This window comes from Perissodus microlepis, chromosome 10, assembly GCF_051167445.1.
Source record: "Perissodus microlepis isolate ML-2025 ecotype Zambia chromosome 10, ASM5116744v1, whole genome shotgun sequence".
In the NCBI taxonomy this organism is placed as follows: domain Eukaryota; kingdom Metazoa; phylum Chordata; class Actinopteri; order Cichliformes; family Cichlidae; genus Perissodus; species Perissodus microlepis.
The window spans coordinates 20,901,790-21,045,968 of record NC_140470.1 but is presented as its reverse complement, the minus strand read 5'-3'; the positions used below and the strand labels follow the sequence as shown (position 1 = coordinate 21,045,968).

General features: G+C 38.6%; 2 protein-coding genes across 2 annotated transcripts; one reads left to right on the top strand and one right to left on the bottom strand.

Moving 5' to 3' along the window:
* Window positions 1-26,201: 26,201 nt before the first annotated feature.
* Window positions 26,202-32,456, bottom strand: yipf5 (Yip1 domain family, member 5). The gene is made up of 6 exons (XM_084940638.1): window positions 32,361-32,456; window positions 31,482-31,599; window positions 31,006-31,178; window positions 29,396-29,541; window positions 27,567-27,748; window positions 26,202-27,348 (listed from the first exon to the last, which is right to left on the bottom strand). Exons 2-6 carry the CDS (start codon window positions 31,589-31,591, stop codon window positions 27,186-27,188), a joined length of 774 nt encoding a protein of 257 aa, XP_084796764.1. The 5' UTR covers window positions 31,592-31,599; window positions 32,361-32,456; the 3' UTR covers window positions 26,202-27,185.
* A 13,335-nt stretch (window positions 32,457-45,791) lies between these two features.
* On the top strand, window positions 45,792-140,901 carry kctd16b (potassium channel tetramerization domain containing 16b). Its single transcript, XM_084940637.1, has 2 exons — window positions 45,792-47,638; window positions 134,033-140,901. The coding sequence occupies exons 1-2, from the start codon at window positions 46,801-46,803 to the stop codon at window positions 134,494-134,496; spliced, it is 1,302 nt and encodes a 433-aa protein (XP_084796763.1). The 5' UTR covers window positions 45,792-46,800; the 3' UTR covers window positions 134,497-140,901.
* The last annotated feature ends 3,278 nt before the right edge of the window (window positions 140,902-144,179 follow it).

The window sequence follows — 144,179 nt, the reverse complement described above, 5'->3', positions numbered from 1 at the left end:
CTGATAACCTATTTGGATGTTTCACTGTGCTTAGTTTTCCATTTGTATTGCTGCCTCCATAGCGCATTTATATTTTTGTTCATGTTGTCAACACAAATTTAGCTAACCAATATCCCTTGAGTTATCTAAGGAAATCAGCAGCAACTATGTGGCTGTTTCACAAATCTCAAGGCACGGACCAATGTTCCTCCAAAGAAAAATCAAATTTTTTTAGGTCTACTCTACACCCACATGCAGTTATTGTAAAGTAGGTCAATTTTTTTGCCTAAACAAAGTCAATGTCTGATTCCAGTGTCAGGCATTAAGATGAACATGAAACTAAATGTGGGTTTTAGCATTTTGGCAACACAGCAGCCAGTACACACCAAATCAAACCACGTTTGAGAAATCTAAAGTCAGTTACGAGAACTGTACAATGATGTGTGTCTTTTCAGAGAACTCCGAAGCCAAATCCAGATCTATTAAGTTTTCTCACCGCTATTCTGTTGTATGGTTAATAATGTGCCATATAGGAGAGTACTCTTCTTTTTGTGGATAACTTGTTTCTTTTTTTTACTTTTGCCACATTATAATCGTCCTAACTTTGCTGTCAAAAGTATGAAGTAATTATTTAGATAACAGTGTTTTTGAGTTATACAGGATACTTATATCATGAACATCAGGGAAAACGTGTAGATAAGAGATTAGGGAACAAGTCGGAAGCAACTTTGTGTCTGAGTCAGAATGATTTTTTTCTAAAGTACCTATTACATTAAAGGGTGCGGATAAATTATACTGAGTACCAAAGCATGAATTATCTGTGAAGAGAACAGGGCACCACTCAGGTGTTATCTAATGAAAACGAGTCAGGGTGCACAGCGCTGGCCTCTTAAAGAATATGAAAATGTGAAGGAGAGCATAAATTTTGGACTTTTAGTGGTTTTTTCACAACATTAACAGATTTTCTTACTGACAAAGTCCTCCCCAGTGGCCATTCATACTGAGCCAAAGTAATAAAGTAATAGATTAATTAATAAATGACAGAAAAGCTCCTGTTTTTTTTTTCAATATCTACTATAGATTTTTTTAATCAATCCACAGCAGAAACAAATAGGACATTTTCTGTGTATTAACAGGAATAACTTTTTAAATATTTAGTTTATAATTGTAGGTCAGTCTGGGCAATGAGCCAACAAAACTTCTGTAATTTTACACATTAATTTCTTATATTTTGTGCCCAAAGAGTTGTGCTGACAGACTTATTTCATTTATTAGAGCAACATTCCTTTATCTGTTGAAACTGCACTTCTTTTCTTATATTAAGATGTCTCAGGGCTTAAATGTGCAGTTAAACTTATTTACACTGACATAAAGGCCCACTTAAGATCAAATTGGGCTTATGTGGCCCATGATGTAATATGAGTTTGACATCTCTGCTCTAAAGGGAAAATGTATTAAAAATGTGTATAAGGTAAATGTCCTCAGCAGTTTAGCTGAGTCCTCACTTATGACAAGCATGAACATTTTCCTTTAATTTGTCACTATCGGCATAATGTGTATGAATATATGGACAGGTTGACCTAGTTTTTAAAATGTGACTATTCTATCTCATGTGTGCAATTCTCATTGGGTCCTTTGCTTTTTTGTTTTTAGGATTTAGCCAGCTGTTGTTTTCACAGCTGACACGTGGCAAACAGATGTTCTATTTAACAGGGTGACTTACTCACCTTGCAATCAGAATGCCGGAGAGACATACAGAGACAGATCCCATTCTCTTATTCTTTTATGGAAGAGAGAAAGAGAGTGAAACATGATCAGGTAACAAATCCCCAGTTTTGTAAATGGATTTTGGGAGGTTTAACAGCCACTATGTCTAAAAAAAGAACCTGTCAAAAACACCCACCTCATAAAACAAAAAGAGATTAAAATAAATAAACAAAGCAGAAACATTATTTGTATATTACTTAAATAATAAACTGTTGACTAAATACATCTTGTGCGACTTCTGTTCACTGTTTAACCCAATGCATAACAACTGTAGCTTTGCTTCTATCGTAGGAGGATTTTGCTGGTGTGAGGTGACAACAAAGTAAGCACTTCCTGTGTGAGAGTGTGAACCAATGCAGCTTTATTTGCCAGCGTTTATAGAGGATATGCCTTCCAGCAAATACAAAGAAGTTAATAAATATGAGTTCAGATTAAGTGAGAAGAGCAGGGTCTTGTGTTGATGACTAGTAGGCCAAAGTGACACTGGTGTGAAATATTTGTAAAGCACATCCATAGGAGGTGACAATATATTCACTTAATGAGAAGATATAGCTGTAGCTTACTGGAACTGTATTAGTTTTAAACCATCTTTGGATGAAAGGTGAATATCTAAAGTCACAGATTAACTATATAGATAATAACTTGATGTTTGGTCATTGCAAAGTAACCTTGAAAAGTCTGATTCATCTGATTTCTCTTTTTGTCTCAGCAATAACTGATTCAGGCTGGCGCCCAAGCTCAACCAGCTGTGGAAATCACTTGACAAATAGCAAAATCTTTTATGAATAGAAGCTTTTTTGGGGGAAGAACTGGAATGCTTTTTTTAATCATCAAGATCTATTTAAAAAATAAAAAGACAAAATAAAATGTACACTCGTGAAATGAACACATCTGTGTCCCCGGCATTCTCTGGTGCCGTGTGAGGATAAAAGTGAAGAACGAATAGCACATCTCAGCTAGCTTTTTAGTTTAAACAATAATTCGTCATGCTCCTTTTCCTTCATTTGCAACATATTTTTTTCCTGAACATGATTTCCTTGAGTGTGCGTGTGCATGAATTTTGTGTGTTTATTTAATACGACACACAGATTTCTGAGCAGATTTGGTTTCATTTTGTAGCCCAGTGCCTAGTTTATTCCATTTCTTAAACTGGCAAAGCTGTCACCATGGCTACATGTTCTGTTGTGACCTTCTGGAGTCAACTTATGATGGGTAAAGTGGCTAGCATACTCTAAGCACTGAGGACATGGCTGTGCAGGGTTGTAGTAGCACACCCACAAGCACACACTTACTCACACAACCAAAAGTGCTGCACAGACACATCAGGCCTCAACCTTTATGTTGTTTTAACAGTCATTACACATTTAAATACTAAAGCTCATATACAATATATACCTGCAGCAGTCTTAAAAAGATTGCCTAGTGTCTGCTGGTTTAGACATAATTATCAATGCAGTATATCTGTATGTATGGCTACAATATTGTAAGCCAGATAGACGTTTAACAACATTAAAGAGAGGCAGAAATGATTAGTCAGTGAGCTTTTTAAAGGAGTTCTAATGTTGACATAATAATGTAGCCATAGTAACATATTACTATAGTAACATGTTACTGCAATATCACTTTAGCAATTAATGTTATTAATGTTTCACAGTGAATGATATAAAATGACCTCTTGAATGGGAAGTTTCATCTTCAGAAGTTGAAAGCTAGCCGTCGCTGAATGCATGCAGGGTGCGCGCAAGCCCAGCACGCAGCTAACGGTGATATTGTTAGCCCTGGTCATACGTGCAGACCATGCACGCTAGTGTTTGGTGGTAAACAATGGACAAATCAGCCTCCAGGAAATTAACAGTGTCATTTGCCAGATGGATAGCAACAGCATGCAGACTAATTTACATAGTCGAGACGGAAGGCCAGCGTGACACAATTTAGATTGCCTACAATGACTCAACAGCAAGTTGCCCTTCAGAGTCACAGGTGTGAGGTGTATACAAGAGCTGTATAAAACAGAGAGGGCAAAACTAAAGAGTTGGCCCTTACTAGTCCACTACCGGTACACAACTACTCATTAGTTACAGCCTACTGGAAACTACTTAATATGCTTTGACTGCCATGAAAACAGAAAAGTCACATCTGGCTCAGGTGCGTGCCAAACATTTTATGGATGATGCAAAGCAGTGGAACATTTGCCCTGGGTTCCTTTGCTAGCTTATGACTATGTCAGTAGCTTGGGTGTACTGCTGGATAGCTCGCTGGATAGCTAGCTTCCACCAACTGCGCCTTATCTCTAAGGCTAGGCATTATGTTCCGCATGAGGACCTGGAGAAGCTTATTCACGCTTTTGTGACCTCCAGGTTGGATTATTGTAACTCCTTGTACTACGGTCTTCCCTCTTCTCTTCTTCTTAGACTGCAAACAGTCCAAAATGCAGCAACCCGCCTCTTGACTGGTACCAGGACATTTTGCCCTATTACTCCTGTTCTAGCTAGCTTGCATTGGCTGCCCATAAAGTACCGTATTCAATTTAAAATATTACTCCTTACATTCAAAACTATTAATAAATTAGCGCCAAGTTATCTTAGTGAACTTCTCAAATCACATACTCCTGCTAGAACACTTAGATCTGCCACTCAACTACTTCTGACCTAAACCAGATCTCGGCTGAAGTCTTATGATTTTATATTATGCACTTTTATGCTCATTTAATTTCTTGTTTGCTCTGTACCTGTTGCTTTCCTATGTATCAGTGACAGCTACCTGCTTGCATACTTAGTACTTGCTTTGGTCCTATTTCTATTATCTTCCTTCTATTCTCTATGTTACTTGTTAAGCACCTTGGCATACCCTTGGTTTTTAAGTGTACTTTATAAATAAAGTTTATTATTATTATTATTAACATTTATAGCAGTCAGCACATTCAGGGCACACATCACGCTTCTTACTATAATGTCAATACCTGTAAAAAATGTCACTTGAGTAAAATTTCAACAGATAAAAAAAAGAAAGCTATTAGTAACACATCCATGACCCATTTGGCTCTTTCAGCAGATTTGTGAAGATCTAAATTGAACTCAAAGAAAGCGAATAGAACTTAAATTTAAGAGTGGTCACGACCACCACTACAAATAAATATTGATTTGGAACTTTTAACTAACCTCCTCTGCCACACCAACCCCCTCCATGTCCTCCTTCACTACATCACGAGTCTTGTCTAAGGGCTTCCTCTTTTCCTTCTGCTTGGCAGCTTTATCGTCAGCATCCTTGTTCTAATATATCCACTATCCCTCTTCTGTCCAAACTATCTCAACTTCACTTCTCGAACTTTGTCTCCCAACTGCTCAGCGTCAGCTGTTCCTCTGATACTTATTTCTAATCTTGTGCATTCACATCACTCCCAATGAAAATCTGAGAAACTTCAACTCTGCCACCTTCAGCAGTGCCTCAGGTCTCACTACCACATTGTAAACCTTCCTTTTCACTCTTGGTATTATCCTTGCATCATAAATCACACCTAACTCTTGTCTCCACCCACTACATTCTGCCTGCACTCTCTTATTCACCTGTCTTGTGCACTGCCCGTTGCCTTGGGTGCCTGACTCCAGACATTTAATCTCATCCACCTTCACTACCTCTGCTCTTTACATCATTACATTTTAATCTGCTTCCCTCTCACTCACACACATGTTTTCTGTCTTAATTCTACTGACTTATTTCTACTCTTCTCTCCATAATATACCTCCACCTCTCCAGGCTATCTGTCTGCTCCCTCTTCTCACCACATATGTCCTCTGCAAACATCACAGTTCACAGAAACACCTGCCTGATCTCATCTCTCAGCCTGTCCATCACCACTGCAAACAAGAAGGAACGCAGGGCCACTCCCACCCTGACCTTGAACCCCATCTGTCACTGCTACCACACACCTCACATAATAACTGTCTAGCTGTCCTCATACATGTTCTGCACCACCCTCACATATTTCTCTGCCATTCCTGACTTCCTCATGCAGAACTACAGTTCATCTCTTGGCACCCCATTATATGCTTCCTGGATCCATTAAGACACAGTGCACTTTTGACCAGGTTTGACGTCTCCATCAACACTCAAAGAAAACATCGCATCTGTAGTGCAAGAGCAATGAAGCCCTACTGATGCTAACTGATTATCACCTCTCTTCTTAATCTAGTTTCAACAACTCTTAACATCAGCTCTTTAACTTCTATATACATGTTTTATAACAAAATAAGAATTGATTAAATATTTAGTTATAGCTGTCTAATATTATTTTGTAATTCCTTGATTGGGTTATTCTGGACATTCAGTTAGGCTCATTCTTTTACCTCCTATTGTATTCTTAACCAAATAGCTGCTTATATGTGATAGTAAGAGGATTACAGGCAACTGAAAGAGTTCAGTGAATCTGAAGAATCTAACTTCAAAAAGGTAGAACTGAACTGTGATTCATGTACTGATGATTCAGTCTTCATCACAGAGGTATAAAGGTTTGTGAGAAATGGAGGAAGCTTTTTTGTTCTTTAGAAATGCACACCTTTCATTCTAGTTCTTTTGAGCCATTGAAAGCCAAAGTCACCAAAACATCTCTGATGAGGGGATGGATACAGTATGTGACCTCTAAAGGTGTCCTGTGGTGTCAGGCATCCGGATGTTGGCACTGAATCTTTTAGGTCCTGTGGGATGCAGGGTAGAGCTGGTTCTCGCACATGGATATTTGATCAAAATGGCTATTTGTTGTGTTTTTCGTTCCTTAACTCTGCAAAGAGCAGAGTGGGAGGCTGCTGATGCAGCATAATGCAGCTGCCATTATGGGGTCTCTTTGGTCTGGATTCACAAAAATATTTAAAGTGTAGCAATTTTATTCACTTCACTTTTCAGTGGTTTTTATATTGTGGCTCATCATGTGCCGTTTTTAGGAGTCCTTTTCAACTTCGACTTATGACTCTGCAGAAGATGATGCTATCTGTTCCTAAATGATTGTGCATATCTCATATATTAATCATCAAAGACTGAGTAAGATTCATGCTGGAGGAAGGTGTTGGTCGTGGTTGGCAGATCCACACATGAACACACCCAAGTCGGGAAACTTTTGTGTGGTCGGAGGGTGATCTGATGCAATGAGTCACACAGTAGTAAATTCACCCCAACTGAAACATTAAACAGTTTCCATCATGGATCAGAATGCTTTTCATATGCTTCTAAAATCATGGACACATTTTTTTCATCTGACGCTGTAGGATAATGAAGCAAACACATTTATATCTTTCAGACTTAGTTTGGCACTCTCTTTTAAATCTGTCTTTCTTCCTTACTTTTGTTGTGTGTGGGCACTTTGTTGTTTTCTTTCTTCACTCCAAAGAGCTTTAAAAATGTGCACGTGTTAGCTGTATGCTAGCTTGCAATATGCAGATCATAAGCTAGAAGTCTGAGTGTTTTCACAGTTTAGCTTTCCTCAGGACCTTCAGTTTTTCTACAGGCCTCCTCATTCTTCATATTTAAATTAACTTAATTAATAAAATCTAGAGCTACACAAAATGTAATTAGTGTTGTTTTGGCTTAGGTTGGTGTGTCCTTGGGTGAGTCTGTCCATCAGATTCACCCATCTGAATCCCTCTATTTTCTCCTATTTGTCCAATTCAAGGCCATGGTTACGCTGAAGTGTATTCAAACTTTCATATGGTGAGAGGTGGGATTCATACTGGACAAGTTGCTAATCTATTGCAGGTCTGACACAGGGAGCCAAACAACCATTCACACCTGCAGCCAATTTAGAATCACCAGTAAAAGTATTTTGACTTTTGACCAGGACAGGAAGCCAGCATATCCCTAACCTAACCGATATGCATGAGGACAACATTCTAACTCTGCACAGAATTGTCCCAGGCAACTGGTGGATTTGACCTTCTTGCTGTGAGGCAACAATGCTAACCACAGTACCGGAGTTCCATCACATCCCAAGGGTAAATACAATATTTCTATATTACATTAAAAAAAAAAAACCCAAAAACCTCACTTACAAAGTGATGTCAGTTTAAACTGCCTATGTAAAAACAGCTAATTTGTGTCTTTAAATTACAAGAGTAAAACAATTAGGACTTTATTTGAGGTAATTTGAAAATAGCGTTTGCCATAGTGTAAAAAATATAATAAAAGCCATCACAGTAATCCAAACAGAAATCAATGAAGCTAACAACATAGAGACAAAGACAAATTCTCACAACTGCCATAATGTTAACGGTTGAACCTAGGGTTAAAAAAAAGAACATAGGGTTTGTCTTTCATCCTTCTAATGACTTCACTTACTGTTTTAGAGAGGAGCAAAAGTGTAATTTTTAGGTTTTCTAAACTTATAATAGTACAATAAGGATTTCAGAATGTGAATGTGAATCAGGCATTCTGGAACTGTTATAAATTCATAAATAACCATGTAAACCATTACAACCATTAGACACTGTCCTCAGTGCTTTATCATAAAACATCCTCATAACTAATTATCGCTATTAGTGCAACATTAATTAATTAACCCTTAGAACTTAAAACATAAGAGCTACAAGGTTAGGGTTAGGTTGTAGCTCAAGCTACATTTTAGATGTTTGCGCTTGCATGTGCAGAATCTGTGTCTATGCCAATGCACCCTCTTTGACCTCTGTAAATAGTCTTAACTTGCCAGATTTGGCTGAAATAATATGTTGGGGTTAAAGCTTTTGTGATACTACCTTACATATTAATTTGCTGCCAAATGTCTTGGCAGCAGTAACGTTAATAATGAGCATTTAGAAGAATAATATTTATTTGAGGTGGCAGGTATGCACACACATAACTAAAATAGCTCTTTGTATAATTACTTTAACAAGGAGAGGTAAGTTATAACACACTAGCTCTAGCTAAACACAAACATATAACAACAATCAGGTAAGAAAAAAAAGCTTCAGTTTAGAGAAGCTTAAGTAGAAAGACTTTGCAGACAGATTACTTCATATTAAATGAGACACAGAAAACAAGTCATCCTTTCAAGACAATAGCCTCAAGAAGGTTTCTCATGCATCCGTTGTACAAAAATGTCCCTGTTTCCTAAGCATTTTTCACTTCCTGTTTTATCATTTATAACATTGAGAAGTCATCCAAAACAAGGGTTTCATTACCTTGGTAATTGTTGCACTAATGAGAAGCTTGTTTATCTAGGAGGAGTAATTAGATGTGTCATTAAGCATCAATTAGGCCCATGGCGTTTTAATCTGGCATTAGGATGCAGCCAGAAAGAATGTTCCCATGCCTACTCCAGATTGGGCACAGCTTTTATGAAAGATACTTTGCACAATTTGCCCCAAGACAGAGGGGGATGAGTTCTTGTAACCTGGCCACTCACAGAACAGAAAATATATTTTAGTGCTTAGTCCAAATAAGAGTGTCTTGGTAGCAGTATATGAATACAGAATATAGAGTCCAGACAGCCAGAGCTTTGTCAAGGAATCAGCCATTCATAGAAAACTGTTATACAGTCACGTGAAGAAGAACGTTGTCATGACTGTGCGGTCCTGTGGGAGAAAAAATAAAAAACAAACAAAAAAAATTATTTCTGGCCCACTCTTCTCCACAGTGTTGCGTCAGTTCTCTTGCAGGCTTTATTTATGCACAGCTCTCTTTGGGTCCTGCTACAGAGTTTCAGTCAGGTTGAAGTTTAGATTTTAAAGGGGCCCTTGATTTTTTAAATTTCTTTTTAGGCCATTGTTTTGCAGATTTGCTGCTGTTCTTGAGATTGTTGTCTTGTTGCATGACCCACTTTTGGCCAAGCTTCAGCTGTCAGGCAGATGGCCTCACAAAGAATACTTTGGCATAATGTTCAGGGTTGACTCGATGACTGCAAGGTGCACAGGTCCTGGGTAAATCAAGCTCAAATCAGTAGCCTACTACCATGCTTGACATTTGATATTTGTGTTTATGCTGATATGCTGTGTTGTTTTCATTGTGTTATGGCTTAAAATTTCCACTTTGGTCTTATCTGTTCAAAGGACAAACCACAAGACTTCAAAGGATGTCTTCAAAGGAAGTCTTGTGTTGTGCTTAGGTACAGCTTTGCAAACCCAAGCTCTGCTGCCATGTTCCTTTTAGAGAGATGAAACTTTCTCCTGGCAGGCCTTCCAAACAAGCCTTTCTTGCTTAGTCTTTTTCTAACTGTACTGTCATGAACTTTAACATTTAACATACAAACTAAGGCCTGTAGAATTTGAGATGGAGGCCTGGGTTTTACACAGTCTGACCTTGGAGTGAATTTACTGGGACATCCTGTCCTGGAAGATTGTGACATTGTGACACACACCTACTCCAGAACAGCAAGCTGCAGGGGTGGACCTAGAGAAATCTTCTTAGGGTGGCATGAGGGTAGCATGGAAATCAAATGGGGTGGCAAAATCAGAGCCTTTTTTTAAAAACACATATACAGGTGTTAAATATGGCAAAAATTATTCAAATCCAGTAAGTATGCATGTTTGCCATATAAATATTGTCTATAACTTGATTATTGTCTGTATTTTTTTGTCATAATTAAAAATTTCAGTTACATAAAACGTGAATTTTTGGTTTTATGTTCTGTATAGCCTGTATAATAAATAAATATGCAGCCCAATAAGTATAAAATCCAGAAGGCTACACAACATGGGGCGGTTCATTTACAAACACAAGTCTAACTTAAGTTTCACAATTTTTTTTGTTAAAAAAATCAAATTGTTTCTTAAATTTACACAAAATGTCAGAAATCTGCACTGTTGTGAAAAAAATGTAAACCAAATTTTTCATGATTTGTTGGATTAACCCTCCAAAATATAACTGCCCGTTTTTGACTACTTTTGATTTACTTCTGTATTTCACCCTCAAATTGTTTCATTTTATTTTTTTCCTTGCCTTGCTTCTAGGTATCATTCTTTTCAGCTCAATCTCACATGTCTGAATTTACAGTTATTTTTTCATTGACATACTGCATTAACGCAACCGATCTGAAATCACACAAAAAACATAAAATCCTAGTAGTGTGTCTATCTATCTATCTATCTATCTATCTATCTATCTATCTATCTATCTATCTATCTATCTATCTATCTATCTATCTATCTATCTATCTATCTATCTATCTGATAGATAGATAGATAGATAGATAGATAGATACACTGCAGGCCTGACAGCAGGAGGTGTATCACTCCTCTGGTTTTCCACCTGGAGACAATGTTTACGTTGAAATCTGCCTTTGGGACATTCAATAGTGCCCTCACTGACACACAAAATAACGACTACACAACACACTAACAATACATTTTCCATGCTAAACGTCACAAATCTCTCACATCTCAAAACTCGCTACCGATCTCTCTCTCTCTCTTTCCCTCTCACTCGCTCTGTCTCACTGCCACTCCCGAAACATTCCCCTCTTCCTAAACAACCAAATCCCATATGTTGCCATTTTTTTATTGGTCGACATTTTTCCACCAATAGGAACGAGGCGGCTTTTTTTTTTTGTTTCTTTACTGTTTTCGTGCTGTCCTTAGATAATGCTTTTTTTTTTTTTAAACCATGATGGTAGTATTTAGAAAAAAGAATGGCTTATATATATATATTTTATATCACAACTCTGGATTTAGTAACACTATGCAATATATTCAGTTTTGTAATTTATATTCAGTGTTACCTGTAGCTAGGCTCAAAGTGTTAATGCTATCTTATTTTAATAAACTACGCTGTCATATGCAAAACTAGGGTGGCACCAGGGGTGGCAAGAGATCATTTTAGGGTGCCACCCTTCTAGATCCACCCCTGGCAAGCTGCCAAAAATATCTGCTTTTAGAGTGCTGCTTACACTTGCTGATGATTAAGTTAATCAAGTGCATTTGGTTTACAGCACCTGGCTGCTACTTACCCTCTTAATTCTTATCGAACCAGTAAAGGTGTCCTTTGTTTCCTCACAGAACTCCTGTGAAAACCTTTTTTCCACCTTCTTTTGTTCTGTACACATGATATGGCTTTGCTATTTATGTGAACTCGTAGTAATTACAACCACTCAAATAAACTACTGCTTATGCGTGAATATCCCAACTAAGAACATACATTAAAACTGAACCTTAATCTATTGTTAAATGGACTGTACAAAATACCACTTAACAAACAAACTGTGTTAGAACGAGAATGACTTTAATCCTGCCCTGGGAACCAGGATTTATTGGATAGGATGTTACTAGCCCCACAGTGATAAATGATTTAGGTATTTTAAAGCATACTGCAAACAGATGGTATGAAAAAGTCAAAAAAGTGCAACTTCAGTGAACTAACACAATGCTTCTTTTATTATTTAACATCTGGGTCCTGGTCTCTTTCCAAACATATGTACAAGATTAGAAACCATACCTTACCACGCTAAATCTCACAGTGACTACTACATTTAGCTGTTGCATTAAATCTGGGTGCCTTTGTGGGATAAACTATATGCAAACTTACTGTTACATACATGGTGAACAGAAAACATTTATTATGCTTATTATTATTGTGATGTTTGCATGTTGGGAACATTACAATAGTTGGGAATTTGGGAGCAATACGATGCCTATCTGATTGCATAATGAAAGAGGAAACATCGCTGGAGTGCTGCACGGCAGAGCGTTAAAAAACGGGGTACCGTCAGCACATTAAACAGAATTTGTCCAATATGAATGCAGCTCATACAGTCACCTCCCTTAAATTATTTAAAGTCTATTTTGTACTGATAAAATTTGGTGATGCAGTGATGTCTACTCAGCCTACTTTTCATTTCCTGATATTAGTATACATGGAAAAATCTACTTGTTTGAGGAAGAAGCTCATTAGTTCTCTAACAAACTGAACACAATGATCCAGTTTGTTCTTTTGTTGTGCATCATGCGTGAACAGTTAAAGACAAAGACCTACTTCCTGTACAGTACAGTAAAAGAGACTAAAGAGATAATGATGATGAGGAAATGATACAGTAAAATCATGTAACCGCTCAACTTTGTAAATTTAATTTCATTCATTTTAATCTCATACTCATACTCTGTTATAGTATCTTTTGTTCTGTGTGAAGTGTGCGTGTTCTCCATGTGTCGGTGTGGGCTTCCTCTGAGTTCTCTGGTGCCCTCCCACAGCACAAAGACATGCTTGTTTTGTGAAGTGATGATTGTAAATTGTCCCTAGGTGTGGATGTGAGAGTTTGTGGCTGCCTGTCTCTCTGTGTTAGCCCTGCGACAGACTGGCAAACTGCCCAGGGCATATCCCTATGATAGGCTCCAGCCCCCTGCTGAGCTGGATGGCCAGTTCAAAATAAAATAAATGGATAAAGGTTCCTTATCTGTATTAAATGTTGCTTTCTTTATTGCTTTACCTAAAGAGATAGTTACCAAAATCCTGTAATTGCATAATGTAGTTTTTAGCTTTTAGGAGAAAATAATGCTTCTTAAAACTAGTTTTTGGGAAATGACACAACTTTTGCTGTTTTGCCTTTGTGATTAAAGTACCGACTTCTCAAGTCTCAAGGGGGCTGACAAAAACATTGCATTAACTGTTTAACCAGAAAAGCATGCTTTGGGTTGAGTGACCACTGAAGAACATCCCATTTCTTTGCATTGATAAACTCTTGGGTTGCCTTTACATCATGCTGTGGGTCCTTTGCACTGTGAAGCAGATTCCAATCAGTTTTGCAGCATTTGGCTGTATTAGCCATGTCATGTCATAACATTGCCTCTGCCATGTTTGACAGATGATGTGGTACAATTCAGATCACTGTTCCTTTCCTTCTTCATACTGTTCTCTTCCTATCATTCTGCTATAAGTTTCATCTGTCTAACGAGTTGTTTGTTAAAGCGTTGCAGGCTTGTTTAGATGTGATTTGCAACAAATTCTTTTTTTTGAGCCCAATGATAGCCACCATGATAGTGCATCTTCTATCTGTATGGATCTCAACTATCAAATGCAAGTGCAACACTTATGTATTTTGTCTTTTTTGTCACTGAATAGCAACTAAACAGGCTCCAACTGGATATCAAATTACTTGTCTGTCAATTGTCCAATTACTTTTGAGCCTCTAAAACTGGAGTAGTATATATACAAAAACATCTGTAAGTCCTAAACAGTTCATGGACTACTTTTGATAAACCCACTGAATTAAAGCTGAAATTCTGCTCTTCAATTGCATCTTAATTGGTTGATTTTAAATCCACTGTAGTGGTGTACAGAGACCAAATTACAAACAAAGTGTAATTTTCCAAAACCTCTTGGTCAGTAAATCAGACAAAGCACCCAAACAGGACAACTTATGCAAGACCAAAGTTGGAGAAAAAGTGGGAATTACAGAATGGGAAGATCATGGAAGCCAGGAGAAATGTAGGGAAAAGGCAAAGACAGAAAGTAAAACAACCAAAGTTGTGGGAAGAAGTGTCCCTGCCACGATCCCCAAAGCCAGACCCAATAGCCAATATACAGTTAAAGGTGCCAATAACACCAAAACTGAAAGCATTAACTCCAGGGTGAACAAACAGCTCTGAGCATGATACACACAAACAGCCCTATTTGAAACTTTCCAAATTTTGTTTAGTGCAAAGAAGGAAAAGAAATGTTTGAGAAAAAAAAATCTACTATCACACAGCATCATGCCATATCACAAAAACACAACAGGAATAATAAGTTAAATATATCTTATTAAAAGTGAAAATGCAAGAACATTCAGGAATTGACTTCTGATTTATTTGTGTAATTATGTGCAACCATTACAACTGTTAAACACTAATGAACAAATCCTCATAACTATCATCTATCTAAAATTATCAATATTCAGCATTAATTAACACTTATCACACAAAACATGAAAACTGCTTAACACAAACTAGTCTGTGCATTTACAGCACTGATATGAAACCTTGTGGGTTTGGGACTTGCACCTGTGTTTTCCCACAGTCATTGAAATGACAGCTGTCAGTTGTCTTTACAAACTTTTTGATTTTAATTTGTTCATTTTTGAATTATTTAGCTTCTCTGCGGGTGCTTGTGCTTGGAACTCCAGATCTCGTCTATGCCTAGGCACCCTTTGACCTCTGCATGACCTGTGTCCCTTTTGTGCACCGTTTATGATCACTCCTATAGCTCCATCAGATAACCCAAAATTTGTATTGCGCTGGCTGCCACTCTGTATGTGCACTATGCCATTTATTGTGTCTGTTCATTGTCTTTATGGGGACTATATTTGCCCAGTCTTTCTTAATTTCTAAAAGTTATCATGTTAATGCGCGAGGATTGCCCAGACTGCATGCTTGCGCTTTGCTTTGCTTGATCCAGGGGTAAACTGTTCTGCAAGCTGTTGGAAATCATGAGTTTCAGAGTGTGTTCTTGCATTGTGTATGAAGAGCTGTATTATTTAACTATTTCTCTGCCTGGAGTTTTGTACGTGACCCTTCAAGCTGACCAGCAGGTACCTTTCTGGGCAAATGTGGTGGGAACACAGAGAGATCTCATGACAGTGTCCAGGTGCCTGTTCAACTCTGTCACCACTGTCCCATAAATAATACACACAGACATAGCATGATTTACAGTCTCCAGATTCCCTAAAACCCCCTTTCCGCTTGATATCACTCACACTGGTGAATCTAAAATCTTTTAAGATTAGTGGAAAAAAATGGATGGATAAATATAATTATTAATAACCTTGCTGATTTTTTGTAATCTATGAAAAGACATTGGATTGGAACCTTTTGCAGGCTTCATGCTTGATAGCACTGCTTTAAAATCATCATATCTCACTAAGGCATTAATCTTGATGTGTAGTAAGCTCCAGTAGAAACAAAGGGTAAATATTCAGTCTTATGAAATAAAATCAAGAACCAAAGCTACAGTGGCACCCAAAACCACAGCAAAGACAAGGTGGGAGGAACATGTCCTGGATTAAAGCACTGCATATTTCAGTGCTTTAAAGTAAAAGAGTATTTGGGCATATCTGCTTCCCTATTTTATAACCTAAAAATAAGTACACTCTCTGTTGTGCTCTCTGTACTGAGTGGCTGCTGTTAACATTTCACCGTCTAATGAAACTGTCATGGACTTAAGCAATACAGAAAACAAACAAACAGATCCTGACAAGCATGCAACCCACTTTGCAGAGAGTATGATTAGTTTGTACTTCAGTATATTATATTACTCACTGAAATTCACTTATTCAGCTGTGCAATTCAAATTACTCAGTGACCTGCACTGTTCCAATCAGGTTGAGTAGCAGAGGAAAAATGGTGAAAACAGTTTGATTTGGTTCATAATGAAGCTTTTTTTTCCCCCTTTCAGTCATCCAACTAATCAGTGAGTGTTCATGTATCTTTATTCAGACTTAAGATTGTGTTAAGACATTTAATTGGGCAATTGAGTGTCTGTAATGAAAATGACAAATTGGCTGCTGCCAGTGCTTGTTCGGCCGGTGCGCAGCAGCCCTTCAAGCTGGCCCATTGGCCCAAAAGTGCGTCGGCCCACCAGGAAAATGCCCGTTATGCCAGATTGCCAGTACAACCCTGGGCATGACTGGGAGGAATTGCCTGCTGGATCTGAACCTGATGTGTGCTCTGTTTTAGAACTTTTATGCAATCCACATTTTGTCCATAATGCCATACTCATGTTGATGAACAATTTTGTAATCAAGTCTTCAAACCTACAGTTGCAACTCTTGATCCTTTCATGGATATTCTATGGTGCGTCAAACTTTCCCCAGACATCTACATGTCCTTTTGGGCTTGGAAAAGGCATTAAGCCACATTCTTTGGGGCATCCTGTAAGATGTGCTTCAGGACAATTTTGTATCTGATCCATTGCTGTAGAAATACAGAGACAGCTCAGTCTGCATTTCTGGCAATAAGTCAGACTTATTGTGGGTGTTGGACTTCACCAGGGCTACTCTTTGTCAATTCCAATGTGGAGGCAAGCACTCCACATTGGAAGGGACCAGTGGAGGGAATTCAAGCATTTGGCTAGGATGCCTCCTGGACTCCTCCTAAGCAAGGTGTCCCAGGCACGTCCTCCTGGGTGGAAGCCCCAGGGCAAACCCAGGATATACTGGAGGGTGACTTGAGAGAAGGAGACTTCCAATCAGGCTATAATACCAGTGACCTGGCCCCAGATAAGTGGGATAAAATTGATGGATGTCTGGATGGATAAATCAAAATCATATACTGACATTGTGGTGGCCTGTATATGTTGTAGCTTTTTGTTTATTTATTTATATATTAATTTTTAGAGCGGCATTTTTCCAGCTGGAAAAGGGTGGAGTGCCCACTCCGGGTCGGGAATGAGTTCCTGCCCCAAGTGTAGGAGTTCAAGTATCTCGGGGTCTTGTTCGTGAGTGATGGGAAAAGGGAGCCGGAGATCGACAGACGGATTGGTGCTGTGGCCACGAGCTGTGGGTAGTGACCGAAAGAATGAGATCGCGGATCCAAGCGGCGGAAATGAGCTTCCTCTGAAGGGTGGCTGGCCTCTCCCTTAGAGATAGGGTGAGAAGTTGATTCATCCAGGAGGGGCTCAGAGTAGAGCCGCTTCTCCTCCACAACAAAAGGAGCCAGCTGAGGTGGTTCGGGCATCTGACAAGGATGTCTCCTGGGCGCCTCCTGGGTGAGGTGTTCCAGGCATGTCCCACCGGGAGGAGGCCCCGGGGCAGACCCAGGACACGTTGGAGAGATTATATCTCTCGGCTGGCCTGGGAACACCTTGGTGTTCCCCCGGATAGGCTAGAGGAGGTGGCTGGGGAGAGGGAGGTCTGGGCTTCTCTGCTTTGGCTGCTGCCCCCGTGACCCGGCCCCGGATAAAGCGGAAGAAGATGGATGGATGCATTTTTCTTTTCTTTTTTAGCTTCTCTTTTTCCTTACTCCACCCTTTGGTCAAGTGCGTGAAACCCAACATTCTGGTCACTGGATCATTTATAAATAATTAAAACCACAAGGTTATTCAACCATGTGAAGAATTTTTCTTCTGCCTGAGCTCTTCCCTTTGGACTTGCAATAAAGTCCATAGCTGTTTGCAGCTCTCCAGTATGCTGCCAATTACTTCCATGTTCCTGGATAAAAAAGAGTGGTTCAAGACACAGTTGCTGACATAGCATGGACTACTCAGTTTAAAAGTCCTAAAATGATGGTGATTTTATCTCTACTTCACTAAACAATAAATAATAAATCCAACTGATAGCCCGGCTGTGGCCCAAACTAAATAGAACGATAATATAATAAACAGTTTTTTTGTTAGAGAAAAAAAAGTAAAATGCTTGTTCTCTATTCTAATCCAGAGCATTAAAAATGCATGGCACAAGCATCATAATTCAAAACATTATCCTAACACAGCAAGCAGCAACTCAGCTGACATCATATTTGGACTGTCATTAGAGTTGAATTTATACTCCATTACTGTATTTTCCTGTGAAACTTTGTGCACATTTTGATGTTATTTGGTCAGCATGACACACAAATTGATAATTAAATAAATAAATATTATATCTAAATATACTGGAAATGTGCACAACTGCACCTGGCATTGTGTCTAAGTTTTGAAGCTACAAATGCTGTTTAAGCCTTTTGTTTTTTGTCTGGATGTTATGTAAGAATCCAGGCCTGCTGCAGAAATCTAAATCACAAACAGAAAGAAAAGGCTAAATAAATTCTAGCAGCAGTGGATTTACTAGCAACTTTTTAGAAGCAGCCCTGACACTCTGTAGTGCAGTTTCAACATACTCTCCATCATATCCTTATAGTGTGCATATTATTTAATGGTGGAGCCTTTTATTTAATTATACATGAAACATTAGTGAATATGTATAAGAGCAGACATATTCACTGTAAATATCGTGTACATTTTATTTAGTATGTACTTTGTAAGAACAGCTGCAGCAAGTAAAGTTGGATTTCAGTTCTTCTAAAGCCTAAAGTCATTTTACAAGGCCTTCAGGCAGAAAGGCCTAAACAGAAACTGCATGAGGACAGAACTGTCACTCAGTATTTCTTAGTAATCTTTATGTCAAAGCTAAATATGACACCATATTACAACAACAAACACACAAAAATGCTACACATAGTTTCTTTTTAATTGTTAAATGTTTTTTGTTCCTTCTTTCTCGACGTCGACATAAAAACTACTGTAATGATGGGCCATTTAAAGCCTGGTAATTGTCTCTGTCATCCTGAAAACTCCATTTTGGCTCAGAGGAGAGCACTTTCACAAATACAGTCCCAAAGATGCATTACTACTGCAAACACACATTTTGTGAATAATTAAGAGAAGGCAGGAGAAAATTAGCTCTTCTTCTAGACTGTGGATGGTTCCCAGCTGTACAGATGGTTTCAAAAAGAAAGCATGGTTTGAAGAGTACAATGGTGTCTCAGGAGTGTTTCATTATTTCTTGCTCAGAGAATGTGGAGTGCCTGAAAATCTGTCTTTGGTGAAGGGATCATGGCTTCACATATGTGCAGTTGTTTTTTTATTCTGATTTTTGTCTAAATCGTTTTTCTAAGTTACACATGTTTTTTGTTTGTTTGTAAGTTCAAGTATAATTGTATTATTTATTGTTTCGTCTTATTTCTTTTCACATAGAGGAGTTTCGTTCTCAAACATACATATGAGACACAGCTGATTATTGGAAGAAGGCAACACAAATCAGTGTTACTTAATCATAAATTCAGATGTTATTTCATGGGCCGTGTACAGCTGCTTGAGATCAACTCTGGCACACTTGAGATCGATTTCATCTCAAGTGGCTCAGTCTTGAGGTTTTTGCACTTAATGAAGGATTCATTGTGAAAACAAACGATGAGCACCATGAGATGTCTTAAGAAAAACAAATTCAATGCCTGCTTTCAATCAGTTACAAAACTTTAAAACTTTAGAGTTTACATTAACAGTACAGTTTATACCAAGGCATTGCTTATGTATGGAATTTGGGAAGTAAACCACTTTTATAATTTACTTATTTATTTTTCAGATAATGGTAAGGTCTAGAAATAACCTGAATTTTTTGTATGTTTACTAGAATGGCAATTTACTGAAAACTTCATTAATGAATTAAGAAATTATTAGTGATTTTCCTGCAACTGTCACATATTGCAGAGCCATTAAGTGGACCTGACGGGAACACTCAGCAAACCAATTCTGGCCATACATATGATGTCACTGCTATAAGTGTGTGTTTCTGCACATGCTTATGTACATTTGGAAATGTACATGAGTTCAGTGGAGAATGGCCAGATCCAGTTGATAGGAGGACAACAACAATTCAAATAACCCCTTGTTGCAAACAATGTATGCAAAAGAGCATCTTTGAATGCGTAACAGATTGACCTTGGAGCAGATGGACTACAGCAGCAGGAGACAACACTCCTCTCAGTTAGGAAAGGGAATCTGAGGCTACAATTCAAACAGGCTCCAAAATTCAGAAGTTAGAGTCAGAATGTGTAATAAACAACATGAAATCATGGATTCAGCCTCCCTTGTAGCAACAATTCAGGCTGGTGGTAATAGTGTTTTTTGACACACTTTGAGCCCTTTAGTACCAACTGAGCATAGTTTAAACATCGCAGCCTACCTGAGTATTGTTGCTGACCATGTCCATCCCTTTATGACCGCAGTGTAATGATGACTGCTTCCAACATCTCTAACTGGCTTTTTGAACATGACAATGACAATCCAACAGAGGACCTTTGGAGTGGTGGAATGAGAAATTCACATCATTGATGTGCAGCTAACAAATCTGCAGCAACTGTGCGATTCTGTCAGGTCAATATGGAAGGCAAGGCAAGTTTATCTATATAGCACAATTCAACAACAAGGTGATTCAAAGTGCTTTACATAGACATTAAAGAACAAAAACAAATAAAAAGCATGATTTAAAATTGATTAAAAAAAAACAGTAGATAAAATCAGAACAGTAGATAAAATCAGTAGTTAAAATGTAAGTTTTGAAATGTAAGCTTAACAGTGTGGATTTGGTGCTTTATTCAAATGCAGCTGAGAATAGGTGAGTCTTCAACCTGGATTTAAATAAACTGAGTGTTTCAGCTGATCTGAGGCTTTCTGGGAGTTTGTTCCACATATATGGAGCATAAAAGCTGAATGCAGCTTCTCCGTGTCTGGTTCTGACTCTGGGAACTGATAAAAAACCAGATCCAGATGACCTGAGGGATCTGGAAGGTTCATACTGGATCAGGAGGTCACTGATGTATTTTGGTCCTAAACCATTCAGAGCTTTATAGACCAGCATCAGAACTTTAAAGTCTATCCTCTGACGGACAGGCAGCCAGTGTAAAGACCTCAGAGCTGGACTGATGTGGTCCACTTTTTTGGTCTTAGTGAGGACTCGAGCAGTAGAGTTCTGAATGAGCTGTAGTTGTCTGACTGATTTTTTTAGGTAGACCTGTAAAGATGCTGTTACAGTAGTCAAGCCTACTAAAGATGAATGCATGGACTAGTTTTTCCAGGTCCTGTTGAGACATCAAATCTTTTATCCTTGAAATATTCTTGAGGTGATAGTAAGCTGATTTTGTTATTGTCTTAATGTGTTTTTCTAAGTTTAGGTCTGCATCCATCACTACACCCAAATTTCTCGCCTGGTTTGTGGTTTTTGGGTGTATAGATTGAAGTTCTCTGGTGACCTGTAATCGTTTTTCTTTGGCACCAAAGACTATTACTTCAGTTTTGTTTTTGTTTAGCTGGAGAAAATTGTGGCACAACCAGTCATTAATTTCCTCAATGCATTTACCAAGAGCCTGTACAGGGCCTCGGTCTCCTGGTGACATTGTGATATATATTTGTGTGTCATCTGCATAGCTGTGATAGTTTATTTTGTTGTTCTTTATAATCTGTGCCAGTGGGAGCATGAAAATGTTAAACAGAAGGGGTCCCAAGATGGAACCTTGGAGAACTCCACATGTGATACTTGTCTGCTCAGATGTGAAGTTACAGATGTGAATCTGCCGTTGATGTACCAATTGCTTGTCTAATCTTTTGGATTTTTTCTGTGAAGAATTTGGCAAAGTCATTGCAGGCCATGATCGAATGAAGTTTAGCTGCCACTGACACAGGAGGGTTTGTTAGCCTGTCAACTGTAGAAAATAAGACCCGAGTATTATGACTGTTTTTGGTGATGATGTCAGAGAAGTAGGACCTTCTTGCACTCCTCAGTTGTAAATTATAATTGTGAAGTTTCTCTTTATAGATGTCATAATGAACCTGGAGGTTTGTTTTTCTCCATCTGCGCTCAGCTTTCCTACACTCTCGTTTTCATTTTTCACCAGTGTGGAGTTTCTCCATGGAGACTTTTTCCTTCCAGAGATAACCTTCACCTTAATGGGAGCAATAGTGTCCATGAGATTTAACATTTTAGCATTGAAGCTATTGACGAGCTCATTGACTGAACCTCTGGATAGGTCAGGTGTTAAGGGGAATACCTGGTTAAAGATCTCACTACTGTTTTCATTTATACACCGTTTTGTGATCACTGCTGTTGATATATTTGTGTGGGCTGAAATTTTACTTTCAAAGAAAACACAGTAATGATCAGACAGGCCCACATCAGACACAGTAACCTTTGAAATGCTCAGGCCCTTGGAGATCAGTAGGTCAAGAGTGTGTCCTCTATTATGTGTGGCCTCTGTTACATGCTGAGTCAGCCCAAAGTTGCCCAGAGTGTTACTCAGGTCTTTAGTCCCTTTGTCCTGAGGGATGTCCACATGGATGTTAAAATCCCCAACAATAATTACACAGTCGAAATCAACACAGATCACAGACAGCAGTTCACTGAGATCATTAAAAAAGTCTGTGCAGTATTTGGGAGGCCTGTAAACATTAAGAAACACAACTTTGGGTGGGGCCTTCAGCTGTAAAGCCACATATTCAAAAGACTGAAAACTTCCAGGAGATAGCTGTTTACATTGAAATGATTCATTAAATAAGACAAAATTTGTGAGGAATGTTTTCAGCACCTTGTCGAATCTGCAACATGAACTGAATTAATGCAGTTCTGAAGACCAAAGGGAGTCCTAATAAGGTTTGTGGTGAGTGTATGTTGATGTGTAAATGCATTTGTCTCTTAAAATATGTTTAGCTTATGCATGCATTTGTCCTTGCTCTCAAAAAAAGATCACGATCTTTTTACATAAAGAATTAGGAGTTCCTGTGAGCATGTCGCTTAGAACACACAAATATGCAATATGCACACAGAAGTACATGCTTGTGCAGGAGTGCTTGTACACAAATTACACTTAGACTCATGAATACACAGGAGCATGCACTGAAGTACATGCACGCGCTCACATACACATCCATATTTCATCTTAGCCAGACTCGGCTGATCGGGCCTTGCAGTGTTTGCATTAGTTCATTGAGTTCTGAATCAACTGTTAGAAGAGTCCACAGTACAATGAGGGGTACAATTAGCCTAATGAAGTGCAGGAGCATATCACACTCAGTGCTGTGCTAACAGTTGCTCAGTGAATATTCATGTGCTGTTGGCTTTGCAGATGCATTAAAAGGCAGCACTGCGTTGCTGAATACAAATTGTTACTTTTCCACCCGTCGCTTCTCTGGCACCTCACTGAAGATGACATCCTCATCAGCCTCATTGCTCCAAGGCCTTTTGGAGTGTATTGCTTACACAAGCTACACCTCTTATCCAGTAAAATCTGCTGCTGTCAGTCACTTAAAATAGAAATAACTTCTCATAAAATATGATATTTAAACATATATTTAAAAACAATTGTTATAGAAGTAGATGCATGTACTCAATTGTGTATTGCTGATGTTTTTTTAATTAGTTGAAAATGAACATTTTCATTTAGACAAGAAAAAAATGACATTCTCAGTAAATAGAGTTAGGAGTTACACAGTGACTTTAACTTTGCATCCCCCCCCCCAAATCCAACAATGACAATTTTGTGGCTTCTTTGATTTTTTTTTTGTTTTTAATTCTGAGTAATGAAAATCTTCCCATGAAGGCACTGCACATGCTAACCATGTTAACTGCAGGAAGGAAATGGAAAACAAATTCCAGGTTCCAATGTGGCTTTTTTTTAAAGAAAAAGTTGAAATGCTGACTTTTGTTTTCCAAGGCTGCACGAATGCCACATGCATCCTGATTTACAGCAATTCAGCCTGCAAGCGACCTGCAATATTATCACAATCTTTCTTAAACAATGTGCTTTAAGTGGTTTCCCCATAATAGTTTCTTCCCCTTCTTTCGTAATCTCAGAAGCTTTTATCGCTCTATGTATTTCTCTCAAGCTCTGTGTAAAAATGGGGTGTTTTCTTGGGGACAGTTTCAATATTATCTGCAGCTCACTGGTCAGCCAGGCATGCTTGCTGGGTAGGACAGACTGTGTCCCTGGCCAGCCAGATGGAGGTGAGATTATCCAACATTAGATGACATAATGGTGGGCCTTATTCCTCAGAGACAAACAGAATGATAAGCTACTCCTAAAACAGCATGAAGGTGAAGATGAATTTAAGGATTAGTAATATTTTACTAGCTGTACAAGTACTGGCACAACAGAAGCAGCAAAAGTGGCACTATATATCTATTCCAGTGAATACAAAGATTAATATTACTTTGCGCCCATGTCGTAAAATAAAATGGTTTTGATTTCAAACAATTATTTATTTGTTCATAAGAACTTTACATGGGTGAAAAAGATTTGGATTTGGATATATTCTCCTACTTGAGGCACTTAAGTAATTACAAAAGAAACAAACCGAAAGTTTAAAAGCCAATCACAAAAACGAAAAATGAACAAAAAAAAGTCAGACTACAGAGTAAAATGGGATGGGTGTGTTTGGCTACCGGATGATCTTGGGCTAGAGTGAGACATAAATTTTATGACTAAATGTGAAAAGAAGTGAGGATGCAGTCATTGCTCCAGGGGATATATACGTCATATTGTAACCAGTGAATACATGAAAAACACAAAATCCAGTGAGTCACAAGGACAGTAACTCAACACTGTCACCTGGAGGCGCCTGAGTGTAAATATTCAGGAGGCGATGAAAAAGGGAAAAGCTGGATTCTCTTTTAAACAGTACTTGATCTTTTTGACAATTCTTAACTATTAGACTTTAGGAATCTCAACTTTGTGGTGTTTAAATATTTTTTGCCTCTGTTGGATACACACTTAAATCTTTTTTTTTTTTTTTTACATTTTGGGGGTTTTCCAGAGGAATTTCGATGTTCCAGAGTGTTGCAATTCTGCAATGGGGAAACTGTAGAGAAATATATTTAGAAGAGTGACTATTGCCTCTCAGTGAATGCTGTATCCAGCTGTGAACTGATGTTCAAAAACAGAGACAAAACAGTTAAATTGTGGCTAAAATGATTTTGAGGAACTACTTTACAAATAGGAAATGAGACGTATCAACTTCCTTTCCTTAACATTACCACAGGACTGCCACGGGCGCAGAGTATTCCCACAGCAACTACTGACAGAAAGAAGGAAAAAAAAAACCTAAGCCCAAGAGGAAACTGTAACAGTGAACCTCTGAGTGAATGGAGATGCAAGGCACTGAAATCTATGAGCTCTGGAAACCGCCTGAAAGCAAATACTGTACGTTAGAATGTTTGAATGTCAACATCCTGTTCACTTCTATCGTACAGAGAAGGCTTCATTGATCCCCAGAGCTGAGGCGATGCATAACTGCATAATAATTTGGAGCACTCAATGTGGTGAACATGAGTTAAAAATTCCTGAAATGACTCATCTTTTATTAATCGAGAAACTGAGAACATCTGCATCAAAGTGCAACATTACAGTCTTCCATCCATTAATAGCTTTGACATGTTATGAAAGTACAGGTTGAAATTGACACTCAAATTAAGACCACACATACACAGAATGTCTATATGAAGGGACCTTTGATCAGACTTCTCCCACTAGGTCTTCTTGAAATGCCAAGTCTGTTTTGGTGTTAAGTTTGTTGAAATAGAAAAAAAAGGGTCCTTTTTAAATTGTTGAATTATTCATCTATCTAAAGTGGGTTATAATCCATTTAAGGTTGCTCTTTGTATGCGTGTGTATAAAACAAAGAAAAGCTAAAAAAGGGAAGAAAAGAACAGGTTTGAATCCATTATTTCAATAGGAAGCTGCAATTTCTTGTATTTGCAGACATGTGGCATTGTTCCAGAACAAATTGGATTTCAGTGTAATCTTTCTAATGTCCTCCACACACCACATAGCAGATGGGCTACACCTGAAGCTGAGGGTCTGTAGTTGTAGGCTGACAGTGCCCTCACTTGGCCTAGCTTTAGCACTGTAGGAGAATGTTGAATGTTTCTTTCTCTGCCAGCCAAAAAACAACAGTGGGTCCGTGGCCCAAATAAAATGTTTTTTTCAGTCTTCATAGAGGTCATAGAATTTCTTAGGGTGACCACCGAAACATTTACCCACACAGCAGGCAACCTTCAAAAACAACTTTAATGTGCATAAGAAGACATGAACAACAGATGACACATCAAAGCATTAAGTGAGTCGTCTCTAAAAATAAAGATTTAAGAGATGAAAAGGGATACATACAAGAACGAAAACCTATAGAGACACTTGTACCTAGACATACAGCATCTCTACCAATATTAATTCTGAGCATTTGATCAAACTGGTTTGGTTTGGGAGCAGTGTTTTTGTGCAAACTGTTGTTGTCTTCCTGAACTCAAAGGAATCTCCAAAGAATATAATAAAATACATTAGATATAGCAGAGCAGCTGTCTTTCTGTTCAAAAACTGACACACTCGATAAAGTTTGTGGCTCTTCGGTTGCGAAGAAAATGCGATGTTGCGGAGGAGACGACCCCTTCGCTGTTAATGTAGTCCTGTGCAGAATGAAAGTGGGTGTTTCCCTTAGTCTTGTTGTTGCTAAATATATGGGAGGCAGAAAACGCTCATAAAAGCTTTTACAAAAATCAGGACAAATGGGATTTTAGCTGAATTCAGATTAGGTTGCAGGGTTCATTTTTATTCTTGAAAACTGCAGTTTTTTTCCCACCTGTGTCCAAAACACTTTGTTCCCTTAATGTCCTTAAAAATCACAGGACTGTACAAGACCATTTAAGGCTCAACTCGGTCCACAGAAAATCCCCCCCTCCCAGCAAGCTTGTTGACAGTCTTCTCCTGTAAGACGCATATCAGGGGAGGAAGGTGACGAGAAGTCATGTGTGACACCATATAGTCCAGCTTGCGAATGGTCAAGTTGTAATGTGGGGAAAGGTGGAGGCCAATAAAAGAAGACAGAAAAAAAATCCTGGTACCAATTTAGGCAGGAGCGCCCACTTTTCTGTAGTAACAGCATTATTAGCCAATAATTTCACTAATTACACTTATGCCAATTAGGCCGACATTACAGAAACTGGGGAACAGTTATTTGAAACTGTTGATGAATTGCGGTTTTTAGAAGACTGAGATGAGCGCGAAAACCCCATAAAGCAGAGCGCATGGGTAAGCAACCAACAGCTGCTGCCCATCCATGGCCAACGCTGAGATGAAGATCTTCGAGGCTGAGAAACTGCACCAGCTAATGATTGTTGCTGTTAGTATAATTCCCATCATGCCCCTAGAGAGGACAAAAAATAAGCAGAAAGTTAGACTTACTACTAATAACTGATGTTATTTACGGGCTGTACTACAATAATACGACAAAACTCTTTATTTTAAACTACTAGATTGTATATTAATCTAGTAAATAAATACTATATCTTTTTAAAAGTCTTTTTGCCAGATTTGCAGGCTACATTAACAATCATAAACCTTTTTGTTTTCCTGTATACTCACTGTAAAGAGAAGAGAACTCCAAAACTTGAGAGAATGATCATGGGGAGGAGGCAGTATCCCAGCACGCTGGCCACGCAGCCAAACGACACGCCTGTCATACTCATGAGGTTGAGTAGGCAGTACATGCCAAGGCAGCCAATTGCACTGATGCCATACACATAACCAAACTGGATTTTACCTGACTGTAAACAGAGAGGAGGGAAAAAAAAGATCCACACAATTAGATATGGACTACACCCACCAACAGTTCACACATTGAGTTTGTACAGTTATATGCTCTGTGCTTTTGTTTTTTTTAACAGTAATTTAATTGCCAGAACACACACAAAAATAATTTGACTACACAGCAGTTGTGTGCTGTTTCAACTATAGCTGATAAATAAAAAGCCATTTGCATGACTCAGATTTGATTGGAAGCAGCCATTTACACTGAGATCTAACTCAATGATCACACTAGGAGATTGTGATCACAAGATTATAATGAAACTCAAGCTAAAAAAAAAGTAAAACAAAAACAAAATTACTGTGGATATCAAAGCTATGAATTTGGTACAGTCTAATGAAGAGAAGCTCACGATGAAGGCCTTGTGCATAAGTCTCATAAAAAAAGACTGCATGGTAAACAAAGATTCATAGTTTTCTCATAACGTTCAACTGAACAAAACCAGAACACTTACTTTACAGATAATTTCATTACTGATAGCGCTAACAGTTTGTAATGTAAAAGACTACACAGCCTCTGACACATCGATACCAATCTACCCAAATTATAATTAAGACTAGGGCTGGGCTATATCATACCGTTCACGGTAATACCGGTGTAATTTTGGGCAACGATAGGAAAATGAAATATCGCGATAGAATATGGGTAAAACGCACATGCGCAGTGCCTATGTTTACATACGCACATGGCGGCGACACAGAATGAGAAGAGCGAAAGTGGATCGTTAAATGAAACGGATGAACCAGAATTGGTTTGTAAAAATGCTGCAACTTCAGTGGTGTGGAACTGGTTTAGCTTACGTCCGTCAGATACACAACAAAGCACTATTTTTGGTAGAGCATGCTAGCGGGCCGTCGTTATTACCGTGTTGTTTGGAAAATACGGCACACTTAAAATCAATCCTTTCATTTTTCTGAAAATCGACAGTGCCCCTTATAATCCCGTGTGCCTTATGTATGAATTCTGGTTGTGTTTACTGACCTCGAAACGATTTTATGTCGTACACGGTGCTCGAAAATCTGTCGAATGTTTCAGTACGACTTTGCTAAGCTACAACCCCGCACCACTTGATGGATTGTCGGAGCATTAAGGTTATATTAGGCAGGCGCCTCGCGGAGTGATACGTACTGTGCTTCAACATAATATTACCGTATTGTGTGTGTATAACCTCTTTTAAGTTTTGTGGATATTATACATGGTTATGCTGAGGATATGTCGGCCAATTTCCACTGGAAATGCCTTTTGGTTAAACTGTCAGCAATGAATTTGCATTTGCACTGTTAAGTTTTTATATAACTTTAATGCACATAAAAAACAGCTGCTTGTTTAAGTGAAAATACATTGATGGGGTTTTTTGCACTAATAAAGTTGTGGAGTTGTAAAGTATTTTGTCTAGTGTCAATTATATCGTCAGTTATATCGTTATCGCAAATTTTCAAATGTATATCGTGATAAATATTTTTGGTCATATCGCCCTGCTCTAATTAAGACTTGGCACTTTTATTAATGTAGTAGCCAATATTTTATTATTTTTAAGTATTATTAGTCGTCTTTACCAGTTTATCTTCTTTTTATTTTTCACCTAAAAATCAACCAAATTATTTACCAGAAGAAGTGTTGCTCCAAAGGCCAAACAGAACACCATAGGCCCGGCCAAGTCTGTCTCGTTCATGATGCTGCCATCTGCTACTTTCATTGGATGGAGAACCGTCAGAGTCTTCTGCCAGATGTGGTCAAAATTGATTCCTAATTCTAAGAGAAGAAGAGATGAGACATTTCAGATATTTATACTATACTATTTTCTATATAAACACCAGGCCCTATTGGTTCCAAACACATCTGTCCTCCACAAATACTCAACCGGGGATTTCTTCGATGAAATGCTTTCAGGTGTGTCTTCACACCTGAAATCTGAATTGTAATTGTAGATTTTCCAACTAAATAATGGCTCAGTCCTAAAACGAAACTCACAATGAAACATTACCAGTTCAGTATTATTTTTTTTCTACCCTGAATTCTGATCATATTACAGAAGAGTACAGAGAAGATATGATGAATCCAGTTTTAACTGCAGGACAAAGTCAAGTAAAGTAGGGTTGTGCCAATAGTCGACTTTCAGGATTGATGGTGGTCAGAGTAATCATCAGTCATCAGAGTAAGTTGTATTAGACTGAATCTGATGACTGATAGTTTTGTGTAAGCATCTCCACATATAAGCAACACTGCAATATAAATGCATCCGAGTGTGGGCAAGTGCACATATTGTGCGTTTGTGGAGCAGCCACACATACACAAATTATCATCATCGTCAAATGACAGATAATGGAAGTATATTTCTAAATGCAGAGATGCAAGTTTAGGTCTTTAACCCGGATTTTGATAAACTAACACCAAAAATTTCAACTGACACCGGTCAAACACAATGTGCTGATTTCCCAGAGTACAGATTTATATACTTATACCTGTTTTGGGGATAAGGTACTGTAAGACTACAGAAAGTACTGGAACCAAATATCTACAAACACTACAGTCAGAAATGCTTCAAAAAAAACAAAAAACAAAACTAAATGTCTGCAGTCTTTCTCAAGCATGTAAGTAGAGGCAAAATAAAACAATAGGTCTGCCAAGAACAGTCAGAAAAATCAAGCCTGCCAGTTACGCAGACACTTGGCCGAACTCCATCAATGCTTTTATTCTATCAAATCGTTTTGTAGTCATGAAATTTTCTGAGTCTGGAAGCAACTGCAACAGGCGAGTGAAACTCTAATTTCGTGCTTTGAGAGACAGTTTCTCTGCTGAATATCAGAGATGATACTGAAGGCTGATTTCAACAATGCTAAACTTTTGCATGTTGGGACTTCAACTGGAGCTCCTCCTACACTACCTTGAAATCATATCAAAGGCTGACAAACAGTACTTGCAGTAGCTGATTCAGTTCAACAAAGCCATTCAATTTATAGTATTATGAAACAAGAAGTAAAATGATTTTTCTCAGCAAATGATAACAACCATACTAGTCAGTTTTCTTGCTTAAAAAGAAAGAATAACTGGAAGAACTATTGAGATACATTTCACAGAATGCAATCGAGATAATTTAATGGATTACTCTTTTGCTCTGGTTTTCTATAGTATTGAGACTGGAATTAAATATTTTTGCTCAATCTTGCTGATAGACAGACATAACACATCAGCATGTAGTCTTGGTGCTTGACATACCTTCTAGCAGCGGTGGCTCATCATCAAAACTGTTACTGTACATGGACTGTGATGCTGATGGTGTGTAGGTCTGTGCGGGCTGGAAGATTTGTCCAGTGTATGGTTGCTGGGGCTGCATTACTCCTGGGGATGAGTAGCCCATGGGCTGGGAGTAATCATATTGACCATATGGCCTGGGAAATACACAATAATAAGTAACTGGAAACTTAATTTAAGAAAAAAAAGCCTTAGAAACGTCTCTTTTGTATTTACTCAGGTAATCTTTGTCTAATATTAAAATCTGTTTGATGATTTGTGTGACAAATATGCAAAATATAGGAAATCAGGAAGGCGAAAAATACTTTTACATGGCACTACATGTCAAATACACAAGTTTCCAAAAGATCAGGAGATTAGTTTTGAGCACCTGAAATGGCCCAGTAATAGTGTACCAGCAGCTGAGAAATGATCAATTAAAAATGGCTTCATACACTTACTTATTGTAGGGGTTGTCAGTGTTGCTGTAGCCATAGCCGGCTTGGCTTTGGTCATCTACACTGTAGCTGGACTGGTAAAAGTCTGTGTTAAAGTTGTCAAAACCCGACATCTCTTACTCTGAAAGTAAAAGAAAATGGAACACAGTCGATCAGCGTGAAAAGTTATTTTAATGCGTCTGCTCTATATACAGATAAAACACTTTTACACTGCACAGCATAGACTCGCTTAACAATGCCAGCTTCCTTCGTAAGCTATCAATATCAATTAGAAATACTCATTGCTGCTATCCGAAATGTCAACCTTTGCATTTAGTTGCGTTTAATCTTTTTGTGTTAATTACCTGACACCTTTAAACACGTCATCGTACACAAATGCGCAGCGACCAGCTTAAATGCACAAACAACGCCACGTGACAGTAGTAGTCATATTAAAAAAAAAAAAAAAAACATTTTTACCTTCCATTTGTTTGTTAACAATAAGATATAACAATAAGCCTCACAACAATTAACGCTAGTTGGGTCCCTAAATGCAGCAGTGCTAAAGCGGCTAACAAAACAAACCAATACCGTAAGCTGTATGCTTCAAGCATTTTCTTGGCTTATTGTTAGTAACTGTTCCATCTATAAAATGGTTCAACAGCTACGACCACGGACACGTAGATGAATAACTGATGCTTTCGGTACACACTGAGCTACTAATCTTTGGGAGGCTAACGTACCGTTAACTCTGCAGCTAATTGGTTAGCTAATGCTAGCCATAATAGCCGGCACAGACCTAACTTACACAAAATATCAGCGACGGCTTACTACTCAATCCAACTTTTCAAACTTAATCACTATTCTCACGCTATGAAACACCACGGTCGTGCAAACTCTTACCTGTGCTGTGTGATAACTCTGCCCAGAGCCCTGCCAACTTCGCTGCGGCTGCTACGTGTCAGGAGAAAGGTAAATCTTCCGGGACCAGCCGTCGCTAACAGGAAATTGTTGGGACCACTGACAAATTCCTGCTCGCAGAATATCTGGCGCATCCTGCCGGCGATTGATGGTACTACACGTCCATAAAAATCACTTGCTACCAAAAGGAAGAAAAACAAAACAAAACAAAACAAAACAGAAGACCAAGGAATACATATTTTAACTTTGTATATACTTCAGTCACTTCTCGGTTTACGCACCTCGCAAATAAAGGCAATTACTGTTAGTTTCTGTGTTTTCTGGGCTGCGGTGACTGTTTTCTCAGGGATTAAAGATGTGGGACATGGAAACACACAAATGTAGAAATGTAAGAAGAAAAACATATTATTGGTGCCTATACAGTCTTGATCCAGTGCTCTCTATCTTTAGAGTGGTCAAGACCAGTATAGTGAATTAATGCAACAGAAAAAGCCAACAGGAACAACAAAACTGATATGAATTCAGATGACTGTTATTAAACAGTCTCCTTCCATTACTACTATCTCGATCTCTTACCCAGGGCTTATTAAAACTGGATTATTTCTGCTTCACTGAAACAAAAAACACTCCTGGCAATCATAATAGGAAATATGTGAATTTCTTAACATAAATTAACTGGTGCAGTGTGAAAGGCAGCTGAATTACACCTGGCTCCCTACCTAGCCTAGAGTTACATTCTTCTTTACAGAATGATGAATGATAAAAATGCTACAGAAGTGCATGAACCAGAGATTTATCATTATTCACGGCAGACATACCAAGTCCCCTCTGTCTTTAGGTAATAATATACAGAAAAGCCTTTTTGGTCAATATTGTAACAAAACTGTTGTCTAGCCAAGGTTGTGTGGAAGAAATCTACTGATCTGGTACCATCTGTCACATTTTATCTCCCTGGTAAAAACAATGCTCAGATCCCAGCATTTGCTATACCTCCACGATACAATGAAACACATCCCAAAGGTGCTCTATTGGATTGAGATCTGCTGACAGTGGAAGTTATTTGAGTACAGTAAACTCACTGTCATGCTAAAATCATTTGCTTTTTTCTGTTTTTTAGCTTTGTGAAGTGGCATGGTTATTCTGCTTGAAGCAGCCATCAGGAGATGGGTACACTGCTGCATGTTGTCAGCAACAATGCTCATTTAGGCTTTGGTGTTTAAACAATAATTAGTTGGTGTGAAGGGGTCTAAAATGAGCAAAAAAGTATCCTCCACACCACTATACCACCACCAGCAGGAACTGCCAACACAAGCCAGTATGGAGTCATGCTTTCATACTGTTTACACTAAATTCTGATCCTAAAATTAGCTCAAATCAAGACTCATCAGACCCGGCAACAAATTTTCAGTCTTCAGTCGTTCAATACTCGTGTGCGTTGCTGACAGGAGTGGCACCCAGTGTGGTCTTCTGCTGTGGTAGTCCATCTGCTTCAGGGTTTAATGTCTTACATATTCAGAAATGCTTTTTTGCACACCTTGTTCGCAACGAGCGGTTATTTGAGTTACTGTCATCATCCTCTCAGCTTGAAGGAATTTTCGTTCAGAGAGCTGCTGTTCACTCAATATTTTCTCTTTTTCAGACCATTCTCTGTAAACCCTAGAGATGGTGGCGTGGGAAAAAAATCCCAGCAGTTTCCGAAATACTAAGCCCCTCCCCCTCTGGTACTAACAACCCTGCCACATTTAAAGTTTTAACATCACCTAAATAACCTTTTCTTCCCTATTCTGATGTTCGATTTGAACTCAGAGGGCGATCTTGATCATATATACATGGATAAATACATTGAATTGCTACCACCAATCAACCATTGCTTGCTGATTAAACATTTGTGTTGAACAGACGTACCTAACAGAGTCGCTGGTCAGTGTATGTTTTTATCCCTTGCTTCAAGATTGCTCCAGGATGAATCTATTACAGGCTATTTTTGTGCAAGAAACAGGTCAACTCCTTTCCCAAAAAACAATCAACCAAAGTGCATAAAAAACAACAACAAAAGAATGTCATTAAAAACCCTTCTCATGCTGTGCAGCCCTGGCATGGATCATTTCTCTGTCTTATGAAGAACAAAATCAATTTGATGCAGGGAACATGAATTCTTACAGCAAACACCCATGACTAATCATAAGCAGAAATGAGTTGCTTCCCCTTCATTGCCTCTCATCTTTCTTTAGACTTTTAATCATCTTTAAACTTGAGGAACATGCCTTTCTTTTTAATCCACTTAATTAAAGAAAATTGAAAAGTGCCAGAGAGGGTAATTGAATTTAGGGTACTGTATTGCCATATGCTGTCATAATTGCCCTCTTATAAAAAGTCTCTGTTATAATCCTGCTGTCACTGCCTGCCTGGATGAGTGGATTAAAACCATTGAATTTCCTCTATTGAAGCAAACCTTCGTCTTCAACCACCTACTACACCCCCGATTAAGATTTCACCTGCATCAAGCAAGGAAAAACTTATAAATTTTATAATATGTTCCCCTGAAAGAAAACTATGCAGATGGTAGGTATTTTTCCTATTCAGTAATGCATACTGAACATTTTAACGAGCACAGAACTAATCCTGTCTCCTAAAATTCATTTCCATTACAGCTAAACTGCATTCTCAGTTACATTTTAACGCAAATGACGGGGCTTCACAAAGCACACAGAGCTCTAAAGAAATGAATCTTGAGAACATTTACAAGGTTAACTTCAGTTAATTCATCGAATTCATTTCCTCCCACCCTATATGACTGCTGCAGAGATCATAAATTAGTAGGCATCTGGTTCGCTGGAGCAGCTTTCTCCATTCTATGAGTTAGCTACACGAGCACTAAAATGACAATAGAAGACCTGAAGAGTTTGAGAAGTTTATTCCAAAATGAGATTTTTACCCTCTTGAGGTTTTTAAAAAAGAGAGTTAGTCAGCACACATTATCTTCAATATAATATGCAATAATATGATGTCTTCTGTGATATACCAATGAAGTATGAGGTTAGCTCTCAATGCTTTCTTGATCTGTATTACACAAAATTATGCAAGGTAGCTATGGTTCAATGTAAACCTTTGTTTGCAAAATGAGAGATAAGAATTGAAGCATTTTAATGTGTAGTGTGGACTTTTGCCAGCTTTTTTCCTTCCTGCCTCTGGTTGGCATAAAGGGACAGCACCATTCGACCCACGAGTGTTCTACCTGTCAAAACAGATTTAGGAGCTTCTAAAATAAACCTCATATTATGAATAGCTGCATGGCTTTGGTTCTCCTTCTTATTTCTATGCTTCCCTCACAGACATCCTTCCAAGTTTTACTTTGCAGTTTACTTCTCTCACAAGGTTGGCCATGATGATTCCATTCACTTTGAGATATGATGAACATATATTATTTTTAGCCCAGTGAGCTGATGCTGTGATGTGTGTGTTTCTTTTTTTATGAATGCAGCTTAAAGGAGAGACGTCGGTATTTGAATGTTGTTCACTGTCTTGCCCTTTATTGCCATGAATTCCCAGTTACCACAGTTACTCACATGGGATTTGGTAATGAAGTTTATGGTGAAAAGTTTATGACCAGTGGCTTTGGATCTGGAGATAGTAGGTCATCTTTTAATTGGAAGGTCAGTGGTCAATTCCTCAGCTCCTCTGGCCTACATTTCAAAGTCTCCTTTGTCGAGATACTGAATCCCAAGTCAATAATCAGTATATCTGGGATATATTTGCAAATGTGTGAATGTTATTTGTTGCTTAAAAGTGCTTAAAAGCACTTCAAGTGCTCAGTATGAATAGTAGTAAAGTGCTGTACAAGTACCACTTCATATACCATGATAGCTAACCTTTCAGACCTTTCTTTCCTTCAAACGCATCAGTGTCATTTAGGAGAAATAACAGCTACATGTCTCTTTCATTACATGCATCACAGTATTATAATTACTGCCAATGGAATAATAAATATGTGTCCCATAATGAGAGATTTCTCTCTGTATGACTGTTGACTGTCAGCAGGAGGAGAGATAAAAACGCTGGCTCATTCTGAGGGACGGACACAAAAACCTGAGCCTTACTATTTTTGTCTTTAATGCTAATAAGCACCAACTGGACTGGTAATATCTTAATGAGATTTCACATCATTAATGAAAAAAAAAAAAAAAACAAGTATGAAAGCCAGAATTATAAGCCAGAAACAATCAGCGTGGTCTGTGCTTTAACAGCAGAACGAGATAAGAACATGAAATTAATAGAGTTGTACTGCAACTCCTGACTTCCACAGAGAGTGAACTGCATTGTAAACTGCGACTAAAGCTGCAATCGTTCCCAAGATTTGTAATTCTTGTTGACTTGTTCTGTGTGTGGGGTGACTCCCCACTGGATGTTCTGTCTTTCTGAGGAAATTAATGATGGCAGAAGCGAACTGAGACCCAAATCTTCTACTAACTGTCACCTTCATTTTCTCACACACATAAATGATTCATTTTCACTGTGTCTGCTGAGGGCTTCATACACTACTTGAATGCTTCTTCGCCCATTCTACTGTAATATTGAACTGCATCCAAGTTACATAGTGCTGGATTGGATATAAAGACAAATGAAACACATTTAAAGCATTAAAACATGAACAGCTGAAGAGCAAAATTGGATGCTATACCTTTAAAGGGGTTTTACAGTTCAAAGGACTTGTGGAGATTTGGCCCTATCAAGAGATTTGTCACACACTGAGGACCTGTGGAAACCACCAAGAGTCTGTAAGCAGGAGCAAGAGAGAGATTGTGATGCAACACACAGACACACACTCTCTTACACACAGGGAGAGGCAAATATACACACCACACCAGTACACCAGCATGGCTAGCTACCCCCTCCACAGTGTTCCCATGGCCTTTGTGCTGACAGAGAGAGAGAGCGGATGCTTAGCAACATCTCATCTGCATGGTTTGCCAAATCAACAGGGTCAACATCCCTTTAGGCTTGGAGAACTCTGCTGTGCTGTGCAAGGAGCTGCCTCAGACATGCAGAGCCTGGTGCAGATGTGGGAAGATTCTCCTCATTGCAGATATCTCTCGGAAGCTGCTTGGTATCAGTATTCACCTTCAGGATATATTCTTCTTAAAACAGAGAAAATGTTACCATTGTGATCACTGACCATTTGCTCCTATTTTCCACTGTTTCTGTTGTTTCAGGAGATTTTTTTGTCAACGCTTTGTTATGCACACTGCTGCCTGTATTAAGAAATATGGACTTTACTGTATGTAACTTGCTCCTGAATATCCTTTGTAATTTCCTTGGATGTACAGTACATGGCATCAACCTGACTGCATGGCTGCTCTGTACATTTTACTAAAGCTTATCTGTGTGTGATGTAATCCACATAGGAAGATGAGTCAGTATGCACTTACACACAGTCTGACTCGATGGATTTTTTTTCTTTTTTAACAAATGAACAGAGATTTCTTCCTTCACTGTGGAGCTGTCAGATCCTCCACCCCCTCCCATCCTTTCACTACACCCACAACTTGATCCTGGCCAACTGCTTTCTGAGTCCCACATGGTGCAAATTGAATCAAGCGCCAGCTACTGTAAGATACACTGAAAACCTCCTGGTTTTAACACTGCATACAAGTTTGATTATCTCTTCATGTGCAAAGTTTCTACATTTGTTCCAAGAAGTGAAAAAGAACTTTAGGAGAAAGGTCTGGCTACTATTTTCATTTTTAACAGCAATACTCCTTTCTGGTCAGAAATATTTCTGACCGGAAAGGAGTACTGCTGTTAAAAATGAAAAATGAAAAATGAAAAAATAATAAATTATTTCTGACTGAACTTATTCTAAACTGAACTTATTAATAAATTAATAAGTTCAGTTATATTTCTACAGTCAGTTATTATCAGACTGCCTTAAGCACATCTTGTGAAAAGGAAAACAGAAATCTATCTGATACAGTATCCCTGAAGTTAAAACTTGGGAGGGTATTGTAACTGAGAAATTTATTGGACATGTTTAAATATCTGATCGTTGTTAATATTTCATATATATATATATATATTTTAGCTGCGCCTTAGATAGAGCACTGACCCGAACATAGTGTATCTCTCCTCTTGGCCAACTTGGTTTGGCTCCAGTTCATCTTGGGGAATACGCTGACAAGGTAAAAATTTTAGAAGGTGGTTGGATGGTGAATTCATGGATGGATGGATTGTTTATCACTTTTTGTGAAGCCTATAGTTAGCTTGTCTACTTTGTCTTGGTTTGCCTAAGTTATGTAACATTCTAACACAGTCCCCCTTAACAGTTAGAGGAAAAAACACACCGATTCTAATGAGTGAAAATCACAAATAATGGAAGGTAAATGTTGCGCTCCAAACTGTGATGCAGTCTTGCAATTCTTTTGTATCTCGTCTTGTTCTCTGTGGAAGCCACAGTACATGAGATAAGAGCCTTGAATACAGCAAAAGATCGTAGACCTCTAAAAAACAAGGCCTTCAACATAAATACATTAATGCTATGACAGCACAAACCAAACTTTTAAAAAAGCTAAAAAAGAAACAAACAAAAAACCCTAAAAAACAGCAGGATACCTAAATTAAAACTATGGATCAAAATCTAAATTGGAAATACTAATTTGCATCTGTGAGACACCGAATGCAATAATAAATACCATCTATCATTTAAGAGTTTGAAATACAATGTATCTACAAAGAAACTAATCTCATAGCACATGTATGAAATAAACAAAGAAATGCAGATGCATTAATACCTATATATTCATAATATAAGTTATTAATATTATTATTAAAATGTAAACACTGGTCTAGAAGAAACCACACAAGTGAATTCTTGCTGGAACAATATGCAGTGTATACTCTCTTGATATCTAAACAGCCAATCACCTGGAAGTAACTCAATGCATTTAGTCACTTAGGCATGGTAAAAACAACCCACTGAAGCTCAAACCAAGCATCAGAATAAGGATGAAAGATCATTTAAGTCATTTTGAACATTGTTTGTGCCAGACGAGCAGGTCTGAGTGTATCAGAAACTGGTGATCTACTGGGGTTTACCTACAAAACCATCTCTAGGCCTCACAGTGAGCGGTCCAAGAGAAAAGAAACAGAGCAAATATCCAGTGAGTGGCAGTTCTCTGAGTGAAAATGCATCGTGTTAGAGCTTAGAGGAAAATGGCCTGACTGCTCCGAGTTGATAGGAAGTAATTCAGCAACCAAAAGGTATGCAGAAGAACATCTCTGAATGCAAAACTTTGAAGCAGATGGGCCACAGCAGCGGAGAAAATCACATTGGATGCCATTCCTGTCAGCTAAGAACAGGAAACTGAGGCTATAATGCACACTGGCTCACCAACATTGTTCTGTATGGATGTTACAGAGGATTGGAAAAACATTGCCTGGTCAGATGGGTCTCGATTTATGTGACATTCAGGTGGTAAGATGAGAATTTGGTGCCAGCAAAACCAAAGCATGGATCCATCTTGCTTTGTATCAATGATTCAGGCTTGTGATCTTTTCTTAACACACTCTGGGCTCCTCAGTAGAAACTGTGCACCATTTATGCCACAGCCTATATGAGTATTGTTCTTAAACACGTCCCTCCCTTTATGTCCACAACATGCTCTTTTTCTAATGGCTGCTTCGACGCTCATCTCATCTCAAAGTGATTTCTTGACTGTGACGATAAGTTAACTGTACTCAAACGATCTACACACTCACCAGCAACTGTGTGATACTATCATGTTGATATGGACCAAAGCATCTTGTTGAATTGATGCCATGGACAATCAAAGCAGTTCTGAAGGCAGAACTGGGGTTAAACCTGGTATTAGCAAGTTGTTTGTAACAAAGTGTGTTCCCATTGAGTAGATTTCAAGCTAAAACCCAAAACAATTATGTAAACACTGAACATCACACAGGATGTGTGTCAACTGGGTGTATAGAACAAACACAGGAAACTATTATAGAAATGTTCTTGATCAGATCTTAATTTAGCAGTAAGACCTACAGTCATCTCTGTGCAGATACACTCGTACAAAGCCTTGGCTCAGTTGGTTGCATCCAAAATATCTTTGGATCTTAGATTTTGATGCTCTGTTTAGACTTGGCTGCAAGGATCCACCCGCTTCCTTGATGCCTTCTCCTGTACAAAAAGTAGTGCAACACAGACACACGCACACACACACACACACACACACACACACACACACACACACACACACACACACACACACACACACACACACACAAGACACCTGCAGTGTCAATGTTAGTGAGTGGGATGACAGCTCTGCTGCTATGTTGCTGGCCAAAAGACAAGCTGAGGCGTTCAACTTCCCAGCTCTCTGTGGTGTCTTTCAGTCCTCTTCTTATTCTGGCTCCAGGAGTTGCTCGTCTGTCCCTCACCAAGCTACTCTGCTCTGGCTGCCAGAGCCCTTAATGTTTAGTGGGCTTCCTGGTAACTAGCCATGTCTCCAGGGAGAGCAGTGGGCCTAGTTTAGCAGGGAATAGCTTCATGGCCTTGTGCAGAGAGTGGATAAGGAGAGGTTTTCAAGAGTAGAGCAACAAAGTGACACAAACCAAGACCAAAGTCATTTTTAACCTGCTGAAATGAATGATACTAAAAAAAAAAACCCATGTTGCTGAAATTATATTGCTCCATTGGCAAGAGGATATAAAACTGTCAAAATTCATAGACATGCCCTCAATTTGTCAGTCTTGACATTTTGAACCACAGAGGATTACTCTCTGCTCAAGATTGTTTGTGGGTCACATTACTGACATTGTATTATGAGATATGATGATTGTGTCAAACAGTTCAATCTACTTCCTCAGTGCAACTGACTCCCAAATTAGATCTGTTTGTTGGAACCAGCTAAAAATATCTTGTTTAGATACCAAATCTGGGGCATCGGGACTTGTTACCGACTCCCACAAGGACTTCACTGAATTGATGTTTGAAGATTGATATCAGAGAGACAAAATATTCCTTAACGATAATGAGTTCATTAGTGTACTTCTAAAACAAGCCAAAAAATTGCTCAGCAATGTTTAAAGGCACATTTGAGAATGATGACTCATTGCTTTAGTAGAAGCAGGTGTTGGAGAGTAAACACTTTCAGGACAGAGTTCATTCAGCCTGCATGGATCATCTAATTGAGTCGGAGTATCAGCAAGTTATTGTTTTTTGGTTTTGTGTATGAATAAATAAAAACAATAATGAAACAAAGATCTATATAATTCAATTAACTAAAATAGAGCCTTTCCTTTTTCAGACTGTTACAATTGTGGACCATGGTTTTAAATTAAACAAACAAAAGGAAAAAAGAGTTTTCCACTTTAGATGATTTAGTATTGATAAGCTGTATAAGATCTTTTTAAAAATCTGAACTATTAATTGGGGCAAAAGTGTTTTAGTCTGTTTAATGCAGTGTTTCGCCACAAGGTGATTGTCAACATCAAAAAAAATGTTTTTGCAATTAGCAGGCTCTTAATTGCTGCCATTCCACCTTCTGGTCATATGCAAAATAGAAGCCACCAGCTGTATTTTTTCACATTTCCCACACATTTACATACATACACGGATCAGGCATATCAATATGACCACCTGCCTAATATTGTGTTGGTCCTCCTTTTCCTGCCAAAACAGCCCTGACCTGATGAGGAATGGACTTCACTAGACCCCTGGAGGTCTGCTGTGGCATCCTGTAAGTTACGAGGTGGGCAACTTACAGGATGCCATGGATTCGAGTTGTTTGTCCAGCATGTCCCATGGATGCTTAAGTAAATTGAGACCTGGGGAATTTGGAGGTCACGATAACAGCTAAAACTCATTGTTGTGCTCATCAAACAATTCCTGAAGCATTTTATCTTTGTGGCAGTGCACAAATCCTGCTGAAAGATGTCACGAGCATCAGGGAATACGGGTGTACATGGTCTGAGACAATCGTCCAGCCAATACAATTTGGCCCTTGTCAAACTCGCCAAAATCCTTATGCTTGCCCCGTGGGGACAAAATGTTTACTTGCTCCCTCATGCGTCCCACCAACTACCAGCTGCCATGATGAAGAGGTAATCATTGCTATTCACCTCACCTGTGTGTGGTCAGAATTTTATGACTAATCGGTTTAGTTTTTAAGAAAATCATTCATGCACACACAGACACAGCCTCGTCTCACCTCAGAGGACATTAGCTTCCATATAGTATAATCCACTTAACCTAACTCTAACCCTATCCACTATCTGATTAACTCTTAATCTAACCTTAAACTGAATGTTAACCCTAAAATTTACATATGCCATAGAACCTGATTTTACTTGTCATTAAAGTGAAGTCAGGCTATTGCAATGTGACTGCACAGATTTATTTGCCCACATCATTAGTCATACAAGCAAAACTGCACACATTGCTCTCAGGCCCTTTAATTTCACAGTGATTCAATAAACTTGATGGCTCCCTATTGGTAGCAACGATTAATTCAAAAATTATGCTAACACTAATATGCTTTAAAGAACACCAATAATCACTTTCCTCGTGTATCTGACTGAAATGACTGCTCTCTTGCAGAATTCCGTGCTAACATGCTTGAGTTTTTTCCTAGTGAAATTTTGCAAATAATAAATAGCTGTCTACACATAAATAAAAAAAAAGTTAAAGTACACGTTGAGAGATAACTAAGGTTTTCATAGAAACTCTTGGTAAATCCTCTCTGAGTCGGCTGAATTTATGCATTGAATGTCTGCCTGCTGTACTTGCAGATTTCCCATCTAAGGCCTGGCATCATTCGGTGTGGCTGTAATGAGAGATGGAAGTGGGAGTAGTATGCTGTTTATTTCAACCATCTGTGACTGGCCTGAAAATTTCCCTTTAATAGTTTTCTCTGCACTGCACAGGAAGAAAATAACTGTGCTGCCAGTTGATCTGTATCAAGGAAGAGGAGTGCTCACCAAGTCGCTTTCTTTTTCAAGTGAAAAATTAAAAATCTCTGTGATATAATGTCTCTCTTTGAAAAACTGTAAATTATTAATGTTGCCGCTGTGCTCGCAGAGTGAATGTTTGTGTATATTTTTAATTTGTTAATGTGAAACTAAAATGATTTTAAAAACATGGAGAGCAAGGACATAATTTGGAAATTGCGACTACTGCACAAGCATGTTTTATGAAAACCTAGTAAGTTTGACATTATAACCCTAACAGAATAAATCAGAATCCTGCAAAAGATAATTTCCAAAATAATTCAAACCTATGTTGATACTGTACATTGTGACCTGAAATGCAGGCACGGTGCACAAACCATAGATGAATGTGTCTGGTGACGGTCTTGCTGTGTGTTTCAGAAGACTACACCAGTGAATCAAGTGCTCTTTGGGGACAAAGAAAGCTAAGGTGAAATTAATTTTGTCAGCACAAGCAGGTTCAACTCCTTACAGGTGGTCAATCGTCTGCTCTTTAAATAGCACCACAGTGGGGAGTGTTGTAGTGCTCACATGTATTTATGAAGACGCAGCCGACATGGCCTACTTCTGGGTGACTGCTGATGTCCCAGCTGGGCACACCTCCTCTCTTTCTACATGTGTGTATGTGTGTCTGTTTGCATGATTGTACTTTATAGGAAGTTTTGTGCGACTTTACAGCTAAATTGATGGTAAACCTGGTGACTTAATTCTCAAGCGATAAAACCAAAAAATAAAAATAAAAAACCCAAATGGTCACTTTTTTCTCTCTAAGAATTTCATTTCCAGTAATTTTTGTGCAAAACCTGTGAGGTGTGGGTGTTGTGTTAAAGCAAAATTAAAAGTTTAAAAGTGCTTTTAAAAAACCCACATGACACCGCATCCCATAGAAAGGCATTAATAGCACTAAAAGCACTGAATGCAGGATGAGATTGTGCATTAATACCAAATGAAAGAGAATCAATTCCAGTATAAATGTTTTAGTGACTTTACTTTTTTAATTTATCTGCTGCATTTGATTGCCTCTGTGGCAATGTTGCTTTAAGCTACAGTTAAAATGGATGAAAATTAGAATTAGCCCTGAAATAGAAAAGTAATGGCATCATTTTCTCAGTGGTAGGGCGGACACAACAGTTAAGGAATATGCCTGAAAATGCAGCTTTGCTTACAGCAGGGTTGGTTAAAAGTGGACAGATGAGCTCCAAAGGAAAATAAAAGGCTGCTGAAGGCATTAGGTCGTAAATCAATCAATCAACCAATCAATAAAATACAAAAATGATTTGGACTTTCTGCGATCCAGCAGACTACATATACTTCATTCTCACCCAGACTTCTTATACACAAGTCCCTCTTTGGTTCTGCAACACTTTCACCATGCAGTAACTGAATTCTGTATAATGGTCATGTATAGTGCTGACTACTTTTGTCCCCATGACATAAAATTTTGATTGAAAAAAAAGAAAGAAAAAAAGATCCCTCTTTGTAAAACTTCTCCAGAAACAGAAAAGTGACAATCCAAGCCTTGGAATGTCTGTCTGGAAACTTTGCAAATGCAAATGCAAAACTAGCGCAGCATGCATAAATGCATTAATTTACACTAACTGTAAACCAAAAACCTTTCACCCACTAATTCCATCACCTCTCTGTGCGAGGATATGTCCATGGCACTGAAAAAGGAACTTGGGAGGGAAAACATAGGGAGGCGCTGTTGTTCATTTTACAAAGCAAATGCTGAAGGCTCACACAATTTTTCAATTCAAATGTTTTTTTTTTTCTTTTTTCGCAAGCGTTTATCTGAATTTTGAATGTAGGTATTTGGACTTTGGATTTCAAGTTGTAAAACAGTTCTAAAGTGGAAACTGCAAATATGTTGCACGACAGTAACGCACTATGGTAAAAAATAAACGTGTCCTGTAATGATGTATTTAAACTAAATGCCATGCAAATGGATTCAAGCTGCGGGTCAAATTACAGCATTGTGCTCTCGTTATAATAATGGCACAGCGATGGATGGAACATTTCTTCCTCTATGCACTGTAAGCGGCTGGGAAATCTTAAAAAAAATATATTTTTCATTGCAGCTCCTTAACCTAAGACAGCACCAGTTTCCCCACATTTGCATACAGCGGTGCTAGTATTACAAATGGCATAGGTTAATATAGCAAACTTTAGTGTGCTGTATATTCAAATAGGGACAAATGATTTTTGCTCACATGCGGGGTTTACTTACACAGATGCCTGTGTTTGCATGCGGGTACATGTAGGAGAGAAGGGGCAACACTGAAGACACCACCCAACTCTGTAGGGGAAGGGAGGCGGTACAAGTGTATGCGAAGGAGAGTGAGGAGAGTGTATGTTAGTGTGCGTGTGTGTGCTGAGGGAGGGGGGAAGGGGCTGGGGGGGGGAGAGAGAGAGAGAGAGAGAGAGAGAGCGAGAGAGATGCTCGTTTCAGTACCGCGGACAGTTCCCGGTAATGCAGCCAACAGTGGTTCGGTCCTTTCTACTGCTTTAAAGAAAGAAAAAGAAATCCAAACGGAGGTTTTAACACCTCTTCAGGACATAAAAAAAAGAAAAGAAAAAGAGTCGTATAGGGGTTTTATTGTGTTTTTTTTAATGAATAGGAGGGTACTTTAAATCAGCGCGCACCAGGCGACATGTCTGGATGTTGTGACAAGCTACAGACAAAATGATTAGAGGACTGTGTTTGCAATCTCTGCGAGGTTTCTCGTCACTGAAAGGCTTTTTTCCTCCTCCTGTCAGTCTCTACAACCTTCAAAATCGTCTGCTCTTGAAAGGAAGTTAAAGAAAAAAAACAACAAAACAAAAAGAGAAAAGTGACAGCGTCGCATTTGCACCTTTTTTCATTTCGGGCTAGATTCTAAAATAAGTTGTTCGACTTTTTTTCTGGTTACGTGCGTTTGTGGAAAAGGACATATTTCTATTGGATGTTACTTTCAAAAACTAAAAAGGCAAGCAAGGCAAGTGCTTTCCCCCCCTCCATCCGGTCAAATAGCCTTCTTCCAGCACTCACTGGTTTTCCATGTAGGCTAATGCTCTTTTCCCAGAGGCGAAGGGAGTCCCACAACCACTAATGCAGTCAGCTTTTTGATGCGCCAGAATACACTCATCCTCTCTTACAACGACGATTCTTTACTCCATTCAAGTTGCTCTTTTCAGTTTTGCCAATTCGAGACTACGAAGTGACATCTCCCTCTCCATTTTCGACAACTGTTAAAGACTGGTAGGTGATAATGGCAATGCAGCCATGAAAAATGCTCATTCGGATCGCTGTGAGATGAAGTTGGAGGTCCTGCGTCAAAATAACAGGGGGCACAGCTCGGGCAACTTTTGACACAGACCCATCGCTTTTTTCTTTCTTTCTTTCTTTTTTGAGACTTGTGATTGAAAGAGGTGTGTAGCCTGCTTGGAGCTGTTCATGACGGAAACGATGGCGCTGAGTCTAAACTGCAGGACTAATCCCAAAGAGCAGGCATCAGTTCAGAACAGTTTCCCAGATGTTGTTGAATTAAACGTCGGGGGACAGGTTTATTACACGCGTCACTCAACTTTGGTGAGCACCCCGAATTCGCTGCTCGGTAAGCTATTTTCTTCTAAAAAAGACGCATCTAACGACTTAGCAAGAGACCCCAAGGGTCGATATTTCATTGACAGAGATGGCTTTTTATTCCGGTACGTGTTGGACTACCTCCGGGATAAGCAAGTTGTCCTCCCGGACCACTTCCCGGAAAAAGGGAGGCTCAGAAAAGAGGCTGAATACTTCCAGCTGCCCGACCTGGTGAAGCTGCTGACCCCTGAGGATATCAAGCAAAGCCCGGACGACTACTTCCACAGCGACTATGAAGATGGGTCCCAGGGTAGCGACCACCGGCAGTGCCCGCCACCCTCTCTCGTTCCCGCCGACAGAAAGAGCGGGTTCATCACTGTGGGGTATCGAGGGTCGTGCACCATGGGCCGTGAGAGTCAGAGTGACGCCAAGTTCAGGAGGGTACCTCGGATACTAATATGCGGCAGGGTAGCCCTTGCCAAAGAAGTGTTTGGGGAGACGCTGAACGAGAGCAGGGACCCGGACAGGACCCCGGATCGGTACACCTCCCGGTTTTACCTCAAGTTCAAGCACCTGGAGAGAGCTTTTGACATGCTGTCGGAGTGTGGTTTCCAAATGGTGGCCTGCAACTCGTCAGTCACAGCTTCGTTCGTCAACCAGCACACAGAGGACAAGATCTGGTCCAGCTACACAGAATACGTTTTCTACCGTAAGTCACAGTGGTGCGTTAGTGAACGAAAGGTCACCGTTTGCAGGCGTGCACGCACACGCAAACTTGGAACGCCGCTAGAAGGCGCACATGGGTTGTCAGCTGGCGTGAGGGGAATATCTGGCTGTGGGGATGGGTGGGCCTTCCTAGCTGTGGACTCTTTTGAGTGGTGTGAGCGTGCCGGTCACTTTATAGTGGGTGGTGAGATCCGATTGTCTGTATGGCAGTGCTCTTACACCTGACTTCTGCCAGCAGATTGTCTCGTTGACCAGCAGCCTGGAAGATTTCCACGATAAAGAACCATTATATATAAATTCCTTGCATGGATTCCACATTTATGTGCCCTGTAGGTAGCCTGGATCTTCCTCTTTAAATGCAAGCACAGCTGCAGAGTCAGGTTTGCATTCTCAGTTGAAGTCTGAAGTTTTGTGGAGTGAAACCCATTAGAGATCATTTCCTGTAATTGAGGTTAAGCAAAGGTTTTCCACTTCTCCCTGGAAGCAGTGAAACCTTCGCAGCTAACATATGATTGACAGGCTAGTCTGTGTTCCGATTCTGGCGTGTTCAAATCTATTACAGCATGCTGCAGCCTTCAGTGGGCTCTTATATTTCAAACGATTTAACCAGATTTTAAACATTTCACAACCATCTGAGCCAAGGCAGTTGTGAGAGCAGTGATTCATCAATGCTTGCCATTTCTTATCATGGTACAATTTGCTATTCCACCTCCTCTCTGCTTTTATCCAGCCCATCTTTTCAACTTCTTGCATTCCCTCATAGCTTTTGCTACTGCTTTCCTTCCATTTTGCCATCTTTGCTGCTCAGTAGCTGCTGGCAGAGTGGTAGTAAAGAAGATGTCATCATGACTGTTATACTGGCTCTCATAAGATTTTACGAGGCAACAAAAACATCCATATTTTTTAATCTGAGAGTATATAATTGATAACAAATGTCATACTGATACTGTGGATGTGCTTAAGTTTTCAGTACCTGACTACTTAGATGACAAAGCTTTTGTCACACAACCCCTGAAATGGTAGCAGGGGGGCATTTTTAAGAAACCAAGAACAATTCTGGAAATAAAAAGGCCTCAGATTTGATTTGACATATTCTAAGATAAAACCAAGTCACTCAACTACCTCACTGCATTTGATCAGGAATTATATCATCGCATTATGAGTACATGTAAAGACTATGTGATCCTATACTGCTCATAGTTACCATCCCGTTCAGTTTCTTAATGTGGAAACAGTGTTTGGTTCATAGGTTTTTTGGAAAATGGCACATTTTTCTCTAAATTTTGCCTCTGTACACCTAAACAGAGTGTTTTAAATAAAAAATCAGTTTGTTGGTTATTGGATGGATATTTCAAAGGATTTTATTTCAGTCAAGGAGAAATAGTCATGCAGTCATGCACTTTAGTTGTCTTCTGTGGTCTTTCTATGTACCAGATTGTTGATTTTGCCATTCTTAAAGTTTTTCCTATCTCCCTCATAGCTCTATTTGGGGTTTCCAGTTTAATGATGGCCTTATTGCCATCATTATTTGCATGGACATCTCTGCAGACCTCATCTTGAGATGTCAGAGAAAAGCTGAAACTACAAATTACAAGTTCAACGCTTGGAATCAACTCAACATGTTTTATATGCATAATTTGCCATGAAATAATAAGGGAAGAGACCTCATTTGGCCATAAAACGTCTTGTCATTCAATTCAGATTACTTCTGAGCCTCTGAAAAGGACTATGTATAAAAATGGCTGCAAGTCCTAAAAATGATTGCACTTCTTTTATGAAACTTTTTTGAGTTAAAGCTGAAAGTCTGCAGTTCAATCACATCTTGACTATTTCAATTAAAACTGTGCTGGTCTATATGTGCAACTGTTCAAAAACTAATGGACAGAACTGAATGTATCAACAGTTTTATATTAAATTTAAGTCTTGTCACATAAGCAAGGTACAGAGGACAGCATCGTGAATATAGATGCAAATAAAACATTTTAAAGCTGACAGCAGTGTTGTGCCAGATATCGTCACGTGAAAAAATAAAGGAGAATATGTTTCAGTGTTGTCAAAAAAAGTTACAGTTCTAAAAAATAAGAGTTGTGACCCTGACTTATCTCCCAGGTAACACTCGTAATGCTGCAATCTCTCGGTTTAGTATTTTGTGAATACATGTTCATTTTGCCGATAATTACATTATATTCTATGCAGACTTCTGACTGGCATCCTTTTTATCCCAGCAGAAAAAGAAAACAGTGCAAATCAGCTTGTCTGTTGCAGTTTTTAGCAGCAGCCATGTTCTAAATTCCTATTCCATCCTCATTCCCAAGACATTTGTAATTACATAGCAGACCGTTCTCCTACTTTAAAGAACTGCAATAAAGCATTGGACACTGTTTTATATTCATACGATTTTGTATTTCAAAAGGTAGGCATCTAACCCAGTTTTTTAGCACCACTGGCTTTGTTGTCTCATCTCAATGCCCAATCCTCCAGATGTTTGGCAAGTGAAAAGAGTTCTGAGCTAATCTGCACAATTTTTTACATTTAACATTACATTCTAAAACGCTTATTTTTTTTAAAACATATTAATACAATAAAATAAGGCCTTTATTAAATATTACAATAATCTTTTTTTGTGCATCAACAAACTTGTCATTGCCCCCAAACTTATGGACCTGGCTGTTTTGCCTTTGTCCACAACTATGGAGAATTTTAAATCAAACATTCAAGGTGTGATTGAAATGCAGACTTTCATATTTAATTCAAGGGGTTTAACTAAAGTTTTGTTTTTAGTGTTTAGGGTTTATAGTAATTGGTACACATAGTCCAACATTTTCAGAGGCTCAAAAGTAACTGGACAAACTAACATCTTTCAGACATTTTTAAATGAGTGCCTGATGTTTAGAATCCAGGGACATAACAAGATACTGTGTTTTGTCCCTTGAGATGCTCTGCTAGGGCTTTACCATCAGCTGAGACTTGTTCGTGGGTCTTTGCACTCGGTTTTGTATTTACTAACTGAGAAACATGCTTTAATGGGTTGAGATCAGGTGACTGACTTGGCCATTGCATTGAGAAACCCTCGGGTTGCTTTTACAGTATGCATTGGGTCATTATCCATTTGTACTGCAAAGTGCTGCGCTGTTAGTGTTGCAGCATTTGGCTGAATCTGAGGACAGTATAGCACCGTACACTTCACAATTCATCCTTCTATTTGTATGAGGAGTCACTTTATCAACAAACACTAATGGCAGCCTGTTTGACATGAGCTTTCTTTCCTTTTAGTTTTTTCTCCTCACATAATTCATTCTGCTATTTTTAATCTTGTCTGATCTTGTAGGTTGTTTTAGATATTCTCGACAAAGTCTAATCTGGCCTTTCTGTTATCCATTCTTTTAAAAAAAATATCAAATTGTTGATTTGGCCCCCCTCTGTGAAAGGTTTATTTGGGGCTTTCAGCCTAACAAATATTGTCCTCTCTTGTGTATGTGTGTTCTCATGTCACACACATAAAACTGCTTGTCATTCAATTCTAGTATCTTCTGCGTGTTGTGTCACTTGTTGATTAATTTGGAATGGTAAGTGGACTGGTTCTTATGTAGCACTTTTCTACTTTGCCTGAGCACTCAAAACGCTTTATGTAACTTACCCCATCCATAACAGCTTCTGCTGAAGTGCTTTCTATCTAACAGTTGCAAACATTCATACTCCTATGGATGCATCAGAGAACATCTTGTGGTTAGTATCTTGCCCAGGGATATTTGGCATGCACACTGGAACAGCCAGGGATGAAACCATCAACCTTCTGATTAGTAGATGACCTGCTCTACCTCCTGAGCTACAGTCACCTCAGAATCCAGTATAGTGGTGTAGAAAATTATATATTTGAAAAAATAAATAAATAAATAAAAAAGGAAAAAACAAGCAAACTGATGGACCTAACTGCATTTTTTTCCACCTCTGGGATGAGGGCCAGAGCCCCTGGTTTCAAAAAACACAGAGTCATGCATTCATCAGCGGCCTTGGGGAAAACCAGTGCTAATCACATCAGTCAAATGAACATGTGGTCCCAGAACAAACTGAAGTAATTAAAAAAAACAAAACAAAAACAAAAGAAAACAAATCAACAATCAAACAGAAAAACGATTTGCAGAACTATGTCCAGAGCTCTGCATTAAATGCCGGCATAAAGCACAATAACTCGAAGGCTCTTGGCTCTCATAACCTTCAGAAGTAGCACTAACAAGCTAAATAAAGTGGTGTTGAGGGCTGCTCAGATGAACACACACACACACACACACACACACACACACACACACACACACACACACACACACACACACACACACACACACACACACACATATACTCACATTGCTTATACAATATCTGTGGACTGCTGCTGCCTTTCCTTGCTTACTGACAAACAACAAATGCTTCCTGGCTTTGTTGACAAATGTTCAGCTTGTTAGAGGCCACATGCTCAAAGGAGAGTTCACAAACAGTGGCAGATGTGCTTTGGCCTGTACTTCACTTCACAGTAGATATGCACACAGGTAAGCATGGTAATACGGAGCTTGTATAATGCTGTGGAATCACTGCAGTCACTGACAGTCCCATGCTTATCTGCCTGTCACATTTTTGGCTCGCTCATCAGCCCCCCTGTCTCCCCCGCCCCCACTACGCACGCACGCACGCACGCGCGCACGCACGCACACACACACACACACACACACACACACACTCTTCCTCTCCTTCATTGTCTGTCTTCGGTCTCTTTTCTTTTCATGTCACCTCATTTTGCTCTAGTCAGTCATACCCAACTCTTCTCTCTTGTCTCGGTTCCCACTGTCCCTCTCCTCAGCTTCATTTTGCTACATGCGCCGCAGGGGTAAGGAGCGCTGTGGCGGCACCAGTTGCCTTTATATGCCTCACTGAAGCGTCACGCCTTCTGTCTTGCTTCTTATTCACATCTTTGTCTGTGTGACTCTGTAATTGTTTATTTTATCTCCAGATTTCTCATTCCTCATTTGAGGTAGTCTACTTTTGCTTACTTGTCATCTTAGGCTGTTTATTTTTTATTATTCTTGTTTCACCTTAGTAATGACCCCTGCACTGAGCAAGTTCCATAAAAAAAGATTTTTCCCACAGTGTTCTGGAAAACAAAAGACAAGTCTGCTGTGTATTTAGCCCTTCCTTTAACCTCACTTAACATCTTTTGGATGAATGGCATCATCAGCTGCAGGTCTTACCAATTACTAATGCTTATGTGGCTGAATGGCCCAAATCTCTGCAGCTAGGTTCAAAATGTTGTTAAGAGTATTCCCTGAAAAGTGGAAGTTGTTACGGCATGACATGGAGGCCTGTTGTTTTGTGATGAGCTCTGCAAAAAGCGCATTTGCTGTCGGTGCAATGTTCAGTTGTTTAAAGAGCTTTGGCCATGTAGGCAATCTACCTGACACATCTATGTTACCATTACCAGCTGTGAATCATTTCCCTTAGGCCTCCCAGAGGGTGGTGTACCAAAGCACCCTACAATTAGCTAGCTAGTATTACCAAAAACATAATTGCTTGTTTTAGTCAAATGAGTATCTTCAGGGAAAGCAGGCTAAACAAGACAATGCTGTGTCAAGGTTTTTTCCTCCGTTTTTTCCATGGATAAATCTTTGCACAGAAACAGTCTTGATTGTCAGCTATCTTGTTATTTTATATTTAGAACACACACAGAGGATAAAAAAAACACACACACAACAGAAATTACTGATCTTTAGACACATTTGGACAAACACTTGATCATGAAATCTGGTCTTTTAATGAAGCGTTTTAATGAAGGTTTTTGTCTAAAAGCCCTGACGTCAGAAACTAATATGTTCCCCTTTAGGAAAGATATGAGATACATTTTGCATATTTGTTCACAGACAGCAGCTCTAACTTGTAAATTTCCATCAGATAAGCAGCAAAGCTGTCCTGAGCCATAACATTTACACCACCATACTTTAGGCCAAACAGAGTATTTCAGCATCTCCTGAAAAGTTCTGTTTGACCTGCACCAAACTGTACCAAAGTCTACTGTTACTTTGGCAAGAAAAAAAAATTGTGCTGCTAAGATAGCTCAGACAGTAGATAGATACAGTGTGACACCAAAAATTACTAAAGTTATGTGCAGATCCTGTGATGGCGTTTTAGGGTTCTTGGAGATGTCTTTCTGCATCCTTCTCTTCCTGAGTTGAATTTGTTGGTGCTGAATGTAATGGCAGTTGCTTGAAATCTACACCACTTGTAGTTGATTTCCCTCAAGGTAACATAATTAATTCAAAATATTTCAAGAGCTCTTTGGATCCTGGCATCATGACACCACACACTTGAATCTCAAACAGATTAATTAAGACATATTTCACCTGCCACTTCATAAACTGGTTCATATCGTTGACAGTTTAGAACTCCATCCACCCAATCATGCATCCATGCATCCAACCATTTTCTTCTTCTTATCCTGATCTAGATGTGCAGTTTCCCTGAGACCATCCCTTTGTGTATTTAAATCATGGCTATAAGTAGAAAAAGTGAATTGTATGAGTATGTCATTTGTATTAATCTGCACTATTTAAAAAATGATTGGATATTTGTCTTGTAAAAACATGTTAAGGAAGCAAATCTATCGGCTGTACTTTTTCAGTGACTCCAGATGCTTTGCTTAGGGGCACTGCAACAGTGGATGAAAAGGTAACTTACCTTCTATTCCCAACATTGTCAGCCTTCACTCAGGGAAATTGTATTTTCTTGCCATAAGCTGAACCTCCTTTATCTCTTCCAATCCTCCGTTTGCTTGTTATCCATCACCCTGTATCCTCTTCTCCTCTAATTGTACCTATCAATCTCTTTCTGTTTCAGGCTATTCAAATTCTGAATAGTCTCTGAAGCCTTACAATGCAAAGTGTATTTAGCAATTTGTTGCATGGCTGAAGTGACTGATAATCATCTCTTGTGACAGTTACTTCAGTGAATTGCTAACGTTGACCACAGCAAAACCTTCAAGCAAAACAACATCTACCATGTGGCAAAAAAAGAAATATTTAAAGTCTTCAGAAAAAAATGATTTTGTTGGATCAGGATGTTTTTCCATCGAGGCTTTATTTTTACCTTCGCAGAACATGCCAGTGAGTGAATTATGTGTCATCACAAATGGCCACTTTCATGCGACCATGTATGCTGGCGTGTGACACACTATGCCATTAGCTTTTTACGCACAGACGAGTAACTCCTTGTGTGGCAAATGTGATTTGGCAGGTGGCAGCAATTACGGTGTCTGTGCTTGTGTGTGTGTATGTGATAATGCGTGACCCACGTTGCACTACCTGAGGCATTTGCACACCCGTTGAGCCGCCAGCTAAAACCACCTGCACTCTACCACTCTAACATACACGGAAAGACACACTCATCGCCATGTGAAACTACATCATGCTAATCCTGCAAGCTTCTCCCAGACCAGTCAGTGATGACATTAGCAGCAGTGGCCCCCGTGCTGCAGGCCTGTAGGAAGTGATTAGCCGAGGAGCAGACAGGCCATGACAGCTCTGAGGAGAGTCTTGATAGAGACAGCTGCTACCCTGGCCTCAGCACCACAGGGGAGTCCACCACCACACACCTCAAGTTTGCGTTATTTAGAGTGAGACAGAATGGGAGAGGAAGCAGGTGGGGAGTACAGTTCAGTGCCTGAAAGAAGGGACAAATACAGATACGGACACTTTTCTTTTCTTCTTAGAAATATTTCTGCTTGTATAACTGCTGCTGATACTGCTTGCTCTCGCTCTCTCTATCTACATACATATATATTACTTCAGAAAATTGCTGGTTTGACCATTTTCACAGGAATGTTTTTATGTTTCTTAAGCTGCTTATCAGTGACCTATGAATCATACAAAACACAAAAGACATAAAAAGGCACCAAGCTCAATGGATGAATAACAGACTTAGAAAAGAACCAGCGTTGAGCACTTTGTTACTAGCAGCTTGTTGCAAACACACAAAATTTGCTCCAGTTTTTTTCCTCTTTTGTCGAATCTACAAAAATGCCAAAGATAATACAGTTTGACAGGCATAAAATACCAACAAGCTGATTCCCAAAGTGCTATTAGCCAAGAACTTGACATATCTCAGCATGCACGGTGGGCAGAGTATCCTTAATGAGCTTCTGGAAACGGGACTATTGCAGGTCAAAAAGAAAAAGCTGCAGAAATAAAAACAAGCAAAGCAAAATGTCATGTCTTTAGGAAATTGTAAAATAGGGAAAAAAATCTGACAAAGGACTGGGGAGATGCACCTGGTCATCTATACTGTTAGCTGAAATCTTATTGTGAAGCTGGCTTCAAGAAACCATTCTTAATATGAAGGGAAGCAGGGAGAAAAGAGTGAAGTATGCTAAATTACACAAGAATGGGACTGAAAATCAGTGGCAACAGGTCAACTGTTTAAAGTGAAATGGTCAAATTCTCATCAATATGTACAGAGCATGTCACAGGAGAGGTACAACAGTGAGTGTCAACATTCATCTGTAAAACAAGGTAGAGGCTCTATCATGGTTTCGGGCTGTATCTCAGCCAGTGGTGTTGGGAATCTTGTCAAAACTGATGGATATGGAGTTTGATCCACCTTGCAATACCATCTGGAAAGTTAGACCTGTAAGTCTCAGTTTTTGATAATGAATTTCAACATATCTTTGCATGTTTTAATAAATTGCTCTAACTATTTCCCATTATCTTAACAAGATATAAAGAAAAGGGGGTTTCTCAAGACTCAGTATATGTAGACAGACTGTCTTATCCCTGGGAACTGGCTATTCTAACTTCTACAGCTGTGTGTGTTGTTTTCTTTTTTAAAGCTGTCTCAGTTAAAGCCTCAATAGAGCTCCAAGAGGGAGAGAAGAAAAAAAAGGATAAGATAAGAAAGAAAAGAGTTACTTGAAGGTGAACTCTAAAAGTAGTGTAGGGCAAACCAAAAATGAACTAAATTTTCACTTTTGAAATAGAGTTTACTCACCTTTTGAAAGTGATAGAAAATACGTTATGGGATATGTTATAGATAGATGTCTTAAAAAGTAACCCAATCCTGAAACTGTGTATTGTTTTGCATTTATTTAGCCAGTTTCTAATCAATTTGGCACATATAAAAGCAAGAGGCCAACAAGGAAACAAGGAAAGGCCAAGTAGGTCATATAGAAAGAAGTACTTGTTTGCATAGCCTCATTTTGAACTTCTCCCTTAGATGTTTGGTGTAGCTAGAGTAACTTTCCATGATCCCCTCCCACTGGAGAATATGGGGAATTACCAAGCTCGGAGACAAAGAAAGAGGAAGAAATACACAAACAAAACAAAGTAACAGTGGAGCATCAATAATCAGCTTTCCTAAGTCCTCGGTGACTCCCTACTCTCTTAGCCGTCTATCAGTCCATTTTCTTTTCCTCTGTGACTCATGGCACTCTATTCTCTCTGCGGCGGTGGCACAGCTGATATAATGCTGATGCTCTTTCCCCGTTGTGTTGAAATAAATGCACTGTGGTGCGACGAGGTGTGGAGCGTTGCCATAATGACAGAAACTGCAGCTGGAGAGCCTCTTCACAAACTCAACCCACCAGCTGGCTCCTGCAATGCATCAATGCTTTAATAACCCTGCTATGTGCCATTCCAGATTGGCTGTAAATGCAATGTAAAGGGTATACAGCAAGTATAAAACAGCAAAAGTAAGAGGGAGTCTATGACGATGTTTATGTGAAGCTTAGTTTGGATCTTCTTTTGCTGCTGGTTCGGTCAATATTGTTTGGAGATTGATAAAACTAACTGCTTTAGAATCAGCACAAAAAGGGCGTAAACACAAAGCGCGGACCCGCCGAAACATCAGAATCAGCGAGCTGTCAGCTTTCAGCCCCGACCGTGTCCGTGCCGTCGGGTGAGAAAGGCGACATCTCACTGATTCTGATCTGCAGGTCCATGCTTTGTGTTTACGTCTTTGTGCAGAAGCCGTGTACCTGCTCTCATTTACTGTTTTAAATGTTTGGTGGTTGTCAAAATTTTGTGACGTTCCACCTGAGATTCTGGAATTTTGGGCAAAATACATTTATATAAAAAAATCGATTCAGGATTTTAATGAATCGATATCACGTTATCCAAGCCAGAATTGATTTTAATCGATGAATCGATTATTAAAACCCACCCCTATTTTCTAGCTAGGCAGCAAACCATCCACTACAGCTGTTTCTGCCTCTGAAAGCAGACCAACAGTCGCGATCCTGATCTTTGAGGATGCTGACGAGCTGCCAGTTCAGTCAGTCTAGAAGTATTCAGTGTTCTGCAAGTTCAACTAAAACAGGTGCTATGATTGATATGAATACATCGATTGCAGCTTCATGGCTAGGAAATGTGCATCTGTTGGTGACTGTAGATAGAAGGATACAATGAGATGGATGCTAATCTCTGAAACTGCTCTTAGTGGATCATGTTTGTCATTAAATGATAGTTTTATTCTTACACTTCCCTCTAATCCCCCCCTTTACGGATTCCCTTTAAGTTGTTGTTTTGAAACAGTCATGTTATTGATCTTGTCAATTTTTTGCCTTTAAGTTCCTTGAATTTTAAAAAACTTAAAGAAGTTTCTTTATTCAGAGAAAACCTCAAGAATCAGACGATCCCATTTGAGCAAGCATTTGGCTACGGTGGGAAGGAAAAACCCCCTTTAACAGGAAGAAACCTCTAAGCAGAACGAGGCACAGAAAGGGATGTGAGAAAGGGGGCAGCCATCTACTGTAACTAGTTGGGGGTGATGGAAGTGAGACAAAAGACACACTGTGGAAGAAAGCCAAAGATTAATGATAACTAATGATTAAAAGCAGAGTGAAGTAGAAACACTCAGTGCATCCTAGGAAGCCCATATCAGACAAGATCTATTGCAGGTAATCTGAGCCACCACTAACTATATGTTTTATTAAAAAGGAAAGTTTCTGGCCTAATCTTAAAACTAAAGAGGGTGTCTATCTCCTAAATACAGACTTGGAGCTGGTTCCTCATAGGAGGCATCTAGAAGGCTGCAGACTCTGCTTCTCATTCTACTTTTAAATATCCTTGGAACCACAAGTAAGCTATCAGTCTAAGAGCAAAGAGCTCTATTTGTGTGATATGGTACAATGAGGTCTTTAAGATGGGGCCTGATTATTATTGATTAATTATCGATGGATTTAAACAAACATTTACCTTCATAAGTTGGAGTTAAATGAAGGGGGTTGTAATGTGGCACTTTCTGAGTCCCGTCCAAGGTGCTTCATCTTTTTAATTCATCCGTACCTGCATTCAGCTCCATCAGGAAGAAAACTTCACAAAGAAACCTCACAGTTTGATCATGTTTGGAACCATTTCTTATTCTGTTGTGCCTCATTAGAATCACACATTGTCGCTCACACAGCAGTGGTCCACATCCCGTTTGAGCATATGGTCATACCCTTGTAATTTCATTCCTCGGTGCTTTATATCTTCCTGGGGCAGAATGACAGTGCCATTTCATTTAGAAGCAGCAATGAAGTCTTTATGTGTATTAAGATAGCTAGAGGCACTGGTGTAGTAACTCCAGAGGAAATTATCTCTGGCAGAAATTGCAAAGGTAACTTGTGATACCAGCTGAATGTGTCTTGGTCTTAGAAAAGGCTTTGTTTCAAATTTCCTTCCTTTACCACTGAGAGAAAAGATGCAAATAATTGTCAAATGTCATTATCCTGAATGTGCTAGAGCCTAAAAGAGGAGAAATAATTAATCTCAAGCCATTACAGTTACATCTTAAACAGATACCTGAAACCATAAATCATGGAGCTTCCACAGAAGAGTGTCTGGACACTTTTACAGTTGTGAATGTCTTAAAGGAGTATATACTATATTTAAGCAGTTAAACACTTTTAGCAGGCAGTACCACTGTTAAGGATTATTCCAAACTTCTACACTGTGTCTCATTAGTAATCCCTCTTTGTCATGTCAGGGTACTCAGCTGCTTGCTAGAGCATACTGTCATCGCCATTTCATTCCTAAGTATCTGTGAAGCTCCCTGTCCATTAAAACACACACACATGCTGTAAGCATATGCATGGCATGCATGCACACATGATCCCTCCTCCCCTCGCACACGCTCGAAGGTTAACTTTATATAAACAGCTCACAGATGAAAAATGGCTCTCATTAGAGAAAAGATTATAAATCAGACCGCTCACTTAAACACACTTAGTCTATCAACAGATACCGGCAATCTTTTCACTGTTGTGTAGCGTACCTACTGCCTATTAATTTCAGCCAGAATGAATTTTGTGCAATGCTTCATTACAAAGTAACACCTACCATGCACACAAATTATTAGACATACCATGCTGAACCTTAAGCCACCTCATCGCCTAACATTTCTGCTGTAATCTGTTTTCTTTGCTTTCATCTGTAGCTCCCTTTTAAAACTGAGGGGGATTTACAGGGTAAATATATCACACAGAGATTAGTGTGATAAATATATCACACTGAGAACTAACACAGGACTCCTCTGTGGTACTTCTAGTTATATTTTTATGCTAAATATAACTTGTTAAGATCATTTTGACATGTTCCATATATTATTGTGTTATAATATGATTATTATCCATACTATTTTATTAAGGATTTTTTATATCAGTGGCATCTAATACAAAAAAGCTTCTACAAATTGATGAACATAAAAAAATAAAACATTGCAGTGAAAGGAAGGAGTGGTTTATTGTGAAAGAGTTCCAGAATGGAGTACAAGCCATACACATTTTGAATAACAGATCATTGCAGACTCAGCATCTTCTTTCATTTTTTGAATTTCACTTCTTCCGATTATGTTCTCATTATACTAGCAGTGCTGAGAAAGCACTGGAATATTTGCGAAAACTAACCTGAACAAATAATAAAGTATATGGACAAAAGTATTAGGCCAGGCCTTCTAGTCTTTAAATTCAGGGTTTATTTCAGTCCCATTGCCATGGTTGTATAAAATCCAACACCAAGCCATCCCTTGAGAAACACAAAGAGCTCACAGAGTTTTAGCATGGTACTGTAAAAGGATGCGACTGTAGCATCACATCAATTTGTCTAATTGTCTCCTAGATATTCCACAATCAGCTGTAAGTAGTATTACTGCAAAATGGAAGCATTTAGGAACCACAGCAACTTAGCCAGGAAGTGCTAGACCACATGCTGACAGTATAGTGCATAAAAGTCGACAATGTTTTAAACCTCCTCTGACATTAACATCAGCACAAAAACTGTACACAGGGAACTTCATGGAGTCTTCATGACCGAGCAGCTGCAGTAGGTGTAATGCGTGGGTGGCCCACTGGACATACATACATACATACATACACACACACACACATATATATATATATATATATATATATATATATATATATATATATATATATATATATATATATATATATATATATATATATATATATATATATATATATAATACCAAGGGCTCAGAGAAGAGCTCGAGAAGATGTGGAGGGTGAAGGTGACAGTGGTCCCAGTGGTAATCGGAGCACTTGGTGCAGTGACTCCCAAGCTAGGCGAGGACCCTCAAGCTCCCAGGCCTCTGGTAGAGGACCCGAGCTTGAAGGATTAACTGCCCACAGGGGCGAGTGGGGAATTTATATATATATATATATATGCTGAACAATAGGCTATAGGCTAACTGATAACTAGAATAACATTACGTCGTTCAAGTGGAACAGCGAAGCGTAATTACGAAAGCCAAGGGGTTGTCACATGATTCGGAAGGCATTGTGGGCATTGTGGGCTCGGCCAATCAGAGCCAGTGGATTTTGTAACATGGGCATTTTGCCGTAACACAGGCAGAAATATTGCCCTTCAGTGCCTTCGTAACTTGAATTTTTCGTTTAACGGGGTATTCGTAAGTTGGGTTTCCACTGTATATGTGTGAATAAAAACAAAAAGACCACTGAATAATCACTTCTTGGGTTTTTGGTTAGCTTTGCCTTATCAAAGTCCAGTGAAAATGAACAGGTGTTTTTCGACTGATAGTTAGGAGGATTTTTAGAAAACCAAAGCGTCCACTGTAATCCCATCTAGCCCACAGTCTTGTTTACTATTCATGCTATAATGAATTACTGAGAGCTGTTCACAGTAGACTGCCCAGTCCGTGGCAGCCCAAAACAGGTCCCTGGCTGTTTGTTTGAAAAAGTAATGGTTTGCTACTGAGAGCCCTATGTACACATACAACCTGTATAATGGTCTCCTAACCGCACAAGCCAGTATTACCTGTGTGTAGAAGATGATTTGCTGGCTGTGAACCTGTGTGATTATGGTCTGCAGACAGGAGGTCTGTTGATAAATTGCTTTTGTGGGACAACAGCAACCGCATCAAAGTGTAAACATCCCACAGCACATATGCACAAATGCATGCAAGTACACACTCGCACAGACTATATAGATAAGATCAGACAGCATTCTGGCCCAGAGACACATTGTTTACTACTAGATTAACCTGGCCAAAGCTTTAGAGGGATTAGTAAGCAGTGTGCGCCTTTACAAAAGTCAACACAACCAAGGCACCAACGCTAACAAAAGTCCAATCTGCAGACCTGTCTTTGTGTCTGCATGCAAGTGCCAGCCATACCAGGGACTGATATGATCTCAGGAGTGCAGCAGGCTCATTTGTACATGAACATGCTTGTGTGTGCTGGGATGAGAAACAAGCAAATGGAGCAAGACAATTATCTACATCCATCACTTCAGAAACTCATTTAGCCAATTAAAACTGTTACAGGCTGACATTTAGGTGCAATGATCCCATTTTAATAATTAAGACTGTCATGCACACACACACAAACACACAGAAATACACATACACACGCACACACTAAGCTGTTAAAATGGTAGGATCAGAGCAATAATGTAGTTGTCTCATAATATAATGACATGTCCTTGTTGAAGCGCACATCTCATTCATCCTGATTAGGAGTGTGTGTGTGTTATATTTTCTTGTGTGTGTGTGTGTGTGTGTGTGTGTGTGTGTGTGTGTGTGTGTGTGTGTGTGAGAGGTGTAACAGGGGACACTAGCCTTTTCAGAGTTCACTCCCCTGTTTTCGTGCGACACTCGAAAACAAATGTCACTCTGCCTTCTGTTATCAGACATCATTCGCCCTTTGCAGACACTCTTCTTTGTTCTACTTCTTAACTTCACCAAGCCTCACTTCTCTTTCACGGATGAATACACGATGAATACGTGATCAGCTATGCTTTGTTTCTTTTTTTTCAGCTAAAAAACATTGTGCGGCTGGAGAGATGTGCCACAATGCGCAAACCAACCAACCAAAATTAGACTCAAAAACAGACAAACGCTAAAGAAAAATATTTATATGAAATTGGCAACCATTAATCCAAAAATGAATATTTTAAATAACTATTCAATTTACTTTTGAACTTACAATCTCTTTAAAAATATTTTTTTTTTATCGTGTGTGTGATTTTGGGTAGTATGCTAGTGTTAATACTGCCTCAAGGCCTTTGGAGGACTTTGCCTTGTTTGGATTTTTGATTTCCAGCTCCTGTTTACTGGTCAGGTGGTTTGTGTTCTCACTGTAACACTTAGGGCATCGTAATTCTGTGCTGTTAAGCACACCACATGGGCCATCTGGATATTTGTTAATAAAGTTTTCAGTGCAACAGAATATTCTATGTATATTATATAAGCAACTCTTTGGATGATTAAATTACAAAAAAATGCATTTGTAATCAGTTACAGTTACCGAGATGGGATACATCCAAAAATATTCTAATTACCTCTTATAAAAAATGTGTACAATATTTGTAGACTATACCAGTCATCTTGTTGCATTGCATGCTTTTGTTCTGCAGGAATACCTTCATTTATATTTGCGGACAACGTAGGTTAGCAAAGTTACTATAATGAACTTGAATGCAACACCATGAAGAGGGGGATTCATTCACATTAGCACAGTTCAATTCATTTTGTAGTAAGCACAAAACGTAGCACTGTTTTTGACTAGTTCTTTTCTATTTTCCTTTTTCAAAATTTCAACCACTTTTTGTCTGCCAGTCCAATCTTTTTGCAACCAGTGAACCAGGCCAGGCTGCCGGCACTGGCGTTCCTTGGAATTCAATAATGTTTTCCCTTTTCAAATCGGGAAACATTACTGCGCAGCGTAAAGCATTCCGATGTGGACTGTGGTGAAAATGTAGTCCACATTAAAATGCTTACTCATTACATTCAAAACTGCGTAACTAGTAATCTGTGATACAGCTACATGCAATGCCCTCCTTCCAAACACTGATAACTTGAACTAAATACATTTTTTAAAAAGGGGAAGCAAAACAGAAAAAGGGACAGCAGAGAAACAAACGCATGATGGCTAATCAGAGCACAGCTAACTTTCCAGTAATGGTTTCAGTATATGTCTGCTGCATTACAAAGTTTTCTGTTTTTAGCAGTTTTACAGCTAACGTTATCGAAAACTATCAATGGATGCTTAGATATGGCTCAGTGGCAACACAGAAATATGCTTTGGAATGAAATCTACAAGTGGGCGTTGAGCATATAGGGCACAAGCATATTTTTCCTCTGTTTTTTGTTTGTCTTCTCAGGTCTCACCTTCCTCTTCCATATTTCCTGCTGCTTTAAGGATTTGATTCTGAGCCAGTCATGCAGATCAGATAGGTTTCAGTTTTCTCCCGAGCATTTAAAACATTGTGGTGTTGTGGTGAGAGCACAGCCTCCTCTCTTCCGTAAACAATCTGCAACTGCTTGTTTTACTGATTCCAAACATTAGACCTGAAGTGAACAGAGTGATATAGCTGCCAGTGTTGCAGCTGCCGACAGATGTTTTTTTTTTAAATTCAGGGTTGAGCTTCTGTCTCATTGTGTAGTCATTTCGCTTATTAGCCTTCGTCTCTCTATTTCCCTCCCTGTATTTCCCCCACCCACGATGGGAGTGTTTGGTAGGTGCTTGAGACCTTTGTTGTTTGCTGACTATATTCCCGTCTGTATTTGCTTCTCCTTAGCCCCCTTCATCCTGCAAGAAATGGGTTTAGCTGTGATTTCATCCGCTCTTTCTGGAAGAATTGCTGCCATTTCTTTCTATTCTCTGTCCTTATCATTATTGCTCTTTGCTTCACTTTTTTGTTCCAAGTGCCCGAGGAATAAAATCAGGGGCAGAGAAAACAACAGTCCCGTTGGTCCTTTTCATTCTGCGGTGTTTTATTTTCTGCTCCTCTCCCACTGACTCAAGCTTTTTATTTCCTTGTTTCTTCAGTAGATTCTCAAACCCTTTCTAATGCTTACTACCACCAAAGAAATATAGGTAGAGACTAACAACAACCAACAGGAATGAAAATACAGTAGCCCAGTTACGTTAAGGATGAAAAGATGCACTTCTTGGTCTCTTGCGCCTCTTACATTAACCACATGTAGCATAAATACTAAAGAAAACTTTTAAAGGTCAGATCAAAAAGGGTGGGTAGGACTGAGTTGGTTGTAAGGGAGGCTGGGTCCATCTTCCTGCTCTCAATTGTGAGCAAGTGTTGCCCAGGTGTGTGAAGAGAAAGTCAAGGAAAAGGTCAAAGTTTTTAAGAAATCCATAGGCCTCTTTTGAAACTTTGTTTCAGTTGTTCCTGTTATATTATAGCTTGCATGCATACTAAGACAGCGTCCACTGAAAAATTACATGAACACATGAAGTGATCTTACAATATGGTGATGTATAATGTGGTGACCAAACTGTGATCTCCAGGGCTCTATTACCCACAATTAGAGCATACTTCATGACAAAAAAAACCGTTTGTCTGTTTCTTCTTGTTTCCTTCCTACAACTTCCCCCAGCTGACGCTCCTACTGAAAGCAATAATACAATCCTGAAAAAATTGACCCCAGTCTGCCTTTTATCTTTAACTTTTCACATGGCAGAGGCAACAGTGACTTACATCATGAATTTCTAGTGACGTTTAGATGATTTAGAACTATCTTAAATCCACACAGAAACACACACACTGCTTACAGAACTGGTACGGGACAAGACCCATCTTGCATGTCAACAGATTCATCAGTCTAAATCAGTGCAGTTGAAGCAAACTATGCATGTAGTCCATATGCCCTTTTCCCCACCCATGTCCTTCAGGTCTTCCTGGGTAATCCTGATGTGTTTCCAGGCCAGATGGGGTATTTAATCCCGCTATAATTTTTTAGGTCTTCTATCAGGTGGATGTGCGCAGACGCTCACAGTCCAATCATAATGTGGCTTCAGCAGTCACCTCAAGGTGACACTCACATTCACAATTTATTGTTTCCAATTAACTGCATGTCTTTGGACTGTTGGAGGAAGCCAGAGTACCCGGGGAGAACTCACGCAAACAGGGGGAGAACATGCAAACTCCACACAGAAAGACCCTCGCTTGATGGTGGAATTGAGTCTGATATTCATCTCTGACTGACGCTTGCATTTCGAAGCTGCATTTGCTCCTAGCGCAACGCAACTGAATCTCTGAATATCTGTCTGGACTGTTGAGTTGCACTGTTGTTAATGTAGGCATCATGTTCTGATAGTTAAAAAACAAGAGAGTGAGAAAGAAAATAATTCCCGTTATGTTGCACTTTTTAGACGTTTCTGTTGTCACGGTCCCTAAATCCATCCCTAAACTGCTTCAGTTCAACAAACTTTTAATAATGAAAGTTTGATTACTTACAAAGCACAAACACAAACAAGGGAGATTGGGAGGAAAACAAACAAAAGAAGACCATGAGCCAGCCACACAATAGAGTCCATCTTCTCCCCTAAACTAATATTAGTAAGATAAACTAATCAAACTAAAAAACTGCCAGTAACTCCCAACTCAGCTCGTAATTCATAAATAGAAACCGGAGAAGCAGCAGAAGGATACCAGTGCTGTTAGAGTTGACGGAGGGACTGAGGCGTCAACTGCTAACTGCATGCTCTGTCTTTTCTGGCTTTATATGTGTAGCACTGAGGCTTCTGCAGCCAATCAGAAGTACGGATAAATTAGAGGAGAGAGCAGGATGAGAGACAAGGAAGATAGAAACACAATGGAAGGGTAATAAATGTCTGTGCACAAGTATTTTAAAGCTTGGCGATGCTAAATCATTTTTTGCATTTTGGGTTTTTTTTTGTTTTATTAAGTGAAAGTAATGAGAAAAAAAGCAATATTTGATTTCTTTTTAACAATTGGAACTTAATCTCATTTTTTGGACACGTAAATCATCAGATCATTGATGGAGGCTAAAAGAAAACTGGTAAAATGAATGTTGCTTCATTCAAACTATTTTATAATCATTGCTTTGGAGGCACACATTACAAATTGAAGATGCAATTGACTAACCAGCAAGGATATAGACGCATCTCAGCCTTGATTATAATGTGTATTAAAAGCATCAGGTGGCCTTGGAGCAACTTGGGGTTTTTAAAATCTCCCAGTTTTGGTGTTATTTCCCTCTTTTTTCCCCAGTTAACATTTAGCCTTCAGTTGGTTTTCTTTGTGAAGTTTGCTTTTAAATCCAAGTGGTTTTGAACTGTTTGCTTTTGCATACCCATCCCTCCCATTCTGTTTCAGTGACAGTGATGTATTTTGGTCCTCCTGCTTACACAGATAGATGTGTCTCATATTGTAACCCTCATTCTTAAGAGGAAATTGTCAGCCTGTGTAATTGCGTGTGTCTCTCTGTAACATAAAGTAAACAGCTGAAAGGAGATCGTGTCAGTCACATTTCTGGCATGTCAGTTTATATTGACTCTCCAGTTCAGCATGTATATTTATCTCAGTAAGGCACCGAATGACCATATATGACATTCAGATATTGAAATTAAGACACTGCTATCCAAAAATATCAACAACATGGAGCACATTATGTTTTCTAGACACATATACTGCTGCTGAGACAGCATGTTTTCATAGCTTCAAAGGGCAATACACTGACTCGCATTCACTTCCTGCAGACTTACTAACATTACTGTAACTACAACTTGTTCAACTCTAGCATTACCTTAATCTTAACTTAACCTTAACCTTTCACTAAGCTTTTCCACAATGACATTCTATTAGAAATTTACAGTAGGTCCCCACAAGATAAGTAATGCGTGCCTGTCCACCCACCTGCACACACACACACACACACACACACACTCAAATGCTTACGGTAAGACAGGAATCCATTATCAGTATGGAGTAGCCGAGAGAGAATGTGAGTGATGTGGTATGGGTGGGTGGGGTGCTAATGTGAATGGATGCTTCTCATATATTGCGTGCAGCCACCAGTCAACTGAAGTGATGACTTTGTGCATTCACGCTGAGCGGAGGACTTCCTGTGATCAACTTGGTTATGGTGTGATGAATGCGAGTCAGAACGACTTCATTTTGGAGAAGCGAGGTACTGGAAGCCTCTGCGGCAGGATGTGATGGCTCTGTTTTTGAATTCAGCTAGGAGTAACTTTCACACTGATAGACTCACCGGAGGTTCTGGTGCAGCAATAATCAAAGTTCATGTCTGGTTTATTTTAAATTGCCGCGCGCTGCTGTTGTCCACTCTGTTGTAACGTCGTTGAGTCTGTTTCTTCCAGCTTTTAGTGAATTTAAGTCAGTCACACCCCACATTTCAGGATCTGTGTTTGTTTGAAATGGAAATGGTTGTTTTATTTCATTTTAATGCACTAACAAATAACAGCATGTCAACAATTAACCTGTATACTTAAAAACTGGTGTTTCCTTCATATTCTTGCTGCAAAGACCACTTCTTTTGCATTTTCTTTGATTGATCATTCTTTTTTTTTTTCAAGCATAAAAACAGCAATATTGAAATCGTAAAAAAAGCCCTTACTAATGTCTGCAGTCTTCCATAAGAAAGACTGCAGCAACCTCCATCAACAATGCAGGGCAGCTTGCCCAGGAGGAAAAAAAACCTTCAAAAATGGTCTGTGAATCACTCTGCTCTACTTGTAGAGCCTAAATGCTGTGAGTGCATGGTAATAACTGAAGACAACTCACAAAATTGCTGTGGTCATACAGTTTGCTGTTGTTTTAAGGAATGCATAAAAAAGAAACTGCAAAAAACTTGACATTTGAATCTAGTACCAACGTTTAAATTCTACAGAAAAAACACTTTACGAAGAAGAATTTAAAAGTCACTCTCTAAATTCTTACCAATGTGCCAGCTAAGGGAATTTCTTGTTACTGATATGAGAAATTCCATTGTAGACTCAATGGGATCTTCTTCTCCCCCCTCCCCCTATCTTCTTAACATTTTTTTTTTAAATTATTAGCAATTTTATTACTTGTAATCACTTTGAAATGACAGATTTTATCTAAACTATCTACCCTTGGATTTAATATTTCTTGTAAATGTTAATTTTATACTTGGGAAATGATTTAGAATAACTCTCGAACAGTGTTCTCCCAACTGTCTTTGGCTTTTGCATCTAACAAACTCCAGTTGGGCAGTTCCCATATAAGTCTTTCTGAAAGGCCTCTCAACAGTGAATGAGCGAGTCAATCAGTCACTGCTACCCCTTAGTTTCTTCAGCTGGTGCAAACATTCGTCTAAGCCAGCCAATAATCTCTGTTTGCCCAGGAAATGTTCCTCGTGATTCCACGACGTTATATGCACCATAAATTGTAAGGTCATGTGTTATGAAAGAGGTTATCTGATCTGGTATTATTAAGTGATATTTCCACTTCATGGGCTGGCTTTCACTGCTGCTTCACGCGCTCATGGATCATCAGATAAGGCAGCACTTTGACAGGGAAGCTATTGGCTGCCAGTGCCTCTGGAGACTCAGACACTCCACAGCTCATGCTGGCAGCAGAAATGGCCCTCATGTATGCATAAACACACAGACACAAACATACACATGCACACAGATGCTCAGAAATACAGAAATGCATGCAGAAATACAGACACACAAACAAATAACTGCAGTGGCAGGTAATAACTTTATTACACTCAACCCATTTTCTTATTGTCTGCATAATGAACATATGAGTGGGGTGGTTCTGGCCAGTGGTTGAGAAGATCACGCAGTTTATGGATTGATCTGGCACCTTCTTCCCATGTGCTGAAGTGGCCTTCATATGGACAGTGAATACCAAACGGGTACCAGTTGGTCTAGGTCAGGCAAACACCACAGCATAGCTGACCGCTGCTGGTGCCTGAGCGGCCAGTGAACTGGTGAATGAGTGGAACATTTTCCCAAATAGTGCACACATATTACACTTTCCAATTTTAAAGAAAAAAGGTCATAGCCATGAGGTAGTTGCCCTTATGGTGCAAAGGTATGTGAAAATGTGTATAAGAATTGTTACCAAATAACAAAAATAACAACAAAAATAATTATTAAAATTAGCTATAACCTCAAATTTAAAGATTTGGTGAGTGACAATCAAATGATTATTATTTAAGTGTTTATAAGATATTGTATAATATTTAAAGATGTGAATGGTCCAGCCTTTTCCTGATTCTGATCACTACCAATAACTTGGTTTTGGGTATCTGCCAGTGCCAGTGTTTAATTAAAAATTTACATTCCTCAGCAGAAACTCGCTGTTTTAATGTTTTTAAAAAAACATTAAGTTCGACTTAAACATCTTCCCTAAATTGGAAAAATTCCCAAAATAAATCTGTGGAATCTTTGGTATTTATTATTTGAATAATATATGAAAACAGCCCCAGGTAAAAAAAAAAAAGTATTACATCTGATTTATTTTCACAAGTCTTATTTCAGATCAAAGTGAGAGTCATTAGATTACAAACTGCTGTCAAGTGTAATAAATGTATAACAAGTAATTTTTAATGGCTAAACTGTACAAAGCAGCATATTTGTATTAATGATATATTCTAAAAAAATGCAACTAACTAGGGATGAACCAGTGATGTGCTCAGAAAACTGAGAACTTCCCTGAGACCAGCTTGTGAACCAATATCCTAACCAAATATTACTAGTCTGTGCAAAATACTTTTCTGTACTAGACGAAAATTAAATAATAAAATAATCTAAAATTATACAATAATCTAAACTAATCTATAAATTATTCAACAAAATAAAACCTTTCAAAACATCTTGCTGCTGTGGTGTGTAGCCCGTTGTGTTGGCAAATGCAATCTGTCATGTAACTGGACAAATGTGACCTTTAGAGTTTTGAGATGTGATCTGAAACTCAGATTTCTTGAAGACTCACTAAGTTTGAAAGAAAAACTAACATTCATCAACACACTGCTCTTAAGGACTTTTTGCAGATTTAGATTGTTTCTCCTCTTATTGTCAGAGGGCACATCACATGATCAAAGAACAAGTGGGACACTGTGAAAAGACGAGATGAAAGAGCAAACGAGTCTTGTTTTCACCAGTGTTCTTTTTAAAGCAGTCTAAAAGCACCCAAAAGTAACTCTCAGTGTAGAATCTCTGAGAGAGAAATGACCTTGAGGTTTGCCTAAAAAACAAAAAGATTCTTCACAGTCTCTTTCAGGGTGGGGGCCTTTGAAGTCATGATTGTTCTGGCTGAAACATACTGGGTGTCTTTTGTACATTATGATACCAGTGCTGATGGCTCCAGGAAATGTCTGGTCCCAAATGGAATTCTCTGTTGAATTCAATTTATGTGTGTTCCAGCGTGCTCTGGGGACCACTAGCTTCACAGCATACTATACAGTGGAAAAGATATATAGCATGGATGTTTCATCCTGATTTCTGCAACACCCAGCCTGGGGCCCAGAGCTGAAATGAACGGGAAGAAGATTGCCTGGTGCATAAGTAAGAGTGCGGGTAGAAGGAGCTGTTGATGGAGTTCCCGCTTGTTTGTCATGTTTTTAATTCCCCTAATGTTATTTGTTATGACTTTTTCATGAGCGCACCATGATTAAAAGTATGAGCTTTGTGTTGACACAATGACAGCTTCAAAATGTGATCCGATAATATCAAAGCAGGAGCACAATCCAAGATTTCTTATTTTTAATCTTCACTTGGCAGCAAATATATAACTTTCATCATAGTCACACCAGATCCTCCATTATTTATGTGAATAAAAAAAAGGGAAAGAGACAGATATCGGACTGTGAGTGGATATTGTACCGGACAAACGTAAAGAAATAGTGCAATATTTTATCTTGAACATGGTGTAATGCTTCATCCTGAAAGATGCTGCCGTGTTGAGTAAATTGTTAAGGGCAAAACAGAATGCAATTATGCCGCCTGACTGCATGGTTATATTTCCATTTTCAGCATGTTTCCTCACATGGAATTTGCAAGTGATTAAGTAGGCTATTTATTTCTCCGCTTGTCTCGCTTGTTTCATGAGTTAAAGAGGTTGTATGTGGGTTTTGTTCTTAGTCCCACAGTGTCCCTAATGTGCTGTTTGCTGTAGCCTTTCGCCTTATGTTATCAAGAAAGATGCAAGCTGTATTCACCTCTGTATTTAGTGATTGTATAATATCTGAACTAAAAGATTGGTTCAATTTATGATTTCTATGGAAACTTGATTGGCATAAAAGCACAAAATTACACCAGCCGCTTCCAACAACAGACACATTAATTTGCATGTTAGTACATGATTGGGTAAGTGCTGACCATCTGCCTGACATTAGAGGAGTGACTGGATGATTGCATTTGATGACAATTAGGCCACACTGTAAGTCTAGTGCCAAAAAAAAGACATGACCAAGATATTTTAGTACAGTTACCTGAACATCTTGTCCAGAGTGCTCTCTTATGAGAGAGTCTACCATTATCAACACTAGGTGAGGGATAGTTAACTCAAAAAAAGCTGTCTTTTGAAGTGCCATCTAACTGCACTGTCTTTCTCTCACCACGATTTAGGAAAAAGCAGTTCTGACAAATGTGCACTGTGTCAGCCTTTGCATGTATCCTGCTTCTAAATTCTCCATCCTAAAAATCTTAGAAACATGGTATTTAACCAGCGCTCCTCATCACCTTAAAACCTACACAAAGGATGAACATTCAGTAAGAAACTTACATGTCATTAGGTCCTCTTAACCCTTTAAAGCTGGTCGGAGTGGGCACGCTGCGTTTTGCGTAACTATTTTTAAATCCCGGTAGCACTGCAACCACATAAGCTAGCGCAATAATTTTTTTTGCATATGAAATGCATTATTGCATTATAATATTTATTTTTGTTTTTCCTGCAGTATATAAAAATTGGTGTATTTCAAAAATAAAACTATGAAGACACTCAAAATAAATTTCCTGTGGTGGGAAACTATTTTGTGCAACTTCTTTGTATTTACAGTTTTGAGGGATAAGCCTCTTAAATTTCTCTAACTAGAAATATATGTTAAAAAAACAAAAACGATTTTCAATTCTTTGGTAATTTATTGCACATTTTTGCAATTTATGTAATTACTATGCACTTAATGCATACATATTATTAAAAACTGGGCTATAATGGTTGTATTGATGTATATCAACTTGAAATGCTCCCAAAAATGGCTCCACAGCATGTAACAATATAATATAAGCTCTGGCGGACTTGGTTCTATTGTAGGTCTTAAAGGGTTAAATAAGAGATATTTAGAGAATGATTTCTACAATGATTTCACACCAAAAATATTTAAAGTGAAGCTCCTTTCCTTTTTAGTATTTAAATTATTACTATTAAAATTCTGATTTGTATTTAAAAGAGATTTCATGTGGCTTTGTTTTGTAAACTGCAACTATGCTGTTTTTGTTCACTAGTAGTAAATTACAGCTGCTTTTTTCATGAACTAAGTTCTAATTAACTCTCTGTATACAGCAGCACCACCACAGTGACGGTGTTACAGAACAGCATATAATTTGAGCAGAGCAGGTTGAGTTCCTCTAAGAATTAGTACCATAACCACTGACTGGAAACCTTAACACTGAAAAAAAAGATCTACGGTCTCGACAGACTGTTCGATGTGTACATAGGTAACAGATTCGTCATTTCTTCTTCATAAGATATATCATGATTCTGTTTGATATATCAGAATCATGATATATCTTGATTCTGATATATCATGAATACAGACATGTGTCTGTATGTGTGACATGGGTCTGTATGTCACACATACAGACACATGTTTGTAGACGTGTCTGTATGTGTGACGTCACACATACAGACACATGTCTACAAACGAACACATAGACCTATAATTCATATATAATGTATATGCAATGCATAACTATTTGGCTAATGCTCAGTCATTTCCTTGAAAGAAAATATAGTGTCGCAGAGACACAGATAATAATAATAGAGAACTTTGGTTTGAAGCAACTTTACAATTGCATGCTATTAATGAATTAATTAGAGGCTGCTTTCTGTGAGAAGGAGGGAGGCACACAATGGCAGATAGAGTGAATGCGTTTGAATTTCTTTTAAGCAAAATGCCACCAATACCCTCCGTGGCTGGAGGGCGAATCCTCCCTTAATAACAGTGAAGTGTGGGTGAGGTTGTTGCCGCTTTATAATCAGCAACTTTACCTTATCCAGGAAATTAATCTTAATATTCCTCCTCAAGCATGCTCTTTATAGCAGCACAATTTATATTCATATCATCACCTCAGGGGAGTTTTCAGAACAACAGCTCACTACAGAGCAGCTTCACTGAAGCAATTGGACACTGTGTCTTGTGCTCACGAACATTCTGCATGTAACCATCCACCTAACCTTTAGGTAAACCAAATTGTGTTGTAAATGCCAACTGGGCTGCTATCGATAAGGTGAAAGAAAAAGGTTAAATGGTTAAAAGAATCTATTAAAAAAAAAGATGTATGTACACAGTGAGGCAAATTAAAATTGTAAAAAAGTAGCTTCTGTGTTTCTCATGCTGTTAATTGACATGACAAGATTATGTCCCACTGCCCAAGACTATGCACCTTTGCTTTTATTCAGACAACAAAAAGCCTTTTCATTTCAACTTTATTTTATTAGGAACTCTGAAGTATAAAATGTCAAAGGCATGGACTTGAAAGACTGCTGGGAGCTTTGCGGTTTTAATTTGATATTTGGCATGTCATGGAATGTATTTGCTTTGTACTTAATGCATAGAAGAAACTTTTGAAGTACAATGTTTTCTAGATTAGAGTGTGGAGCTTATAGCTTGTGGCACGTATCCTTTCTTTGCAGTGCTTTCTGAGAATTGTGTGACTTCTGAGAGATGGTGACAATACATGAGTTTCTGGATATTCTATAAAACAGCGATACTCCATCAATCCACCCATACCCATCAGCCGTATGTTCTTAATCACTAACAGGGGAGCAACTGGGAATTTGAAGTACAGTACAAAGTACTGCACTTAAGATAATGCTAATGCTTTTAGTCAGGTGTTTAAAAGTAAAAGTATTACCAAACTGATTTAAGTATATATGGTAAAAGAAGAAGAAGAAGGGATGCAATGCCCCTTGTAAGGTAAGCTTTTAGATAAGGGAGTAAAAAAGACAAGAAAGGAAATTGGGTGAATAAAGAAAAAACAAATATTAGCAGTATCTTAGGCTGTGCTATCTTCTGTAGTATAGTGCAAAAGTGAAAGTAAGTTAGATATCGTGCTATAATACGCTCTGTCTGTATGATTGTTTATTTCTTTGTCTGCAAACTTTTCCTAGACCATTAGGAGGAAGACAGACAGGTCCATTATAGGCCACTGAAGGTTCTTAACTATGTCATAAATTATAGTATCATCATGTTGCCAAGAAACCACCCCAGAATAGGGTAAAACAGCCTGGTTTTAGCAATTATACATCTGTTAACATGTTATAAAAAATAGTATCATTTTTTGTTACAGTAAAATCAAATTTAGATGCAAAAAAGTTGAACTATACTTGATTTATTATTGCCTGGCAACCACCTAATAGCGGCTAAAATTACACATTTTTAGTATACAAATAACATCTACCATTCTTTTCCCCCCTTTCTCAGTGTGATTATTTTGACCAGTTTACCACACGAACAGTCCCAGTAATGCGCATGTACAAGCAGGTTAAATGAATGAATATATATGGAAAAAAAACCAAATAAAAATTAGCCCCTAAAGGCAGGGTGGATGTTAAAAAAGTAAAAAAAACTTTAGTAAACACAAATTTAATACCAGTGGATTTATTTATTTTTTTATTTAGCTCAGGGTTGTTATTTATATATATCTTTTCATGTCTAGCATTAACTGTGAAACAAGGATGTGCTCGCATAGAGGATGATGAAAACATGTTATAAATGCAAATGAATTTTGATGTCATGATCTAATATGGTTTAAGGTTTTGTTGCATAATTTAGTATCTTTACAACAAGCACCTTAATGGCGTGTTTTCCTTATTGAAAGAATGAGACATATTGAGGACTGACTTTGACAAATCTGTTTTTCTCTTCATGTCACGATTACACATCCTAAGTCCTTTTGATATCAGTGGATTACAGCCTCTTTCAGGCCACAGGTAGTCGCTGGAGTAAGTTGCCAAGATGATTTACAAGCATGCGTTTGTAGGGCTCAGAGTACCCAGCTGATGGACAGGGATGCACATTCTGCTTCACATTTATCAGTGACACTTCAGTGCCCTCTAATGCCACCTCATAGCAGATGTCCACTAAGGTAAATGGGACAGGATGATGACATACTAAGCTGACCTAAACCCGTGTGCACAGTGCACTCACACAGTGCACTCACACAGTGCACCCAGAGGAACAAACACCTCAGTGTGTTCTCTGTGGAGCTTGACGATTTAAAGAATCTAGACATATATGACCTGGACAAACACAAAAAACACCAGAACGAGTTACTGACTTTCTTTCTTTACTCCTTTGATTTCGAATGATTAAATTTTCAACAAAACAAACCGAGGAGACTGAAAATGGTCTGTAAATCAAAAACAAAAGGTGATTAAAAGGGAGCACGAAGAAGCAGTGGTTTATCCAGTCCTGCCCTTTAGTTTGCCTACAAAATGGTAACAATACACATGCACCCACAGACAAATACTCTCTCATATCTCCAACATAATGATATTCCCATTTTATACAATAGCACAGATAAAAACAAACAAAAAAAACAACAACAAAACAGACAAAACAAATTATACATCAATTATGTATTGCTCATATTTGTTCTTAAATTGTGCAATATTGTTACTTTGTTTAATTCATAACGTTTTTTTAATCCAACCAAAATTTAAGTTTATTATTTATTTTTTTGTCAACATCAAAGAGCTGTTTTAAGTGTTCCCCAGAACAAAAAATGTTTGTATCATGTACAAAAACAACAAACCATACTGTGTTTGTCACTCTACAGATGTCATTTATATACATAGTAAACAGTATGGGACCCAATACTGGACCTTGTGGGATACCACAAGTAATATTCAAGCACACAGATTTTGATTGACCAATTTGTACAAACTGCCGGTCTATTATCAAGATAACTTTTTTTTTTCCCCTCTTCCTTTCTCCCTTTTCTTTTCCTCATTCAAGTCAGTCCCGTATCTAGCAAGTGAAAATAAAAAAATAAAAAAATAAAAATAAATAAATAAATAAATAAAATAAACAATAAAAGATGAATCAAATAGACCATTACGGCAAGGCTGGGATGGTCAATTTGGTAAAGTAAATCTGTTGGGCATCTTTCCTCGCCTTTAGACAATAATTCTGATGGCAAAAGAACCAAACGGGACAGGCAAAAAAAAAAAAAAAAAAAGATAACTTTTTTTTTTTTTTTAATTTATGCCCCTCTCATACCATTAATTTCCATTTTTTTTTGGAACAATATGGTCAATTGTATCAAAGGCTTTTCTCAGGTCAATAAATGAATATCCCCACTGCAAAGTTGTTGGTTTTTTTTTTTAATTATTTATGCAAAATGCAAAACTAACAAAGAAAAAACTGTCAGAAAAGTTAAGGAAATAAAATATCAGCGGCCTCCAATTCTAAAATCATTCCTATTTTGGAGGTAGTCTCATTGTTGGCCCTCTAGTGCACCTGCTGTTAACTTCATTGAGACCAAAGCAGCTGAAACTGATTAAAAACCCTCTCTGCATTTTAACAGTCCAGATCAAGTTTTTAATGAAGTGGCTAACCTTAAACGTAAAAAGCTAAGGGATAACTAAGGCAAGTTAGTGTCACAAAATTCTAATCAAAGCAAGCTAGCGTTATAAAACTCAAAACTCTAATCAGGCTAAGTTCAAGCATGCACCGAGGTTAACACACAAAGTTCAGCACTATGAACAAGTCCAACAAACAAAGCTCGAAGAGGGAGGCACAAAGGGCAAACTGCATGTTCACAGCTAAGCAGCAGCCACTGAGTGAAGGACCTCCAGCCTCTTGTAGCCGCAGGTGAGCATGATCAGCCACTGATTGCTTCTTGGAGTATCACAGGATCCCCGGGCAGCCTGCGTGGACTGTCACACTGCAATCTGCATAGAAGAGGACCGGCACAAGTCTCCAAGTAACCAATCATCCACGAGTCCTAGCACACTTGGATTTGCATGAACAACAACAAAAAAAGGCAGTCTCACTCCCTCCAAGGCCCAGGGCCATAACAATTAAATATGGCACTACCTTTGGTGAAGTAAGTTTCATGTTTATTCCTCTATCACACTTCTTTGGATCTGAAAATGCCATTCATTTGAGTCTTCTGGGAAGTGGGTTGTGTTCAGCGGTATCGAACATAACCATATGAAATTGCTCTGGAATTGGGGCATAGCTCATTTATCTCGCTCTGTTTTTCTACACAGTGTTTAATATTCAGTCTCTTGCGGTGGTGGGAGACATTCAAATGCAGTTTCCTCTTATAAACCTGCTGCAACTTTCTGTGTCTGAGCCTGTTGTGGTGATGGCCATATGTGGACATATGCTCCTGTTGTATATTATGAGGCATTTGCAGTTACATTCTGAACGTCTGTTATAAAAACTTATAGCTCAGATGAACAATATAATTACGTTGTTGGTTTAATTTCCTTTTTATTACAGGATAAAAATCATTTAGCTTTTACGTATAGCCAGGATCTGTGCTTTCCACCCACCCACACACCATTAGGCAAGTTTGCCTTCTCTCTTCAAACGTTTCTTTCCCTGTTTGGGGCTTTTGGAAGGAGCTGAAGACTTTTTTTTCTCTCAAAATCTCGCACACATCAAAGTAGTCAGGTTACAAACAGATAAAAGAAGTTATGGAGGAGAGGGAGAGACCACAGAGAAAGAGATGATGGGAAATATACAGAGAAAGAGAGGAGAGAGGCGGGAGGCAGGCAGAATGTACTGTATCTCATCAGTTGGATGTATTTTTGTTTCCACATTCACTCACATGCTGCGGAATGGCACGCCACCTCTTCATTCCACACCCACCCACACCCACCCACCGACCCACCCACATACACACACACACACACACACACACACACACACACACACACACACACACACACACACACACACACACAATTACACACCTATGCACACAAGCACAATAACATAGAAGAATGTCACTTTATCAGCAGCAGTGTGGAAAGAAAGTAGAATAGCTGAGAGGCAGCATCTCCAAAAGTCCTCAGTGATTCAGGACTAAACAGTTGAGCCTGCTAATAAGAATCAACAAAGCTGAAAAATCACTTGTGGCTATTCAGCATTTGTTTTCACACCTCTATCAACTTTTCCTATTATCTCCTCTTTTTTTGTTTTGCTTCTCATCTCTCCATCTGCCTCTCCTCTCCACTGCCACTCTTAGTCTTTGGCTATCTTTCACACTCTTTTCTTTTTTGGATGTCCTTAAGCACCCCCAGTTGAAAAAAAAACCTTTGTTTGGCTTTCTATTATCCCCTCATCCTCTCTGCTTAACTTTCTTCGCCTTTTTACTCTGTGTTGCTTTCCTCATTATACCCCTTCTCCTTCTCCATTGACCACGATGCTCAAGTTCAGACCACTGCACCAATTTGGCCTGACAGCGAATTATGTTGAAAAAAAATCCCGCTTTGCTAAGCGGCCTGTCCTGGACTGAAGTTCAGATAGATAGGACATGATGGGAAGGGCTGTCAGCCTAGAAATTGTGTGGCTATTGGAAAACAAAGAGCCAGAAGAGAACCCAGCAAAACACAGCCAGTTTACTTTCTTTGTAATTTTTAATATCTAGTGTTCCAAGTGCCACATCAGTTAAATGGCAACATATTATCACAATTATTGCTTTCTTTTATTCCTTTTTGCAATTTTAATTCCACTGAGTTAGAGATAGATTGAATTCCATGTTAGTTCTTTCTGCACATTTAAAAACATTGCTCTGAACAACAAAAAAACCCCAAAAAGAGCTTGCATGTCTATTTCACCACAACCAATATAAATGTGCTAAACTCATTCACACAGTTCACTAATCTACTGAACTGCAGTCTCATCTTACAAGAGACAGAAAGAAATACAAAACATATTGGCATGCAGACAAGCATAGACACACACGTACCATCAAGACACAGAGTCAAATGGCAATCCCAGCCCCAAAAATCACATACTACACACACACACACACACACACACACACACACACACACACACACGGCTGGTTTCTTGGGCATTCTTTGCCACTTTGTTGTCTGGTTGACAACAGCCCAACTGTACTTGGTGTTGGAGTCTAAGTGTGTCTGGTCATATCCAAGACAGCTTTGGGGCAAAGTCTAATTCCTGCACATTCAATAGCAATCTGATTAGAGCTCTAAATTGCTTTTCCGCCCAGCCTCTTAGTGCTTTAACAGTTACTGTCTTCCCCAAACACCATATCTCAGACCTTTTCACTATCTTTCTTCTTCTCTGTCTGCCTCACTCGTTTTCTATCTTTATAATTACTGTCCAGCTTTCTATCTCTTTCCCTTTTTGTACTTATCGCTCACTTCCTTATGACTACTATACTGTCTCTAATACTGCTGCACATCTCACTTTCTTTTTACCTTCTTAATCTTTTGATTACTTCACTTGATCTGGTTCCCACTGTTTTCCCACTGTTTTTTTCTCCTTCCAGTTCCATGTTTTCTTTCTTTTTCTTCTTCCATTTTGTAATCACCACATACGTTTCTAGGGGTTTTCCTTTAACTGCAGCAGTCAGAGTGGAGACTGTTTTCCAATCTTTTCCACACTCACCCATTAGCCCATTAGAGGCACGATGTGCATTATTTTGGTCTCAGCGGACAGCCTATCTCTTTCAGCGCAGTCAGAGAGTCCCAGTGAATGTTATGTAGCCAATCCAAGGGGGTCCAGCACGCCTTGTTAGATGTGTCTCAAGCTTGAACGATTAGCAATTACACTGTCTGGCTAAACTTCTTGAGACTTGATGGAGTCAGCACTCTTGTCCAATCAGCTGTCTGAATGAAGCTATTTTCTGCTAAGAGTGGCTAAGTTCTGTTGATGGCAGGTGTTACTGTGTTTGAAAGTGAAGGTGCATCAACAGAATAATTTGGCCTGGTCATCCTTGACACTGATATAAAATCATAATATGCACAATATCTTAACACAAAGTATAAAAAATCATCAACTAACAAATGTCACATCTATATTTTACTGCTACATGTTCTCATCTTTTTGTGTTTGGTAAACATACAGAAATCCTATGCAAGAACCCAGTTTCTTCCTCATGGTCCAAACAAAATGAATGTGAATGGGACATAGCATTATCTTCTACCATGTTTCTGGCCTATGATTGACTGGTGACATGCCCATGGTTTAACTTCCAGTTAGGGTTGGCTCCAGCCCCCATCGTAACCCTTTGAAAAGATAACTGGAGTTAACTAATGTCTGAATACACTGAAGGCATTCATACATTATTAAAGGGTATCAAAGGAGGTGGTAAAAAGGTGTAAATTGAATGAGTCATATTCTTTAATGAAGACATTGTGGAACCTTGATGATCACAAGGCTATAAGGAAGCTCAGCGGCATCCCCCAGCAAGGTCATCACTCTATTATCAAAGAATCTCTCGAGATGCAGCTTGTAGTGTGTTGTTAGTCCACGTGTATAAAATATATATCTCTGTTGACCAGTCATGGCCACTATAATTATAAAGAATTAATGGGAGTTTAATGCTAGGCTCAATAAGACTCAAACAGACCTGAAAATCCACTGCAAAAATGCATTACAATGACTTGTGTAATTGCTTTTCTATGGCAAATTCAATATACCGTATTTCCCGGACTACAAAGCGCACCTGAATATTAGCCGCACAAGCTGAAATCAGGGGAAAATCCTGTTTTGTACATACATTAGCCGCACCTGATTATAAGCCGCAGGTGCTTCAATATTGACTTATCATATGTAAGAGAATATGCACAAAGGGAATTGTCAGGAAAGAGATGGCTGTTTGGAGACACACCCCTTTTATTAATATTTTGAAAAACAAGTTATGGGTACATATTTGCATAACTTTTTAGGTATATGTACAAGTAGCGGTAATTACAAGTACGAAACATGTACTGTGCTTCATAAATGAGTAACAAATGTAGTACATAACAGTAACCTACAGCACACCAGAAAAATAGATTCGGACTACCTTTTAGGCTCAGGTGCAGTGACAAGGCTTTAACAAGAACAAAAGTCAGTCATTCACCACCATCTTCCTGCGCACTAAAACCACCAAAGTCCTCTTCTCCAGTGTCGGTCGGATACGAACAGGCTCAGGATGGCTACTCATCCACTCTCAGCTCCTTTCCTTCGTTGTCACTTTCAAAACCAAACAAATCCTCGTTGTCAGTGTCAGAGTCAAAAACACCCTCAGAAGGGCCGTGGCGGTGTCCTCCTCTCCATCATGCAGCAGTCCAGCCCTTCGAAATCCGTTGGTGATCATGGATGTTTTCACACTTTTCCACGCTGTCAGATTCCACCGGTGGAGTTGAGCATAACTTGCTTTTTGCAAGTTTATCGCCGCTCGTCATCCACGCCTCCCGCTGAACGCATAGCTCTACTTTGAAGTTTGTTTTTCGGGCTACTTGTATGGCACTATGTTGCCTGGCGGATGGACATGTGACCAACATACCACTCTTGAACCCCGATACTGTGTGTCTGATCACATGCCCTTCCGTCAGGCAACGTAGTGCCGTACAACAGCGGAACAAACAAAACAAATCATCTTACGATATGACAAAAATCATGGACAATCCATAGAAAAGCCGCACCTGACTAAAAGTCGCAGGGTTCAAAGCTTGTGCAAAAAGTAGCGGCTTATAGCCAGATAAAAAGTGTTAGAAACTATTTAAACAATTTTTATTTTAGTTAAAAAGACCCCAAACCTAAACTGTACTATTATTAACCCTCTAACATCTTCCACTTTTGAATGAGTTGAATAGCGTCTCATAACATATATAGCGACTCATAATATATTTTCATAACCATGTTCATAAAAAAACCCACCAAAAAACAAAAAAAACCCACCCAAAACAACTTTTGGGAAAATATTGCAGACTGATGAGAAAAAAACTTTAACTTTTTGGAAGGTTTGAGTTCGGTTAGATCTGGTGTAAAACTAACACATCGTTCCAACTGTCAAACACGGTGGTGGTAGTGTCATGTTCTGGGGCCGCTTTGGTAATTTGGGACCAGGACAATTTGCTGTCATTGATGGAATCATGAATTCTCTAACAGAAATTCCTGAAGGAAAATGTCTGTAATGTCTGTCTGTGTGTAGTGCAATTGGGTTGTGCAGCAGGAGAATGATCCAGTGACACACACCAGCAGGTTCACCTCTGAATGGCTAAAAAAAAACAAAATGAAGGGTTTGGAGCAGCCTAGTCAAAGTGTGGGTTTAAATCTTACTAAGATGCTTTAGCATGAACTTGAACATGCTTGAAAAGCCTACAGTTTCGAGTGGGAGAAATTCCTCCACAGTGATATGAAAGACTGTTACCACAAATGCCTGATTGCAGTTCTAGTAGGTTTACAAGGGCTATAAATGTTTTGCATAGGGCCATGTAGGTATGGTTAGCTTTTTCCCCTTACTAAATAAAATCATTATTTAAAAACTCCATTTTGTATTTATTGTGTGGATGCTTTAAGCATCCACACTATTGAGTTCCTCTTGGGACTTCCGTAAACTTTTTGGCACTTAACTACTTCCACAATTTTCAGCCGATTTTCACCGTTCAAATTTTAAACTATTCTGCTATTTCTGCTAATGTGTGCTATATCTTTTGGTATTTTTCACTATTATACTTTTTAAAATATTAAGCTTAATTTGTCCCATTGAAATGAATGGGAAACTTCTGCAATTCTGCTAAAATTTGCTTGTTTTTGAAACTTAACTACTTCCTCATATTTTCACGTAGAACAACCATTCAAACTTTAAAATGTTCTCAAATTATTGGGCTATTCAGGTATAAATCAGCTTTTTCAAATCTTTTACCGTTTTACTTTTATGCCTCTTAAAGTTTTCAGTTGCAAAATTGTGATTTTTCACAAAATACATGCGTTGTTATGGTTGCTATGCACTTGGCTTCCAGTGTGCCACTGAAGGTTTTGCAGTCTTCTCTTCATGTCCGAACAACTTCTTGCTATTTGCTCAATTTTCACTCAACTTCCACAAATTATACATCAAAACGTAGGTATTTTTGCTGGCTTTCCGAAAATGTCACTATCATTGTTGTGGGATTTATAGAATTTTGGCAAATCTCCTCAGACCAACACAAAGTCGCAAAACTCTCCATAGAAAGTCAATGGAGAGCTTGTTCAAAATCACCGCTTGATTTCTGTAATGAGAGGCATATTCGAATCGTCATATCTCCTTAACGAAGCGAAGTTAAGACATAAGGCTTGTCCCAGTATATCTTCAGACACTCCTGACGCTCACAATTCAAGAATTATTTTCTCACCTATTACCATTTGGCCATGAATTACGTTTGTTTGAGGGTAGGAAATTCGTCCTTCGCTCGGATTTCTTCAGATTTCAAACTCTGGAAATGAACCACTTTTTTCTCTCGTCATATCTTTTTGATAGATTTCCACAAAGACCTGAAAATTTCCATGACTGTTCACCAAAGCCTGCTGTCTCTTACGGTGAAAGGATGATATCGATGCTTCAAATAGATTTCGAGTTACAAAGCGTTGTTTGAGGGCAAGTCAAGGCAGTTTTTGCTTCGCTCTACTCAGTTATAGTGCATTAGAAGTCAAATATCTTTAATAATTCATATTTTAATGATAAATTGTCAACACTTGAAGATTCCCCCATCTCTTCTGAACAAAACGGTGTAAGAATGACCGCTCTAGCCCCTACGGTTAGGAAATTATGGTCATTTGTTTGAGGGGAGTCCTCACTATGAGAAATAGACTGCAAAAATCCTGTGTCTCTCTGTGCTGCGTGCACCTGTTTTGGTGGGAAAAAGTACACAGCCTCTCTGATTGGTGGATTCAAATTCAGCAGCTCCCAGGCTGCTTGACTGAAAACTTGCTTCTCTCTCCCTGTGTGTGTGTGTGTGTGTGTGTGTGTGTGTGTGTGTGTGTGTGTGTGTGCTACAGAGAGAGAGAGAGAGAGAGAGAGCCTTTTTATGGGATGATCTCATTGTAAGATTCAAATTCAATATATTTAGACTGGTTGACTGAATTGGATCTTGTGTGTGTGTCTCTCTGTGCATGTGTGTTTCCTTATGTGTACATATTTGTGATTGTGTGGCTGTTATATATTTTTTTGCTGATTTTTTTTTCATTTAACAAGTATATTTGAGGGACCCTCAGCATGTTCAGTATTTTTTCAGCTGTCCATTTTGCTTTTCCAATTTTTCTGTTTAAGTTATTACTATTGTGCTAAATCATACTATTTCTGCTATTTTATAAGATTTGTGCCAAATATAGTATTTCTGATTAATTATAATTTTTCTACCAAATCATAGTACAGTATTTTTGCTTTTTATAGGATTTTTATAGGATATTTATATTGCTTAATATAGTATTTCTGCTTTTTATAGGATTTGTGCTTAATATAGTATTTCTGCTAAATTATAGTATTTCTTCTTTTTATAGTATTTGTGCTAAAACATAGTATTTCTACTAAATGTAGTATTTATGCTTAATCATACTATTTCTATATATTTCTGCCAGGTCCCAAGGTAGCCAATCCTCTGTGAGGACTGAGACATTCAAATTTTCAAATCAGGGCCTGCACGGCTTCCCAGCCAATCATATATGTGGGCTGAGGCATTCAAATTTGCATATTGGGGCCTTCATGGCTTCTAAGCCAGCCAATCATATCTGAGGGCTGAGGAATTCAAATCCACAAATCAGGGCCTGCACGGCTTCCCAGCCAGCCAATCATATATGTGGGCTGAGGCATTCAAATTTGCATATTGGGGAATTCGTGGCTTCTAAGTCAACAAGTCATCCATGTCATATATCTCTAAAAATTCATATTTTAATGATAAATTGTCAACACTTGAAGATTCCCCAATCTCTTCTGAACAAAACGGTGTAAGAATGACCGTTCTAGCCCCTACGGTTAGGAAATTATGGTCATTTGTTTGAGGGGAGTCATCACTATGAGAAATAGACTGCAAAAATCCTGTGTCTCTCTGTGCTGCGTGCACCTGTTTTGGCGGGAAAAAGTGCACAGCCTCTCTGATTGGTGGATTCAAATTCAGCAGCTCCCAGGCAGCTTGACCGAGCTAGAAACTTACTTCTCTCACCCTTTTTTCAGCTGTCCATTTTGCTTTTCCAATTTTTCTGTTTAAGTTATTACTATTGTGCTAAATCATACTATTTCTGCTATTTTATAAGATTTGTGCCAAATATAGTATTTCTGATTAATTATAATTTTTCTACCAAATCATAGTACAGTATTTTTGCTTTTTATAAGATTTTTATAGGATATTTATATTGCTTAATATAGTATTTCTGCTTTTTATAGGATTTGTGCTTAATATAGTATTTCTGCTAAATTATAGTATTTCTGCTTTTTATAGTATTTGTGCTAAAACATAGTATTTCTACTAAATGTAGTATTTATGCTTAATCATACTATTTCTGCTTTTTATAGGATTTGTGCTTAATATAGGATTTCTGCTTTTTATAGGATTTGTGCTTAATATAGTATTTCTGCTTTTTATAGGATTTGTGCTTAATATAGTATTTCTGCTAAATATAGTATTTATGCTTAATCATACTATTTCTATATATTTCTGCCAGGCAGCCAATCCTCTGTGAGGACTCAGACATTCAAATGCACATATCAGGGCCTGCACGGCTTCCCAGCCAGCCAATCATATCTGAGGTCTGCCGTTTCTTCTCTCGTCATATCTCAGCGACGGATGTACAAAGAGCACTGAAAATTGCGGTCAAAGTACACCAAAGTCCGCTGATTCAGCCAGTAGAAGAATTATGCTTCTAGTCCACCTAGTTTTTGAGTTACACAACGTTTTGTAACTCCAAAAAACGGCGTTTTTTGCCTCTCACCGCGATCTAATTCTGACTGCTCATCACCCTGTTTTTCAAGGCGCCCGCTCTCTTTCCCAGTGGCGCAGTTGGTAATGACACGGGTCTGCAACCCAAACGTCGTGGATTTGATTCCACCTTAGTCAACATGTTTTTTTCCCTACAAATTAATACACTATCACAGACCAGTAATTCATATTCATCATTTATTACAATTCTGCAAACTTTTATGATTTTACCAGCTTTTCTAATATGGACCTCACATTCTTGTTAACACTCCATGGCACAAGTACTCTTCCCTTTAGGCTCTGTGTATGTGTGTGTGTATCAATATTTTTCCCATTTTAAAGTATTACTCCTCCATAATTGTATTTCTGTTAAATCAAAGTAGTTTTACTACATCTTAGTACTTCTGCTCAATCATAGTATTTCTGCTAAATCATAGTATTTCTGCTACTTTTTGGTACTTGTGCTAAATACAGTATTTCTGCTAAATCATAGTATTTCTACTATATTATAATTTTCTTTCTAAATATAGTATTTCTGCTATATAATTGTATTTCTGCTATGTTATAATATTTGTGCTAAACCAGAGTATTTGTGCTGAAACATAGTATTTCTGCCAAATGATAGTATTTCTGTCAAATTATAGTATTTGTGCTAAAACATAGTATTGATTTAAAATTACAATATTCATAGTTCATCACAGTGTCTCTGGTAAATCACAGTATTTCTGCTCTGTTGTGCTATTTTTCGAAATCATAGTGTTTCTGTAATGCTTAAGTATTTTTGGCTAAATATATTCTTTCTGTTATCTTATACTATTTCTCCTAAATTCTTGTATTTTTGAGAAGTTATCATGTTTCTGGTAAGTTACAATATTTCTGCTAAGTTCTGCTATGCTATTGCATTTCTGCCAAGTATTATGTTTCCTCTAAGATATTGCAGTTCTGCTGAGTTATTACATTTTAGCAAAGTTCCTTCCTTTGTTTTTACAATTTCTGCAACTTTTCAGCCTTTTCAGCTAGTTTTTGCAGACAGCTTCAGCTTTGAAGCATCCACACTGCATTTTCGCAGGAAATGCAAATTTTTCTAGTTCTGATTATCTTTGTCCAATGTTGATTTTTTTTTAGATGATCTGAAACGTAAGTGTGACACATATGCAAAAAATAACAAATCAACAAGTGGGCAAAGGAATTCTGGGCTACAAGTGAACATAATGGGATTACGCTGATGAAGTAGTGTCAAAAACATAGCTTCTTTGCGCAAGTAAAGGCTGTGAATTATTCAGCATGATCCACCCTGTTTTGACCTTTAGAAGTTTGCTTTCCTTGATCTGAGAAGCAACGGATTCAGCTGCATTTTCCTGGAAGATGTGCAGAGAATCCTAATTGAAAGTAAATGTGCAGTTTACAGTTGTTTTGATATCTGTTACAGTGATCAATCTAAAACTGCTGTGGATTACTAAATTGTAGTTGTTGTACAGTATATAGTAATTGGAGCACTTAGGGCAGTGACCCCTAAACTGGGCGAGTGATTCCAGGAACAGTCCCAGATATATAAATATTATACTTTTAACATCCTAAGCAGAAAATAATGCAATATTCTTATCCTACTTCTACCACTACCGTCACTGACCTGCTGGCTCAGCTTTGCTTATTATCGCATCACATCACAACACAATGCACACAAACCTTTCATTTCCATCCATCCCTCTGTCCGCCTGTGTAACCCAAGGCTCTCCTACACCCCTTTAGTCAGTTCTGTGGCCTGTTGCCTGGACAGCAAAGTGATGGATTTGTTTTCATCAGACCTTGTGACCCCCCCCCTGGCCATACACAGTGCCCAGACTGAGAATGCCATTTAGCCCTGAGCCCCCGTTCTCTGCAAAGACTGTATATGACCTTTAAACTCCGTCTTGCCAACAGCATATTTACTGTGCTGATGCAACATATATAGAAAAGCAGAGGGAAAAGAGGGTAAAAATGAAGAGAAGGAAGGGTGACAAAGGTTTATAAGCTAGGGCAATTTCATGTTGTACTCATTGATCACTGTCAGCATTTTGCTGAGATCACAGAGTCAGACATTTAAGCATTAGCTAAACAAGCTGACTAAGCAATGCTGATGAAAAAATATGAATCCATGAATTATTCTGATGGCCATGTATATGATTAAACCAACACTTTGTATATATTTTCTTTGATTTAACTGATTTTTACTTTAAATCTCCTCATTGCAACTAACGTGTCCTAATATGACCTAAAAAAGAGTAGTAAAATTGACAGAGATGCAGATACATCATTACAGTTACTAAAACAGCAGTACTGTTTTTCTTCAATGTAGAAGATAAAATAAAAATAACTAAAAAGGGATTGTGAAATTATAATCGGTGTACTTTTATAAGTAGACTGATCGGACTTGTTGTCTAAAAATAAAGTGTATGTTCCCAGTTCATGTTAGTCTGTCGAAAGATTTGAACAGAGATGAACTAAAAGAAAATTGAGGTTAGAACTCTGCTTAAACCATTAGATTGCAAATTTTGTTGGCTCTCACTATGTGCTGCTGTAACATGCTTTATATACAAGTATAGCAAAGAAAAAAAAAAAAGCTTTAAACACTTAAATTCAAATAAACTTGGATTTTCGGCTAGTGTTATGAATAGACAGCTTCTCTTTTTCCTTATTTAATTCTCTTCATCTCTCCATCACCCATTATTTCTTCTAGCTATTCATTTTGCTGCTGCAAGTGCAGGGAGAAATGGATTTGTGTGGATCTTCAGCATAAGCACACTTGGAAACTGCAACAGGAGTGAAAAGGACACATTGTTGAAGCCCAAACTCTTATGTCACTAATTGCTTTTTTAAAGTAATTACTTGCAGGACATAGGTGTCATAGGTGTTTAATACAACAACAAAAGTCAGGGTCATCAAACAACAAAAAGACATATTCTTAAAAGTATGGAGGCAGTGAGTAACTGTAGTATTCTCCAAAACAAAGTCACTGACATTCTCCCGGCGTCCAAACTATTTCTCTGATTTTTCCCACACACCATTCCAGTGGCAGACATGCAAATTTTATAGCCCTCTTACTGCCCCCTGCAGTGACACAAGATGTGTGCTTCATCGTGACAAGCCCTTAGCCCTTGAAATTGTCCTTCCATCACTTGCCTTGTCTCTTTATGTTATTCCATCTCTCTGTCTCTCTTTCTCGCTCTCCTACATGCTCTGTGTTGCTGAGCCACTCTATGACAAGTCCTCACCCCCTGCATGTTTTATTGGTTCAAGCAAGTCGTTGCAAAGATGCCCCAAACAAATTTGGAGGATAGATATGTGGCTGCATGGAGGAAAACAAGGGGGAGGGGGATGGCAGGGTGAGTGGGTGGGTGTGCTTCTTCAATTCCACTCCCTCTAGGCCTCATACAGCAAAATACCAGCGCTAGAAATGTCAGACACGCTCACTGCTCTTTCTTTCGCTCTGTGTTTGTCTGGCTCTCTCTGCAGAGGCACAGTCCCCATTCCTTTTTCTTGCAGCTCCCGCTGTCTGTGATTTTGACGTGCACCAAGCTTGTTTAGGCCATTGATAAGAAGGCTTGTCATTGATGTGTGGTCAAAGTGTTTCTCTGTGGAAGTTAGAGGTGGCTGTTTTGACAGCAGATAAGGGGGAAGGTGGGAGTCTGAATGCTAATGCATGACAAGGAGTCAGAAGCACCTTTCATCTATGGAGAACAGGGATGAAGCACAAGAGATGAGGGGAGACACCAGATACAGCGCAGGGCAAGAACTTCAGCTACTGTTGTTTATTTTCTCATATTTCAACTGTTCTTTCACCCCATTAATGTCTGCCTGAATGCCTTACTCTAAAGTTCTCAAACACTTTTATGATTCTATGCTTCAAACGCTTATGACTGCTTATTTTAAAGGTTTAAGTGCACATACGTCCTTCAATAAAAATATAATTTGAGAAAGCAGCTTATTATAACACATGGTTATGTTTTATTGTCAAGTGGCATCTAGAGGTTATGGATATAAAATCAAATCAAGTAAGCCTACCATGTTTAATCACAAAAAACACTGACCAAATGTCAATGCTAAAAAGGGTTTAATCAGTAAGAACCAATTAAGTTGATTAGGCTAGATCATCTATAGGGGTCATTAATACAGTTGCCAATAATTTCTTTTTTCAAATTTGGCCTAATGTGTAAATAACAATTGGAAGAGCTATGATTGTAGTAGAGTTATGAGCACTGTTAGTGAGGCAGATGACAGGTTCTAGAAGTGGAAGCAGTTCTACAGTTTCAGCTTTAACTGAGAAAGACCAGTCAGCCTTAATTGCCAGTCTGGATACAAGGACAAAAAAAAATGTTGCTTGTCAACTGGCCAATTAAATGATCTGGGGCACGAAAGTCTAACAAGTCTGACAGATAACCTGGGGCTAGTTCATTCCACTACTTGTAATTCAGGAAACAAAATGTAATAGTTAATTCTAAAATGAACAAATACCCAGGCTAGGTGAGATATACCAATGTTCAAGTATGGAATTCAAGTGAGGAATTTATTTTCAGCTTTTTAAAAACAGCCGCAGCCACAGTATTAACGCTTTGCCCATTTTTACATCATGTAAAATCATCCATTGAATGCCATGTGGCTAGGCTACTTCTCTCACCCCAAGAAAACTGCCAACCAAAATCTATAGACAACCTACAAAATACAATGAGCAAAAAGAATGAACCAAAAAACAAAGATGGGTAGAAAAACACAGCGGACAAGCCCCCACTTTATGTTATGTCCTGGTCTAAGGGTTAAAAAGGGTGTCCCTGCCCTGGCCCACAAAGCCAGACCCAACAACCAATCAGCTGTTAAAGTTGAGGTTTATTGCTACCAATAACACCAAAACTGAAAGCATAAACTCTAATGTGAACAAAGGCCAAAATAATAAACAAGCCAAGCTATTCCAAAGAAGTTTACTTAACCACTTAGTATTTAAAACCTACATGAAACAAAACCGAACAAAAGACAAGCACTATCTCTAACTCCCTAATTTAATAATAAAGAGAAAACCTACAAAAATTAAATAGGCGGTTTACCCAGTCTGCTTCAGTGCTATTTACAGTCTATTTACAATACTATATACAAATCCTGCTGCTGCTGCCAGAGGAACAACTCCTGGAGACAAGGTTTTTGAAACACCCAGTTGATATTGGGGGCCAGTCAGCAGCTGCCAGGTCAAAGTCAGCCCAAAACAGTTCCTCCAATCAGAAAGAGGACCTGCAAGAGACTCTTGAAGGCACAAAATTCACATACACAACACATTCCAGGCATACTTACACACTGAGTCAAAATATGGACAGGGCTGTAACACCATTCTGACATGAAATGAACTGTGTTAGGCAAAGAATAAGCCTACCATCCTCAAACAAGGGACGGGTTTAAAGTTTGATAAATGTTCCTTTCTATTAAATATGATTGAACTTAACTGCATAAAAATTGGGGCAAAGATCCTCAAACATAACCCAACTATTAATGTGTTTAACAAACCTTTACTATTACACTGTTATATACTAAATAAAATTTCTAAACACTGATTTTTTGTTTTATTATTTGTGCCATCTGTCCTGCCACCAGCATACTAGGTTATAGGAAAGGTACACTCAGATTTCCTGGACAATCACTGATGGGGGAGGATTTTTAAAACCAGTGGTGTGTGGTAACTTTTATAGAAAGGCAAGCAAACATGATTGTATTCTCTTTAATCTCCAGCATCTCCAGATACAACACGAGCGATCTGGATAAAATCTCATTCTCTCTGGTGGCTGAATCCAACAACAATAGATCTACTTCACTGAGAAGTTCACTAATACTGACTAACAGCAGCAAAAACAGCCACACATACTGACAAGTTAAGGACATCCTCAACAACTCACCTCAGTATCACCGTCATCAATCAGAAAAGAGCTTCACCAACTCATCGACCTGTATTGGACTACATTCACAAAATTTTACGGCTTCCTCCTAGTAAATAAATATGGACACATATTTACAGTTGACATAAACAGTGGACTGACCTTTTACACACTTATTTGTTTTAAGTGGGACAAGTAAGAAAACAGACTTTTTTTGATTGCAATCTGTAGTCTACTGACATCTAGTGGTAACATTTTACATACTGTAAGAATATATGTATTGCATTCTATCAAGCAAGTGATTTTTTTATTTATTAATTATAAAGTGCTGTTGGAACCTGCACCTGTTTAACTTGGCTGTTTTATTCAACGGGATATAACAAGCGTTGATGTCTGCTCTCCATCACCAAGGTTTTCCTTGCTAACCTGCCAAAGGAATTAAAGGTTTCTTAAATGAGACTTGATAGCCAAGGTAGTTAAAAAGAGAAAATAGATTTTTTAAGATTGTGAAAACCAGAAGCTTGTTAACTTTTGTTTCTCAAATCTGCAGAAATTTACTGTTTTCAGATCAGCGACAGCAAAGCCAGTAGCAGCTTGTCTAGCATGCTGGTCTCCCATCTTCCTTAAAAGATTGGAGGTCATGCATATGCGAGCAACTAGAAAAAGCTGCTGGCTGCTCTCAGCTTGACAAGTTTAAGCCACTGTTAATAGGTACACTCAAGATATCCTACAGATCTGAGTAGAATTGAAGTAAGCAGAGATGATCTTGCTTCCAGAGCCAGTAGCCAACCACAGCTTGCTGGCTTGCCTGCTCTGATGAAACACAACTACTTAAAACATGTAAGCTTGTGTAGAGTTGGTCAGTCCTATTTTTTTTTTTATTAATCAGGATAACTCTACCCCAGATGAAAATAACTGCCAAATATCTAATCTGGTTCCTGGCATTAACAATTCGGCCCTCAAAATTAGTAATGTGCTGGCCTTGGATGGAATCAAATTCCCAGCCTGTTATTGTCGCAGTCTGCTCCTGCCTGTCGGTACATTTTCAGCTTCTGTTTGTGAGCTGGTGTGCATTACATAGAAAGATAATTACTGTATGAACAGTACAATTACTTTCCCTTTGTATGTTAGTCACTTTTCCAATTTCCCTATAATATTGTGAGAAAAGCAACCCAATTACAAAGGAGCACTGTTCCAATTACATAAACATTGATGTCTACTGTAGTTTGGCAGTGGCAGCTGGTTGAATGGTGTTCTTATTATGCTTAGCTGTTGTTTCATTTCTCTCCTTCTTAATTGCATTTCCAGAAAACAAAAAATTAAATGGGTCAAGTGCCTTCTAAAATAACCCTTAACAATGCCTTCTATTGATAGGTAATTAGCAAAGACTAATACATGTAGATCAGGGCCAAAAGAATAAGAATAAATAAAAAGGTAAAAAAAAAACAAGCAAGAAAAAGATACCCGAGGAGGAAAAAAAGAAACTAAAAAAAAGACAGTGCTAGACAGTGAACCTAAACCGAGTAAAGAGTCTAAGAAAAATAAAAAGCAGAAGGAGGCACAAAGCGACTTCAAAACCTGCATGCCTCAGTGAGTTGCCTCCTAGCAAACCTGCAGCTGTGACATCTGAACACTTATCGGTGCAACCTAGCTTCCCACAAGTCCACTGATAGCTTCTTGAGGGCACTATATTGGGGTCAAGGAGGCTACTTTCCCAGCAGCACAGCCTGTATTTAAAGCCACACCCCAGGTGTGGTGGGATAGAGATGAGCCTAGGGTCTAGCTATTGGCAGGGCAGTGGAGAGGTAACCAAGAAGACAACTCTGAGGACACAAGTCCACAGTGGCAGGTTACTTGGTCTTATGCCCTGTGAGTGGGGGGTTCTGACTCTGTCATTTGCTCTCTCTTGCTCTAAATTTCTCTTTCTCTCTCTCACACACACACACACACACACACACACACACACACACACACACACACACACACACACACACACACACACACACAGGATGAATTCTAGTGGAAAATTAGAATTGCAGTCTGCTCTACTTTTATTGAAGTCAAAAATGGTCTTAAAGTTGTGTGTTTTACATATTACATATTACCTCAGCTCTCAAATTGAGAAAGACTCGCTCAGTGAAAAAAAAAAGGTTATGTGTGTTTGTTTTTTTTAATTAATGAAGAAGTAAAGTAGAGATAATGAAAATAATTAGAACATTTGGAATGTGCAGAAATATATTAAATTCTATTAGATGCCAAGATGAAATGATGCTAGGAGTTTTCACTGTGGTCAGAAAGTACTGTGGGGCAGTGTACTGCACTGCTGAAATGACAGCAACCAAAATTAAGATTGTTCAAATGCTGTTTACTTGGCTTTTTCATTGAACATTAGTGAGTTAAGCACACAGTAAATGAAAGGAAGAAAGCAGTGTGAAAAGAAGATTATAATGGCAATTCCCTTTCTGCATGAAACTGCATTAATTCTGACAATTAGAATGGTTCATCCAATTTACAGAATATAAAGACCCACTGTGCCCTCACCTGTGACAGTAAACGACATGAAATTCTAATTAAGGTGCCAATAAACCAGTGTGTTGTTAAAAATGTGATATGTGAATACTTAGTCAAGCATCTGTTTGAAGAATAGCTTTCATCTTTTCACTATCCTCTCTTATAAGCAGCTGGTTCTTATCTACATGTATCGTCCTCAAATATCATCTCCATAAGTGATGGGCCTCGTTTTTGAAGAAAGAAAACAATAGCATTGCTTTTAGGTTGAAGGCAGAATTCATTTAGCAGATCAAACAGACCCAACGAAGCACAGATACTAAACTTTATAATTAAAGTATTAAAAAAAATGTGTAGACATCTGTTAGAATCCAGGATGCAGTAAAACAGGTGCAGATTTTCAGCGATGAAACTGAATTCAGTGGTTCATAGTTCATTCATAACTTTGAGAACATGTTTGACTCAGCAACTTCCAACTACGGATGTAGATGACTGTACTGTGAATACATGTTGCCATTTTGCACAGCATGATGTCAAATTTTATTTTAGTTAGCTTGTTAAAAGCTGTCTGCAGTTATAATCTTATAATCTTGATACCAACAGGATTGACAAGAGATGTATAGTTTTTGGCCAAATCAGAACTCAGCTGGTGAGGGGGTATAGAAAATAGCTGGATATATCTTGATATAATATGCTACAACTAAGAATTTGCTAAATTATCTTTTAAAAAGTTGAATGACACATTTTACAGTGTTACACACATGCTTTAGATTTCTTACCCGAGAGGTAAAAAAATCCCAATGAATTTCTGTAGTCAACCTTTTATTATGTTACAGCATTACCTTAGGAAGGAATATGAAATAGTGTAACCATACTCCGGGCAATTGAACCACCTCTACTGGCTCCTTTTGATGTGCAGGAGTAGGCACTTTATGTTGAGCCCCTTCTTAATGTCCCTCACCCAATCTCTGAATAAACACCCAGATATTTTACAAAGGATGCTCATTTCCAGCACTTCTACCTGTGATCTCATTCTTTCGGTGACTACCCACACTTCATTACCACTTCATTACCATAGATGAGGACTGGAACATTCATGTTATTCTAGATTGGGAGTGGGCAACTGATTTTCCAAAGGGGCCACATTAGAAACTGGAACTGCTGTGAAGGGCTGCACCAATAAGCTGAACTTAATTCTGCTAAATATTCACTTTATATTAGTCACTTTATAAGCTTATTGATGTGGCTCTCCATAACTAGTGTCTCATCAGTCGCTTGGAAAAATGAATTTCCCATCCCTGCTCTAGATGATCCACTATTCTGTGTCATTTACTCACTTGTGAACAAAACCCTGGAGTACTGGATGTCCTCCATTTCGAACAGCAACTCTTTCCCAACGTGGAGTAGGCACTTCACCCTTTTCTGACTGTGGACCATTGGCTTCATACTTGAAGGTGCTAATGCTCATCCCTGCCGCTTCACACTTGGCCGTGATGAGAATAAACAAAACATCAAAACTGACATGGCACTGAAGAATTTGTGTTGTACTGAAAAGTGAACTGTATAAAATTTACAGATTTTTTGGCACTACTCATGAAAGGTGTGTCACAGTTATATGGAAAAACTATCTGACTTAATAAACTTGCTACAGTAAATTTAATGGGACGTTCATTTGTGCTAGATCTATAATTGATGGCTTGAAGATAAATGCTCATGGCAGATTTGTTTAAATGCAAATTTTTTCAGATTGAAACACTTTGATAACATGTCTGGAGGCCCATATTTTCTGGATTCTTATCATTTAAAGATCTGCAGATGTTATAGGAGAGCCAAACACTCACATTATTTATCTGAAGCTTCAGTCCAGTTCTATTTCTAGTTCTATTTTCTATTTATATCTAAAATGTGGAAAGCAGCCTGTGTTTACCCGTTACTTAAAGCTGGCAATCCATTAATGTATTACCCAAATCTCCAAACTTTCAACCCTGGCTAAGATCCTCAAATCTCTTTGCATTTAAAAAAGTTTTACATGATGATGATGTCTCAGGCGATTTTCAGTCTGCCTTTAAAATTGGGCACAGACTGTGGCACAACTGTTGCCACACCTGTTATAAATTACCTCATTGCTGCCTTGGATAGGAGACAACACTATTCTGACTTTTTTGTGGATCTTTCTAAGGCATTTGATTCAGTGGATGATCAACTGTTGCTGAAAAAAAAAAGTTAATGATTAATCTTAATGCTGGTTTTAACCCTAAAGCTGTTAAGCATGGCTTTGGAAGGCTGCTACCTTGCTCATGACTCCTTCAAAGAATTTTAGATGATTAGTTGCATTTATTATTAAGCTGTAGAATGTTTTGGCATATGTGTGCAATGCTTTATTTCATAGTTTATTTAGTGTCCTTCTTCTTCTTTTGTGTAAACATTTCATGCTAGCATGGATTCTTTTTAACTTCTTTAGACAATCGCTGCAGACATACAGGAAACTTGAAAGGTTTCACAAAGGTTTTATTTGTATCTGTACACTGGTAGCATTGTATCTTACAAACCTAATACCTATGCTTTGTCTTCAAACCAGTACCGTTATTTTTGCTGGACTCCTTTTTCCAGTGCCACTCTACCAGTGGCTCAGGTGGTAAAGTGGGGTTTTCACTAATTGCAAAGTTAATGATTCAATCCCTGTCCTCTAATGCTTTTTATGGTAGCAGCTAACATTATTTTGTGTGTGTGTGTGTGTGCTCTCTACTGCTGCTCTGTGTACCTTATAAAGTGAACCTAACATCATTTGCATTCTTAATAACTGGTGTTTAAAAGTCACTCTGCTGCACAGCGAAGGCTGATGTCATGGAAAATACAATATTAACAAAAACATGCATAACCTGCTCTTTTTAGTCATCTGTGACCAGTTAATAAAACACTAGGAGGAATTAGTAACTCTGATATTAATAACTTCATTTCAATAATTTTTAATTAGTGCATTCAATATAATGTCAGTCCATCTTTGCGCCTAAATTGGAGCCTAAAATCCCTCATTTGTGTCAGCACATAGAAAGCTGCAGTGACTTGAAGAATGACATGATGGGCTTACAAGATGCAAGATTAAAAATGTCCCAACTGTCCTGGGGGAAACCCATAGCAAAGAAAAGAGGGTGAGTCATATGCAACAGTTGACAAAAAAACAGAATGATAGGAAAACAGCATTCAGTTTGGAAAAAAACCCATCTGTATAGATTTCATAGAAAAGACTTATTAGGTGAAAACTTGTCATATCTCAGAATGGAGTACTGTGTGTCCATTAACAAAACAAGGACAAAGACAGACAAAGAAGTGTCTGAAAGTCATGTCCTTAAGAAACAGGAAAAAATCCAGCAAAGAGTGGCTGTCAAGAAGCCATTCTTAAGGAAGGAAAACAGGAGAAGGCTGAGGTATGCCAAACTACACAAGAACAGGACTGAAAATCAGTGAAAACTTACAGAGTGATGAATACAAATAGGAAATTTCTGGGTGAAATCGTACGTAGGAGGTCAGGAGATCGATACAACACTGTCTACAGCCATCTGTAAAACATGGTGGAGGCTCTGTGATGGTTTGGGGCTGCATTTCATTCAGTTATGAATGCAGAATGTACCATAAGACTTTGATCCATGTTGCAATATCACCAGGTCTAATTTCATGCTTGTTAGAATTGTACAAGTAATGTTTCTGCCTTACCACGAGATGTTAGTGAGGCAACTCTTCCATCCTAGAATTCCTCTTTGGACTATTAAAGTTGCTTTTACCAATGTTCTCTGTCAGTTTGATCGCCCAAAGGCTTGGTGTTCTGAGTAGCTCTCATCTCGGTTATGAGACAGGCAGTTATTTCAGCAAAAAATTTGTAACCCCCCACTTTCCAATCACTCAGTGCCAAACAACCAAAATACAAAAATTAATAATTGGTGAAATGGGAGCTAAAAGTGTCAAAGATGTCTGTACAACTCTCTCTCTGTCTCTCTCCCTTTCTCTCTCACTATATATATATATGTATATACAATTATGTCACTGAATGTATAAACAGAACTTCATTAAAAATCCTTTTTAAAAGGCCTTTTAAGTGGCTCATTTTGAGGTTACCTGTGATGTTACCCTTACCATTATAGCAAATTTTAAGCTTCAATCATTTGTGGGTATGACAGTAGAAATTCTGCATGGGTGAGGCTTTACTAGAAAATACACAGCCATCAAACATATGGATGGTACTGGTATATCAGAGATTTCCACATTTTATCTTATTGTATACGCAAATTATTTTTTCACTCCATTTGTCACTTGTCAGAGCGCACCAAAGCAGCAAGTGAAGGGTATCTTGACCTCCTGTACCTGTAATAAATCAAAATCATATAAGCATATCATAGAGTGTGCCGAATCAAGCCTTTTTGAATAACAAAATATCTGTCCCCTTAGTACATTTCTCTTTACTGTTTTCTAACTTTTATAAAGGAGCAATATGCTAGTGAGAAAGAAAGGGAAATGTCCTGCTGCAGTTTGCCTATTTCTATCACCATGCATAATTTAAAACACTGGGCTATTTTAGGGGCATTGTGCAGGCTGGCAAGAGTGAGGCCAGAGTGTGAGCCAAGTGAATCTGAGTACAAGACTAATGATGGTAATGGCTGCAATTATATATATGGCCATGTTCTCATTTGGCTCGCAAAGTCACTCTCTTTTCCATCTCTCTCACTGCCTGTGTCCTTTTATCATTAACTCTCTTTGAAAGACAGCCACCTTATCGCTGCTTCTACCCAGTTTTCCCATTTCTCACTTTCTCTACTTCGCTGTTTCTCTTAGAGTCTGTTTTAGCATCCCTGTCTGCGCAGACATGTGATGAGAGAGGGAGCTCTTCGTTATCTCGCGTCTGCTAACCTATCTATAGCCACACTGACACTGCCGCTGCACTGACAAAAATCTCGAGGTGCGTGACACCAATCAGATGGAGCTGCTCTGTCATCAACCATCACCTGGCTCAGCGTTTGACATCTTTAGTGTGCTTGTTCCAAAAGTTTAAAGAAGCACTCACCGGGAGACGTAAATATTTTCAAATTGTCACAGCCCTTTTTGAGTAAAGTTATATTTTGTTGCTTAAGAGTTTGTCTTTGAAACTGCATTTGGTGTGAATGGTATAAAAAACTAACAAAAGTTTTATTGCCATTTAACATATTTCTGCATTGTTTATACTCAGAATAGCAAGCACAGTGTTTTTCTTTTTTTCATGTTTCCCATGTTTTTGCCAAATTACTACCACCTATAGATCAGTTCAGCTGGGTGATAAGTTATTAGTGTTTACTGTCAACCACATGTACACTCACTCATGTTCTCGTTTACATCGGTTTCAGAAGAAGGACTGTGTGAATGATTTAACCTGATTAGTTTCGAGCTAAATTCAAGTGTCAAAAAGGTACGAGGGAAATGAATCCAATACCTAGTGATTAATCACTTTTGCGTAATTTTACTGCGTAAAAAGTCAGCCTTAACTCTTCAATTAGAAGGTTTTAAATTAAAATAAATAAAAAAAAAAAACATGCATGTAACAATGTAGCCAATATGAGAAACCTTAACATGTTGTGTTCTGTGTGATGTTGCAACTTGTTTTTATATACTCGCATCTTTTATCAATATCAGAATCCCTCCTTTTCTATTATTCTGGCCTCATCTCCAACCTTTTACAGCATCTGCTTTATCATCGTAATCATGCACATTTTGTTTGCATATCTAAAATATATATGTTCTAAACATTTAAATACAGCTCTGCATTAAAACACTGTTCGTCCTCTTTAAAGTTTCATCAGTATTCAGTACAGACAGCACAACTTGCGTGTTTGGCCTTCTTCTTTTCAGCATTCAGGGTTTTCTCTGAAAGAAAGCTAACAGCACTTGTGTCACAATATTCTTGAGGGAGCAAATTCTCTCACATGCACTCATTTCTCTCTCCCCTTCAGTAGGCATCACATGCTGGTCAGGATGACATGATTTATAGAGTTCTCTCTGAATAAATAATCTATTGCAGTACTCGGGAATCAGGAGTAGGTGATGCATAGGCTTACTAGAGTGATGGAGAGGAGTAGAAATGGGACAGTATGGAAGATAAATGAAGAAATTGAGTAGAGGGAACGATGAAGGTTAAAATAAGGAGAGAAGAGGGAGGTTCCATCTGAAGTTCTGTGACTGGCTATAAAAAACAAAAGTTGTGCCTGATATAAATTTGGCCACAATCCCAGCTAAAGTAGTCACCTTGTACCACTCTCAGAGCCCTCCCTGGAAGTGCTGTACTGTAAACACCTTAAGCACCATCTGCAACTGAATTGCCTCCTCTGTGTCAAAATGACAACCCTTAAAAGCGAATTACCTTTTGGGAAAAAGGATAAATTTGCAGGGAACAAATTTTTTCAAACACTATGGGTGGGGAGACGTTACAAGATGTTACAGTATAAACTGGTGTTCACAGCATGACCCTGAGCAAGTAATTCATGGTGCACAAGCCTGTAACAGAGAGGATAATAAAGAATGTGCTGTTGGTCATGCTTATGACTTGACGTGCCTTTAGAAACTACCACACAGCAAAAGCTTCGGTGTGGTCTTTGCATCAGTGGAGCCAGTGATGATCCTTGACATGAACATTGCATGAACCAAGGTCTAAACTTGCCACAATATACAACGTTTTATTTTACCACAAGCAGGATGTGAAACAGCGAGAAATCTGCTCATACAACATTTAGAATCATCGCATCACAGCTGTGTGAAATTGAAGATGTGGCAGCTTGTATTCATATCCAGACTTGACCTTTTCCTTTTTGAATATGAAATGTCATCACATCATCATTTTACTGAGTTAGACGTGTGTGTGGAATTTCATCATAATTAGTGTGAATTCTTGAGTTACAGCCAAAGGCATGTTTTGTGCCATCGCAGTTACATTTGATCTTTGAGCATCGAAGTCTAATCAGTTTGTCCTTGAGCCGAAGTGGACATTTGCCTGCAATTTGAAAAAAGTATATTTCATATATTTACACCATACTTGAAATGTTGGTGATGCTTAGTGTAGTGTTTGCTTTCATTACAATAGTTGTTTGGGCTTATCACATCTATTTTGTGTGTAAATTGATCGTTTGCTGTACTTTTTGTTGATTGATGCAACTCCCATCATAGCAAAAGCATTCATGCAAATACCCAGAACATCTAGCATAGTTCAAAAGTTACTTAGGTGAATGTGATGACAGCAGACACGACAACAGTGAACATGACATAACACGTGAGAGAGACAGAGGCCAGTGGAGATCATCTACTGAAAGGTAGTGATTGTGAGGGGAAAGAAAGTAGAGCGATGTCTCATGCAGCTTCGTCTGTCTCTAAAATGAGCATGCTGGACATGTCTTTGATGCCAGATTGATCCCTTGAACTTCACAGCAATTTGCATATCAAACAAACCCAGCATAATGCTACATGGATTATGCCTTTTGCTCGCAAAATGGCAACCCCGCATCCCAAACAGATTTTTTTGAGTAATTTAACTGAAATGATAATTTGTGAACCACAGTTGATGTGTGGAAATGAAAGCTATAAAACATATAAAAATAATTTTCATGCAGAAAGAATATTTTATGGTGAAATTTAGAGGGCTCGATGCAACATTTTGTTTTTGTTCATTTTATATGTAAGCTCCAAACCACGATAGAGACTTTACCGTGTTTTATGATTTGAACCACAATTTGGATTCATCACTCCATAAGACCTGTTTCCACTGATTTTCTTATTTAATTTGGCATACATCAGCCTTTTCTCCCTTTTTTCTTTTCCATTTTCGATGACGCTTCAGTGAATAGTAGTTGGATCAACTGATCAGATGTGTCTCTCAGGTGCTGTGTCAGGTCTTGCTAGACTTTTTCCATTTTCTCAAAAAAACTACTTTCAGATTCTTTTCACCCGCTGTAGGTTTTACACCAACTACTGTTTCTTTTATCCTTTACTTGTACCGTTTCCTCAGAGATTGCAGTCCATGCTGAAATATGGCAAGCTAAAGAAATAATGGTAGCAAAATGACATGTTTTTGTGAAAGATGGCAAAGTTCCTAAAAATAGGTATACGTATGTGTAGACACAACACCAATTGATCCCTTTAATTAGGTACTATTGTTTAGCCCTTGAATGATTCAAAGATCAAGTGTTAAGCGGCTAAACAAAAAAAAAAAAAATGCTCTGAAAATGGTAAGGTACAAGGACTTCACTTAAAAATGAGTGTCAAAGCTGCCAATGTCCAACACAAAAACTCGGAAAACTATTGTTCGAGACCAGTGTAAAAAGTTCCAAGAAGTCAAGCTCCTTGGGGATGACTCAGGACTTTTTTTAACAGTACTATATGGAAAATTATTTCTGCTGTTTTAAACAGTTATTATCAAAAAGTAACTTGTCGTACCACTAAGTTAAGTTTTTGGTGAACATATTGAATAAGAAAAAAGAAAACAAGCCCCCCCACAAAAAGCATAACAAAAAGGATGCAGTGACTTCTTTTAAATCATCTCCGTGTTGTCATCATCTATACTTGTGTTCCAAATTTGCCTCAGTGTTCTTTAGCAATCCAACATCTATATGTTTATATGTGGTCACCCTGGGAAATCTATGTCCCCGTTGATCCAGATGTTTGATTTGAAAGCCCAATCCCTTGCCTCATCAGTAACTGTATGTACCTTTCTCAAAGGATTTGGAGAAATAATGTTGTGGCTTGTTGTTTAATGTGAAGGGACCTCCGTCAAAGCCTCTGCTGGGGCCTTAAAAATCTCTGTCAGCAAAAGAAAATTGTTCAATGTCTGCTGCCAGTTCTTAAGGGAGCCCGAAAAGAGTGTTTGGGATGTCTTATAGTCTCTCATTACAGTGATGGAAGACTGGATCAATCTCTCTGTCTCTGAGATCATTATTCAGTCATTCTGATTCTGGGGCTGCTCCCAGACAGAGTATTTCCACCAGACATGTGCAACATATCTCACCTCCAAAACTCGGGTTACATCATTATGTTTCGACAAAGTCATTTGGTCAGATCAGTTCATTTCCAACAAGTTACTTGATTTATTTTCGTCTGGCTTCGCTGATACCCAATGAGAGCCTTTGATGAAAGTGTTGTGTAATATCCACATTAATATGCAGTCCTATTAACTGGACTTTGGCAACAGTTGTTGCTGTGATGTGAGGAAGGATATGACTTATGAAATTTGTACTCTGCAAGCATTCTAAACTGCACATCAGTTATTCATTAATTCTAGTCGCCCTTTAAAAAAAAGACACACACTCTTTAGAAGATTACATCTCACAATCATAGCCCAATGATACTGGATGTGCTTTCAATTCCCAAACAATTTACCTGACCTGGGTTTCACTTTTGAGGGGGGCAATAATGCACTACTGAGAACTAAAGATTTGTCAACAGAGAGCACTGGAGCAAGCTAACGTCAAACCAAAACCACCCACACTCACCAACAAACCACAACATAAGTCAGGGAAAGAAACTGTGGTCCAATAGGGATTTGTGTGTTCTTGTTGTTCTTTTATCTCCCCTCCAGGACAATTCAGTGTTCTTTTTGATATTCGTCCTACACGTTCTCCAGATGAGTACAAGAGTGAAGTAGAGTGTGCTTCAGAGTCCTTGTCTGTTCTGCTTTGTCTGACCCGCAATCTACACATGGGCCCCTCTCCTTTCTCTCTCTCTCTAGCTATTGCTCTCGATTGATTGCTTTAATCAAACACTGGGCTGTAGTCAGGTTGGATGAGAGTGCCGCGCTATTTTCCACTTCTCCAAACCATGCAGTGTGAAAACTCCCATTTTCTGCACAACCAGGCCAGAGAGCAAATGAGGTCACAGGTAAAATGAAAAACAAGAGCAAAACACAAAAATATCAACACGAAGAAAAAAAACCCCCGTAATTCCCTTTAGAAATGTGGCAAAGGAATACCTCAGGCTGTGGTTTAATTAGATATGTATTTGTAATGACGGGAAAATGGCACAGTGTGGAACTGTGAAAGTGATTAGGCCTTCCTGTGTATTTATTTATCCCAAGACATAATGCAGTGTTGTATTTTATTGAAAGATAGAAGTTATTCCTTCTTGTCATGACGAGTGCCAGTAAGTACACACAACACGTTAGGAAAAACACGGAAAACAATAAGTGAACCCAAGTTAAACCTCTGTAATGTTAGATGCGGTCAGTGGACACATTAAGTTATTACTAAAACAGAAGAGCATCTGGAGGCTGCACTCAGCGTTGAGGTCAACAGATCTCACCTGGAGCCAAAATTGTATTTAATGGATGCTTTGCTTCCTCTGCTTCAGATTTCTAGCAGATTTCTTTAAATGTTGGATGGTATTTTTGTGTAATCTTACTGACACACAAAGCTTAGCCTAAATTACTAAATGATAATAAACTTATTAGTGTAGTTATTATGTTTTGGAGAACTTGGAAATTCTTGGATACTTTGGACATGTATGACTCACAGCACTATGTCACACTGTGACTGAGCTTTCTTATCACAATAATGTAAGAAATACTGGAGCCAATTAGTGTCAGCGGTTCTCCTGCTGCCTCCAAAATTTATTTCTTTAGCTTACTACATCTATATCTTTAATAGCATCCAGTTAGTAACTACAGCAGGGATGACAGAGTTTGCAGAAGTGCACAGTCTCGTTTAAATTTCCTGAGAATGATGAGTTGAAGAAGTGGCGAATTGATTTTGTGAAGTGCCCCACTGATGGAGAGCTATAAGGATCACTACCAATACAACCCACTTCAGTTATGATCGGCTCATGGATTATTCACAGTTACTGGCTTTTTTTTTCCTTCATGATTTTGAAACCTCAAGTGGAGGAGCTTAAACATCTCGGGATCCTAGTTTCCAGTGATGGGAGAAACAGGTGATTGATGCTGTACCGATCTGTTGTGGTGAAGAGAGACGAGTACTGGACAATCTACATTCCAATCCTCACCTATGACCACGAGCTGTGGGCAGTGACAGAAAGAATGAGATTTAGAATGGAAGTGTTTGGAGAGACACTGGACTCTTCCTTATGCATGCGGTCATCTGCGAGGGGCTCAGAGATGAGCTGCTACTCCTCCACACCGCTAAAGGAGTCGAGGTGATTTGGGCATCTGTCCAGGACGCCTCCCGAGGTGAGGTGTTTCAGGCATGTCCTACTGGGAGGAACCCCTAGGGAAGACCCAGGACATTATGTCTCTCAGCTGGCCTAGGAATGCCTCATTATCCCCTTCAGATGAGCTGGAGGAGGTGGCCCGGGAAAGAAAGGAAGGATGGATGGATGGATGGATGGCTGGATGGATAGATAGATAGATCCACGTCATATGCTACTACATTATTCACTCTATTATAAAATATATTTATGTTGTTTTTATACACTTTTTAATCCACGCATGTAGTATGTGCTTGTGTCAATATTTTGGGGAGTTGTAGTTTGCTGGCAGATGTCTTTCAGCCGTGTCCTTCATGCAAAGTAGTGGCTGTTTGATGTCGTGGAATGATTACAGGAATCTGCATGTCGGTGTGTGCACACAAGGACAGAGGCAGCAGCAGGAACAGAGCCAAATAAAGGGGTAGAGCAAGCGATTGAGGTGCAGAGCAGTCAGAAAACAATGGAATAAGATAAGATGAGAGCCCATAAGGGCACGATGAGACAAGGAATGGGCAAGTGAGAGATAATAAAGGAAGAAAAGAGAAACGGGAGAGAGCCCGAGCCAAAAAGTATGAGTCAGGGCAGAAGTGAGAAAAGCAAAAAGAAAAAGTTAGAAAGACAAATGAGAGGGACACAGAGAAATGTGTATGTGAGTGTGTGTGAGTGGAGGAAAGATTAGGGAGGCAATATCAGACTGTCCATCAATGTCACAGAGCTTGTGTCCTCTGTAAGCCATTTCATCCATCAGCCCGGAAGGCCTGATTGTGTGTAGTCGGCAGTCTCGGCCTGTTTACCTATTCTACATTGTGACACTCAAATCCCCTTCTATAATGCCTGGTCTAGATTAGGGCTCTCTGGAAACAACCTACAGATGTTATTAGAGATAGAGCATTGAAAGCAGTCCCCAAATCCAAAAGTAAAGCATATTTTTTATTCCACTCTATGGAGTGGTACAAGTGGATCAAATATGACTTTAACTCTTTATGCAAAGCTGGTCTACACACACACACACACACACACACACACACACACACACACACACACACACACACACACACACACACACACACACACACACACACACACAACACCAGAGAGATTTTGATACGTTCTTGAAATACTCTTAAAGTTTAATGTAGCACCTATTTGACACCATCTATTTTTGCTGGCCATAAAATGCAGAAAAAAGGTTGTGACAATACACTCATAACAACACAACATTTATAAGCTTTGACAAGGTGATTAGAGCTCAATTAAAACAAGCTTTAATGACCGAACGTGACACTGTCAGACTGAAAAATATCTGAAGTGCTTCCGCTACAAAATTCCCCCACATGCCGCTGTTTAAAAGTGGCATTGCTTTGAAAATGGAGAAAGGGCTGTTGTAGGTTACAACTGCTACAGGGTGATTCTGAGCTGATCCAGCTGAAGTGATTAACCCATCATCCACAATCTTTACCACAGAAGTACTGGCTCAGTGTTCGTATAATGAATGTTTACAAGATGTAAATATCCTCTTCTTTTAGCTTTTGACAGAAAGCCTGACGAGCACAAGACGAGACTACCTAAGGGGTCTTTCAAGGTTGTTTTGTATTTCATATTTTAATTGGTCTAGATAACAGTAAGAGCTTTTCAGGAATATTCACAGATTATTAGGCTCAGAAAATGTCCTAATTAGAGGCTGCACACAAGGAGGAATTTTAGCAGCCTGTTTGAAATAAAAAGCTGCTATTCTTAGCTCGCAGAGATTTTAGACATGCTATTGTAATTTGGGAAGCAAGAAAAGGAAACTACTCATAATGGGTGAGTACAGTCATTTTAGCTTATATGTTCTAGCAAGATGACGCTATTCAGGATGCTGATTTTAAAGTGGGGAACCATTTCACCTCTGGATGTTTGTTTTTATAACACACACACAAAGACAAAATTTGTGTTTTTATTTCACAGCTCAGAAGTTCCAGCTTGTCCATGTCACATTTCATATTATTTATGACATCTATTCATCTATATATTTTGAAACTGGAGCCTATCCCAGTTGACAGAAGTGACGTTGCCAGTCCATCACAGGACTGACCACAGATCAAAGAGAGGCAGGCCATAATTAATGCTAATATGCACACTTACCATCAGTTTTGAGTCACATGAAAATCCAAAGAGAAAGGTTTTTGAGTACTTCAGTTCAACCAACTAGACTTGCGTTTGTTTGTTTTTTAGTTTTTGAAGACATTTCATCTCTGATCGAGAAAGCTTCTTCAGTTCTAAAAACAATTCAGGAATCTCAGGTATTTAACCCTTTGTGGGGTTTTCACTTTGGAAATAGTCCCTATGGTTGTTGGCCTGCTCTGTGACCATGTTATGGTAAATTTATGATTTCCGTGTCAATTTGCGTTGGTATTTCACTTTGCAGAGCTTAAGGTGATGGATTTTTAACCTATGCAAATGTGCTTGAGTGCAGTCCTCTAAAAAACAACAGTGAGTAGCTTGGCATGGATAATGCTGTGTGTAACAAGTTCACCAAAAACTAGAGAATTTTGAAAAAGAAAATTTTAATGAAAGATAAAACAAAAATATAGAATGAGAAGCACAGACGACACTTTTCATTAGCTATTTTAATTGCTGGCAAGGAACAACAACAGCACGAGCAAGAGTTGCCCACAGACTGGTTATTTGTGGCACTGCTGCCTGGTGATAGCAAACAGCTACAGCATGTAGAGGGCTGTCTGCAAAGCTGTCTGTAGGCTGTGTAGGATCAATGCAGAACCTTGTTTCCCCCATGAGTCATTAACCTGCATTCGTTTGAGTCATTACCGTCACCAGGGTTAAGGTGTGAGTGGGGAATGGGATCTCAAGGACGGGTTAGTGTTGGCTAAATATTAGTGTTGTAGGCCACCACCTCTGTTCTGTGATGGTCAAGACATCCACACAGAAAGACTCTGGCCAGCAATCAAGTTGGAAACCAAAAGCTCCTTATTTTTTAGGATGGAATCAAAAGAAACAGCAAACAAAACAAAACAAAAAATCATGGGTTAGACATTACAAGTTACGGAAGGCGGTTTGGTCTGTCATAGACAGATTACCCCAACAGATATTGATCATAAGATAAAAACATTTTATAAACCAAATTTCGCTTTCTTTATAATCCTCTTTTTCTTTACATGAACTTGTGCGGGTTTTTCATTTTGTGCCGTGAGAGAGAACATCCATCATCTGCATTTTTTTCTTTGTTTACTGGTATTTGGTCAACCATGACAGAGCTTTATGAAGTTCTGCCCTGCGCTAGAAATCACTGATTGTTACCATTTTCAGGCTCTGCTTAGGAAAATAATCTGGTGGGACCGTTCACTGCTGGCTTCAAATAAGATTTTCAAACCTACATGTTTCACCCAGGGGAATTTATTCATTTTCCGCTCTGTATGCATGCACATATTTGAGAAGCTCAGACATTACAGTGGTCCAAGAAGTGCACTGTATTCACACAGCTTGGAATAGAGGTCCCTTTATTCAAATGGTGCATGAAAAGTGCCGTGTTGCAAAGACATAAATGTGTATCCATAGTACGGTGCTGCTCCAGGAGTCTGTTCGATTCTGTCTGTTAGACTGTTAGATGATGACAGTCATGTTGTTGATAACAATTATGGTGTTAATTTGCTTATTACACAGTAAAAAGAAGGATAGGGAAGGAGTAGAACTGATAAGCAACTCTTCTACCAACACAGTCACAGTTGTCTTTCTTTTTTCTGTAACTTTGCCTCTCTCCACCTCTGGTGTCAAAAAAAAAAAAAAAATTAATAGATGTATCCTTGTTTTGCTAAATAGTGTACCGTATGACCCCTTTCTCTCATCCAATCTCTTCTCGAGCACGATGCTCCATCCATTTACATCGGTCATCAAAGTCCATTAAAGGACTGTTCATCAAACAGGCCACACTATGTCATTCAGTGAATAATGCATCATTTGAGAGCGGCGGGGACTTGGAGGAGGGGGTGGTGGTGTGAGGGAATTAGTGGCATTGATTGAGAACCAGGTTTCAATTGATTACCTCTAAGCTGATGGAGCATGGAAAGACATTTTGCAAACCCTGCTCACTATTCCATTTCAAGTACGTGCGAAATATGGGGAAAGAGATGAAGAAAAGAACAACGGGGCAGTAATAAAGACAAATTAAAGGAGTGTTTATTTCACCGCAGCGTTGAGATTGAATGGCTGTTGCCTTGGATACTGTGAATTTAAACAGAGAGGATAACAGCAAAACGGGCAGAGTGAGAAATAGAGAACAAGAGAAACAGCAGGACAAGTCGTTTAGCATTGTGCTCCTTATCGATTCCACCCTGTCATTGCTCAGGCAATGGCCAATACTACCTACCAATTAGGAGATTAGGCATGTGGTGTATCTCAGGAGGACAGCTGGATGGATGGAGAGTGGCGGGACGGGAGGAGAGCTGTGTAAGAGTCCTTAAAATCCAATTGTACATGAAAAGTGACATATGGTCACCAGAGCATAGCTGGGAAAGAGACATAAGAGTGAGCACAGAAAGATGTTGTTCCCTGTGTTGTCTTGCTGAGTCAGAAGTATTGCCTAAGGGATCTGACACACGAAATTCTTCAAGAACAAATGCAAAAAAGGAAAAAAAACAAAAACAAAATCCACCAGGACTCGCTTCTTACAATTAAGACCCATGCTGCAATTGTTGATACGCTTTTGGTGTTAGCCTCCGAAACTCTGTAGGTACGTCCATTTGGAAAATTATCCTGGTGAGTTTTTTAATCTTGAAACCATCCAGTGTCTGTCGTGGAGTGTATTTTTTGTGTGCTACTCTCAGTTTGTAGGAAATTACACAAACAGAAGAAGCAGAGTGTGCATTAACTTATGGTGTGAAACAGCCTTGTAGTTAATGCGATGGTTAAATGTGTAATAATCGTAAGAAAAGAGAGTCCAACTCAGTAGGGGATAATGGTTGAAGCGCAATTTTGAAATGCCACTGCATTTACTGGCTTTACTTCAGGCTGAGTTTGGTTGCGTATTAAACATGTGTTTGATCCTTCAAGGAGGAATTAAAAGGACATCTATTGGTTTAGATATTTATGACCAAACCTTTTCTCTTTTTTTAAACTGACCACTTTCTTCCAGCTGCCACATTGCCCCAGGTCTCTGTTTTCTGATACGCTTTTGCCATTGTGGTTTACATGAAAGCCACCAAAACAGGCAACATCATTTATAATCATCATATGACTGTTCAGAATCATTTTGCATTAATTCTTTGGCCCATTTACTGCCAACAATCCAGTGAATAAAGCCTGAAGAGCCATATGACGTTGTAACTTGTTAACACGTAAGTCTGGACTGAAAAGCAAGACTGATAGAACAAGCAGGTAGAAATGAAAAAAGGTTTTACAAAGTTACTTTGACTGTGGGTAGAAGAAAAGGTCAATCAAAAAGCAACAATAACAGACTAAGACCGCATTATTACAAAGGGTGTTAAATGATAAGTGAAATAGAGCCTATTATCAGGGGTTAAAGTGGGATTCGGCAGGTTGGGAAACCCTAACGAATGCAGCGTGGGTAGAAGAATCAATTGGAAATGAGTCACAATAATTTGTATTGTGAATTCTAGCAGATTTTTCTTTAAGTACTGTCTGCAGATCAGCTGACCTGTGCTGCTGCTTTAGTCAGCTAAGTGCCAACGTATGAACAGATATTTTGATAGCCTATTATGGCTGATTTCCAAGCCCAAGACAAAATAAAGCTGTCATAAAAGGTCAAACTTGTAAGTGAATCTAATCAGCATCATCATTTTAAATGATTAAACTGCTGCTCTTAGTGCCTTATATTGTGGATGCTTTGAAAAAACAGATTTTGCATATATTACAACATGTTTCACAGTTTGAACAAGAACTTTACTTCCTCCACAGATAGATCCATGATCTGGTTTTAAAATTTCTGAAATAAATTGAGGCATTTAAGCTTTAAATTCCAGTCCTTAACTTTAAAAATAATTCCCCATCCTTCTCTCATTTCCTCTCTTTCTTTCATCATTCTCCGTCTCTGAGAGTGTCACACATTAGCCCAACGTTCTTTTTTTTTCCAACTCTCTCTGGGAAACACATGAACTGTACACTAACTACATCGCTACTGAGATACAATGTCACAGAAACAAAGTTTTTGTCTGCTGATATTAGTTGCATTTCATATTACCAGCCACTTGAAATAACATTGCTCTGTTTGTGACAAACTCCCCTTTAGTAGCACCAGCTAGATGTGGAAGTATCGCCAACACAACTTTGACATCTGCACCATGAACACATCACAGGGACACATGGAAAAAAAGAATGTGTTGAGGTTGTAAGGGGTGCCATTTTCTCATTATGGAGCAAGCATCCCCATATACGTAGTCAACTGGAAGCAGATTTAATTACTTATTGATTTGAGGTGCTAGAACGCCATTCTGGATCATTCCGGTCCATTTTTGCCTTTTATACTATTACAAATTAATACTCATTTCCATTAGCACACATTTAATGTGCAAATATTAGAAGTTGAGTGAACTGCCATGAATAAACAGTTAATTTGTCATGTGTAGCCACTTCATCAGGACTCCTTGATTCTATGTTTTTAGGCACTCTTTACTTTTTTCTTTTCAAAGTTTAAACCAGTCTTCAAAATTTGAGATAGATAGACAATTTGTTTCTGTGTTTTTCTTGTTATTGTCATCATGGTTCATTGTTTAGTTTCAGTGCTTAAACAGTGACTGAAAATGAAACTTAAAAACCCTACATGGTTCACAAACTCCCGTCTCTTCAGGTGACACTCCTGTGATCCTTGTGACTGACATCTCTGTTGCTTCCTTTGTGGACATTTTTTATTTTATTTTTTTGTACTTCCTCTCACCTACAAAGATGTTATTTTGGAGCACTATGCTATAGTATAAAAAATTAGGCCAATAGTGTGTCTTGTGTGTCAAAATGACCCGAATAAGTATCCCCATGTTACAGGCTGGAAGTGTGAATGCGTTGAAACAATAGCTTTAATTTCCCTGCCTAATCCAATCAAAAGGCATTCAGAAGAAAAGGACACGACGAAATGAGATAATTCAATAAGTACCTATCAAAAATGGCAGCCACAGCCTGAAAGCTAAAATATCTATAATGACTATGTTATATGTTAAAACTGACATTTTTATATTCAGCACAGAAAGGGTTGCTTTACTTGCCGAGCTTCCTAAGAGTACGCTACCTCTGCCAAAATATGAGAGCTAGTATGATATACTGTAAATGCTTTTACTTGTGGTTTGGAGGAAAGGAATGCAAACGGTCCTATTTGGCCATCTGGACTTGTTACTAGACAATTTATGGTATTGAACAGGTGGAGTTAACCAAGGATTCGATGGCAAACAAGCGCTACTGTGTGTCAGAAATAACTGGTGGCACACAGTATATATGCATTAGAATGCATTTGCATAAACAATGCCTCTGTGTCTGTTGTTATGCTGCAGCTCTAAATGGATGCCAGATGACTGAGTAGCTCAAAGGCATAAAAAACCTCTGTGCTGCTGGTGTCTCAGCTGCATGTGCTGAGCAGTCCCAGCTGCATGTCGAGCACAGGCAGACAGATCAATTAGACTAAAACCGATAAAGTTCTAAAATTCATATTATAATTTAACTTGTGATGCTTTTACCATTAACTTAAAAATCTGCAACATCATCATAATAAATGTATTGTAATTGTTCAGTATCTCTTTCTCTACCATATCATATTCTATGTGGTTTACTGAAAATAAAAGGCTTGCTCATGTATTGAAAATCACGTACATACCTCATTCAGCAGTTTTGACTAAATGTCTACTTTCAGAGAGACGTGCGTGACTGCGAAGTGTGACTGCTTTGGGTCCTGTTTGTGTGTATGTATGGTGGGCTACCTATTAAAAAAGCATAAATCACACAATGTGATGGGTGTATGAGGTAGAAACTGAAAGACACCATATGGAGCTCTGCCAGTGAGCTGTAGAAGAGCTAAATGTAGGATGACGGAACACAGCCTGCTTCCACTATATTCACACACCCACACACACCCAGCCACCCACCCACACACACACGTACACACACACTGCAGCTCACAAACATGCTCACTCTCAGTCACACATTGAGATATACACATTCAGGCTCACCCCAGCTGTGTGGAAAGACGAGTGGCTTAATGACACTTAACATGAGATCAACTCTGGAGATGCTCTAAAAGTCACAATAAGCCAAAGCTGTTGCAGCTAATGATCCACCACACACTCAAAGACACTTAAATGTATACACATAATACAAACTCATGAAGGAAACAAAAAACTAAGCACTTGAAATTATTAAACTAAACTGAGAAAAAAAAATACCATCAGAAAACTGCAAACACTCACTTCAGTTCGCTCATCTTGCTGTCAAGAAGTGTCAATAGCACAGTTTGTTTATCTTTTCATCTGTCTAAATTTGTTTCTGCGATTTGCCTGACACTTTCTGCACACAGAAGACCTGACATATCATTTTACTGCCAATTACTTCTGTGCTCTGTCAGGCTCTCCCGGCACCTGCTGTGTGCCTGAACGTACTTGTATGAATGTGTGTGGGTAAAAAGAGAAACATACATGTGTGATTTTGTGCTGTCTGTGCTTTCGGTAGCTGTGCCCTACTTACTCCAACTACCCATCATACATAGTCCCTAATGAGGCCCCTGGGAAGCTGTCCAGGGCTTTCGGTTCTCCAAAAAATGCTCCAGTTCCAACTCTATTTCAAAGCTGTTGCCTTGAAGGCTGTACAGCCTTTGAACTGGCATGGTTGGTAAACAGCAGTCCAGCTTTGTCACTATCCTACTGATAATAACATCATCAGATCTGGCCTGTACACCTAAATATTTCAAATAATGATGTATACCCATTTGTTTACACACATTTGCACAAGCGGATAAAAAGTGCCCTTTCAGACAAGCCAATACGTGCATAAACTGGTTACAGACACTTTTGTGAACTGGGTTTTGCTTGCCCAGGCTGTTCCACTTCCATTTTTCTCTAATTTCTCTTTATGAGTGGTGCTACAGTAGAAACTGTTTACTTTTTTTTTTTTTAAAGAGTGGCCTCACACAGGGAACACTGATGCCTCCTGCTTTGATAAAATGCCAGCACATTCTCAACATAATGAATGACTGACAGAGAAGCAAGAAGGAAACAGAATGATGAGATAAAAGCTACGTGCAGTGAGAACATCAACATGCTGAGATTTACAGTAGGTTACGCTAAAGACTGTCACGTCCCTACGAGGGAAAAATTCCTTTTGGTCCACCAAACACTCGTTTTCTTGCACACCCTATCCTGTGTTGTTCTCTTTAAATCATCCCTGCCGGGAATACTCCAGGTGAAATGGGACAACAGCGATGAGCCGTTTACAGATGGTGCTCCAGACGGAGGCTCTTAATGTGAAATGGATGCTTGAAGTGGTGTGTAAAGGGGGAAAAGCAATTCTCGAGTAGTGTTTTGTTTTCAGAGAGTTCGTGGGGATAAGATGGTAAACTCTCGAAAGCTTGCCGTCTCACAGCCACCTGCAAGGAGCGAAAGCACAAAAGAGAGATATTCACAATATGAAGTGATGCAGTGCTAACACCCTGCCTAAATGCCTCAATTGAAAATTATCCTGGCTGGCCTCATACCAAATCTCTCCAGAGCTCATCGCATCTGTTTCCTATCTCAGCTTTTCCTCCCAGTAAAGAAAGACAATCGTGCGCCATGTGGCAACCCGCTTAGAAAGAGTAAAACAGATCGAGTAAAAAGAGATGATGATGGAATGAGAGATAAAGAGGCCAAATACAGAGAACCCTGCCAGGACGCGAGAGGATTAAACACCACGGCTATATTGATCAGTCTGTATACCTTTCAGAGCCAACAGTCTTTCTTAAATCTTTTGATGTTTCTACTTTTGAGTCAGCCCTTTCATCACTCCAACCGTCCGCCACAGACATCTACATTGATTCTGTCTGAATCCAGAATTGCTCATGTTTGTTTTAAACTCTTGTCTGATCTTTGAATTATTTGTAATTCAGAGATGGGGCAGAGGTGTTGCTGCAATTCATTTTCTGAACTGATTTTGAAAAAATCTATTTCAGATTTGACCGTCCATCATTTCGCGTATTTGCTTTATTCATCTACTGTACACACATGCAACACATTCATTGCCCAAAGACTTTAAACGCCCCGTCTGCAGACCGCACAGGGGAAATTAGTGCCAGTCACGTGAACTGCTAAACTCATTTTACAACTATGTAGGTTAATTGGCAACAGGTCAGTAACATGATTGGATCTAAAAGAGCTTCTTAGAGAGGCAGAGTTTTTCAGAAGTCAAGCTGGGCAAAGGTTCACTAATCGGTTAAAAAAAAAAAAAAAGCATCTATATATTGTGAAATTGTTTCAGAATAATCTTCCTCAGTTTGAGTTTGGATATGTTATCATCTACAGTACAGAACATCATCAAAAGGTTCGGAGAATCTGGAGAAATCTCCAGGATCGCCAGGATCAAGGTCAAAAGTCAATATTGGATGCCAAAGCTTCTCTGGGCCCAAGCTCTTTCAGAAAGGACTGAAGTGAAAAACTTTTCTGTCCTCAGACGAAAATTGCAATGTGAAATTATTTTTGGAAAACATTGACACTAGTTCCTCTGGACTAAAGAGGACAGGGTCTATCCAGCTTGTTGTTAATGCCCAGTGCCAATCTGATTGGGATGTGTTAGTGTATGGAATTGACAGCTTGCACATCAATGCTGAAAGGTGTATAGAGGATTTAGAGCAACATCTGCTCCTGTCCAGATGACGACTGCCTGCAGTCCAGATCTTGAACTCTATAGATTCCTATATCAGACAAGAACGGTACAACATTTCTTTTCCATAAGTCCAGCAGCTGGTCACCTCAGTTCCCAGACATATACAGACCACTGTTTTAAAAGAGGGGATGCTACACAGTGGTAATCATGGCCCTGTCTTAACTATTTTGAAATATGTTGGTGCCATCAGCTCTAAATGACTTTTATTTGTTAAAACATTGTATATTGTTTTTATGTTCTATTATGATATAAAATACAGACATTTAATGATCATTTAATTCTTTTTTATTTACATTTTACAGAGAATCATACAGCATTTTTGGAACTGGGTTTGGAGAAATAAAAAACACAATTCACCAGTTTAACTGCTGGGAACCTTCATGACTTTCATGACTTAAAAATAAAAAAAAAACAAGATGGTAGTTTAATTTACAATACTTTTTATTATTATTGCTGCTCAAAAAGAGCCAGTCTCCTGGGATGTTACTGCTGCACGCTGTCTTTAGCCTCCTGAGCAGTCTTGTTGATGAAAACATAAAGAGAAACGTCAGAAATGGAAGCCATGATTCTTGCTAAACTTTTTATGATTTTAAGCTTTTAAAAAAATCTTCGTGGCCTGCCAGCAAAAACTGAGCCTTATAGCAGGTGTAGCTGATAAATAGGCCTCTCAGAAGGGTGAAATTACTGTAATTTTATAAGTTGAGGTGAACTAGCATGTGGCTATTGTCTTGCATCACATGTACAGACAGTGTAGAAAACTTTGTCATTGATCTTAAGGCCTAGGCCAAGGTTAATGCTCTTTATTATGGACCCCCAAAAGTGCTGTCAGACTACAGGATCCAGCATCAAAGTAAAAATGCTACGAAAACATTACCATCACTTAAAAATGGAAATTTACTCTGGCCATCAACAAAAACAAGTAAAATGAAAAGAGGGAAGAAAAAATAGTGACAGCACATAGAAAAAAAAAAAACAGAGGACGAAGTATGCACAGACATTTGATTTTGTTGGCAGAAAGGCATGAGAGGGATTAGATGACAGATTTGCGAGACAAAGGAGGAAACTGATTGAAGATGGATGAAGCAAGTGGATGATAGCTGAACAAGACTGATGACATGTGAGAAAAAGAAAGGAAGAGAAAATGAAAGAGTTGATGTTGGTAATGATGGAAAAATAATAGTCATCTTTAGAAAGATGAAAAATGAATGTCCACCTGTGCAAATGATGTTGCTAATAGAGGAGTTAAAATTAAACGAAGTGCCATTTAACCTCGAGTTTGCAGTCATCCAGATGCAACTGAAACAATGCCAGAGTCGAGATAATGTCAGTATTACAACAGAAACATTGAGCAATCTATAAGCAATTACATTTTAAAAGCCTTGTCTGTGTCGTAGATTGATAATGAGACTGTGTATGACAGAGGGACAGATATAGTGGACTGCGGGTCTCCTCCTGGGAGGCGATAATGCCAAAACAATTGTTTGCAGATTACAGCTAGTTTGTTGGTACAGATATCATCTGCACAGATCTGCACTGTGCCACGGCATTTTGGTTCACTGGCTGCACTATCCCGTGTACACTTATTGCCACAAACTTTTGCCTGTAGCTGTGTATTCAGAGTAAACAAATGCCAGCAGTGTACTTTATCTAAATATTTAATAAACATCCAACATTTGCTAATTCTGTGACTTTTTAGCCGTAGAAAAATCATCTTTTCCAAAGGACATCAGATGATGATAACTTTTGTCTGCATCATTGTTTTGCACCCCTTTGTCTGTCAAACATTTGTACTTTACCTTCCTCTCAGATGATTAGTTTGACTTATTATTAATGCTGAGTGTCATCATCTGCATGCGCTGCATTAATGCCTACTGCATGCTTGCAACATTTTCCGCTGCTTCATGCTGCTCTGCTTGGATGGATTCAGATTAAAACACTCTATTTTTTCATAGGCTCCCATTAGTCACCTGTGACTTTATTTCCACATTCATGTGGATGTTTGCAGTCATTGGGAATTAGCTTAGCTTTTTTCAAATCATATAAATAAAATCCTGATTTGCATAAACTGCTGCGGTCATTACTGCCACCGTTTTTTGTCTTACGAGCCATTTCCTAACTCTGAGAGACATTTTTACCCTTTGTGTCAATGTTGTGTTTTAAGTTGTTATTTTTAAAAGCATGGCAGTACATGAATGAAGGCTAGATTTGTGGAAAATCAGCAAATGGGTCAAAAGTATTTAATAATAATTGTGTATTTATTTACTCCTTTAACTGTATCTGCACATAAGTAACCAAAATAATTCAGTATGTATGAGAAATGCAATACATATTTTAAAAACACTGATTCATTCAAGCTGCCAGCTGCCACAAGCTGGTGCTATGGGTGGATCCACTGGTCGGCATCAATGTTTCGGTGGATGTTATGTGTCAAATAATATGTCAGTACTAGGAATGCAGTGATCTGTGATTTGAATAGGTATTGATCTGACACTGACTCAAAAAGCAGGATTGGATATCAGTGACAGTTTATCACCTGATCCATTCAGTTCAACATTATGTTATTCTGAGTTTACTATATCCTACCAGCAACAAGCAGCAGAGCTAACATACAATAGAAGAAGCAAGCAGCAGAGGGACAGTAGTTTGGTGGAAGGCTATTTCAGAAAAATTCTACTTATATGTTGGCAAATGTTTTTACTTCACTACAAACTGTGATCAAAGTGAACTAACATAAGACAACAATGCTTTCTGTCTCTTCATTTCTCATAGTGTTTGGGCTGTCCTGTTGTAAAAGCTAGAAGAGCGTTCTTTCAGTTTGATGCTCATTTGTAGGCTTTTATTATGCTTATGCTAAGAAAGCACACTGTTGTCAGTGTGATTAAATATCTCACTTCAGCTGTGTCCTATTAGCTGCACACCTGTGTGTGAGGATGAAAAAGGAGAACCTACTGTGTAAATGACAGCAGTTTGCTGCTTAACGAATCTCACCTTGATCCAAAATAAGATCAGTAGAAATAAATCGGATGAATGACACCGACACATAAATTTTTTTCACCATGTTTATCCTGGGTATGCTTTCATTACTTATTTCATTAGCGAATACCAAAAAATGCAGTGAATTTATATTGTTGGATTTATTTACTTATTCCATTTTGTGCTACAAAGATACTAACGCCTTTAAGTCCAGCCTAGTGAATATCTTCCTCAGAGTGAGAAACAAAGATTATTAATTAAGGCTGGTACTGCACTGGTACTGCACTCCATATCCACAGATACCTACAGCCAGGGTATTGGTATCAGATCTGAACCAGAAAAAACTGGATTAGGAGATTAGGTTTCCCAGCAGACAACTGTGTTGTTACTGGACAATGTTATTCAGCTCTGTCAGTACTTTAAAGTTTTAATTGTTTTTTGGTTTTTTTTGACTTGTGACATGCATGCAAATGCCTGTTATGTCAGCGAAAGTCTGAGTGCCTAACACTACGTACATTACTTTGATATGTGAGCTGTATGTAGCCATAATTGGAAGGCAAGGTAGAATGTAACGTAGAATTAGTAGAAGCTACTGACTTACAGTCTGTGCTTTGAGTTTGTCCTTTTTCATATTTATTAATGTAGGCAGGCTAATTAAAGTTGTAAATATAAACAGTAAGTGTATGAGCACTGATGGCCTGGCATTCAGCATGAGCTGGGAGACACAGACTCTCAGAGAGGGATCATTAGTTTGCATCATGATGAAAGTTTAAGAGGGCAGTCTGGATGTGGTGGTTATTAATGAATGCTAGCATAGGCTGGTGTCTGTTTAAAAAAAAGAAATCTCTCAAATTGAACCTTTTTGAACATTTGGAGAGGAGGAGGAGGCTTGATTAGTAATCAGTAGGACTGGTCTTCAAGAGGAAAGTTTCACTGTGCCTGCGTCAGCACAGCTACTCTGAAGTATTTCAAATTACTCAAGTGCCCATTGCTACAATTAGTTCTAGAGCATGTTAGTACAGGGCACCACTAGTTTATGTCAGATTTCAATTTCTCATTCTCCTTCATTCTGCAAATACTCCAATTTTTCTACATTTGAGATGAAACTGAAAGGAGAAAAAGTAAGTGTAACAAGAAGTTTAATCAATTTGCAGAAATACCTTTTGTAATCTAGAAGAATGAATCCTGTAAGTTTTTTCTCATCTACAGAATGCTCTGGCTTTGTGTTATATATGCACTTTTCGATGACTGCAGTCTAACAATAGACACACTGTATTTTATAATATGGAATTTACAGACACTCTAAGAGAAAGACAGCGAGGAAATAAGCGGGAAGAATGAGGGACACAAAAACCCTTCAGGGGGTGCTGCAAGAAATGGAAACTCCTGTCAGCATGTAGTGTCACTCTCGGAAGCCAAATGTAACACCTGCTCGGTAAGACGAGCGTTTCCACCCGGCAGACACACAAAACAAACACGAGTGCAGAAGCGCACTCACAAAGAGACAGAGTCTTAAAATGAAGGGGTGAGAAAATGCTGGCATTAAAGAAGAGGCCTGTTTAAGAGGATAGTCAAATGCATCAGCTCACACTGCTTTACAAGGGACTAATAATGCTGCATTATGAGAAAGACGGGGATGGAGGAGAAACGCTTCATTCCAATTATCTACTGTGCTAACCTTGCAAATATTCTTTGAACAAACAGCACAGTTAAGGAAAAATGGCTCTTTAATTCAGAATATGCTGAATTTTCATTTGACAGCTGACATCTTTACCAAGAGCTCATTCCTGGGGCCAGGAAGAGTTTAATCAATATCTGACCAACCAAGCTTCTTCCCACAGCTAATAGCCAGACAGAGATGTAAAGCAGGCTGCTGCAGGTCCGGACTCCTGACTTGACCAGCATCTATCACGCTGAAGTGTCCTTGAGCAAGATGCTGAATCACTGCCAACTGTAATTGTTGTTCTATTGACCTCCGCATGGAGCCAAGAAAAAAAAAAAATCTTGTGCACATATTTTTAAAACATCTAACCAGACAGAAACTCTTCATTTAAATATGTGCTTCTTGTAAAACTTATAAATTAAGTTAGATGTAATAGTAAAACACGTTGACAGCAATTACCCAGCGAAAAACACTGTAAAAAAAATCTGTATTGTAAATATTTTAGCCAGGGATTATGTTTGTCACCTAAAGGTGATTGGGAAAACAATTACTTACTTAGTTTCTAAGGGACAGAACTTTCCTGGGAAGCCATGAGAGCACCAGAAGCTTCTCTACTAACGATGAAAAGCCGACTGAGTTCTCGATCCAAAAACGCATTTGTCTGAGCTTTTGAGCTAAAATACCATACACTATATAACAGTGATACCAACTCTGAACCAGAAAATAGACTCACATCCCCAGAAAATCGCAAAGAGTGCAGCCAGAGTCTCATTTTCCCTCTTTTCTTATTGATTCTCTATGGTGCCTCAGATCGGTTTGATGCTCAAAGGAAGAGCAAACTCTTACTTTCTCTTAGCTTTGTTTTTGCTTGGATCGCCTCAGTTATATAATCTCAACTTTCCCAGGGATTGCAGTAATACTGGGTTGAGAAACATTCGTAATTCAGTTTTAAACTATATAATGAATTATCAGCAGTTCAAACCACTCGTCTCCTGATTGCTGATGTTCTTGGCAGCGTGGCAGTGTAGGCCTTCTGATACAGACACTTTTAATTTATCCTTGTGACATTGTGCACTAAAATATATGATCCGTTTTCATCGGGTGGACCAATAGCATGAACAAAAAAGAAAGAAAAAAAAGAGAGAACGATATACAGCAGTCTGAATTGCAGTCTTGAAACTTCGTGCCAAAATAAACTGTCTTGCATGTATACTGCACGGTTATGCACAGTCTCATATATTTGCATTTAGTGTTTAGTTAAGATCCCAAATACAGGATGCTGGAGGTGCAACAAAAAGTGAGCCATAATAGCTAAATCAAAACGTAAATCCAAAAGGAAACGGAGACCAGAGTACTTAAGCCAAGTGAAGAGATGCAGCCAGAACGAAACACAAATAACAAACACAAAGTGGGAACTGAAGCTGAATGAAAGAGCCAAGGATAAAAACTAACACAAGAAAAGCAAATCTTCTTAACAGGAATTCAATCTCCACGAACACTGGACGCAAAAACATAAATACAACTTTAGCTCAAGATACTGTATTAATAACGAAATAGTCTTCGGAAATGCAGTAATTCAAATACTTACAACATTAGAACAACAGAGACACCAAACAGAAAACATTTAACATTAATCAGTGCAAAAAACCTAAAGTGAAAACCCGGAGACCAAAATCAGTGACCATGACAGACTGAAATTCCAACCAATTCAATTGTAGAGAAACATGAACTCGAGGGCTAGCTGAAAGGAAAAGGCATTTATTTTGAAAACTCAGCGTGCCTGGTGAAGCTCGTGTTAAGCCAAACTTTCCCAGGAGAGCTTTAGAAAAGAAAACATCTAATACAAGTGTCTGCATACTACTCATAAGTAAACATTTGGTATTTAACATTTTTATTCTGAATGGTACATTTAGCTTATAGGTTGTATTTATTTTACATTTCTGAAAAGACATGTAAATGGTTAGAAATCAAAACACACAAAAACAAAGTATCAGCATGGATTGAAGGTGACACTTCACCGGTTATTGTCACTAACTTGTGCAAGTTTTAAAGCACTTACAGCAGTTTAAGCTTTCTTTGCCTTTAAGTTAGGATGCTGACACGTAAATATCTTCAGCTGTGAGCTGCTCCCACTGTTATGGTGTGTTGTCTGTGAAGGTTCTCAGTCATCCAGGTCATCGTAGTCAAAGGAGCTTGCAAAGAAAAGCGTCTGGACTTCTTTAAGTTGCTTGAAGACGTTTCACCTCTCATCCGAGAAGCTTCTTCAGTTCTAAGGTCAAATGGTGGGGAGTCCCAGATTTAAACCTAGTGGGAGTATCCCCCCACAGAGGGACAAAAGGACCTCCTGATGATCCTCTAATCGCCTGAGCCAAGGTGTGAAACTGGGTGTGGGTCCCAATCAGCCAGGGTGTGTTGTCTTGATGCATGATCAATAATTTATTTGGCTCAGTGTATTTGGTTCATGTACCGAGTGTTTTTCATAGGAAAGGAATGAGACACATATTTACAAAAAACAACATCTTGGTGGCCTCAAAATCCCAAAACACAATATGCCAAAAATGGACCAACACCAAGGATCAAGATCCCTGGCACAAAAAGAGCAATATAGCGTATGCAGTTAATGCCAAGAGGTTTGCTGTAAATTATATACCTGGGAAAACAAACAATGCTAATGGGTGGTACAACATATAAGAGCCACCTTGTTCAGCTAGAGATCCACAGTCTACTTACACGCCAGTAGCCACTCTTTCACTGATGAGAACCTGCACAACCTGGACGGGGAGTCACGGAGATCATGCATGGAAGAAGGGAACAACTTATTTGAACTGAGGAAGAGATTCACCATTGTACCATGCTGCCATTAGAGCACTTCCCCGACTCTCTGTGAATAGCACTCATGGCCACTGATCAGTAGTCATAATAATTTGCATATTAATAATCACGAAACTGATCTTGTGACTCATTGTTAGGCAATGGTGCTAGTTTCGTTATGCAGTCGATATGCAGTCTGGGGAAACCGGCAGTCAGCTGAGACTGAATAAGTGACTTGGATGAGTGATGGAACATTTCTCTCATGGAAAACGCTGCATCCAGATGAACTGAATTAACTTTGTGGGATTATTTCAGCTTATTTGAGTGCTCTTGTGAGGAAATTATCTGACACTGAGTGAAAGTAAATGGCTGAGTTTGTGATCGAATTACAGGCTGAATCCATGCATCATATTAAAAAAACACACATACTCAATGAGTGTGTGTAATATAGCACATTACAGTGCTATACTACACACAGTTCATTATTGCATTACTCCTACTTGCTATTTGGCATAATGTTCTTCATGCTCTAGACACCAAAAACTGCCTCGGCTGACTATATTTTGGTCTCAGTTAAAGTAAAAAAAAGTTTAGTTTGCAAAATTAAAATGATCTCAGAGACGATTAGAGCACAGGGCCGTTCCAAGCGACTCGCAAGCCGTCACTGTCAGTCTTTGACGTCGCTTCCATTTTGTACCAGCGCTCAACTTTCATACAGAGGAACATCCATCACAAAAGATTAATGGGTGTGACCATGATGCATTCTGACTCCCATTTCTCAAGAGAATTCAACTAGAAGCATTCAGGCATTTCTGAAAACTTTAACCAAACAGAATTAGAAGAGATGTAAGAGGAGGAGTGGAGGTGGGTACACCAAAAGAACTTGTTGGGGCAGTTCCTTGTTAAAATACCCCTTAAAGACATAATGTGTAAAATTACAATCTCAGTCAAAATGACTGTGATTAATGTGTTTCAACTCGAATGAGTGAGTTTTCATTTTGAGCTGCTCATGTATTTTCTGCTGTTATAATTCCATAAAGATTTAATCATTTGTTTGTTGTTTGTTAAGTAACTTGGCTGTAACACTTCACTGAAGCGCTCCATTAGAAAGCTTGAGGAACCATACAGGTATCTGACAGAAAACCTTTTGTCAGGGGGCAGCTGATATACCAAGATGTGGTGCGAAGCACTATAATTAGAGAGAATAAACAAAATACTACAACAACTTATGGAAATAGCAGAAGCCTTATTCTGAGACAGAAAGACTGATCGAAGAAGGCGGGGGAACTAATAAAGCAAAGGGAGGACAGAGAGAGAGAGAGAGAGAGAGACCCAGGTAGGGAGCATGACACAGAAACAGAGTGATGCAGACAGCAGAGGGGAGGTGGGAGGCAGGAAAAACTGACAGAGTGAGGGAGTGATAGATAGAAGAGGTTTATTTGCTTTTGTTGTGCCAACATCATTTATCTCCAGTGAACAGCCTCCCAGTGCTGAGAGGCTATATGACAGAAATCAATCAGAGGGCAATCGTCCATACACTTCCACTGATGCGCCAACCCATCGATACAGGCTTTAGGAGAGAGAGTAAAGGAGGGAGGCATGGCAAGAGAAGGAGAGAAGGGAAGGAAGTGCAGAGAAAAATGGAGATACAACAAGAAAACGAATGAAAAGAGAAGGCTTTTTGGCTCCAAAGGCTCCAAAATGAATGTGCAGCATGTCTCTATCTGCTCATTCAAGAGCCATTAAAAAGTCCTTTCATGTTTTTATGACCACCAAATACTCCAGCAGCCTCTGCCTTGTGTGCTTGGAGCTCTGTTTAAGAAGAGCAGATTTGTATTTTTCAAAAGCAAACCAGCATATTTGGGTAAATATCCGAGGCTGTTTGAACATGTCACGCATATTTGGAAACAATGGCACTGAATGCTGCTGCATGGGCTGTTAGAGACATTTTAAAGTATGTTTATGTGTTTTTGGACTGCTATTCTCTTCATCAGGGTGATGAAGCACCACCTGTCACTGAGTGCGGTGTGCAAAATGCCAACTAAGATTTTCTCAGTAAAGACAAATTACATGAAAAATGATTAGGCATATATGGTAATGTTCTATTTTAGAATATCTCAGCTTATACTGCAGTAGTGTGCCAAAGTCTTGAGTCACCCCTTATTTCCTCATATTTTGCTTCCAAGGAGCCAGAGTGTTTTGTAATTTTTTTAAGTGGTCTTCAGAAGTAGTTCTCCAGGTTTTATAAAGGGCTTCCAATGCGTTTCTGGGAAATCGACTACATCTTTAGTTTAGTCCTTGTACTTTGTACCATTTTCAGAATTTTTTTTCTTTTCTTTTTTTGTGATAATCCAGTAAAGACCTGACAGAGAAACTGAGAGATGTTGTGGTTTGTAGCTGTATTTCAGCCAGTGATATTGGGGATCTTGTCAAAATTGATGGAATTATTAACACAGAAAAGTACTGTCAGATTTTGATCCACCATGCAGTACTATCTGTAGAGCATTTGATTGGCACCAGCTTCACTTCTCAGCATGACAATGATCCTGAACAGACTGCCTTTGCAGTTAAAGCATACCTGGGTAGAAAAACACACATTGGAATACTATCAGTCATGGACTTTTCTCTACAAAGCCCCAGATTTCAACATTATTGAAGCAGTATGAGGTCATCTTGCACAGTACTGCATGCTTGCATGACCACCCTAACTGTTAAAACATAATTACTGGACCCTTCAACAAAACCACATTAGAAAACATGTTGTAATTCTGCTTGATAAAGAAAATGAGCAAGCCTTTTTAAATAATAGCTGTTGGAAATAAATTATAGATAATGTATGGATTAGTAATAAGAACATTAATTTCATTTTATATGTGCTGTGTGTGCTGTGACAAGCTCAGTCTTTTTACTGGCCAGAGCTAACACAAGTTGTGGAGGGCCCTGCTGAGATTAATACATCAGGCACCTGTCAGGAAGCACTGTGTGTTTGTGTGTGCATGTAATACCATGTGACAGTCATTAGACTTTGGTCCGACCTCCTGCCCACCTGCCCGGAAAAGAAACAACACGAGATCACATAAATCATCTGCTTCACATAGAATACGTCTCCTACAGACACACACCCGAAGCAGTGTGTGTTCTGAGTGACTCTGGCCAGAGGCATAGCTGACAGCCTGACACCTCTGATGACTTGAATGGGAGCCCGCCCTGACACCAGAATCCCCTTTTCTGCCCAACAGTGTACAGATATTAGTTCCAAGGCCAATATCGCTTACACACTGAGGGATGACCAAAGGCGGGCATGCGAACTGTTGATGTATACCTCTCTCCCTCAAACACACACACACACACACACACACACACACACACACACACACACACACACACACACACAGTCAGTATATCATATATTGCATGTTACTTATTAGCATTAACACACAAAGTACGGAATTCTATCTGCACTAACAGAAGCACACACCATCATGCACTCAGCCCTGAAGCAATGTATGTATGAGGCTTACATTAGTTCACACAATGCCATACGTATACTGCACAGGATAATATAGATAGCATTTACATACATATTTACTTGTCTCATGGATTACACATGCTTCAACTGACTGAAGGAGTGCATGGTTTAAAGATAATATTTTGTGACTTATATCTGAGTCAGCGTTACTGAAAACAAATTTCTTTTTAACCCAAGGTACCTTTGAGGAAATAACAGAAATTTCTCTGCTTTCGATTTATTAGTTTAACACAATCAGAAGAGGCTCAATAACACAACAGTTTTACTGTCTGTCACTGGAGCTGTTTGGCGATCAAGGCCCTTTTCTCGAGGCACTTCTAATTCACGAACTCAACCCAGGATATGAGTTTATACTGGGTAACATGGCTACCTCTCTGACCTGTTTTTAATTTAATTTAATTTTTTTTGTTTTTTGATCTAACTGTGCAGCTGGACTCTAATACTACACATTGTACTGCATATTCTATTTCTGTGTCTATCTTCTGTGAAAACCACAGCTACATGAATTAATTGAGTGTAAAGAGTGGATTTTATAAATCAGCCTTAAGATGTGCCCAGCACCACGACTCTGACACCACTTCAAATATTTTACGGTGAGAGAAGTGTTGAAAATGCACATGATAATTTGTATTATTTTGGTACAAATAAAGTCAGTAGTTTTCTTTCTGTCCTGTTAGTGAGTCTAATTTATAGGCCTAACCTATTTTATTATTTCCTCAACAAAGTTAAAAGTAGAATTTTCTGCTTTTATTTTCATGTGGATTGAAAAAAAAACTGAATGGAAGATGTTTTCTGTTCTTCTCTCTTTTGGTGGCATGTGGGTAGCACTGTCACCTCCAGGTCTATAGCACAAATCCACCAGCTGGCCTTTCTGTGTGGACTTGACAACTTTTGTCTAGTTTCCTCTCACAATCTAAAGATATGAATGTTGGGTCAGCTGACCCTGAAATAGACTGGTCTGTCCTGTAACAGCTGGGATAGGTGGGAATACATGAATCTCTGGTTAGGTTTTGACAGCGAGGCTATTTTAGAAGAGTTTCATGTAACCATGGAGAGAACGTCTCACTAACTTAACTCATCTAAGGTGACAATAATCGTACCTGGCCTTTTTGTACGATGAAATTAGGTTAGAGTTGAATACAACTCATGCAAGGTCACCCGTTATACAGCACAGGTGTCATCACATTACAATAGGTCACACCATTGGCTTAAAGACTCACTCTACATGGTCATTGCTCATTAGGTAGATGATGCAAGGATATTTAGCTCAGCTCGTACGGTTCAGACAACCTCAGGCAAAAAAGAACAAGCAAACTTTTAATTACAAATTTTAACCTGAGTGATGGATGCAAGCATCCTTTGGGACACTCAGCAACAAGATGAATCACTCCTACCCAGTATAATTAAAATCAGTTTGTGTAGCAGCTCTAGCCTTTCAAACACTAAAACCTTGACCTTTAATTATAATGCTTCCATCAGTGTAAATTTTGAAGCTGTAAAACACACTGTCAAAATGCATCTATGGTGATGCAAAATTGGACTGAGGGCATCTGAGATATCACACTTAAGGTAAATGAGATTGCTCTTATTTGCAGATCAGACAAAACATGGAAATCAGTGCAATACTCATTGGAAAAAAAAACATAAATGATGGTGGTATTAACAGAGAATTAACAGAAATATTAACCCAGTTCTATATGAATGAAGTCTGACCTCACAGGGTTGTGACAATGGGCTTGGATCAGTTACACTGGCAAGTTTTTATAGTGTGATGCAAAGATGTAGTTTACATATGTAATACAAATCAATGGCTAGGAGCAAGTGCAAAAAAGGAGAAAGTAATGTAATTACATGTAATTACAGTGCTCACGTGACGATAAGAGACATACCGTGAATTTATTTCCTTAATTTCGATGACCAGGGTTTGGATTGTTCTTGTAAGTTCTTATAAGCAGTGTCTTCAATTAGATTTTTTGGCCAACCAATTTCTCTCTGAAGTAAAAGCTTTGACAGGAAATGCAGCTAGTCAAAGTGATAAATCAGATTCCTCCTTGTAGTCTTTAATGTTCGCGAGGCTAATAGCTACTCACAATACCTGTGAATTAAAGCAGCATGTCAATGTCAAGACTTACAGGATAAAAAGCTAAATAGACCTGGATATAATTACCAAATGCCAAAGATTAAACAGAATGTCATATATCAAATGCACAGACGCAAAGCCACAGGGACACACACAAACACACACACGACACGCTGTTTTACTGATTTGTTGTAACAGTGGTACCCATTGTGTTAAATTTATGTGGACAGGCAGATTGGCTACTAGCAGATTTGACAATTCTCCAGGGTATAAGGCCATTTTTCATGTCACCAATTACAAGCCTGCATCTCATTGATTGGGGGGAGCCTTTCACTCAGAGTGACATAAATTAACTCATGTGTCCAGTAAAAAAGCTGGGACGAGATGGCTATCATGGGGTTAAATCCTCTACGTTGCAGCCAGGAGTGCATCTTTTTTATTTCTTCTGATCTCATTCTAATTGTGTTTATACCTGTAAAACTGCAAGTTGAAATGAAATATCACATGTTCTATCTTTTCTGTGAATGTGTGCATGGAAGTTTAAATCTCTAAATGCCAGTGGTAATTAAAGAGATTCACTGCTGGTAGAGTGTTGTGTTCCATTTCTGTCAAGGACTTTGAAAGGTGAATTTTGTTTAATATACAGCAGGCAGCAGTGTATTTGGGTGTGCGCTTTGGATTCAGTGTCAAAGCTGTTTACAACATACACAGCAAAATATAACTTCTACTATAAATTTCTATTCTAACTATACTCACAAAAATGTAGTTATGATGAGTTGTGACTATTTATGAGGAACAATAGAAGGAACAAATCTTGGATGGATCAATCGTTTTCCATTCTGCTGTCTAGAAACGAGCCAACTATGCTGCTGAGTATAAAGGGAATTAAAAGCAGGGGGGCATTTATTTTAAGCAGAGTTATTTATAGTCTTCTACAATCTTGTTTGAAGTGAAATGCTCAGCAGCATGAAAAGAAACAATGGTATTATTGCATGTGATGAGCAGAAGATGCGTGGAAAGCTGGGTCCTGTCAGAGCTTGTATGTGGAGCTGAGGGGAGGTGAGGGGTGGGGCTCAAAATCAGAAAGGGAGGTGGGGGCATGTGTGTGTTAGCCTCGGGGGTTTTGATCTCTCGCTTCGCTAAACAGAGAGAAGTCCATCAGCAACAGATACCCGTTCAATTATTCAGGAGGTTAGCATGAAAAATAAATGGCTGCTTCCTGCAGGGAGAGGTGTGGCACTGCTCTGGTTCCTGACTGTTTCAGGTTATTGTACGCTCTCGCAGAGGTTAGATTGAGCAACTGCTTCCATTCTGGAGTCGATCAATTATGTGAGACCGCTTGCTTAACCCCATTAACACTAATAAACTCCACAATTTTCTTAATACGTGTTTCAAACAACATCAGCTTAAATTTGAGTAAATCAAAACAAAGCAGGAAAATACAATAACCCACATCCAGTCAATATTCATTGTTAAATTATCTTAAAGTTTCTACAGTTTCTGATAGCTCCTTAGCTTTGCAGCATTCTTCACAGGAATCCATCAAAGCTAAAGGTAATGTTAGCCATATGCAAAGTGGCTAGCATCGCTAACTAACAGTTTTCCAACAAATAATTATTATAAAAGTCAACTTGGATTTTAGTTCATGAAGTGCATGAAGATTTGTCTTTGTACAACAGAAACAATGACAGAAAATGAGAAGTTACACGTTTTGGACCTGTAACTTTGTGGAGCTTTCAAATGCACAAAAAGGCGAAAGAGGAAATACTAAATATGGGGTCTTTCATGCTACAGTCACACCAGGGAAAAAAGTGGATGTAGACCAAACCCCAACAAAAATTATTATGACCGAGTACAATAAACTTCCAATTTTGTTGCCATGATTGACAATGAGACATGGCTTGTTGGTTGTCAGTCAGGGTTGACATGGTTACTTCAAAGATAAGGACCAGGTCTGAGAGCACTCATTGTCAGTTCCTGGCTTCAAAGTGTCTATGTGCATCAAGACAATTATAAAATGTCAATAAAATGGTGTCAGTCTGATAACTGTCTGCTGTGTGCCATTACATGCAGTCCGCTGGAGATGATGGAACAAATAAGTATCATAAATCACCAAAAATCTGTTGTCTGCTGCCATCTATATACACAGAAATTCACCTTCAAAATCACTGCTTGCATTCAGAGTCAGGCCAAAACTTTGACTTAAAGTAGAATTTTCTTTATAGATTCTTAGAGCCTATTTTTTTTTAACCTCCTAGGACCTAGTGTCCACATATAGGGACATTACATTTTGGGTTATTTAGACCAAAATACTAAATCACTGCTCTACAAGGGCCTGATATCCACTTACGAGAAAATTATACTGCAACTGTTCTATTGAAATTTTAAATGAATATCCTCATATGCGGCTCTCATTTTTCTTAGAAACAAAAATTAGGAAAAAAAAAATCTGGTATAACTTTGTTTTTACATTCATCAGGTTCCAATCAGCCCAAATATCAAAGAGAAATTAAAAACGCATGCCATGGAAGAGTTTGGGTCTTAGGAGGTTAATATTATTTTTTGCTCACTATTGGATAGTGACAGTAAAGAAGACATGCAGTAAAGGGCCACAGGTCAGACTCAAACCCAGGCTGCTGGTCTCTGGCCACACAGCAGATGGGCACCTGCTAACCCGCTGAGCTAAACTGGTGTTGTAAAATCTCCTTTTTATATAGGAATATAACCAGAATACAATGTGTCTACATACAAGTTGCACTTTATTGATGTAGATTGGCTCACATTGATTCCAATGTGCTAAATAAATTTGGTTTAATTGTGGTTTTCACTGTTTAAACTAACCACAACTGTGCATTGTCCCTTGGTTTCATTGTTAAAGAGATTAATACAGTATGATGGCAAATAAGACTACACATTTCAGGGGAATCAAACTTGTGCAATCTGCTATTTGTTTGTCTTAAAACTGACCATTGCTCACATTGTTTTTTTTCTTCCTCGGTTACACACATATTTGCAGTGTAGAAGATTGTTTATTGTCCTGGCTCTTCTTCCTACTGTTTTAGTATGAATACATGTAGGCTACAACGTGTAAATCTGGACCTTCATTGTCTGTTTTCAAAAGGCTTTAGCTCCTCCACTTGTTTCATATGACAGTGTGAATCTATGAGGGTAGTTCTCTGAACAATACAAGCTTGTCACATAGTCAGCCAACTCACTTCTATGACTGGAGGCCAGCCAGCTGTCCCCGATGTCATGTCACTTTGTCCTAATGTGATTGCCATTTGGCATTAGCTGACTTTTCGTCTTTGTCTGTCTGTAGCGCTTGTTACTTTTCCTTTCTTCTCCTGTCTCTGTAATTTGTGCCACTCTTTGTGCCACTGTCTCATTTTTCTCTTCACAATGATTGGTCTTAAAAGAAAAGAAAAGGTGGAAAAAGTAGCATCTAATATTAGCTCCCGCTCTGCTTCCCTCTCTCTCCAGGTGGTCCATCACGTTGGTCGTCCCCTCCATGTGACTGCTGCTGCAAGAACCACAAAGGTGACGGCGAGGGCGAGAGCGGCACCTCCTTTAATGAGCTCTCCACCTCTAGCTCTGAGAGCCAGTCAGAGGCCAGCTCTCCCCAGGGAACAGTCATCTGTGGCCCAGTAAGTCGCCAGTCGCATCCCCGTGCCAATGTCCAAACCCTGGACAGGCCGCTGAAAAAGGGCCCTGTCACCATGGTCCAGCAGTCTGAACAACGACGCAAGAGTGACTTGCTGCGCACTCTTACAGCCAGCTCCCGTGACACCAGCAGCTGCAAGAAAAGGCCCACAAAAGAGAAGCTCACAGTTGAGGAGGAGTTGGAAAAGTGCATTCAAGACTTCCGCAAGATTAAGATCCCAGAGAGGTTCCCCGAGAGGAAGTACATGTGGCAGGCTGACCTGCTGAGAAAATATCGTCTCTGAGGCAGGAAACACAGCTGAAGGAGCAAACACATGAGGCCAAGAATCAGTTCAAGTGTTTTTTGATCATAAATTTTGCAACAAATGGGAGAGAACACTAAACTTGTTTAAATCAAGTTTCTGAAAGAAACCTTACTTTTATGCCAGTGCGCTGAGAGTCTAAACAGAAGCTAGAAGGAATGATAAAGAAAAAAGAGACTGTTCTATTATTGACGTATGTATGGTAGTAGGCTTTGTATGTGTGTTTATGTAGATTAGGCCTACTGTATGTACTGTAGGTGTGCTGTAACTTACTGAATGCCTTCAGAACTTTGAATAATTTATCCCAGAGGACCAATACAAGTGGATAAAGACAATGTCCATGAAATGATCAACCACCAGAAGGCTTGCTGATGGCTACACTTGGGGCTATTGATGGCTGCTGGACTGCACATGCTGTAATCGGTCATCATTCACTGAAAAACCATCGCAAGAGCCACGGTTTTAGTCAAAGCAGATAAGCACTGGTCTAGTATGTGATTGTATGTGTTTATGTCTGTGAAGGTTCTCAGTCATCCAGGTCATGGTAATCTAAGGAGGTTGAAAGAAAAGCGAGAAGTGTCAAACTGAAGAAGCTTCTTGGATGAGAGGTGAAAGGTTTTCTTTCCAAGATCCTTAGATGTGTGTGTTTATGTGAGTGTGCGTGTTTTGTGTCTGTTTGCACCCGGGTGGCCTAGAGGTCACACATAAGTCCACATTGGGACCCAAAAACACTTCATACTGTTCCAACAGTGCTCTCACTATAAATGCACGCAAAAATGTCTAATGACAGGATGACATGAAAAGCTGGGTTAATTACTTTTAAACAACTTCTGGAGACTTACGAGCTGGTGTAGGCACAGTTTTATCGGCAAGTAACTTTTGCATAGATCTTCACAATGTTGGTTAGATGTAGAGCAATACCCACATTACTGTGTGAAGGGGAAGCAGAAGAGTAAAGGTACCAGAGGTTCAGTGAAGGTCAATAAAAATATAGCACACACATACACATTTTTTCCCATGTACTGAAAATCATATTCACTGCAGCATAATTACATTCCAAAATGAACAAAGCAGTCAAACTTTTATTCACATACTGACACACAGAGCAATCAAGCACGGTGTCATTTAAACTATGCTTAATATGGCACAATAAATATGGAAAGGATGAAAGGGGCCTGCTGTATTTGCTTACCCAGTGAACACAGACAGATGCCTTCTACACTGACTGTTGACAAGCTAATCAATAGTTATTGATAATAGAGTCTGTTGATAGAGCTGATAGATGTGACTCTTGTTTACAATTACTAATGAAGCTCTTCGGTTACTGACAAAGACGAGCTGCTCTTCTATTCAGTCAAAATTAGTCATTATTCATGTATTCATTTACCTACTACTTGGCTCTGTCAGGGTCTGCGGGATGTATTGCAGTGTAGACAGTCAACTGCTATATTAAAGCAACACAATTTAAAAACATGAGTTAATATCTCGTGGAAGATTATTGTTATTCCTTCAAAGTCCTTGCTGAATAAAAAGTTACTGCCAGAGTCATATACCAATTATTTCAGGGTGCAAAATTAATAATGGACAGCAATGGCAAAAGCACAGAAACGTTCCCTGATGGTGCAATTATAAGGCATTTGTTTTTAGATTTCATATTGTTATTGGTCATTTAAAGCTGCCGTTTACTTTTTCATTGCCAGGTTAGTTCATTATTATTACAATACTAACTGCAAATGTAAAAGAAGAGTTGATAACTATATATCACTGTTTTTGTAGATATGTATTAAAAGTGGTGGGATTCACATCGATGAGAAGGCTTCTGATTATGAGACAGAATTATTCTATTTTTGTCATGAAGGTATTTTCCTTCATGAGGAAGTAGCTGATAAATTGGTACATGTGTTGTTCAAGGCATTCAATAAAATCACAGTTTTTCTGAATAGTTGGGTAGCTGTGATAAAAGATGTTAGCATTAGGAAGCTATACATCTAAATGAGTTTCTTTATATTGTTGAAATTTCAGATTGACCTTTTGATTAAAAAAAAAAAATATATATATATATATATACATATATATTAAAACAGAGGTGAAAATGAAAATAATTATATTACACAAACTTGGCTGAACTTGTATTTATCATTGAGGGTTATAAAAGTGCAGAGGAGTGCGATCTATAAACAATCACAGCTTTTTGCAAAGCAAGAAAAAAAAGCACACACAACTAAGAGTAAAATATGCATAATGTATACTTGTAAAAGATCAGTTAATTTAAAACAATCCCTGATATGTTAATAAGAAGGATGATTTAAAATGTTTTATTACGCTTATTTTTCTATCAAATGCCCTTTAATTTAATACACCGTCGAGCACTTATTCTGCCCATATAATGTATTTCCTGTGAGAGAAGTTAAGTGGTAGTAAGAGTGCCAGGGATAGTCATAACCATATGTCTGCTAAAGCTCATTATAGTATAGAGTAAGTGGTTGCAATAGGTGCTAGATATAAACCAATCATTCTCCTCATGTCAATACAAGTAATATAATTTATTTTTCTACATTACTGGAATATTACATTTTCATTTTGAAGTCATTGATCTTTTTCGTTGAAGTTGAAATATGTTAATCCAGGCTACATATCATATGTAAATAAACACCATAAATCATACCTAACCAGAAAAATGTATTATGCTCTCTGTATATAACATGCAAATCCATGAGGCATTGCTGCTACTCTGTTCTTAATGTGCAGTAGACTGACACTAATGTAATACAGCCATTATTGTTTTTATTGTTTTGTCATTTAGCGTTGGGCTATCAGGGATTAGGGAAATATAAGATATATCTATAACAGATCTCATATTTATATTGTTTTTTTTTCCAAACAACAGTGTCATAAATGGACTTCTCTAGCACACTCATCTGTGTCACAATCACTGACGACTATGATGCTGATTTTCAACCGGAATACAATGGAGTGTTAGAATAGTCACATGTTTTTGCTGTTTTGGCTCTGAACTTGATTTGAAATGAAACAGTGACTATAAAAGTACTTTGAGGGTGTTTACATCCATTTTTCCATTTCAGAAGAACGGTGTATAAATCCCCTTTAGCAGATGCAGGAAAATGCAGCAGGACAGTAGTTCTAAACCCACACAACAACAACAAAAACATTTTTCCATCAAAGAATTTTATGTTCTTGACTTATCGTTTGTCCCAAGCAAAACTGAGGATTTTTTCCCCAAGAATATACAGTCTGAAGATCACAAGAAACTGCTCCAGTACGTCTTGGGTCATGGTAGTCTCAGGTCCCACTCACACGGCCTAGAAACGTGTGACTGTGTGACTGGGACCTGGGGCAGTGACCATCTGGTAACTACTGGGCCTATATGTGGTAAAAATTCGGACTGGCAAATGGTTGTTGGAGGGTGATGGCAGTCGCTGTGAAATTAGTTGCTAAAGCCCAAGTCATGCAGACCTACAGCCTGTTTAATAACACCCTAGCAAGCAGGTTATTAGGGAAAAATGTGTAATACCAGACTGGTGGGTAGTCCAGGTTGGTAGGTGAAACTGGTTGGAAAGAGGTATATGATATGCCACTGAAAACGTCCTTGCAATTGCTTTGGTTGCTAGCAGACGAACGCATGGAGGACGCTGACTTGTTTACAAATGCCTGCCAAATAATCTCTGAGTGCTGAAAGAAACTGTGAAAAGTGCAACACAAAGTAAAAATGGAGATGGTTGCCTTCAAATTAAAAGTTGTGCCTTTTGAAACATGTTAGCTGCAGCAGTGAGGCATAACTTAAAGGTTATTTGTACGTTCTCTGTTTCCCATTTGCACTCGGCTAGTAGTTAGTGAGTGTTTGCAGAAAAGAAGGCATCACTACTGCAGCAATATATGAGATACCAAAGCAACCACAAGGAGATTTTAGGTGCAACATCATCGTTGCGACAGATTTACCTGGCAACCTTTAAGAACCACTTACTAATAATTGTAATTTGAGGACTTGAGTTGATAGTGTGGCTTCTTTTCGGGTAAATTTTAGGATAAAACCTATCAAGCCGCTATGTCTACTGCATTAAAAGCCTGACAAAAAGGGTGACACTGATTAAAAATTATACATTCAAACATACGATCCCACAACTCCTTAGCACAACCTTGGCATTCTCAAACCATCCCCTATTTAAATTTGGCTGGGCTTGTAGGTCATCGTTTGGGTGGCACTGCGGAACTTGTTAAAACTCAATGCCGTCTAACCCCGGTGGACAAAGTACAAAACCCAATCAATGTTAAAAAATGGTGAGCATAGTTCTGAGCATACCTAAGACGTCAACACTGTGTGTTTGATTAATGACATTGATTTGATGTTGGCACATTATGAACTCACAGCAGGATACATTGCAAGTGGTCAGATAGAAGATTCAAAGGAGTGATCTAAAACCAGTACTGGAACTAAAGAGATGACCTTAAAGGTGGAAAAATGTCAAATTTAAATCAGGTATTGTAGCATTTGAGTTGTATGGGGTGAGCTGGGAAGGTTTATGATCGTACCTTAAATTTCTGATACTGTTCTTTTCATGTGGACGTAAACACCCAGAAGATAAAGCTGAAGATCACGACATCTTGTCATAGTCTGGCTAATCAATGCAAGGCGATCCAAGATTAGCTGAGTACAAAACCAGTTCACAGCGTACATAGGTGAGAGAATTTATGTATAAATCTTTGTATATGTTTGCTTGGTGTGAACCAAACGTACATGCATACATATAGACAGAAAAACAGTTTTGTCTCTGGCTGATTTAAATTTTTTAGAGTAGGTAGCATACTTAAGACTGATTCACATTTAACCCATAAATTGTGTGTTTTTAATTGCTGGTACAATTATCATCGAACTAAAACACAAGAGCAAACATAGTTTATGTGTAATGTGAGGGTCTAGCTTTTAGTTTTTAGCATATTGTTTGTAATTTTTTAATATGTTTAATATATTTAATATGTGCAATAAATTGGGTTTTGCTGTCCATATTCAGCTATGCTGAAGTGCAAAAATAAGTTGACTTTATGGATTCTGTTTGCTTGACTCTACCCATCAGTTTGAAAACATTGTTTTTTTTCTTACTTGAGATGATTCAACAACAAGGTCAACTGTCATGAAAACCTAAGAGCATTTTCAAGCACAGATTTTCATAAGCTGTGATTCGAAACGTTGCTGAACGGACAAAGAGGGAGACATATACCAAGACACCTGGTGGCCTTCTAGAGTAGACTAAAGACGTTGTTGCACAATTTACAAAAAAATATAATGTAATACAGAAACACACACAAGAAAGTATTTTAAATGAAAGAAAGTTAATTAACTTACACGTAGATCACAGTCACAAATAAGGTGTCTGTCATTATTCAAGCATTTGTTGTTTTTGTAGATTTGTCTGGTCAGTTTTCATCTTCAAAGCACAAGAGGTGATTTTAAGTTCACTAGAAATGTAAATTTTTTGATAAAGAATGACTGCAATCTTGTTTTCAGACAGATGTATGTAAAGGATGGGAGAATGAATTGATTATATGTTTGTTGACTGAGATTATTTTGGATTGCACCTATTACGGTTTGTGATTTTCTTGCCTGTGTGAAGTGAAGCCTGTGTACATGACTGCAGTTCTTTTTATTTTCCTCCTGCCTTTATAAGCCTGCTAATCGCAAAGAATATCATAATATTCTAATACAACATGGCAGACCCGGCAGATACTGTACGAAACAAAAAGGGGCGTCGGTTTTGATGTATGTTGATCTGACACACACACACACACACACACACACATACAGAAAAACAACAAATGAAAATAAAAAAAGAAAAAATGGTTCAGAAGCATTGTGAGCATGTTGGTATACAAAACTTATAACAGATTTGACTTAGTCTGTTCTTGTGAAAAAGATTATGTTAAAAACTGATATTTGACAGAAAAAAAAGAAAAAACAAAAAAAGATAAGCACAACTGTGTTGATAGTGTCTGTTGTTCCTCCACCGGTGTATAACATTATCAAATAAAAACTAAACTGCAGTTTGACTGAGCTCTGGCAAAACAAAGCAACTCTCATCAGGAGCACATAGCTCATGGATTAAAACTTCACCACAAATTCTCCTGAAAGGTTAAATCCTGCTTTAGTAACCGTGGCATTACGAAAGTCTTTATTATATAAATTATAGATTTTCTTTTCAGAGTTCATCAGATTGAATTGTCAAACAATCACTGCTGGTGAGAGTTGCTCTGTATTCAAGGCGTTACTTATGTCTGCCTTTAGAGACAGTACAGTTCATCTGAGAGTCTTTAGATACAAAGCATATAGTAATTTTAAAAATGTATGAGTACAACCAATAAACCAGACATTCTGTACAGTGTTCTATGAGTTTCATTTATTCTCAAAATCTTACAGAGTTCAACGTTTTCAGCACATTTCACTTGTTTGGGTTCTCGTAAGCTTCTGTGGCATTATTAAAAGCAGCAGTGATATATTCAAATCTTCGGTATTCATTTGATATTAAAGCTTCATGGATGAGCACTTGAGTGGCCAGCAGCTCCTTATGTGCATTTCAGCGGCATCACACTAAAAGTATTTTTTAGCATCACCCCGATTTGCTGTACATTTTTGCAGGGCGTTTGGATGCTAGCTCTGAAAACGAGCTATGAATGTTATCAGCCCAGGAGGCCTAGCAGGTGACGCTTTCTTTCTACCTAGTAATAGTTGAACTATTGACAGTGGCACACGAGTTCAAGGTGAGAATTTTGCATGCAACATTTGTTATTCCTGCTTCATTTGTTTTTTCCTTTTCACTTTTTGTCACTCTAAGCTAAAGAGAAGTTTATTTAGTGAGATTTAGGCATCAGAACAAAGATCCATTTGCCAGCTTCCTGTAGTATTTACCACCTGAGATTGTCACTCATATAATTTGTCTTGCTTTCCATTTATCACTCATTATAACCAGGAGTTAAAGTGGGATTTAGCAGCTTGGGGTATCATAAAATCTGGTGCACTAGTGCAATGTGGGAAAAATTTATTAGAAAGTCACATAATATCTTGCTTTGTGAGCTCCTGTAGGCTTTACTTTGTGTACAGGCTGTGATCATTTGACCCAAGCTGCTAGTCACTGTTCTTTGTGGGTTTAGCTAGCTGAATTCAACAAGATATAAGCAGATGCTTCACAAGCTTTTGTGGCTTTCATACTAAAACTAGTATAAAAGGTAGAATTTAATGAGTGAATTTATTTGCACTCATCACCTTTAATATAATCTGATTTTGGCTACCCTTGATGTAAACTAACACTGACCATGAACACCACAGCTGCTCTCAACCAGCCCAGTATAACATATTACTATAAACTTCACCAAAGTACTGTGAACTAATCAATTTAACCTGCACTCATACTGCTAATATTAACATTACAACATCTTGATATAACCTTTAAATAACAGAAAATTTGTATAGTCTAGTTCGTTTTGCAGGACTTCTCACAAAGACATAATTGAGCAACACTTCGCATATAGATCCAGTATCTGATTTTAAAATCAGACACCACTGATGCTTGTTCCTTTTCTCTACATAAAGTAACTTTTTTTATATCTGCACCATGAAACATTCACAGGGAGGAGAAGAAAAGGGTGATGAGGGTGTATGTGGACTGTGGGATGGGGTTATTTTCATATTACCGAACAAGAATCTCCATACTGTCACTGAAGCAAGGCTAGACTGCAGCACATGAAAAATTTACTCATTCCGCAGTAATATGCATTAACCTGCCTATCAGATTTAATTGGTCATTAACTGAAGGTGCCAGAATGTCTTTGAAATGTTCCAGCCCACTTTAACCCCTGATTACAACAGACGATAATGATGCTCAATGATTCCGGTACAAGATATAGAAAGATGCCTCTGGCCATGTATATGGGATTAATAAAGGCTGATAACAACCCAGTCTGGAGTTCTGTAACACTGTTTTTCTACAGTGTGATAACTAAAATAACTTGTGGAACTACTTCTCTCTAGAGTTACTCTATAATTTAATTTGGAGGCAAATGGCAAAGAGTAAAATTAATATTAATATGCACTATTTCTAAAGACCCACAATGGATTGAAAAAAAAAATCCATTACTTGTGTGCATTGCATTCTTTTTTCTACTTGACACCAAACAGCACAAATCTACATATAGTATCGTACCATAGTCCCGAGAAAATTTCAATTAACTCCACTCCATTTGTTAAACAATATTTACTGACTAGCATATAAAGTTGTTTTTGTCCCAAAGCTGCAGAAAAGATTTATATATAGCCCAAAAGGATGATTTTTTTATGATTTTGATAAATTACATTACTTATCCTGGTGTTGTCAAGAAAAAAATTATCAGCTTAACCACCAATACGAATGGACTGGTAATTATGTAGCACATTTTTACTCAGTTTGAGCGCCCAAAGTCCTAGTCATCCAATCACACGGATATGGTTATATTTATACCTTAGCACTTTTAGCTAACACACACACACTCCGATGGCAAGTCAGGGTTCACTATGATACTTCGACACATGGTTTGTAGGAACCAGGGATAAATTCAATTACTTTGCGACTGGTAGATGGTTTGCTTTACCACCTGAACCATAGCTGCCCTGTTAATTGAGCTGTTTTTACACCTGACATTTTGATATGTCAAAGTAGAAAAATTACTGGTGAAAGCAAATGGTTCTTGATGGACAGTGGGCTCACTGCATACCATACCTAAAGTTCTTCAGATTCAACTAGAATACAGTCATATTTAATGCTCTCACCTGTGCTCTTATGACTATGACAAGCAAAAATGCTGTGAAGAAAACAAAAAACCCATAACCCAGGTACACATGACAGGTGAGTAACAACACACATACACACACACGCACACAATGTTTAGCACAACAATGTTTTATCACAGTGTTTTAGCACAACTATGTTTATATTTTACATTATTATCATTATTGTAGGGTCTTTACCTTATAATATAAAGCATCGTGAGGCAACTGCTGTTGTGATTTGGTACCATATAAATGAAATGGAACTGAAAAATTGGATGGTGTTTTCAGTTATCATATAGAAGCAATTTGTGTGCTTCATCATGTAAAGGTCTCTGTCCTCAGTAATATTCCCAATCTTTATAAAGTAACCAATTGCACTATGGGGACTTTCATGCAGCCGATGTCTATTATAGTGATGATTTAGTTCTTAGAGTGCCGACTGGGGTTTGATCAGAGACTAATCAGTTATAGGAAATGAGAATTATGGTGACCTTTATGTACTCAGTGAAGGATGTAGATATGCAATGTTAAAAAAAAAATCATTAAAAAAACTCAAAAAACTTCTCTTCTACCTACTTCAGGTCCTCTGACAAAACTTCAAGACAATTAAATCATCTATTTCCAAAAGGCATATGGAGACAAATCTGCTATTTCTGCCAGACTAGCTCATCCCCCGGACAATACAGTTAATTATACTGATTTCAAAGTCACAGTCAGAAGGAAAATGTCTGGCTGGGAGGGAAGAATGCATGTTTCATGTCTCTCTTTGTGGCTGCCAGTTCTCCATGGAAAGGAAGAGGGTGGAGAATATGCATGACAGGTCCTAAAATAGCATCAGTGGGATCAGCTATCTTCT

Excerpts from the sequence above, each read along its gene's own strand:
- yipf5 (XM_084940638.1), bottom strand. The coding sequence starts at position 31,591 with ATGTCGGGTTTTGACAACTTTAACACAGACTTTTACCAGTCCAGCTAC. Across the intron at positions 29,542-31,005 it reads TGAGCCACCGCTGCTAGAAG|AATTAGGAATCAATTTTGAC; the intron begins GTATGTCAAGCA and ends TTCTTCTCTTAG. Across the intron at positions 27,349-27,566 it reads GGAGTTCTCTTCTCTTTACA|GGGCATGATGGGAATTATAC; the intron begins GTGAGTATACAG and ends TGTCCTCTCTAG.
- kctd16b (XM_084940637.1), top strand. The coding sequence starts at position 46,801 with ATGACGGAAACGATGGCGCTGAGTCTAAACTGCAGGACTAATCCCAAA. Across the intron at positions 47,639-134,032 it reads CACAGAATACGTTTTCTACC|GTGGTCCATCACGTTGGTCG; the intron begins GTAAGTCACAGT and ends CTCTCTCTCCAG.